Source organism: Peromyscus eremicus, chromosome 3 (assembly GCF_949786415.1).
Source record: "Peromyscus eremicus chromosome 3, PerEre_H2_v1, whole genome shotgun sequence".
NCBI classification, from domain to species: domain Eukaryota; kingdom Metazoa; phylum Chordata; class Mammalia; order Rodentia; family Cricetidae; genus Peromyscus; species Peromyscus eremicus.
Window position 1 is genome coordinate 124,819,789 of NC_081418.1, and position 140,053 is coordinate 124,959,841.

General features: G+C 47.0%; 6 protein-coding genes across 9 annotated transcripts in view; 4 read left to right on the forward strand and 2 right to left on the reverse strand.

Moving 5' to 3' along the window:
- The first annotated feature begins 3,593 nt into the window (after window positions 1–3,593).
- Window positions 3,594–14,759, forward strand: Brk1 (BRICK1 subunit of SCAR/WAVE actin nucleating complex). Its single transcript, XM_059258381.1, has 3 exons — window positions 3,594–3,762; window positions 13,839–13,921; window positions 14,139–14,759. Exons 1-3 carry the CDS (start codon window positions 3,645–3,647, stop codon window positions 14,163–14,165), a joined length of 228 nt encoding a protein of 75 aa, XP_059114364.1. The 5' UTR covers window positions 3,594–3,644; the 3' UTR covers window positions 14,166–14,759.
- A 6,690-nt stretch (window positions 14,760–21,449) lies between these two features.
- Vhl (von Hippel-Lindau tumor suppressor) lies at window positions 21,450–28,091 on the forward strand. Its single transcript, XM_059258382.1, has 3 exons — window positions 21,450–21,828; window positions 25,234–25,356; window positions 27,754–28,091. Exons 1-3 carry the CDS (start codon window positions 21,591–21,593, stop codon window positions 27,948–27,950), a joined length of 558 nt encoding a protein of 185 aa, XP_059114365.1. The 5' UTR covers window positions 21,450–21,590; the 3' UTR covers window positions 27,951–28,091.
- A 5,188-nt stretch (window positions 28,092–33,279) lies between these two features.
- On the forward strand, window positions 33,280–90,687 carry Irak2 (interleukin 1 receptor associated kinase 2). Its single transcript, XM_059258384.1, has 13 exons — window positions 33,280–33,409; window positions 43,116–43,298; window positions 65,069–65,212; window positions 70,407–70,513; window positions 73,577–73,777; window positions 73,861–73,925; window positions 74,462–74,576; window positions 75,278–75,387; window positions 77,713–77,908; window positions 81,363–81,425; window positions 85,517–85,717; window positions 87,321–87,609; window positions 89,078–90,687. The coding sequence occupies exons 1-13, from the start codon at window positions 33,316–33,318 to the stop codon at window positions 89,188–89,190; spliced, it is 1,881 nt and encodes a 626-aa protein (XP_059114367.1). The 5' UTR covers window positions 33,280–33,315; the 3' UTR covers window positions 89,191–90,687.
- A 1,724-nt stretch (window positions 90,688–92,411) lies between these two features.
- On the forward strand, window positions 92,412–109,554 carry Tatdn2 (TatD DNase domain containing 2). Of its 3 annotated transcripts, none has more exons than XR_009378360.1 (8): window positions 92,412–92,594; window positions 92,708–93,121; window positions 99,107–99,799; window positions 100,868–101,758; window positions 105,685–105,812; window positions 107,914–108,097; window positions 108,277–108,374; window positions 108,495–108,606. XR_009378360.1 is itself a non-coding variant. In XM_059258385.1 (8 exons), exons 2-7 carry the CDS (start codon window positions 92,714–92,716, stop codon window positions 108,633–108,635), a joined length of 2,445 nt encoding a protein of 814 aa, XP_059114368.1. In that variant the 5' UTR covers window positions 92,412–92,594; window positions 92,708–92,713; the 3' UTR covers window positions 108,636–108,668; window positions 109,223–109,554. The 3 variants fall into 3 exon arrangements, 2 of the variants coding, with proteins under 2 accessions (XP_059114368.1, XP_059114369.1); XM_059258385.1 differs by lacking the exon at window positions 108,277–108,374 and adding an exon at window positions 109,223–109,554 and having other exon boundaries at window positions 108,495–108,668; XM_059258386.1 differs by lacking the exons at window positions 92,412–92,594; window positions 108,277–108,374 and adding exons at window positions 95,029–95,092; window positions 109,223–109,554 and having other exon boundaries at window positions 93,031–93,121; window positions 108,495–108,668.
- A 5,389-nt stretch (window positions 109,555–114,943) lies between these two features.
- Ghrl (ghrelin and obestatin prepropeptide) lies at window positions 114,944–119,120 on the reverse strand. 2 transcript variants are annotated; one of them, XM_059258388.1, is made up of 4 exons: window positions 118,844–119,120; window positions 118,115–118,228; window positions 116,075–116,183; window positions 114,944–115,089 (listed from the first exon to the last, which is right to left on the reverse strand). In XM_059258388.1, exons 1-4 carry the CDS (start codon window positions 119,003–119,005, stop codon window positions 115,070–115,072), a joined length of 405 nt encoding a protein of 134 aa, XP_059114371.1. In that variant the 5' UTR covers window positions 119,006–119,120; the 3' UTR covers window positions 114,944–115,069. The 2 variants fall into 2 exon arrangements, with proteins under 2 accessions (XP_059114371.1, XP_059114370.1); XM_059258387.1 differs by having other exon boundaries at window positions 118,115–118,231.
- A 12,488-nt stretch (window positions 119,121–131,608) lies between these two features.
- The window catches only part of Sec13 (SEC13 homolog, nuclear pore and COPII coat complex component), a 16,510-nt gene continuing 8,065 nt past the window's right edge, over window positions 131,609–140,053 (reverse strand). Inside the window, exons 6-9 of the mRNA XM_059258389.1 lie at window positions 134,638–134,771; window positions 134,156–134,279; window positions 133,334–133,480; window positions 131,609–132,017 (exon numbers count right to left, since the gene is read on the reverse strand). Coding sequence (XP_059114372.1) covers window positions 131,904–132,017; window positions 133,334–133,480; window positions 134,156–134,279; window positions 134,638–134,771 — 519 coding nt within the window. The 3' untranslated portion in view covers window positions 131,609–131,903. The remainder of the gene's footprint in view (window positions 132,018–133,333; window positions 133,481–134,155; window positions 134,280–134,637; window positions 134,772–140,053) is intronic.

Consider the following 140,053-nt stretch of genomic DNA (forward strand, 5'->3'; position numbering starts at 1 on the left):
GCTCCAGTGCGAACAGAATTATGAATGTTTACCTGTTGAGAAAAAAGATATTTTCCCTTAACTTTCTGACTGAAAACTTGTCCTCTTGAACTTCAAAATATTATTTTTAAGTTTATGTTTGTCTGTATGGGCTTATGTGCAACATATCTGTGCAGGAGACCTTGGTGCTAGAAGAGGACTATCAGAAACTAGGTCCTCCTTTGCAAGAACATACTCTCAACTGCTAAGCCATCTCTCCAGCCCTATACTTCTTTATGTCCTCTGTTAAACCCTAGGATGCTTCTGCCTCATGTCCAAAGCTGAGAAACAGGTGTTTCACCATTCCAAAGATCAATGCTGTGAGCAGCACCTCCCTTAGTTTGAATGACAGTAGGAAGCAGGAGTCCCCACCCCCCACCCAATGATTTCAGTCTTTTATAGTATGCAAGTGCCTGGAGGAAGGGTTGAACAGATGAATTAACAACTTGTCTGCTCTTAAACACAGAATTAGCCCTGAGTTTCCTCTACTGTAGAACTCATTGTTTAATTAAAAAAAAATGATTGGGGCTAGAGAGATGGCTCAGAGGTTAAGAGCACTGCTTGCTCTTCCAAAGGTCCTGAGTTCAATTCCCAGCAACCACATGGTGGCTCACAACCATCTGTAATGAGATCTGGTGCCCTCTTCTGGCCGCAGACAGAACACTGTATACATAATAAATAAATAAATCTTTAAAAAAAATGGTTGGACAAGCTGGACATTTTGGTACACACTTGTAATCTCAGCACTCATGAGACTAAGACAGAAGGCCTGGCTTGAGTGTAAGACTAGCTGGAATGCACAGCAAGACACAATGGGAAAAACACTTTCACCATAAAGATGGATCTTAAGGTAATGCTTGCTGAGACTAAGGGACCCAAGGATTGGGGTCAGGCAGAGATCTGGGTTTGAAAGACCTACAGAATCTTGAGGCATTTGTCCAGTGCCCAGTGTATATACGTGCATTCCCCACTACAGAAGGAGGTGGGACAAAAAAGAATTTGGATGGGAATCAGAAACCAGAGAGCTGAAAATAATGACCCTTGGGAAAGAGGGAAGTGCTTTTGAATTACAACTTTTTTTAGTCTATTTTTATCTTCCTCCTGATTAAGAAACACCTGCTAGGGGCTGGAGAGATGGCTCTGCGGTTAAGAGCACTGACTACTCTTCCAGAGGACCTAGGTTCAATTCCCAGCACCCACATGGCAGCTCACAACTGTCTGTAACTCCAGTTCCAGGGCTTCTGACACCCTCACACAGACATATATGCAGGCAAAACATCACTGCACATAAAATAAACATAAACATAAAAGAGACACCTACTATTTAAAAGGCAAATAAAGCTGTCATTACTGCACAGAATTTTTTTAAAATATGAAAGTCCCCAAAGTCAAGATCAGATGCTTAGAATTGTTGGATGAAGAGGGATTCATACTGTTATGACAATCTATACACAGTCCACTGTGTAGTCTGCCCAGATCTAAGGGACATGTTCTGGGAGGTACTATTTGCTATTATCTCCAACTGGTATCCAGCAAAATCAGAGTCTCCTTATATTAATCAATTGCAGTGAAATGTCTGAGCCAGCCTTCTTAGGAAGAAGGAAACAAACACCACAAAACAAAATGCTGGCCCTGGCAAATGGCAATAACATGTGAGGAGAAATAAATCACATAGAGAATAAGAAGCAGAAAGAACTGGGCTGCTAAGTTCAGGCTTGTGTAACAACTGGCTCTGGAGAACCCACTCCAGGAACTGGCATTCTAGGAGCTAGCATTCCCACCTCAAGGTGCTGTCTCTAAGACATGCATAAGTTAAAATTTTTACAAACTTGTATTTTGGTGCCAGGTGGTGACAGCACATGCCCTTTATCCCAGCACTTGGGAAGCAGAGGCAGGTGAATCTATTGAATTCGAGGCCAGCCTGGTGTACACAGTGAGTTCCAGGACAGCCAGGACTACACAGAGAAACTGTGCCTCAAAAAAACAAAATAAATAAAAATTTATATTGTATTTTTCTCTCCTAGTGTAGCACGTCCTTTCATATTGCCATGTATCTAATTAGCATCTAAAGATTGCTTAATAAAATTGCGCCATGGGTTAGCTAAACCATTGTTTGGCCTTACTTCAATTATTATCACAAACATTATCTTAAAGTCCATCCTTATGGTTAAAGTGTTTTTCCCATTGTGTCTTGCTGTGTCTTTCAGCTGGCCCTATACTCAGGCCAGCCCTCCTGTCTTAATCTCTCGGGTGCTGAGATTATAAGTGTGCACCATAATGACCAGTTCAACGATTTTTTTAAAAAGATTTAATAATTTGTTTGTTTTTATTTATTATGTATACAATATTTTGCCTGCATGTATGCCTGCACACCAGAAGAGGACACTGGATCTCTTTATAGATGGTTGTGAGCCACCATGTGGTTGCTGGGAATTGAACTCAGGACCTCTGGAAGTGCAGGCAGTGCTCTTAAACCTCTGAGCCATCTCTCCAGCCCCTTAATGTTTTTTTTAATGAAACGATTAGATTAAAAGGTTTGAGATTGTTTTGCAGCTTTTTTTCTCCCCGAGACAGAGTTTTTCTGTGTAGCCTTGGCTGTCCTGGAACTCACTCTGTAGACCAGGCTGGCCTCAAACTCAGAGATCCCTCTTCCTTGGCCTCCAAAGTGCTAGGATTAAAGGTATGCATCACTACCGCCCGGCTTGTTTTGCAGCTCTTGATACAATTGTTTTAGTTTACACCGTGACTAACTATGGCCTTACCATTTTGCTTCTGCAAAATATATATATGTATATATACATATATATGTATATATGTATATATTTGCTCATTTGGTAAACGTGAGGTAGCCTATCATACCCAGTTGTTGAAAGACAGTTTAATTATGAAGGTCTCAGCGAATAAAGGCACTTGCCACCAAGCCTGATGACCTGAGTTTGACTCCACAAGGTGGAAGGTGAGGAACTCACTCCTGCAAGTTGTTCTCTGATTTCCACCCGAGTGCCGTGCCACGTTGGCGCCCACACACATACATGCACACACACAAATACGAATAAAATAACTTTAAAAAAGAAAACGAGAATGAACAGTTGTGACCCAAGCATGAAAAGCATTTTTAAAAAACAAGATTCGCCAGGCGTGGTGGGGCACGCCTGTAATCCCAGCACTCTGGAGGCCCAGGCAAGAGGGTTCGAGGCCAGCCTGGTCTACAAAGGGAGTTCCAGGACAACTGGGCCTGTTACACAGAGAAACCCCATCTCGAAAAACCAACAAAACGGGATTCGTGGACTGTGCTCATCTCTGCTGACACGGTGTCAAGAGAACTCGGCAACCCAAGGCCGAGGCAGGGGTGTGTGGTCGCCCCCTAAGGACACGAACCGCTAGTGATGGGCGTGGGCATGCAGCCCGGGGCTAAGTCTTGGTCTCTGCCTTGCTAGCAGAGGATTCTTGTTTTCCCCAGTGTGGGAACCGAGCGAGAGGGCGGGGGCGAATCTCTGCGCATGCGCGCCACTCTGCTGGGCTTTTCTTGGGCCCGGAACCCTGGGGTCCTGGATGTCGGCGCAGGCGCGCTGGCGGCCCGTGGAGGTCGCGGCGCCTGCGCAGTCATTCTTCCTCAGGTGGCAGCCATGGCTGGACAAGAGGATCCGGTGCAGCGGGAGATTCACCAGGACTGGGCGAATCGGGAGTACATTGAGATCATCACCAGCAGCATCAAGAAAATCTCGGACTTTCTCAACTCTTTCGGTCAGCGGGCGAGCAGGGGAGACTGGGAGGAGGGAGGCGTCGGAGGCGGCCGGCGGCGCCGAGGAGAGGCGCGCCGTCCCGGCTGCTCCCTTCCTCTTCCGCGCTCCGCCGGCCCCAGTCCCCTCACCCTGAGCCTCACTAGGCGGTCTCCGTGGGTCTACCCTGCCCATTGCCAGGCCCCGCTTGCGCGCGTCAGCACGCCCACTGCCCAGCCTCCTAGGCCCATCCATCACCTTCCTGATCTGCGCTGCGCTTCCACGCCAGTCTCCGCTTGGCACGCAGTGCGCAGCCGTGTCACGGTCACGTTTACAGTTAGAGACTCCTGATAGTTCTCCATCTCTTTCAGGATCGAGTCCGAAACCCCTTAGTGCCATGCCTTCTATTGCTCCCGCTCGACCATTTCCTCCCGGTGCCGTTCATTCCTCCCCGGCTCCCTTCGGTGCTAGTGCTGAAGGTGGTAATGAAGTCAGGGAGGGCTCGGGCCCCCTCGGGCCTTGGGAATGCCTTTTGTAGCCCTGTCTCTGCTTCATGATAGGTGTTCTGGATGCTTCTGTCTGGTTCCTGAGATCTAACGGGGTAGACACTTTCAGCAGAGTCTACTTTTCCAAAATCATTCCTAGGTGTGGCCGGCTGGTGACAGCCTTCATTTCTTTCTGCGTTTGTTCCTAGCCTTCTGGACTGAAAACCTGTCACAGACTCCTCATGTTCCCGGAGAGGCGTCCTTCAGAGGCTTTCTTACACAAGATGTGCAGATGGCACCGAGTGATCTTTTTCAACTGGGGCACTTTGCTTCTACTAATTAGCAATTTTCAGCAGTTTAGACTAAATGGGAGAGAGTGCTATGAATAGATTATTTTCTAGCTAGGGAACTGATGAGTCCTAAGTAGTATAAAGGAAGGAGGCAGAGCAACAGCTTCGATTATGGGGTGCAGCTCAGAGGTAGGGCACCTGGGTAGCATGCCCGGGACCCATCCCCCCATCCTGAAAAAGGGAAGAGTTTTGTTTTTGTTTTTTTTTTTTTTAAAAAAAGAGAACAAAAGCAAAAGTGGAAAAGCTTCATTAAGGGGCTGAGGATGCCCAGTGGGTAGCGTGTTGGCCTAGCATGCACCAGGCCTCTAATACAATACTCAGGAAGCAGAGCCAGGAGGACCAAAGCAAAAATCAGCAGTGTAACCTCTTCTTCCACAGGCCTGATGGCAGTGAGGAACGTGATAAGAAGTCTTTCCTGCTGTCTTTGGTGCTTGGGAAACGGAGGCAGGCGTGCCATGAGCTTGAGGCTAGCCAAATCAAAACAGCCACAAAAAAATATGAACCATTTTCTGCATTCAAAGGAGTTCTCTCAGGCCAGTGAGATGGCTTGGTAGATAAAGGTCACCAAGTCTGGCAACCTGAGTACAGTCCTCAGGACCCACAGCTGAAAGGAGAAAACCAGCTTCCACAAGTTGTCCTCTGACCCAATAGTGGTGCCGTGGCACGTGCTCACACCCACCCACACACTCAGTGGAAGTGAATAGATGATAGAGCGATCTTAATCTGTTCCCCCATTCCATGTCCCCTACCCCATTTCGTTTTGAGCCTTGGTAAATTGCTGGAACTGTTGATTGTCCTGCCTTAACACCACCCCTGCCCCCCCCCCCCATGGATAGTGTTTATCACTCTGTGCCTTCCTGGAACTCTATAGGTCAGATGGCCTCTAACTTGTGACAACTCTAGTGGGCCTTCCTCCTCAGTGCTGGGATTAGAGGTGTAGACCACCACACCTGGCCAGAAACTTTTTTTAAATTGTACTTACAGAGTATATAGGATTAGAATCTTAAATGGATTTCCTAACAGGGAATAGAGGTTAAAGATACCAGTTAATGAGAGACTAGCATAAATGGATATGTCAGTGGTATAGCTTCACACCCATAAGTTGCTGTGGAGGTTAGGAGGTTATAGTAGAGGACTGTAGTCAATAAAAGAGAGTTCATGTATCCTCCCACCCCAAAAGAGTTCATTAGAGGAATGTAAATGAAGGAAGTATGATTCTGTGGAGCCCTGAAGACATTAGACTGCTTTTTAGTAGACTTAAATGTTTTTGAAGTTCTGGTCATTTGCCCTGCCACCCATAGTGTTCCTTGGGAGGTTTTGGTTTTCGCAGTGCTAGGAGTTGAGCTCAGGACCTTGTGAATGCTAGAAGCATTCTACCACTGACTTGTACTCTTTTGAGTTGTTTGCCATCTGTGTAAACTATTTCAGTGTTGATTCACATAGTTTGTTTATCCTACTTTGCCAGAGAACTGGAATATTGGACTCTTTTTTTTTTTTTTTTAAAGCAGCATTCCTTACTGATTATCATTCCCTCAAATAAGTATCAAGTGAAAGAAATTAAAACAGCCTGGTGTGGTAGCTTATGGCTGAGGCAGGAGAATTGCCATAAGTTTAAGGCCAGTCTAGCTAAAGAATAAGACCCTGTCTCAGAAAAACACAACAAAAAACCCTCCCAAAACCCAACTTTTTGTGCTAGGGGACAGCATGCCCTGTGACAGGATCGTAAGTCTGAGTCCAGCTTAGTCTGGAGAGGCAGTGGAAAGTAGGAAAATCCCTTACCTGGAAAGTTTTAACAAGCACAGGAGTTAATATCAGAGGCGTCCAAACAGTGTCTAACCAAAGTATTGATGTCAGTTCAATCAGTAAAGCATCAGAATCCCATTAGGGCGGCTTTTCAAAATTTAAGAGTGATGTAACTTGTCACTATTCCAAATCTGGTTCTTGGTAATAGCAACTTCATTCTAACTGAATTACATTAGGAAGCTTTTCCCTTCCCTTGGATGGTTACATAACTGCCATGGAACTATCCAAATCGGAAGGTTTCTGTTACTGTTTTGTTTCTGGTTTTTTGAGACAAAGTCTTGCTACATAGCCTTGGCTGGCCTGGAACTCACACTGTGTAGACCAGGCTGGCCTCAGACTCATGGAGATCTCCCTCCCAAGTGTTGGTGTTACAGGTGTGTACCACCATACTCAACTGTTTTGAGGTGTTTTGGGGTGGATGGGGGTTGTTTGTTTGTTGATCTGTTGGTGCTGGGGATCCAGAAGCTCATAAATGCTTCTCAATCTATGTTGCCAGCCTGTAATAGTAAATATTATTTTGGTTTTGAGTTGGGATATGCTACAAGCTGGCCTCTAACCTCTGGCCAGGCTCAAGTCCTGCTTCATCTATGTAACTGAGACTATAGGCCTGTGCCTCCATGCCTGGCTGCATAGAGGCTGCGTTTAGTTCACATATATTTATCTTTGACAGGTATACCCCAAGAGAGTATGTCTTATTTCTGACAAAATATTTCAGACAGGGTCTCACTAAGTATCCAGGATGGTCTAGAACTTTGAATGTTCCTACCTTGTCCTCCTGAGGGCTGGAATTATAGGTGTACACTGCCATTGCTGGTCAAAGTTCTAGGGTGCAGTGGAAGTCCCAGATCAAATTTGTTCTCTGTAAAATGTGATTTATAGACATTTGATATAGACATCTCACCAGAGATTTCCTTAGTTATAAAGCAGGAAAAGGGAAATTTCTTCTTTGCAGATCTCAAACTCTTCCCTCCCAAGACTCATCCAAGAACTAAAAATTGATGTCAAAAAACAAGTCAAGAGGGCCAGGCGGTGGTGGTGTACGCCTTTGATCCCAGCACTTGAGAGGCAGAGGCAGAGGCAGGCGGATCTCAGTGAGTTCAAGGCCAGCTGAACCTTATACAGAGAAACCCTATCTCAAAAAAAAGTCAGGAGCTAGGTCTATTGGCACTCACCTATAATCCCAGAACTCAGAAGGCTGATATAGGATTTCCAGCCTGGACTACATAGTGAGTTCCAGTCTAGCCTGAACTATATAAAGAAATGCTTTCTGGAAATAGAACGGATCCCCTCGACACACACTCCCCAACATGCCCCCCCCCCCCAAAAAAAACCCAAAAACCCAAGAGACAATTTGAGATAAAGTACCAATTTTTGTTGTGCTAAAGGTGTATATGAAATAGTCCAGAGAGGAAAGCCAAGTGTAGTGGAGCATTCCAGCAATCCCAGTGCTTGGGAAGCAACAGGTAGAGGATTGTAAGTTCTAGTCCCAGGCCAGCTCAGGCTACATAGGGAAGATCCCACCTAAAAAATAAATTTAGAGAGGGAATTGTCTGTTAGTATTGTCCCCAGTGATGATATGGAAATACTAGCAAGCCCCCTGATAAGACCTGGCACTTTCAGTGAGTGGTGACAAAGTGCACTTAAATTCAGAGTCAGTCAGTTGCTGAATGCTTTCTTGTGATATTGTGTTCCCCAATATATCGTGCACTCTAATAAATTTATCTGGGGTCAGGGAACAGAACAGCCACTAGACAGACATAGAGGCCAGAAAATGGTGGCACTCACACCTTTAATCCTAGCCTTCTGGAGGCAGAGATCCATCTGGATCTCTGTGAGTTTAAAGCCACACTGGAAACAGCCAGGTATGTTGATTCACGCCTTTAATCCCACGAAGTGATGGCAGAAAGCAGAAAGATATATAAGACGTGAAAACCAGGAACTAGCTGGTTACACTTTCAGGCTTTCGAGAAGCAGTTCAGCTGAGATTCATTTTGGATGAGGACTCAGAAGCTTCCAGTCTGAGGAAACAGGATCAGCTGAGGCACTGGTGAGATTCATGCTACACTTTCCTACTATTTTTGTTTAAATTAGCAGATGCTGGGGTGAAACCTAGGGCTGTAAGTATGTGATGTGGCACTCTGCCCTTGGGCTACACCCCAGCCTATGAACTAAATTCATGTTTAATTTCAGACGTATTGGACATTTTGTCTTCCTCAACAGTGTTGATCCATATAGGCCAGTTCCAGAGTATCATTCTGTATTGATTTACCAGATTGACAGGTAAACCGGCACAGCTGTCTAGGAGTGACAGGTAGACCAGCACAGCTGTCTAGGAGTGACAGGTAGACCAGCACAGCTGTCTAGGAGTGACAGGTAGACCAGCACAGCTGTCTAGGGGTGACAGGTAGACCAGCACAGCTCTCCCTGCATCTCTCCTCCCATCATGTTTTTTGTGTGTGTCTTTTCTCATGGGAAATACAATTGTCAGAGATACTATTTATTTGCTTTTGAGCTTCCAAACACCATACTAACTGGAAATCGGCCTGTTGGATAGTCCTGACAGAAGTGGTAGTTAAGCTGGTGAAATGACTCCGTGGGTTAAGGTACTTGCTACTTGCTGTTAAGCCTTATGACCTGAGTTCAGGCTCCAGGATCTTCATAGTTGAAGGAGAGAACCACTCCCAAAAGTTGCCCTTTGATCTCTACATATGTGCACACATACACAAAAATGTAAAATAAATGTTTGTAAAGTGGCGGTGTTTCTAGGAAAAGTGAGGTTGCTAGGGTGGTCATGTGTAAGCTAGACCTGGGAACTAGAGGAGGTAGCAATAGCAGACAGTAAGATTTAAAAAGAAGAGACCAGCAGACATTGTGTTGTGCACCTGTAATGCTGGTACTTGGGAAGTGGAAGCCAGAGGATCAGAAGTTTAAGGCCACCTTCAGCTGCATAGTGAGGAGGAGGCCATCCCAGGCTACCTTAGACGAAAGGGAAAAAAAAAAATTAAAAAGGGCGGAGAGCCAAACACGGTGGCACACTCCCACCTCCAGCACTTGGGGGGCAGAAGCAAGAGGAGTGCTCTGAGTTCCAGGTAGTGAGCGTCGGGCCAGTGAAGAAACACCGTCTCAGCAGAAAAATAGGACAGATGTTTGGAGACAGAGCTAAGTGATAGTGCTTTCTGTGGGGGCCCAAGATACCTCACTACCAGAGGGAAGAGAGAGAGGAAAATGACCAGAACGCACCAGTCAGTTGGCCCAGTAGTGGTTTCCAGGGATGGGGAATAAAGTACTAAGTAGAGTTTCCCTTGGAGACAGTAAGATTTCTGTAAATAGATTATGGTAATGGGTGCCCAACTCTGCAGGTGAGCTGGTCCATGACACCTGTACTTTATATAGGTGAATGTGTGGTGTGTGAGTGAGACCGAGTTTGAAAAAGGATTATGAATAGTAATGAGAATGCGTGAATGTGAGAAAGAATGCATGAAACAAAAAGGGAAAATGCAAAGAATTCGAGAGATTGGGTGGTGAGCAAATGCTGATGTGTGAGAACGAACTATGACACCAGTAGTCAGTCCCCTGGACACCTGTGCTTTATCAAACCATCCCTCTCTCTGTGGGCCACTTGGTTATGGTATTTATACAGAAGGAACAGAAATAGACTTCCTTATTTTACACACACACCATTTTTCATGTGCATGCGTGGTTATGGGTATGTGTATGCTTTTTTTTTCTGCCTGTGAGCACGTGTGTGGGTGCTACATGTACAAGGGAATCATCATGGCTCTTCCACCTTACTCATTGAGGCAGGGTCTCAGTCAAATCCAGAGCTCACTGATAGGATGGCTACTCTTGCTAGCTAGCTTGCTCGGAGGAGGATCCTGTCAGCCTGAGGCTGGCCTTGCAGCAGGCTGTGGTGCCCACCCGGCACTGACATGAGCTGCTGGGTGTCTGCACTCCTGCCTCGTGCAGGTGCTTGACCCACCGAGGCGTCTCCTCAGCCTGTTTGCCCCTTGTTCACCCCTAGTTTGTTTATTTTTTTAACTATTCACCCAAAATGGGGAGCCAGAGACCCAAGTACACAAGTAACTTAAGAATGAGAAGTTCATCCCTAAGAATTTGAATACATTCAGAAAAAGGTTGTGTTTTGCTGGTAAGATCGCTCAGAGGCAAATTCTTAGCCAAGTCTCGGTGAAGAAGAATGGTTAGATAGGCAAGATGGTGATGATGAAAGTTGAGGCCGGACCAGAGCGTAGAAGGATTTGTCAAAGTGAACGCTGAACTGCTTTTGCAGAGCCAGCCAAAGAAGAGATCAAAAGGAACGTTGGTACTCGCTGTTGAATCATCGTGTGGGAGACTGTTCAGAGCACTCACAGCTATTTTAGACCTAAACATAAAGGTTATGGAGATAGAAACGTGGGTTGGAGGAGGCAGTCGGAAGTAGCCGCCATGTTGGTCTCCGTTCTCCTGTGTTAAGGACAGGTGAGAAGGGATCTCAGGGTTTCGGATAGAGGAGTCAGCAGGAAGAAGTATTTTAGGGGAGTCTAGGTTGTATTCTGGCTGAGGTGGTGGAAAGGGAAGAGGAAAGAGTCCAGGTTGCTTTTCACAGATGGAGTCTTGCTTCCAATATGTGCTTGATGGTGATTGAGTTTTCTCAGTTTAAAAACGCCTCTTTCTGGTATTTGGGTGTTGTTGAGGCAGTGTCTTCTAGTGGTAGTAACTGAAGCTTCCAGAGCTCAGGTGATGAGACAGTGTCTTAGTTACTTTTCAGTTGCTGTGATAAAACGCCATGACCAAAGCAACTTATAAAAGAAAGCATTTGATTTGGAGTTCACTTGGGGCTCAGAGTTCCGAAGGATTAGTCCATGACCATTATGGTGGGGAACCCGGTGGCAGGCAGGCATGGTGTGGGAGCAGTTGAGCCACAAGCATGAGGTGGGGGGGGGGGAGCTAACAAAGTTCACCCCAGTGACACACTTCCTAATTGTTCCCGAACAGTTCTACCAACTGGGGGCCATTCCCATTCAAATCATCACATTCCATTCCCTGACCCCCATAGGCTTGTGACCATATCATAATGCAGAAATGCATTTAGTCTAACTTTAAAAATCTCTATAGTCTGTGAGCTGTAGTAACACGTGCCTTTAATCTCAACACTCAAAAGGCAGAGGCAGGAGGATCTCTGTGAGTTTGAGGCCAGCCTGGTCTACAGAGTGAGTTCCAGGAAAGGCTCCAAAGCTACACAGAGAAACCCCATCTCAAAAAAACAACAACCCCCCCCAAAAAAAACAAAGTCCAGAGTTCCTTCTGAGATTGAAGGCAATCTCCTAATTGTAACCCCCATAAAAAAATCAAAAAGCGAATTACATGCTTCCAGCATATGATGGCACAGAATAGGCATTGCCATCCCAACCAGGAGGGAATGCTGGGCCAAGCAAGACAGAAACCCAGCAGGGCAGACTCCACATCCCGTGTCTGTGTCTGACATCAAGGGTCTTGTGTGGGTCTTCCCTTACAGCTTTGCTGACTGCAACACACCACCCCTCTCTCTCTCTCTCTCTCTCTCTCTCTCTCTCTCTCTCTCTCTCTCTCTCTCTCTCTCTCTCCTCCTTGTCTGCAGCTTTCTCTAGCAGATACCCCATGGCTCTAGCACATCCTAGGATCGGCAGTGCAATCCAGGCTTCACCTTCACAGCTGCACATAGCGGCAGCCCTGGGCTACCACAAGGACACTCTACCTCACATCTGGCCTCAGCAGCTCTCTTCAATTGTGGAGGAAGATTCCACAACTCATTTTCTCATGATTCTATAGCCAGAACCATATGACCAGAAACCAAGTTCTGCTGCCTGTTGGGCATGGAGCCTGGTCCCTACATTATTATAATTTTGATTTGTTGTTGCCTTTTAGGAGCAGAAAATTTCTTATACCCTTTTTCCCATAATTTTCAGGATTAATTTGGTAGGGTCTTGCTCCATGGTATCCGTTCCCTTTATTCCATTTCTCATCAGGCTTCTTATCTCTTTTAGCACAAGCCTTGGCTCCAACTTTAAATTTCCTAGTGATCTTTTTCTCCCCAAACTGTATATTTTGAGTTTCTTTTTGCCCTGCTTGTTCTTTTTCATTGTAGACCTGCAAAAGAGCAATTACTAATAACCACACCACCAAGTTGCTACTAGGCTGTCTTGAAATCTCCTCTGCCAAAGAAATTAGTCGAAAACTTTTCAATTTAACCTCAAGCAGATTTTTAGGACAAGGATAAAAAGCAGCCACATCCTTTACAAAAACATCTCAAGAATGGTCTCTACCCCAGGCACTATTGTTACCCTCTGAAACCTCCAAGGTTAGTGGTCATCCAGGCTCTTATTAGGATGCTTCAGTGCATTGAGCGTTACGATACCATTAAGACCTGCTTATAATGTTCAGCCACTTTTCTATCCCAAAGTCTTCCACATTTCTCCAAAGAGCAGCATGGTCAGGCCTGTCACATGATAACCCACTCCCTGAGGCCAATTTGTATCTTTTCAATTGCTGTGACAAAACCCCATGACCAAGGCAACTTATGAAAGAATTTATTTTGGGGCTCACAGTTCCAGAGCTTGAGTGTATGACCATCATGATGGGGAGCATGGCAACAGACTGGTAGGCAGGCAGGAATGGCACTAAAGCAGTAGCCGAGAGCATGAGCATGAGGCAGAGAGGGACAGACACCAGGAAGGGCATGGGCTCTGCCCCTCACCTCCTCCCTCCCTCCCTCCCTTCCGTCCCTCGTTTCCTGCTGTATCCTCGGGCCTCTCTCCCTTGCTGCTGCAGCACTGGGCATTGAACTTGGAGTAATCTAGGACAAGCCTCCTCAACTGATCTGCAACCCCAGCCTAAAACCACACTCAGGATTTGAGTTTTAGTGTCTTTCCAGGCTGGTGATGTGTGGTGCCTGTGATGCCAGGGAACAGAGGCACCCAGCTCCCACTCAGCCCTGTGGGCTCAAGAGACAGATGGTGCTCTTGCGTGTGGTGATTCAGTGCATAGCCCTAATTTAACTTCCCGTGGGTTTATTGCGATACACCCTGCCTTAGGTTAGAGAGCTTTGCGTTTAGTCCCTTCTCTGGAAACTCTTCAGTTTGCTTCTTGACAGACGGCCCTCTGTATCATCCTTTGCATGTTAGTTCTTATGCTGCTGCTTTAACAGTTTTCCATAAATTTAGGTTGAGACAGGAGGATCCCTGCAAGTTCAAGACCAGCCTTGGTTATGAGGCAAGACACAGGTCTCCCATGGTGATGGCTCTTCTCTGCCATTTGTGGAACTCAGATGTTCCACAGACTCTGAGCAATTGATTCTAAAATGCTTTTTGCCATATCCCCAGTCCCCACGTATACTTGGAACGATAAATTTCCTCTTCAGTCCAGATGGTTTGTGTGGGTGTGGGCGTTTGGAGTGACATTAATCCTGAACATCAGTCTCCTTTTACCAGATATGTCTTGTCGTTCAAGACTCGCAACACTAAATGAGAAATTGACAGCCCTTGAACGGAGAATAGAGTACATTGAAGCGAGGGTGAGTATGGTCACAGGCTACCCCAGAGGGAATACACATTTCTACTTAGAAACAGAACAGGCGTACAGAAGTTAATGCTCTGCCTGGATATAGGTGTCTGGGACTCCGGAGCTGCCTTTGCTACCATTCCTCACTGCATAGGACCCAAAATAGGACTTTTTAAAAAATGGTTTTAGTCCCTTTGCATTTTATCTAAATGTCAGTTTTTCATTCACAGGTGACAAAGGGTGAGACTCTCACCTAGAGCTGTGCCATGCTGCTGCTGGGAAGTCGCTGTACAGAACACTGGCCGTGTGGGAAAGGCCCAGCAGCCTTCTGCGCCTCCCCCTCTCCTTACAGAGCAACTGGGCTTTTTCTTGTTTGTTTTTTTTTTCCAAAGTGGCCTTTGGGCTCTGCCGTGTGCCCCTGGCATGTGATGTGGCATGGGGAAGAAGTCCAGGGCACCTCTTGGGAACAGCATTAGGCATTTCCCCTTTTCAATAACATTGTTTGGAACTACTTGTCAATGTATTTGAGGTGTTGAGGCAAAGGCCGGGACTCTGTGAAGGTCCTCCCCACCTCAGTCTCTTTCTCTCAGACTTTCCCTACAGCTCCCATGGCCTCTGCACTGATTGTATCAACAGTCCGTCTTCTCTCCGCCTGTGACAGGAGGTGGGGGCAGTCCTGGCTGAGACTCGTGCCCTGCAGTGTGGTTGCCAGAAAATGTTGTTGCTAACCCACCAGTTTCTTGTTCTGGGAGGTCCAAGTCAGGCCCCCAGCTGGCTTAAAGGGACATTTCAGTTTTCTTTCTGTCACTTGGGGTATCTCGTGCTTCCCTAATAAACTCGACTTTACCTGACTGCTGTGATTGTGGTGGCCCAGGAGCGAGAGGCGGTTTCCTTTTCCCAGCCGTGTGCTGCGTAGGAATGCTCTCTGCAGCCCTGCAGACATAGCTGTTTGATTCAAAGCTAGGCAGCTCTCCGTCAGTGCTTATGTCTGGACACGAACTAATTCGTCCTGGAATCATTGGGTCATCCAGCAGATACTACTGAGGATTTTTACTACATAGGTGTGTTAGACTCCAATAAAGATACAGTATTGAATCAGACCTGATGTTTATGATCTGTTGAAGTACTAGCATCTTCCCAGTTTAACTGCACCCAGGGTAGACTACTAGTTTTATAAGCTACAAGCTAAACACACTTCTTGTGAAAGCAAATACGGAGGTTTGTGAGATGGCTCAACAGGTAGGGTGCTCGCCTCTAAACCTGAGCCCTGAGTTCTGTCTCTAGGACCCACATGGTGGAAGGAGAGAACCTACTCTTGCCGGCTATCTATCCTCTGATCTCTCCATACATGCTGTGGTGGTCCTGTGCATGAGTGTGCACATGTACAAAATGTAAAAACCATTTTCTCAAGCAAGTACTGCTGTTTAAACAGAAGAATCGAAGACTTCCTATGCTTATTTCCAAAGCTTCCTATAAACTTAGGCCAACCTACTTTTTAGGTGAGGCTTTAGTCCCTTTGTGTTTTATCTAAATGCAGAAGCCTTTAGGGCCTTTCCCCCCAGAGGGCCTCCCTTGAGTAGGGGAGAATTTATCATGCTCTGTGAACACTGATTTTTCCCTCTTTCAGGCCCTATTTGACATTCAAAGTCTAGCTCAGGTCAGAATTCCCCACAGTTGTCCCAGATGAGCACATTCAGTACTGCCCTCTTTTCGAGCTTCCTGGCTTGCTGCCCTCACACCAGAGTTCATCCTGGATTAACTGGATCTTTTTCAGAGTATATGCAACCTAAAAAGCCTGAGCCCCCTTCCCTGGACTAACCCAACTGGATGCTTTGAGGAAGGCATGTTGCTATGGATACTGATAAAACAGACCAGAAGTGTTCAAGCTGTGTTGTATTCATGTGCTTTCAGAAAACCTGCCTACACCTGAAACGTTTTAAGTAGTACTGGCTGAGTATCCTTGATTAAAGTTCTTAAAATCCAAAGCTTTCTGTATGGTTACAGTACACCTGAGCTATTCCAGTCAGAGCCTGGGCCCTGGCAACCCTGATAAGCTAGGTTACCCTGTCCTAATAAGCTAGTTAAGTGATAGTGAAAAGTAGGAAAAGATTGACTCAAATGTTGCCACACTGGAAAGAGGAGCTAATGGTCCAGTGGTACACCCTGCCCAGTCCCATCTTTGGGATTCTGAAATGAGGTTCAGGTTTAAATAGTCAAGAGGTATACCTTGGCTGGGTGTGGTGGTACACACCTTTAATTCCAGCACTGGGGAGGCAAATGTTGGTGGATCTCTGAGTTCCAGGCTACCTGTTCTAAATAGAGTTCCAGGACAGCCAGGGCTACACAGAAAGACTGTCTCAAAGGGGAAAAACGCCAGGCAGTGGTGGCGCATACCTTTAATCCCAGCACTCGGGAGGCAGAGGCAGGTGGATCTCTGAGTTCAAGGCCAGCCTGAGCTACAGAGTGAGTTCTAGGACAGGTTCCAAAGCTACACAGAGAAACCCTGTCTCGAAAAACCAAAAAGAAGAAAAAAAGGGGTGGGGGAGGAATGGTATATGTAACAGTTCCAACAGGTTCCTGCTGGTTATTCTCTTGGGCTTTGATCTCTTGCAAGGTGGTCTGCTCTGCTACTCCCAGGAGGCAAGTTCCCCTGCTGGCTGACACACCAGGACCCCATTCTTTTCCCTTTTCCAGCATGAGACTTCTTGGAGAAATTTGAGTTCTTTGGAGTCCATTGCTCAAAGGGAAGGAACATGGTAAGTTGCAGTCAAAACAGGCAGCCTAAAAGTCTGTATAAAGGAGCTGGGAAGATGCTCTGTTGGTAAAGTACATGCTGTGCAACAGGGAGACCTGAGTTGGATCCCCAGCATCCACATAAAATCCAGGTAAGGAGCAGAGGAGGCACAGGCAGGAGGATCCCTGGGGCTTGCCTGCCTGTCAGTCTAGCTGAATCACAGCTCCAGTTCAGTGACAGACCATCACAAAGAACAAGGTAAAGAATGAGAGGAAGATAACCAAGGTCCACTCTGGCCTGCACACATGCACATACACAAATAACTGTAAATAACTTAAGGTTGTTGATAAGGTATATGAAATGTTTAAACCTGGGTCTCATCTAATCTCAAGCATTTTGCCTAAGGCATCCTGAAGCAGTGTTTTCCTTTAAAAATAGCATCTTATTATAATGGAACCACCTGATGCCCTCGTGGGTATTCTTTCTAGTATTCAATATGAGGTTATCATTGTTGAGTGCCTTTAACAGACTCTCAAGTCCATTATCTGCATTTCACTATTTGTTGTTTTTGCTCTTTTGGGGGGCCCACCACCCAGCTCCCAAATAAATTACATACGGAGGCTTATTCTTAATTGTGAATGCCTGGCCTTAGCTTGGCTTAGTTTCTTCCCAGCTTTCCTTGTCTTAAATTATCCTGTCTACCTTTCCTCTGGGCTTTTCCTGTTCTTTTACTTCTATAAATCTTACTCTCTTACTCTGTGGTTTGCTGTGTAGCTGGGAGGCTGGCCCCTGGAGTCCTCCTCCTCCCCTGGCTCCTAGATCTCTCCCATCTCTTTTCTTTTATATATACTCTGCCTGCCAGCCCCGCCTATCCTTTCTCCTGCCTTGCTATTGGCCAGTTCTTTATTAGACTATCAGGTGTTTTAGACAGGCACAGTAACATAGCCTCACAGAATTAAACAAATGCAGCATAAACAAAAGTAATGTTCTACATTTCCCCCTGGATGAAGGAACACTTGTAAAGCTGTGTTAGTTACCTGGTGTTCTGCAGTTGGCTTAATAGCCAGTGGTTCCTACTGTGTGCAGGGACTGTACCACAAGATATCAACAAGGCAAAATGATGGTCTATGGGGGCAAGAAAAAAGCTCTTGATGAGATCATATGTGAATACTCAATGTTTTATTTATCTTTTTAAACTTTGTTTTTGGAAACAGGATTTCTGCATAGTGTAGTCAGAGGATTTCTCCTGTCCCGCCTGGCACCGATAAAATAATCATTCAGAGGCTTAATATTATCAATTGTATGGCCTAATGGTTCAGGTTTCTTGCTAGCTAGCTCATATCTTAAATTAACCCATTTCTTTTAATCTATGTTTTGCCACGTGTTTTATGGCTTTACCAGTCTGCTGGCATCACGCTCCTTGGGCAGCTGGCTGGCTGGCATCTCTCCTCTGCCTTTCTTCTTCCTGTCTCTCTCTTCAATTTCCTGCCTAGCTATAACCTGACTTGCCATAAGCCAAATGGCTTTATTTATCAACCAATGAGAGCAACACATATTCACAGCGCACAGAAAGACATCCCACAGCAGCGTATGTAGCCCTTGCTGTCCTGTAAATTGCTCTGTAGACCAGGCCTCAAACACACAGAGATCCGCCTGTCTCTAACCCCCAAGTGCTGGAATTAAAGGTGTACACAACCGCCACCCTGCTAATTGTAGGCATATTTAAACAGTATAATTTGGGAGAAAAAAGCTTCCTGATGTAAAAATCCCCAATGCACAAGAAGGCATAATTATATGGAAACTCAACTAAGTACGTGTGACCTTTACCATGAAGATGGGTTCTCTAGCTTAAGGATCTGGGATCTGGTGTGGTCTCTGAACAAGACAGCATAGAAATCATCAGGCTATAAAATACAGTGACATCTCCCCTAAAGATGGGTTCTATTGAATGAGAATCTAAAGATAAAGGCCTAGGGAGGGAGAATCTGGGTTAAATGTTCTGGGGGATTTGGGTGAGGTCCAGCTCTACAGCAGTGGTTCTCAACTTTCCTAATGCTGCGACCCTTTAATACAGTTCCTCATGTTGTGGTGACCCCAACCATAACATTATTTTCGTTGCTACTTCATAACTGTGATTTGCTATTGTTAGGAATTGTAATGTAAATATCTGTATTTTCTGATGGGCTTAGGCAACCCCTGTGAAAGAGTCCTTTGACTTCTAGGTTGAGAACCACTGCTCTACAGATAGAGAAGGTCACTAGGTCATTAACAACATCCACTCCCAGCTTTCTGAATGGAAAACAAGTATTTATTTAGGAGACACCCATGCATGATTAACATTCCTGTTTCTCCAATGTTTATCTGTGAGCATGAGGACTGAGTGCCCTCTGCAAAGTGTGTGTGACAGAGAGAGAGGCAGAGAGAGAAGGTGCATGCCACAAGTGTGTATATAAGAGGTTAGAAGACAATCTTCAAGAATCAATTCTCTCATTCCACCAAGTGGTTTCAGGGACTGAACACTGGTGCTCAGGTGTTTGTGATGAGGCAAGTGCTTTTATTTACTAAGCCTCTGTGGCTCTAGCAAAATTTAAAAATAACAGCAGTTTTGGTCTTCAGGGGACTTCATTGCTTTATTAGGGTGTATATGTGGGGGTTGTGCATGTTATGAAGGTACATATATAAAAGAGCCAGATGTTGATATCAGATGTCTTCCTTAATTGCTCTCCACCTTTTATTTTGACATTTGTTTTTGTGTGTTTTGGTTGTGTGATGCCTTGTGAGTGCTGGGAATCAAACCAGAGTCTTCTGCAAGAGCAGCCATTGCCCTTAACTGAGGAGCCAACTCTCCAGCCCTATTTTTATTTTTAAATTATATATGTTTGTTTATGCCTGGGCAAGGGAGCCGTGCACAGGTCTGTGGAGGCCGGAAGAGGGCATTGGATCCTCTAGACCTGGAGCTGTGAGTAACTGTGAGCCACCTGATGTGGGTGCTGAGACCTGAACTAGTTCCTCAGAACAGTCTGACACACTCCTAACCACTAGCCATTTCTCCAGCCCATAATAATGCATTTTCAACACCCAAGCCCCCAGAAGTGTGAGCAATAAATTTCTACTGCTCATGGTGATTACCTAGTCAAAATTATTTTAACACAGCAGCCTAACTGGACTCCAGAGACCCTGCTTGATTTTTATGGCTCATCTTAGTCACCTTTCACATTCTTTGTTATGACCAACATCACACTGCTCCATGTTGTCCTATGTGCTTCCACAGTAGCCTTTCAGCATTCTGAAGGCAGAGACTGGGTTTATAATAACAATATGGTGTTTGTTCAGTAGGTGTGTGTTGGGCTATGAACACTGCATCCGCTCTTATGTTAATACTTAAACAAAATGCTAATGTTGGTCTAGGCATTGTAGCTCAGAGATAGGTTGCTTGCCTGTCATACATAAAGCTGTGGGTTATTTCTCAATACTGAAAAGAAAGAACCTACTTCACGTCTTTACTCCCAGCTCAAGGCCAGCTTGGTTTACAAAGCAAATTCCAGGACAATCAGAGCTGTTACACAGAAAAACTTGTCTCAAAAAACCGAGAGAGAGAGACAGACAGACAGACAGAATTTGGAGGCTAGAGATCTGACTTGGTTAAGAGCACTGGTTGCTCTTACAGAGGACCCAGGTTCTATACCCAACACCTACAACAGACTTCTTCTGTTGTTCACTGGCACCTGGACAACTCCATGTGTACACACATGTACATGCTTGCCTGCGTGCACGCACACACACTATATTTAAAAAAAAAAAAAAAAAGCTCATCAAAGAATCTGACGCTATACCTGAGAAGAGAGCCAGGTGGGATTCCAACTGTGACACTTGCCATCTGTCAACAGCACTCAGGTAATTCAGGAGAAACATTGAATTTTGGATGCCTTTGGATCAGTCAGCCTCTAATATAGACAGTGGATAAAATACAATCCCTGCTGTTGTTCTTGACATTTACTTCTACCATAAATGTCTACGAAAAATGGTAATGAACATTCATTGATGATAGTTTTATGCTAATTCTTAGAACCAGGCATGGTTGCACATACCTATAATGCCATCACTTGGGAGGCAGAGGTAGGAGGATTGCCACTAATTTGAGGCTAGCATAGGTTACATGTTGAGCTCCAAGCCAATGGGAGCTATGCAGTTAGTCTCTGTCTGAAAAGAAAAAGATAAAATATTTTAAAATTCTATTCACGTGCATAAGAACTTTTGAAAGGAAACAAAAACTGGTAATACCATATTCTGAGAATTCTAAATTGATGAGAAACAAGGGGAAGTTTTGCATTTTTTGTACTCTGCCTGACAATTTAAATTTTGTAGAATATTTTGTAGTAAATTTGTCAAAACAGACAAATTCTCCAGTGAGAATAAACTTCAAATAATAGTAGAGAGGGAAATATGGCAAACCTCTGGAGATCTGAAATTTAAGTAAACTCAAAAAACTATGGCAAGGTCAGGCGTGGTGGCTCAAGCCTGTAATCCCACCACTCTGGAGGCAGAGGCAGAGGCAGGAGGATCACTCTAACTTCGAGTCAGAGGCAGATAAGATTTTTGAGTTCGAGACCAGCCGGGTCTACATAGTGAGTTCCAGGGCTACAGAGTAAGACCCTACCTTTAAGAAAAAGAAGCAAACCGAAGGAACAAACCCCCAGAAAACCAACTCTGGGAAGCAGAATTTATTACGGCAACTCCGGCCTCCTCCGTGGCCCCGCCCCTCCTCCTGGCCCCGCCCCGCCCCTGCGGCCCCGCCCCCCCTCGGCTCCAGAACTCAAGGCCGCCATTTCCGCGTTTCAAGCCCGACGGAGCGCGTCTAGAGCCCACAGGCCTGCCCCGGAGCGCGCAAGCCCACACGCACGCGCCGCCCACGTCTAGCTTGCCAATCCGGAGGCGATCAGTTCCAATAATGCCCCGGAAGGCAGCCAGTGAAGAGGAGGCGGCCGGGGAGCCGGGCCCTGAGGAGATGGAGGCTGGGCGGCCGCGGCCGGTGCTGCGCTCGGTGAACTCGCGCGAGCCCTCTCAGGTCATCTTCTGCAACCGCAGCCCACGCGTCGTGCTGCCCTTGTGGCTCAACTTCGACGGCGAGCCTCAGCCCTACCCGACGCTGCCACCGGGCACCGGGCGCCGCATCCACAGCTACCGAGGTACGAACCGCGCGCTAGGCCGCAGGTGCTGTAACAGGCCCGGCGCGTTCTTTCCAACCCCGAGCACTTTGTTCCTACCCACGACATCTACCCCGAGAAATGCCCGGCGTCCCCAGGTCCCGGGCCGGTTCTGCATCCGAAGCCATGACTTCGTGGTGACAACCTGGAGGGGCACAGACAAATGCATGAACAGACAAGAGCCAGCCGCTGTCATAATTGCTGCGCTAGGAACCGGGTTCAGAGGGTTGTGAAAGCGTGGGCAGAGTGCGGGGTGCATCCAGGTAAGGAGCACGCCTCCTAGAAGAAAGGGAGTAGAATAAAAGTTAGCCCAGGGAGTTGACAGTTGTAGCTGGGAGATGCCTATGCGGACTGGAGTCTTGGCCCAAGACTAGCCAACATGGAATATTGGGTTGAATTCCTGAGCCTGCTGCCTGTGCCACTGAATGCTGGGATTTCAGGTTTGTACGAAGCCTGACAGTGTAAGCTGTATTGACCATACCACCATCAGTGGAGAAAAGTAATATGAAGGCCCTGCCTAGATGGTTATGAAGAGAAAGCAAAGCTGCTCTCATGTGTAAAATACCAAGACTCAGGCGGCTGAGGCAACTTCCCCATGCCCTTTTGTTTGCTTGCTGAATAGGGGGAGAAAAAGTTTAAAAGGTTATGTTAGCCCTAGAGAAATAGGGCTGTTTGACATTGCCATATTTATATAATGAAAAACATACCGAAATCTGGGTGTGGTAGCCCAAGATTCAGGAGGCCGAGACAGGAGGATTTCAGTGAGTTTGAGGCCTACGCAGCAAGATTGCATCTGAAACAACAACAACAAAAAAAAACATAGCCTATTATGGTGTGGAATTTGTAGACCAGGCTGGCCTCTCACTTAGAGAGATCTGACTTCCTCTGCCTTTTGAGTTCTGGGATTCAAGTAAAGACCTTTGTCACCAAGCCCAGCTCATACTGCTCTTGTAGAGCTTGGTTCCCAGCATCTCTGTCAGGCAACTCAGGAGTTCCTTGTAACTCCAGCTCCAGGGATCCAATGTTGTGGATGCCTGCACTCACACAAAAAAAGAAAACAGAATTCTGACCAAGGAGACTGTAGTAGTTTGAATAGAAATAGTCCCCATGGGCTCATATATTTGAATGGTAAGGGGGAAGTAAGTCACTGGGGGTGGGCTTTGAGGTTTCAGAAGCCAAAGCCAGGCCCAGAATCTGTCTCTCTGCCCGCTGCCTATGGATCTGGATGTAGAACTGTCAGCAGCTACTTCTCCAGCACCATGTCTGCCTGGATGCCAGCATGCTTCCCGACATGTTGATAATGGACTAAACCTCTGAAACTGTAAGCCAGTCCCAATTAAATGTTTTCTTTTACAAGAGTCACTGTGGTCTTGGTATTTCTTCACAGTGGTAGGACATTGACTGAGACACAAACAAAAAACTGGGGCATTCCTCTTGCCTCAGCCTCCTGAGTCCTGGGATTATACACGTGAACAGAACCATTTACTTTTCATAACTATCCAGGGAGGCTCTTGAGAGAACTTTTCTCCTGATGGTGGTACATTTAATGAGCTCACGCAGATAGGCATGGTGCTACAAACTTGTAACTTGGAGAACAAGATGGAGGCAGGATGATCAGGAATTCAAGCCAGTCTGGGCAACATGATACCCTGATTTAACAAAAACAATAAGATGAAATAAACTAATGCTTCACAAATTTTTTTTTTTTTTTTTTGATATATAGAGGAGAAAAGAAATTTCTTAGATGTTTGGAGATGTAGCACATTTTTTTTTTTCAGTGCTAATGATGGAACCCAGGGCTTTCACATGCTAGGCAAGCATTCTGTCAAGCTCTGTCTGGTCTGTCTTTTTTTTCCCCTATGTGTATGGGTGTTTCCCTTGAGGGCGTGTCTGTACCATGTGTATGATGTGCCTACAGAGGCCAGACAAACTGTAGGTACAAAGGGTAGACACTATGTGGGTGCTGGGAACCAAATCTGGGTCCTCTGCAAGAACAACAAGTGCTCTTCACCGCTGAGCGTCACCTCTCCAGCCCCTACTTTCATTTATTCATTGGCTTGAAACAGGCCTCTGCATGTAGCGGCCTGTCCTTTACACCAAACTTCTGATGTTCGATGAGGAAGAACACAACAGGAAATCAAAATGTCTATAGTCTCCTATTTTACATAAAAACTTGGGTTAATTCAGTATTCTCCAAGATTTATCTTTGCCTGATTTTTACTTTGTTTTTAAATTTTGGTTTGGTGACTGCTAGGAATTGAACCTAGGACCGCACTCATGTTAGGCAAGTACTCTACCATTGTGCAGTGTTTCTAATCCTGTGCCTCATTTTATATAAAAAGAATTAAGGCAGGCATGATGATGCATGCCTATAATGCCAGTGTTAGTGAGGCTGAGGCAGTAGGTTTGGGACCAGCCTGAGCTACATAGTGAGACCCTGTCTCAAGAAAGTTTTTATCGGTTTTGAGCTGGGTTTCTAGTTAGTACTAAGGCACTTCTTGTCAGGTGGGAGGCCTGGGGTTCAGTGCCCAGCAAAACAAAACACTAAGTCTTCAAGGAGGTTTGTGTCCCGTGAGAGATTGCTGTATTCTGAGGGAGTCCCTCTCGGAGGTTTGCCTCCTTTCCTTTGCTGACGCTGTTTTCTCTTTCTAAAAATGAAGGTGTAATCTACACTTGAGGGTGCAGAGCTCCTGGGTTTTGAGAGTTTTTGGCAGTTACAGCAACACCTAGGTGAACTGAGAACTTTTTCGTCACTGCATGAGGATCCTTCCTGCCCCTTCTCACTGAACCCCTTCCCTCCCAGAGTCAAGCTCTTGTCCACTTTTCACACTGTACATCAGTTTGCCTGTTCTTACCCATGAGTCCTTCTATGGCCTTTTGGTTTTTTGTTTTTTCGAGACAGGGTTTCCCTGTGCAGCTCTGGCTATCCTGAAACTCGATCTGTAGACCAGGCTGGCCTTGAACTCACAGAGATCTACCTGGCTGTGCCTCCTGAGTGCTGGGATTAAAGGTGTGCGCCACCCTATCCCCACCCCACCCCTTTTATGGCCTCCTAATATCAACATTCTGCTTTTACACCTCCTGGGCTGGAGACCCGGTGGCGCTTCCTTGACCTGAATGTCGTCCTTTCCTGTCGTGGTTGCAGAGCCCACGCGTGCTCTTTCTGCTTTCTGTCTTTCGCTTCCAGCATGCCATCTCCCTTCAGCCCTGCTTTCTCATGAGTAGGAATCATTGGTGAGCAGTGCTGTTGCAGGCTCCTCTTCTAGAAGGGCTTGGTTAGGACATTAAGCAGAGTGACAGGCAAGTGTTTGGTGTGGCTTGGGGTAATAAACAGGTGCCTTACTCAGACCGGTGTGGCTTCTTAACATCCTCTGCTTGTGTTGACAGGTCATCTTTGGCTCTTCAGGGATGCGGGGACCCATGATGGACTCCTGGTTAACCAAACGGAATTGTTTGTGCCGTCCCTCAATGTGGATGGACAGCCTATTTTTGCCAACATCACACTGCCAGGTTGATATTCAATCTTACATTTTTTTTTCTTTTGAAATAGAATCTAGCTTTCTAACCCAGGTTTCTCTGGAACTTCGTAGTTCATACTGACTTTGAATTTAGAGAAATCTTCTTGCCTCAGTTTCTTAAGTGCTAGGATTTGCAGGTCTGAGTCACCATATGGGCTCCGTCTTTAAAAAAGATATTGGTGAGCATTGTAATGAGTAGAAGATAGCGCTCTACCACTGAGCTAAATCCCCAACCTGGAACTTGCTTTGTAGACCAGGTTAGCTTCAAACTCACAGAGATTAGCCTGCCTTTGCCTCCCTACTGTTGGAATATGCTACCACGCCCAACTGGTATCTAGCCTTTTAGTCTTGTCCTCTACCATAAATGAAATGGAAGTATTTTATTTCTCAGTCTTGTGTTGAACAAAGACAGTTGGTCTCAGAAGCACCCCAGGCTCCTAAGAAGTTGGCGGAGCCAAGGTATCTCTTTGTACAGTTGTGATACCCATTGGTTCCTTGGTCTAGTAACAGGCTTGTGCCCTGGAACCCAGAACAAAGGGAGAGTCCTAGAGCCCTGTGATCCCAGCTACTCAGGAGGCGGGGGCAAGAGGATCACAGGTTCAAGACTAGCCTACAGAGCAAATTTAAGGCCAGTCTGAACAACTTTCTGAGACCCTTTCTCTAAGTGGAAAGTAAAAAGAATACTGGGGCTGGGCATAGTGGCCATGCCCTTAATCCCAGCACTTGAGAGGCAGAGGCAGGTAGATCTCAGTTCCAGGCCAACCTGGTCTACATTAGAGAGTTCCAGGACAGCCAGGGCTACATGGTGAGATCCTTGCTCAGGGCAAAAACCCAACAAAAGTAAACAACAGTGTAATCAGAAAAGAGATGTGAGGAGTTCAATTTTGCCTTATGTGGCAATGACTGGTGACTTTATTACTTTTCTTATTATTTTGGCCCTTTTTTTGGGGGGGGGGGAATCTCATGTTTCCCAGGCTGACCTCAAACTCAATATGTAGCTAAGGATGCCCTTGAACCCCTAATCTTCCTGCAGGAATTACAGGCATATGCCCCCATGCCTGGTTTTATGTCGTGCTGGGGATCAAACTTAGAGGTTTGTGCACTCTTCCGGCTGGGCTAGATCTCTTGGTCCATTGTGAATGTACTTGCTTGTGCAGGTCTATCATACATTATGGGTGTAGAGGGCAGAGGGCAGCCTCAGATGTTATTTACCTAACTGTCTACCTTAATTTTTGAGACAGGGACTTTGAGTGGCCTGGGACTCACTGACTAGGCTGGAGTGGCTGGCCGGTGAGTCCCTGGGACCCCCTTCCTGCTGCCCCAGCACTGGGATTGTAAGCATGTATTCCTGGCTTTGAACGTGGGTTTAAGGAATCCCACTCAGGCCCTCCAGCTTGCACAGTGAGCTCTTTACCGACGAGCTATTTCCCTCTGAGGCAGTGTCTCACTGCAGCCACAGCCATCCTGGCACCCACAGAGATCCCCTGTGTCTGCCTCCTGAGTGCTTGCATTGCAGGTGTCTGCTTGGTCTGCTTTGGTTTATTGAGAAAGGTTTTGCTCTGTAGCACCGGCAGAACTGGAACTCTATGTGTAGACTAAACTTCCACCATTTTTCCTGTCTCTGTTTCCTGAGTGCTGGGGTTATAGACTTGTACCATCACGCCTGATTTATTATGTTATTTTAATTTTTGTTTGTTTGTTTGTTTGTTTGTTTATTTATTTATTTATTTATTGAGACAAGGTCTTTATTGCCCTGGCTTGCCTGGAACTTACATTTAGAAGGTTAGCCTTGAATTTAGAGAGATTTCGCCCCACCCTCCTGAGTGCTGTGGTTACATGTATGAGGCACTCTGCCCAGTGAGTTCAGTGGTTTGCCCTGTATCCAGCCATACACTGTTGGTTATCTGTTGCCATGCGACACTCACTCCCAAACTAACAAGACCATTATATCTGTTAAATCCTCCAGTCTGGCTGGGCTTGGCTAGGGGGTGGTTTTGCTTACTGTTAGGACCTGATGCAGCTGTCTCCTGTTGGTAGTTGCCTAAAGCTGGGTCTCTTGAATGACATCTTAAGGCCTTGTCCCTCTCCCTCTAGGTGTGGTCTCTCCAGCAGGGTAGCCCAGAGCTCTTAAGAATGGACAAACAGACATTGCTGGACCTGCTGAAGGCTTAGGCCCTGAGTTACCAAGGTCACCTCACACTTGGTTAGTTGAAAAAAGGTCAGGCCCAGGCCCAGCGCTGTGAGAGCTGCTGCAGTGACACTGTCACACGTGCTCCTCCTAGTGTTTTTCCCTGAAGTGAGAGTCACAAGTCCATGTCCTTGTGGTTGTGGTGTCTGGCTCCCCACGTGTCTGAGTCTGCCTCAAAGGACTTGGTTTCCTACCTTGCAGTGTATACCCTGAAAGAGCGGTGCCTTCAGGTTGTGCGAAGCCTGGTCAAGCCCGAGAACTACAGGAGGCTGGACATCGTCAGGTCGCTCTATGAAGATTTGGAAGACCACCCAAATGTGCAGAAGGACATACAGCGGCTGACCCAAGAGCACTTTGAAAATCAGCCCCTGGGAGAGGAGCCTGAAGGAGTCCATTGAGATTAGTGGTCCTGAACTCCAGCTTTGATGGTTCTGAGTCTTAATCCACACATAGGACAGGTCACTTTCTTTCCATGTTAAAATGTTTCATTCTCGGAGTAAAATACACTCCATTGTGTAAAAGAAAGTTAACTAATGTCACTGGGCCTTGTGGTGCTTAAGGATAAGAGTCACAAAATGCCACTGAATCTGCCCTTTCTAGAAGCACTCATCAGAAGGCATTTTTTATTTTGCTTCCTGGTAAGTTGGGAAGTTCTGTGTAAGGATATTTGTGTAAGTTCTTCAGCTGGGGTTGCAGTGTGTCCTTTAATGTGGAAATGCAGCAGCATGTGAACAGAGGGCACCTGCCTCCTGCTTTTGGAAGGCTGAGAAGGCCCCAAGGCAGGGATGAATATTCTTCGAGGCCCAGTGCCTAATGTGACAGGAGTCTTCAGTCTGGAATGTTGGCCGAACAAACTGTCAGGTGCTTGGTGGGAGAGTTTGGAGGGTCTGTCTCTCTGAGAAAAGCCTTAAGTGTACAAGTAAAGGAACAGCTTAGCATCTTGTGTTTAGAAAGAACTTTTTTCTGATTTCCCAGGCCTCAGCACTTTGTTTCTACCTTTTTTTTGTTTTGTTTTGTTTTTGTTTTTTGAGACAGGGTTTCTCTGTGTAGTATTGGTGCCTGTCCTGGATCTCGCTCTGTAGACCAGGCTAGCCTCGAACTCACAGAGATGCGCCTGGCTCTGCCTCCTGAGTGCTGGGATTAAAGGCGTGCTCCACTGCCGCCGCCTGGCTGTTTCTACCTTTTTTGTTGCTGTTGTTTATTTTATTTTTTTGAGACAGTGTGTCGTGTAGCCCAGGCCAACCTCAGTCACTCAGTAGGTGATGCTAGCATTGAACTTTGGATCCTCCTGTGTCCCCTGCCCCAGTGTTGGGAGCACATGCGTGCACCATGGCCTGCTCTGTCCTTTTCTTGTTTTGAGACAGGGTCTCATACTGTAGCCCTGCCTCCTGATCCATCTGGCAGCACTCTTGGTTTTAACCAGGTGGGCTGTCCACAGTCACTGTCACGAGTGTTTCTGTAACTTGCCATCCACACAGACACAGAGAAGAGCAGCCTTGTGTTTAATTCTGGTTTTGAAGAGCTGTCTGGAGTAAGCCGCTGCCAGGAGTGGGAGTTTAGGTTGCTCTGTCGATCCCTGGCATTCGAGCAGGGCTCCGCATCTTCTATTGGCAGGACGTGGTCACACTGATTTGGGGTGGGAGGGGTGGGGAGGAGGGGGGCTGTTTTTGAAGCTCCACTCAGCCATACCCTCCAACAATGGCTCACAAAGCAACACAAAGTACACAGTAGCTTTATGGATGGTCACATCGTTTCTTACATATTCAAATATTCATATTACTTCTATCAGACATTTCTGTAAGACATAGTTTTTGTTCCTTTTTCATTCCTCTAGTAGAGAAAAATTAGAGAAAGCTGGGTATGGCTGCACACACCAGAAAAGACAGTCCAACTGAAGGGAAGAAGAAAGACCGTGTGTACTCAGCTTCGTGTAACCACTATAACGGGTGCTCTCTTTGGAGGGCATATTTTGATTGGTTGAAGCTGTTTGTCGTAGCTGAGGTCATAGGGTATGTACTGTTTTGTATCCTGATTTTTCATTTGACTTCATTTTTTTCTCTCCTTTTTGTTTGTTTGGTTTTTGTTTTTCTTTTTCTTTTGAGACAGGGTTTCTCTGTGTAGTCCTGGCTGTCCTGGAACTTGATTTACCAGGCTAGCCTCGAATTCAGAGACCGCCTGCCTCTACCACCCGAGTGCTGGGATTAAAGGCGTACACTAGCATGCCTGGCCTTCATTTAATGTCCTAGTTTAACTTTTCCCCATGTTCCTACAAGCACTGTGTAAACACCAGTGTGCTATGCTCTTCCTTTGAGGATGACTGGAGTGTTTGCCAGCATCCTGGTCTCCTTGATGCTCTAAGATCAGCAAATGACTCAAGGTTTCCCACCAGCCTTTCTGTATCACGCCTTAGCCTACAACATTCCGTGAGCGAAGTGGCCACATGCCCATGTAGAGGGTGCCTGTGTTTGGGAAGTCAGCAGGCGCCGAAGTATTGCAACATTGGTTTTATGTTTTTAAACCTCTTTGTCTCAAAAAGATCTTACGTTTGTCTTATTAAACTGGAAGTTTGAATACTGTTCTCTGTGTTGTCCAAAGAGTGGAGACCTGTGGCTTGAGTCACGTGCTCTTCCTTTGGCGTCCTGTAAATGTGTTCTTCAGACTTCATGTTTTCTACCTTGAGTAGAAAAGGCTGACCTTTAGTACAATAAACGGTGCTAAGTGAAGGAAGCAGGTGTGTTGTGTTACTTTTAACAGGGCTCTTCCCTGTGGGAACTGAAATATTTGCTGAATGGTGTGGGGGGTGGGGCAAGAAGCAAGGCCTCAGTTGTTGTTTTTTTTTAATGTACCGTTGTTTCTGATAGCTTCATTTTCCTTAAGAGAATGAAGTATCTCTGTAAAGCATTTAAACACTGAGGAAGATGGTGGTGAGATGTTCAGGTAGGTGTGGTGGCTCACTCTTGAGATTCTAGAACTCTGGAAGTGGAGCATTTGGATCAGGAGCTGGAGGTCTTCCTCTGTTCCACAGTGAGAGTTCCAGGCTAAGCTGAGCTTTTAAAGACCTTCTCTAGAAGGAACAGTTGGGTTGGAGAGATGGCTCAGCAGTTAAGAGCACTTGCTGTTCTTTCAGGAGACCAGAGTTTGATTCTCAGCACCTAAGTCAGGTGGCTCACAGCTGTCTGGAACTTGAGTTCTGGGGAGTCTAATGTCTCTTGCCTCCAGGGTCACCTGCAGTCTCATGCACATACCCACATGCACACACACACAGCTATTTAAAATAATTCATATTGAAAACATTTTCTTTCTTTTTTTTTTTTTTTTGAGACAGGTTTCTCTGTGTAGCTTTGGAGCCCTTCCTGGAATTCACTCTGTAGCCCAGGCTGGCCTGGAACTCATAGAGATCCACCTGCCTCAGCCTCCCAAGTGCTGAGGTTTAAGGCTTGCACCACCACCACCTGGCTGACGACAGATTTTTAACCTATGAAACAACCAAAAAGAGTAAGTAATCAACATTTTCACAGGTAGTCAACACTGATAACCTGGCAGAGGGCACGGAGACGTGCACTTGCCTATCTGTCAGAGGCCTGGGTGTGGTCCCCAGCACCACACACACACACACACACACACACACACACACACACACATGCTTTTTTTTAGCACTTCAGTCCAGTTTTGTGCTGGTCACTGCCCTACCTGAAACTCCAGTATTACCCCTGAGCTGCTGGCTTCGATACTTGCCTGTATCAGCCCTCACCACACACTTGGTAATTCATTGGCAGATATGCTGGCTAGTTTTATTTTTCCGTTTGTTTTTTCAACACAGGGTTTCTCTGTTTAACAGTCCTGGCTGTCCTGGAACTTGCCTTGTAACAGGCTGACCTTGAACAGATAGATACCTTGGGACTACAGGTGTGTTCACCATGCTAGGTCTAAGATGTATGTCTGTCAGTCCCAATTTTTTTTTTTTTTCCCTTGAGACAGGGTTTCTCTGTATAGTTTTGGTACCTGTCCTGGATCTCGCTCTGTAGACCTAGATGGCCTCAAACTCACAGAGATCCACCTGCCTCTGCCTCCCGAGTGCTGGGGTCAAAGGTGTGCGCCACCACTGCCCAGCCAGTCCCAATTCTTACTCTTCTTTTCAGCTTTAAACAGACATTTGCCCAGTGTTTTTTTTTTTTTTTTTTTTAAGTTTTGGGTTAACATTAAATATCAGTTTTGTGTTGTTTGTTTTTTAAATTTATATATATAAATTTATATACCTATATATATTTATTTACATGCATTGGTGTTTTGCCTGCATGTATGTATGTGTGAGGGTGGTAGATCCTCTGGAACTGGAGTTACAGACAGTTGTGAGCTGCCATGTGGGTTCTGGGAATTGACCTCTGAGCCATCTCTCCAGCCCCCTTGTTTTGTTTTTTTAAACACTAGTGAACTGTGAACCCTATGATCAAAAGCCACATGTATACTGGTCCATAAATTTTTACTTGAATTGGGAAGGTGGACAAATTTTGTGCCTGAGCAAGAAGTGAAGAGGACCCACGGGCATCATGCGTGGAGACTAGCGAGTATGCAGTGACAGTCTTCCTGGAGGGCAGTGGGTAGGATCTGTCACAGTGTGAGATGGGCTCTTTTTTACTACACAAAATCTAGTGTCAGGAACTTAGGAGGATAAGCTGAGCAATGGAACACTTGCCTAACATGCCAAGCGCCTGGCCTTGATCCCAGCATGGCAGAGAAATAAGGTTCAAAACAATGAACTAAAGATTGGCATGGTGGTATATGCCTTTCATCCCATCACTGGGAAGGCAGAGCCAGGCAGATCTCTGAATTCTAGGATAGCCTGGTCTACAGCGTGAGTACCAGGACAGCCAGGGCTACAAAGAGAAACTGTCTCAAAAAGCAAATAAATTTAAATGAACTTCAAGTTTTTATATTTTATTTCGTGTGTACAAGTGTTTTGACTACATGTATGTATGTGTACCATGTGCATGCCTAGTACCCAAGGACAACAGAAGAGGGCATCAGATGCCTTGGAACTGAAGATAGGAATGATTGTGAGCTGCCCGATAGGTACTAGGAACTGCTGCAGTAAAGGCTCTTAGCCTCTGAGCCACTTCTCCAGACCAGGCTGACCTCGAACTCACAGAGATTCACCTGTCTCTGTCTCCCAAGTGCTGGGATTAAAGGTGTACGCCACCACTGCCCAGCTTACTTTTCAATTAAAAAAAATAATTTTTGTGACATGGTCTCACTTTGTAGACCAGACTGACCTGCCCTGGAACTCAGTGTGTGTTACTAGACTGGCTTTGAACTTGTCCATCAGCCCCAGCCACCCGACAATGGCATGCGACACTGTGCCCTGTGCACTTTTAAATCGTTCAGCACATTGTGTAATTCATTCTTTCTCCCAACACTGAAGGCAAAAACCTCTGGATTTTCTTCGCTTAAGCCTCACCAACACCCATTAGGTGAATGCGTTCCAGGTGGCCATGGAGGTAAAATTGGCCAACCTCAGGGACTGACTGCCTTGGAACTTGGGACTCCCCGCCCTGGTCTAGGATTCGGGCAGCATGTGCTATCGAATGCAACCACTAGGGGGCGCTGGCCTGCCCGCTCTCGGCCATGGGCTGGATGGCGCGTGCTGCCGCACTTGGGCACTTGGGGGCGCCCGCTCGCCGGTCCAGAGCGGCCGCGGGCAGCGCCGCCCCTCACTAGGGAAGCCGCGGCCCTCTGCCGTGGGCTCAGTCGCTGCGCAGTCTCGCCATGGCTTGCTACATCTACCAGCTACCGTCCCGAGTGCTGGACGACCTGTGCCGCAACATCGACACGCTCAGCGAATGGGACTGGATGCAGTTCGGTGAGTGTGTCGCCTACTTTCCACTGGGACCGCGCCCATTCGTGTTACCCGAGGCCGGGGGGTGCCTGTTTAGGACGCTGCTACTTCGTTTTAGTTTCCAGACCGACTTGAAGCTGCCTGTGAAGCGTAGGTGGGACTCGGACCCAGGCTCCTGCTCGACTCCCACTGTAGCCGCCTCTTGCTGTGTTTTGTCTGTTTGTGTCTGGATCGTGGAGCTGTAGTAGGTTGTCTGCGCAGTTGCGCTCTTGCCCAGGCTGTGTGCGTTCCAGTCTCAACACTTTGCCGCTTGTGTCTGGGGGCCACTCTCTTTACTTTCCTGAAATTTGTCCTAATCTGTAAACAGCAGGCGACAATTATAGCCTCATTGTACAGGTGTGAGAATAAAAGTTATGGCAAGAAGGCTCCTTCCTACCTTAGTGGTGTTGTTGGGTGGTTGATTTTCCATTCTTTCTGTTTTGAGACGGTCACACTGTGTATGTAGCCCTGGCTGCCCTGGAGCTTACTGTGTAGAATAGGCTGGCCTGGAACTCACAGAGATCCACCTGCCTTCCAAATGCTGGGATTAAAGGTGTGCACTGCTATGCCTGGTTATTGATTGATTGATTGATTGATTGATGGCAGTGAGGGAGCTGATCCTAGGGACTTGTGCCTGCTAGGCAAGCATACTACACTGAATCATATGCAAGGCAATTTCTTTTTCGTCTTTTGAGACATGGATGGTTTCCTTATGTAGCCCAGGTTGTCTTAAAACTTCCCATCCTCTTATCTCAGCTCCTGAATGTGGGATTACAGATTTGAACCATTGGGCCTTGGTGTTTTTTCCTCTTCTTTTTTTTGGATAGGGACTCATGTAGAATATCCGGGAGCTTGCTATGTAGCCAAGGATGCCCTTGAACTTCTGATACTCCCACTTCCACTTTGGAATTGGGTTTACAGGCTTGGTGTATGTGGTGCTGGAGATGGATGCCAGTAGAGCACTATACCAACTGAGCGACAACCCCTCCCCTTATTCTTGTAGATCAAAAAGACATGGTTAACAGTTGTCATGCTTAGTTTTATGGTTTAAGTCAGTGTAACTTTCATCACTTAATTTCCTAAATGACGTAATATATATGTTCCATTGTTATTGTTTGCTTATTTTTTATTTTTTATTATTATTTTTTAGATGTGGTCTTGTGTAGCCCAGGCTAGCCTAGAACTTATTATATTACTAACGATAACTTTGAATTTCTGTTCTTTCTACTGACACCTCTCAAGTGCTGGGATTATGGGGATGTGCCACCTTGCCTGAATTCAGTAATAAATATATTATATATATATTTAATATATTTAAAATAATATATATTTAAAATAATATATACTTAAAATATATTAAATATATTATATATATATATATTTACATTATTGGAGGCTTGGCAAGATTGCTGAATGGGTAAAGGCTCTCAATCTCAAGCCTGTGGTCCTGAGTTCAATCCCTGGAGCCCACATAAAGGTGGAAGGAGAGAACTAACTCCACAGAGTTGTCCTGTGACTACTACACATGAACCATGGCATGAGCACCCACACAAATCATGCATAAATACACAGCAAATTGTTTTACACTTGCGAAAGGTGGTTTTCATGCCTGTAGATGACACCCAGGAGTGACTGTTAACATGTTTTCTTTGATGTTTATTGTTGAACCGAAAAGTCTGTGAATCCTAAAATTAAAAAAAAAATGTTTTACGTTTTGTCAGATAGATATAGTAAACATCTATAATGCCACACTGGGGACATAGAGGCAGGGGGATCAGGAGTCCAAGGTCAGGTGCAGGTACTTAGGGAATTTGAAGTAACTGGGCAAGTGAGACCTTATCTCAAAACAGAAGGGACAAAGCTATCACTCCCCAATTTTTTACATCATAAAGAATAGTGCTAATTAAAAAGAGTATATAAAATAGGTATGCTTGACACAATAGTAAAGTAAGTGTGTACGTGTCCCTCCAGTTTGAACATATAACATGCATGTTAGGGTTCAGGTGTACCTCAGTGGTGGAACACTCAGTTAACATGTGGGAGGCCCTGGGATCTGTCCCTAGCCCTGCAAACGAAACAGAAAATAAGAAGGAAGAAAAGAAAAGAAATCATAAGTAGTTTAAGGTAGTGGTCCTCAATTTAGGATTCCTTTTTTCCATAAGTAACAATTGCCAACATCTAGAGACATGTCTAGTTGACAGACCTTGGTGGATGCGGTAGGTGAACATCAGGGCTACTGTAAGACACCCAGTAGGACAGACCCTCAGCACAAAGCACAGCTACCCCGAGAGTCAGCATGAATGGGGTTCAGGGACCCTTTGATCGAGGGAGATAAGAAGAGAGAGAAAGAGGGAGGGAGGGAGGGAGGGAGAAAGGAAGGAAGAAAGGAAAGAAAGAAAAAAATACTGTAGGAGTTGAGAGCAGAAAGATGAGCCCAGTTCTCCACAGGGATGAGCATTCGTAGCCTCCGAGGCTATTGAAACACCTGTTGCTGTTCATGTTGCTAACTTCTTGACCTTGCAGCCCCATAGTGCTCAGGACTGTGCCTTCTGCTCTTCTTCTCAGATGCATTGAAGTGTAGATATGTATGCCAACCATCCTGTCATTTTTGTACACCAATCACACATGACAGATAGCCTGCCTTTTTTTTAAAAACAAAAAAAATTTCTTGTGCATTGGTGTTTTGCCTGCATGTCTGTGTGAGGATGTGGGATCCCCTGGAACTGGAGTTACAGACAGTTGTGAGCTGCCATGTGGGTGTTGGGAACTGAACCTGGGTCCTCTGGAAGAGAAGCCAGCGCTTTTAACTGCTGGGCCATCTCTCTAGCATCACCCCCCCCCCCCCAACCTGCCTTTTTTCTCTTAGAATACATCATAGGCATTTCACTTTGATAGACCTCCTCCGCCATGGTCTATTGTGTCCTTACACTGGCCTCAAACTGGCGGTCCTCCTGCTCCAGCTTCTCTGAATACACCACACCTGGCAATATATTCTTTGGATTTTCTCTTGAGTGTGCATTTTCATTTGGAGAAACTGGGAGGCTGGTGTTGGTAACATCTGGGATGAAGGGAAGTGGCTGTCTTCTCTTGTGCCCTCAGCCTTAGTCGTGGGGTGCCTGTGAGGATGTCTTGTAGCTGGAGAGTTTTCTTTCCGTTTGTGGCTGGAGTTTTTTCTCCGGGTCCTGCCAAGCCCCGGTAGTCCCTTAGCCCGCTTATAAAATAAACATACAGATGCTTATATTATTTAAACTGTTTGGCCATTAGCTCACGCCTATCATTGTCTAGCTCTTACTCTTATATTTAGCCCATTTGTATTAATCTATACTTTGCCACGTGGTTCGTAGCTTACTGGTACCTTACATCTTCCTTGTCCTGGCGGTGGCTCCAGGCAGTCTCTCCCTCTGCCTTTCTGTTCCCTCAATTTTTCTCTTTGTTAGTCCCGCCTATACTTCCTGTCTGGCTACTGGCCAATCAGTGTTTTATTTATATAGAGCGATATCCACAGCAATGTCTGTTACCACCTGATTGTCCAGGGGACTCTGTGTCCCAATACTTGGATGCCCTATGGTGATTTGGAATATTTCCTGGGCAGCTCTGTGTGTGTGTGTGTGTGTGTGTGTGTGTGTGTGTGTGTGTGTAGGTGTCTTTAATTTTTTTCCCATTTCAGCCCAGCCCTGAACTGTCGGGAGCAGGATACCTTCTGTTCTTAGAATATTAGTGTAAGAGACACACTTATGGCTTATGACTTTTTGGAAAAAAGCTTTATTAAGATATAATTTATGGGCTGGGTGGTGGTGGCATGCATCTTTAATCCTAGCACTTGGAAGGCAAAGGCAGGCAGATCTCTGTGAGTTTAAGGCCAGCCTGGTCTACAGAGTGGGTTCCAGGCTACACAGAGAAACCCTGTCTCAAAAAAACCCAAAAAATAAAAAATAAAATAAAAAGATACAATCCATGAGGTTGAGGTGTGGCTCAGTGGTCAAGTGTGTGCTTACCCTGCCTAAGGCCCTGGGTTCAACTGCTGGAATGAATTAACAGAGAAGGGGGGGGAAGGGAAGAGGGGATGGGAAGGAAGAAGAGGAGGAGGAGGGAGAAAGGGGTGGTATTGTGGTGCTACAGATGTGCAATCTGAGCACTGAGGTAGGAGGAGCAGGTGTTCAAGTTCAGTCTCCAGTATGTAGTGAATTCCAGACCAGCCTGAGTTACCTGAGGGCCTGTCTCAAAAAGCCCAAACACAAGCAGACAAGCAAGCAAATGATAAAACAAACAAAAATACAAACAAGCAGGGAAGCCGTAATCAACAATCATATAATCCACATATTTAAATCAATGATCACGTAGAGCACATATTTAAATCAATGATCATGTAGAGCACATATTTAAATCAATGATCATACAGTGCACATATTTAAATCAATGATCATGCAGTGCACATATTTAAATCAGCGATCATGCAGTGCACATATTTAAATCAGCGATCATGCAGTGCACATATTTAAATCACCGATCACGTAGAGCACATATTTAAATCAGCGATCATGCAGTGCACATATTTAAATCAGCGATCATGCAGTGCACATATTTAAAGAGCACCTCGGTGGCTCTTAGCACATTCATAGGGTTGTGATTTTATTTTTATTACTCCAGATGGAAGCCTGTCCCCCTTCAGTGCCACTCCTCACCCCTTCGCCAGCACTCCCTCGGCTCCAGGTGTTTCCTGTCTAGTGTTTCATGTGAGTGGGACCATCCAGTGTTCACAGCCCTTCACAGTAGGCTTCACTTAGCAGCTCTTAAAGGTCCATCCCTGTGGTAGCAGACGTGAGCCCCTGAATTGCTTTCCTTCTCTTCCTCTGTCCCCTTCTCAGGCCTCTCTCACACCCTGTTTCCCCATTACTCTCCTACCCACTCATTTCTCCTCCCTCCCTCCCTCCCTCCCTCCCTCCCTCCCTCTCTCTCTCTCTCTCTCTCTCTCTCTCTCTCTCTCTCTCTCTCCTTTCTTTTCCAGTGTTGGAAATGGAACCCAGGGCCTCTCACATGCTGGACAAACACACTATTAACGAGCCATACCCCTTGTCCCAGTTTCTTTTTATACTCAAATAACATTCCAGCATATGGACGTCTCACATTTTGCTTTTCTATTTTTCCATTGATGGCTATGTGGGCTCTTCTCATTCCTGGGCAGTCATGATAATGCCACGGTGGACATTTGTGTTCTAGCGTCAGTGTGTCAGTATGGATGGATGCTTTCATCCCCCTTGGGTGTACACACATAGGCATGGGGTAGAGAGTCGGGAGTGCACTCTGTACTGCTTGTTAGAGGGACACACTGCCAGTTGTTTCCCAGACAGACTGCCCTGGCTCACACTCGCACTATCCATATAGGAGGGCTACTGTTTGTCTTGCCAAAGCCTGGCCTGCCTGGTCTCTCTTTTCAACTCTTGCTTGTTGGCCATTTGCACACCCTTTTCCAAGAACTGCTCCGAATCTACAAGTCCTGGAGATGGCAGAATTACCCACAGTCCTCTGAGGCCTCACTGATGGAGGATATCAAGGGAATCACTTTGCAGGCCTGCCAGCTTCGGCCCTCTCGCCTCCAGCTCCTACACCTCACCTCACTCTCCCCGCCTCAGCCTCCCTGGCCTCCTTTGGGCTTTAGATCCTTGTATCTGCGGTTCCCTCTGCCTGAGTTACTCTTCCTCCTGCCTGGCTTTGTAGTCTGTACTAGTTTCTCTTGCTGCTGTAACAAATAATCACAAATTGAGTGGCGGTCTCAAGCAGCACAGACTTCTGACCTCACACACCTGGAGGCCGTTCCCTTGGCCGACGGCCCCTCCCTCCATCTTCAAGGCGGCAGCACAGACTCTTCCGACGACGCCTGACCTGTGTTTCTCTCACCTCCCCTTTTTAATTCTCTCCTACCCTCCCAACAGGGTCTCAAAGCCGCCATCCCCAGCTCTTTGCCCTCCTTTTAGAAGGACTCTGGAAATGATAGGGCTGATCCAGGCAGTCTGGGAAGCTCCCTTCCCTCTCCGTTCTTATCTCGTCCCATTTGCACAGTCTCTATGGCCTCCTAAGACAATGTATTCAAGGGTCTTGGGGCTTAGGGACCAGATGCTTTTGTGGGTAGATATTGGTCTGTCTGCCATAGTTCTGCCTCTTGAAGGCACCCATCTGTCCCTGCCCCAATTTCTCAGCCCATCAGAGGTTTCACCTCGGGTCCCCTGAACATGCTCACCCTTCCCTTGTTCCTGCTTTGGCTAGTCCGTCTCTCCCTATAGCACATAAGCCATGTGTGTGGGGACTGATCCTGCCTCTTTCCCAGCGTCTGTGGAGTCAAGGACAGTGCTGGGCAAGCGGGCAGGTGCTCGGCATCCACCCCAGAGAATGACTCATAGGTGGGTGCATCTTCTCACCCCGGAAGCTGCTCTGAGCCCCAGGCTGGGCCTCCCTTGAGGGTCAGGGTCACTGGGCCTGGAGCTGGCTAGGCAGCTGCCAGCTGGTCTCAGTCAGGACTCTGGTTTTCCATGCCCCAAAGGAGGAAGAACTTGGATGATTGTCCCTCTACTTTTTATTCTCGGCTGCTGAGTTATTCTAGAAAAGGGTGATCTTGAGCTGTGGTCCCGGGAGGGAGGGTGTGGGAAGATCTAAAGTGGTTTAGAAAACCCACAGCCACAAGTATGCATGCTCTTGGATCTAGCCCAGTGGGTAGCCTGTCCCTCGTCTGTTTCTCTGCGGTCACAGCTGCACTCTGTCTGGACCTGTGTAGATGGGGTTCTTACCGGTTCATCCACCTGGGAGTGTGCAGAGGGCCCCTGCAGGAGCCCCTTTGCTGGAGCACTCTTCTTCTTGCTCACCAGTGCAGAGCAGCAACCTTTGTGCACTGCCTGGCTGTGTGACTTCAGGCAAGTGACTGCGTGTCTCTGAGCCTTTCATCTGCAAGAGGCTGAGGGAACACAATGGAGTTTGTCTTGTCAGGAGAGGGGCATTTGACCTTGGGGCTGGTCATTTCAGGACGCTGTGCTGCCCCTGCTCCGGAGAACTCTAAGGATGGGTAGGCCTTCCCCAGGATTCAGCAATTAGCACGGAACAATGGCTATAACACATTTATGTCCCCATTACTGAGTGCCAAGTGGTATCCCAAGTGTCCCAGTGTATAGAGTTCTCTGGTCCTTGTAGCCACCTCTGAGGTCGATGAGAAAACGGAGGCTCTGGGAGAGGTGACAGACCTTCCCTAGTGTACAGCAAGGAAGTGCCCGGGAGGGTTTGAACCAGGGCTGCTGTGTCAGTCAGCTCTCACTGTGGCAAAACTCCTGAGGGAGTCGCCTTAGAAAGAGGGAAGGTTTGGCTCACAGTGTGAGAGATTGCAGTCCGTGATCTTTTGATTCTGCTTTGGCCTGTGGCAAGGTCTCATGGCATGGAGCTCATGGTCAGGCAAAAGCACCTCATGGAAGGCGCTGGACTCCTATAGCCCCCTTGGGAGCACATCTCTCAAGGCTCAGAAGACTCCCCCGAGACCTGTGCCTTCAAGCTCCTACCTCTCCAGGTACCAAGCTGGAGAACCAAGCCTTTAGCCAGGGGCCCTTGGTGGGACACCAGATCTGAAGGGTAGCGTTCACACATGTGGGGAAAGTCTGGGAGATGAGCTTCAGGGAGGCAGTCAGTGGTTTCCTTGGGTCTCCCAGCTAGAAAGATGAGGAGGACTTTTCTCTCTTCCATAACGATCAGATTACTAACAGCCATAGCCTTTCGGGGGGCCCTTGGCGGTGACTGAGCCCCCATCTGCCTCTCTGCCTGCCCTGCTCCTGGGTGCAGTATTAATGGATCAGTACCTTAAGAGATGGTCAGTTTCACAGGACTGAACTCTCCCTTAGAGAAGGCACCCTGGGGTTCACTTCCTGTTTCTCCTGGGAGGAAATGGAAATTCACAAGGGTCAAGGCTCTGGCAGGCCAAGCCCCACTCCACAAGCATCTTTACTAGGCTGGCTTTTCATGACATATCCTTCCTCTTTGCCCCCTGTGAACAGTGGGAAGGGGACTCTGGGCTGTTACATCACTTCCCGCTGGCTAGGAATCTGGTTTGGAGTTTCCAGTGACTAAAACTGCAACTCTGGAACTTTCCATTCCTACAGGGCACTTCTCCCGGAGGCTTTCTCTGTAGGAGAGTGTTGTGGTCCTTCCTCATTTATCTAGTGACAGGTCCTTTGTGTTTATCCTGGCTCTGATGTCTTCCATGTTCTTTTTTTTTTTTTTTTTTTGAAGCTGAGGATCAAACTCAGGGCCTTGTGCTTGCTAGGCAAGCGCTCTACCACTGAGCTAAATCCCCAACCCCATCTTCCATGTTCTGAGCTTTATCTCTGGCCTCCCTGTCCCCTGCTCGACACACCTCCAAGCTCATATTCCAAACAGAAAAGCTCATGGAGTTTTGGTTTCGCTTGCCCTCTTTAGAGCTCATCTAGGTTTCCAGTATGCTTAATGACATTTTTCTTTGGTGGTGCTAGGGCTGAACCAGAGCCTCATTCGTGACAGGCAAGCACTGTTCCAACCAAGTACACCACAGTCCCCAACACACTCGACTTTGTGTTCGCATAAATTCCCACTCGGTGATTTTTGAACTCTTGGCACCAAAGCTTGATTTTGTTGTTGCTGTTGTATGTTTTTTTGGGTGTTTGTTTGTTTGTTTGTTTTTCAAGACAGGGTTACTCTGTGTAACAGCCCTGGCTGTTCTGGAACTGGCTTTGTAGACCAGGCTGGCCTCAAATTCACAGAGATCCACCTGCCTCTGTCTCCCGAGTGCTGAGATTAAAGGCATGCGCTACCACCACTTGGCAGCTTGGTTTTTTAATTCTTCTTCTTTTTTTTTTTTTCTTCGAGACAGGGTTTCTCTGTGTAGCTTTGCGCCTTTCCTGGAACTCGCTTTGGAGACCAGGCTGGCCTTGAACTCACAGAGATCCGCCTGGCTCTGCCTCCTGAGTGCTGGGATTAAAGGCGTGCGCCACCACCGCCTGGCCTAATTCCTCATTTTTGTTTGGTTTTGTTTTGCAGTACTGGGGTGGAGCCTGGGGTCCCCTGCACGTGCTAGCAGGTGTTTTTCCATCGTGCTACACCTCCCCAGGCTGTCGCAGTCTCAATTTTTGTTTGTTTGTTTTAAATGCTTCTCTTATGTCAATAGATTCAGTGGCAGGGCTGGGAGTGATGGCTCATGCTGTTAATCCTAGCAGATCTGTGAGTTCAAAGCCAGCCGGTCCTGCATAGTGAGACCCTATCTTCAAAACAAAACAACAAAAACAAAACAAAACAAAACAAAAACCAGTGGGAATCTATGTCACAAATAAGGGCTGGAAGTGTGGCTCAATGGTTTAGCCGCCCTCCACTCATCTGCATCCTAGCCTGCTGCCCTGAGTTTTTCCATCTGGGGATGTGTCTGTGATGGAGACAGATGACACTCTCTGCCTGCAGGGGGCTTCTGTTTTAGATGAAGTAGGCACAGTTCTGCTCCCCACTGAGGCTTTTGCTTTCTCATCCCAAGCAAAGACACTGCTGATTCCCAAGGCTCCCAGGCTCCTGTCCCCTGGTCTTCCTCCTGCGGGGGAAGTAGCCATGGTGACACCTGGCAGGAGCAGGGGGACAGGAAGGGCCTCTCCCTGGGAGGCCGCACCTCCAGCTCTAAGCGGAATCCTCTCCTGCCTTCCAGCCTCCTATGTGATCACGGACCTGACACAGCTGAGGAAGATCAAATCCATGGAGCGGGTGCAGGGTGTGAGCATCACCCGGGAGCTGCTGTGGTGGTGGGCCATGCGACAGGCCACCGTCCAGCAGCTGGTGGACCTCCTGTGTCACCTGGAACTCTACCGAGCTGCCCAGATTGTCCTGAGCTGTGAGTAACCATCTGCCCTTAAGGGGGGGTCTCAGCAAGGGCTGTGTGTCTGTCTGAAGATGCTGTCCATCTTTTGTCAGTGCAGGGGGAGGAACCAACTCGGACGAGATGAGCTCTCTGCCACTGAGCTGCACCCTAGCCCTGGGACCCTTCTTCCTAGGCTAAAATTCACACCCCAACTCCGTTATGTCAGCTGTTATCTGCTGGCCTGCTGTGAACTCTACTGGGCTGACTAGCCAGAGACCTAAAGCCTTTTATTTTTGTAATTAAAACAACATTGGAGCCGGGGGTGGGGTGGGGTGGGGTGGGGGTGGCGGCGCACACTTTTTTTTTTTTTAAGATTTATTTATTTATTATGTACACAGAAGAGGGGCGCCAGATCTCATTGCAGATGGTTGTGAGCCACCATGTGGGTGCTGGGAATTGAACTCAGGACCTCTGGAGGAATAGTTGGTGCTCTTAACCTCTGAGCCATCTCTCCAGCCCCACGGTGCACATTTTTAATTCGGAAGGCATAGGCAAATGGAGCTCTGTGAGTTTGAGGCCAACCTGGTCTACAGAGCGAGTTCCAAGACAGCCAGGGCTACAAGGGAGACCCTGTCTCGAAAACAAAGCAAAACAAAACAAAACAAACAAGCAACAACAATAACAACAACAACATGGAGGCCAGGGAGATGAGTAAGGGCACTTGTTGCCCAGGCTCATGCCTGGGTTTGATCTCTGGGACCCACATGGTGGAAAGAGGGACTCCTAAAAGTTGTCCTCTGACCTCCCCAAACATGCCGTGGCAGCTGTGCCTCTCTCCACAAACACGCACAAGTAAGTACATTTAAAAATACAAATACTGGAGAGCCACGTACGAGGCAGTAGCAGGAAATCGTGGGCTTTGACGGGAATGGCTGCCTGCTGCGCCAGAGACCCAGACAGATGCGGCACTTGCCTGGATGATCGGAAGCCTTCTTTGAGAGAAGGGTGAAGGTTAAAGCACTCCAGCCTCAGAGCTGCAGCACACGTGGGTTTTCAGGGCCACCCTGGGACTGCGTCCACGCTTCAGCTGCTGGGTAACTCCCTGGGATGTAGTGTGTGTGGGAATCCGAGGTTTTTCACACGTGATGACTTTCCCTTTGGGGCTTAAATAGGAGGTGCCTGTTCCAGCAGGAGAGACTCCAGCCAGGCTTACTTCTGCATTCCCAGAAATTGTCCCATAAACCAAGCCCCTGCCTATTGGCTATGGTTTTTCCCAGGCTCTGTCTCTGTCCTCTTCCCTACCGGGTCTCCTTCCATGTCCACCTTCCCTCAGACTGGACAGGCTAGCCTGCGTGGCTCACAGCCCTTTAGAACCAGCTGGAACCCATCCTGTCCTGTTCTGAGCTGTGCCAGACCCCTATTCCTCATCTCCATTCCCCAAGGACCAGCCAGAGAGGCCTGGGCTGAGTGAATCCTGGGAGACGCTCCTCTTCTCAGGCTCTCAGACCGCCCTGCCCTCCCCGACCCTCATTGTCCTGTGAAGGCACCAGCCTGGAGGCCAAGCAGAGCCCTCTCTGGGATTCTTGGAGCCTTGGTCCTCATGGTCACTAGAACCAAAAGGCATTTCATTTGATCATGTGATCAGCCCCTGACGATTGTGATCTCAATTCTGGCTTCTGTATATTCTTAGAAAACTGAAATGTGACAGATGCTGAGAAGTGATAATGTTTAAACTGGTGTGGTGGCAAATACCTGTAATTCATCACTTGGGAGGCAGAGATAGGAGGACCAAGAACTCAAAGCCAGGGGGCTGGAGAGAAGACTCAGCGGTTAAGAGCACTGGCTGTTCTTCTAGGGGACCCGGGTTCAATTCCCAGCACCCACATGGCAGCTCACAACTGTCTGTAACTCCAGTTCCTAGGGATCTGACACCTTCACACCAATGCACATAAAATAAAGTTTATTAATAATATAAAAAAAGAATTCAAAGCCAGCTTTGGTCGTATGATGAGTTCAGGGCCGGCTTGGACTACACGAGACCTTGTTTCAAAAAATTTCTCCTTGTATTTGAAAGAATGAATTATAAGCTCCTAATGACTCCAAAGGAGGTGAGGGAGGGCCCCCAGGGGTAGGAAGAGCTGCCAGCTCATATGTGGTCACAGGGGGCTCGCTGCTGGTCCACTTGGGGAGGCAATTGGCCAGGTCAGGCAAAACCCTGAGACTGACAGTGGCATCCCATCAGGATGTGTGATAGCAGAGGAGGAGCCCCAGAGGTTAAGAAACTGCTTCCTGTCACATTCCCTGGCCATTGACGGTAGAGGCCATTGACTAATCTAGGAAAAATCTTTACCTTTCCAGGTCAACGGAGACTGTGGCACCAGATTTAAAGAAATACACTCATGCCAGGCACAGTAGTGCACACTTTAATTCCAGCACTTGGTAGGCAGAGACAGGCAGACCTCTCTGAGTTCTGGGTCAGCCGGGGCTACATAGAGAGACCCTGTCTCAAAAACAAACAAACAAACAACAAACAACCAAACAGCAAAAGAATGAGTAGTGGCCTGAGGTCCCAAGGTCCGAGGTCCACCGGGTCTCACCTGGATCCACCAACTGTGGGCTCTCTGGGCCTGCAGGAACCACCACCCCCTGGCCTTTGGCTCCTTAGAGCCCTTCTCCGACCATGCCCTCCTCTTCTGCCTCTTACTCCCCCAGCCCCCCAAACACAGCTTCCGTTTTCCTTGGTCCTGCTGGCTGAAGCCACCTAGGGTCAGTCCCCACTCCCCTGTCCCCTGGCTGTCCCTGTGAGGTTCTGGCTGCATCAAGTCCCCAGGCAGCACACTTCCCCTTTCTGCCTCTGGCTGTTTTTCATTCGAGAATAGAAAGTTGCCTGCCCCTTCTTCTGGAGGTGAAACCCCAGGATGTGTGTGCAGGCACTCAAGTTCCTGTATTAGGAATGCTCAGAGCCCCCTTTTCTAGCCGTGATATGTAATCTTAGTTTGCATTTACCTGCTTAATTATTAACTTGCCCAGCTGCAGTTCACTTGAAAAATTGACTTCTGCCCAAGTGAACTTAGGACCTCATAAATGCTAGACAATTGTTCTACCAGTAAACTACACCTTTAGCCCCCCAAGTGTGTGTGTGTGTGTGTGTGTGTGTGTGTGTGTGTGTGTGTGTGTGTGTTGTGACACAGGTTCCTTTTGTGTTGCCTGGCTGGCATGGAAGTCACTGTATAAACAAGGCTGGCCTTGAACTCACAGAGATCTGCCTGCCTCTGCCTCCTGAATGCTGGGATTAAAGACGTGTACTACCATGTTTGGCTCCTACACATGTCATTCTCTCATTCTTTTTTATGTGTATGAATGTTCTTCCTGAATTTATACATGTGCACTACATGTGTGCACTGTAGTTCAGTATTTCAGAAGAGGGCACCAGAACCCTGGAACTGGAGTTAGGGGTAGTTGAGAGCCACTACATGGGTGCTGAGAATCAAACCCTGATCCTCTTCAAGATCAGCCAGTGCTCTTAACTGCTGAGCCATCTCCAGACCCCTAAACACTTCTTTTTTTTCCCCCTGGGACAGGGTTTCTCTGTGAAGCAGCCCTGCCTATCCTGGAACTCACCCTGTAGACCAGGCTGGCCTCGAACTCACAGAGATCCACCTGCCTCTGCCTCTCGAGTGCTGGGATTAAAGGTGTGTGCCACCACTGCCCGGCCCTGCCTGACACTTAAAGATCTATTTGAAGGCAGCTGTATTCAACAGATATCCTGTGTGGGTATAGCACTTGTCTAGGCAAGGACCTGGGCTCTCAGCACCAAAATCCCAACCATCCAGAAGCTTCCATAGAGCTGAGGGGAGTCTCAGTAAATGCACACTGCGGTGGTGGCGCACGCCTTTAATCCCAGCACTCGGGAGGCAGAGGCAAGCGGATCTCTGTGAGTTCGAGGCCAGCCTGGTCTACAAAGTGAGTCCCAGGAAAGGTGCAAAGCCACACAGAGAAACCCTGTCTCGAAAAACCAAAAAAAAAAAAAAAAAAAAAAAAAGCACGCTGCGGTAAACAGTGGCCTTGTGACCATTATGTATGCGCCAAAGGCCAATTCAGGCACACAGGTGCTGGACTTGCATTGTCTTGAAACCAAAGTCTTTGAGGGGATGCGCCTGTGGGTTTCTGTTCCTTCACTTCTTCTCAGCTTTAATTGCCAAGGTCGTTATTTAAGTGATAGACATGAACTGTGACAAGAATTAGAATAAATGAGAACCGAGGGCACATGAGAGGAAGCAGCTCCCGCCGGCACACCTTTTCCCGTCCATTCTTGGTAGTCTCATGGCAGACTCCAGGCTCTGTTCACACAGTGTGGGCTGCACAGGCTTAAAGAGCCCAGCTGGGCCGGCACGGTGGAACATGTCTGTTAACCCTAGCACTGGACAAAGTGAGGCAGGAGGCTAGCCTGGGCTACATAATGAGACCGTGTCTCAAATAAACAATCAATCAAACTAAACTGGGAGGCGGCTCAGTGGGTGAGCTCTCTTACTGTGTAAACATGGAGACTGAAGTTCAGCTGTCTAGAACCCAAGTAAAATCTGGGTGTGGCCACAGGTGCCTATAAACTCAGAGCTGGCTGGGCAGAGATAAGCTGATCGCTGGGGCTTGTTGGCCTAGCCCCCAAAACAGTGAGCTTCAGGATCAGTGAGAGACAGTGGTTCTCAACCTGCAGGTCGTGACCCCTTTGGGTGTCGAACAGCCCATTCACAGGAGTTGCCCAAGACCAATATTGGAAAACATGGATATTTACATTACAATTTATAACAGTAGCAAAATTACAGTTATGAAGTGGCAACAAAAATAAATTTTATGGTTGGGGGGTCACCAGTGTTAGGGGGGTTGAGAACCACTGCTTTAAGAGAATAAGATAGAAAGTGGCACCTGATGTAAGGCTGTCCGGAGTGGGTAAAGCAGTTCCCTCATGTCCTGGTGTCAGGGGATGCCTGGGACACTTGGCTTTGGTTTTTATGTAAGGTGACAAGAAGGAAAGGTGGGTGTGCTCGTGTCCGAAGGGCATGACCAGGAAGTTGCACGTCCAACATCCCCTCAGAAACATTGGCCAGAACTGGGTCCCGTGATGGACTTGGTTGCAAGGGAGACTGGGAAATGCAGGAGGAGGGTGTACGTAGCTAAAGCATTTTGTTCCTCTGGAGGAGAAGTACCTCTTCCAGGGACAGTCAACTTTTCTGACACACACACACCTTCCCACTTGGCCACTTGAATGTCTTCCCACATGTGCCCTGTCCTAAAGGGAGATAGGTCTGATATCTACCAGTCGCTTTCTTTAGATCAATCCACCATCTGATGCAATCTGTGGCTCTCTCTTATCAGCTTCTAATGACCCAGTGGGCCTCAAACAGAAGGAGGTTATCTGCCCCCCTTCCTGCCAGTACACCCACAGTTCATTGCTGGGATGGAACAGGAAGCCACAGGCTATGTAGCTGTTTGCTTATAGCAGTTAGTGATTCCATCAGGACCTCTCCGTAGTCTGCTGGTGTGGCTGCCCTGGCCAGCCTATTTGGCAGTCCCTGGTTCCTAGTACATCTTTGATTGTCATGTACTGGAGCATCTGTTTCACTGGAACGTTGATTGAGTAGCTCAGATGGGGCTTAGCGGTAGAGGGTTTGATTGCATGCATAAGCTTGGGTCTCATGGTGCTTTTGTATAGTGGAGTGGATAGATAGTAATGATCTGAACACACGTACACACAGCCAGGAGCAGCACATGCACTCAGAGAAGCATGCTGTGGGTGGGGAGGATGACTGGGAGAGGGAGATGGGAGAAATCAGTCTCCTCCAGGGCGTGAGTTGAACTTGACTTTCCAACGGAGGGCTAGCAGGCAGCTGAAGGGAGGGCCTGCTCATTTCTAAGCAGAGGGTATAGCATGTTCACAGAAACTGTGGTGGCCAGGAGACATGTTTGAGGGCCGAGAGAGGCCTTTGAAGTCCTGATCCTCCTGCCTCAACCTCTCAAATTCTGGGATCACAGGTGTGCACCACCACACCCAGATGATGACACTCTGGGGATCAAACCCAGGCAGGGCCTAGTGCATGCTGGGCAAGCATGGTTCCTACTTCTGACTTGAAAAGAGAAACCTGCTCTTCGGTGTTGCTGGTGTTCCTGGCTTCTTCAAGACTGTCTCTGTTGATAGAACAAACCTACGCTGTTCAGGCCTTGGAACACAGCCTGCTGTTTGTTTTTAAAGAAGAGATCTCAAATGAGATTTTATTTTAATGATTGATTTTATTTTTAATCCTCTGTGTGTGTGTGTGTGTGTGTGTGTGTGTGTGTGTGTGTGTGTGTGTGTGTGTATGTGTGTGTGTGTGTGTGTAGTTGCCTAGGAAGGCCAGAGGCATCCAATCTCTTGGAGCTGGAGTTCACAGGGGCTTGTGAGCTGCCTAACATGGGTGCTGGGAACAGAGCCCAGGTAGATCCTCTGGAAGAGTAATACACACTCTTAACTGTTGAGACAGCCTTCCAGCCCCCAAAGTCTGTTTTATGCAGTGGAATATTGCTTGATTCTAATGGAAAATAAAGACAATTAAGGGCACTTGTTTGTTTGTTTGCCAGATGTGGTGGCACATGTCTGTAATCCCAGCTCCTGGGAGGCTGGAGACAGGTTGCTGAGAGGCCAGCCAGGGCCCCCTTTGGAAGACTGTCTCCCCCCCCAAGACTATCTTAAGAAACAAACAAACAAACAACAACAATAAAATGAGTTTGAGCCTAGCCTGGTCTACAGAGTGAATTCCAGGATAGCCAAGACTACACAGAGAAGCCCTGTCTCAAAAAACAAAACAAAAAAATGTTTGCTTTTTTTCCTTTTAAAAACAATTTGCTTTTTTTTGCCCTAGGAAAACAGTGGAGAACTTTTACTTTGGGGAACACTCTAGTATAATATGGAATGGGGGTGTTGAGGTTTTACTGTTATATGAAGTTTTTCTCAGTGCTGTAACAAGATCCCCAGAAAAGCAGCTGATGGAAGGAAGGAAGAAAGGAAGGGAGGGAGGAGGGAGTTAGGGAGGGACGGAAGGAGGGAGGGAGGAAGGAAGGAAGGACTTATTTGGCTCTGAGTTTGAGGGCACAGTCCATCATGGCGGGAAGGTGTGGCACCAGGACCTGGGACTGGCCACACTGCATCCACAGCCAGGAAGTATGAGACCTGGCGCTCAGCTCCTTTGTGTGCTATCCAGGACCCCAGCCCCACGGGACGGTGCTGCCCACATTCTGGATGGGTCTTTGCATCCCAGTCAGTCTAAACCAGACCCCCCACACACACACAGATGCACCCAGGGAAAGGTTTGCCTCCATGGTGACTCTAGATCCCGCCAAGTTGATAAGATCAACTGTCAAATGTATCTTATAAAATTGTATTGGTCCATGTAGCTGTGCAGTTCTGGGTGTCAACTGAGTAGGGGGAGACCCCTGGGGATCTGAAGGGATGTGGGAGGCGACTAAACCTTCCTATCCCATCAGCCACTGCCATCTTCTTGTGACTTGTGGGTGCTGGGATGGGACCCTCACACTCTAGGGAAGAGCTGTGTGGCTGACTTCTAACTCCAGCTAGAATTGTCTGGCTAAGTTTTGCAGTCTTTTGGAAGCTGTGCTTGAGCAACTCCAGCCACTCAGACTTTGGCTTTGGTATGTGGTCCAGAGTCACTTCATTTCTGGATCGGGACTCTGTGGACAGGTTACTGTGGGCAGCTGTTGAGCAGAGAAGTGTGTCCCCTCCCACTTTGTAGAGGCCAGGCTGCACACACACTGGCAACAGGGCTCCCATGTATACGCAGAGTTTCTGTGTGTATCCTCTCTAAGGTTTTCACAACCTCAGGGAGCAGCAGAACGTGGGTCAGCTTCATCCCCTGGACCACTGGGGATCTGTCCTTGGAGCTGGCACTGTCTGGCGGAGACATCAGTCCCAGAGTCCCAGCCTGTAGATCCAGAATCAACCAGACTTATCACCTACCATGTCCCATCAAGCACCTTTCCTCATGATTTTAGTCGCTCCCATTTTATAGATGTGGAAACTGAGGCTCAGAAACTTGCCCAAAGTCACTTAACTTGTAAGTAGCCAAGATGCAAATGGAGGCCAGCTTGGCCTTAATCTGAATTTGGGTAAGTTGTTAGGTCAAGTCTCAGTTTCCCCTTCAGAGAAATGGGCATCTTCAGGTATGGTGGCACTTGAGAGGTGGAGGAAGGAAAATGAGAAGTTCAAGGCTAGTCTTTGCTACATTGAGGTCATCCTGGACTGCATGAGACCTTATCACAAACCGTCAAACAAGTGTATAAGCCCTGTTTACTTTGCTTTCAAAGCTTCAAGAGAGGTCACATTTTTTTCTAAGGTGCTGAGGCCTAGTGTGGGGCAGGTGACCTGATTTCCTTCCCTGAACTGATTCTTCGGTCACTGTGGGTTTTGAGAGTGCTGGAAGAGTGAGTAGAGGGCCACGTGCCGCACAATTAAACTGGGGCGCAGCGAGGTGCGTCTGTCAAACCCTGGCTATGAACTCTGCTGTGGTCACCGGGCTCCTCTGAGTGTGAGGTTAAACCCTCCTCAGAGGATGCGTGAGTCAGTGTCAGCTGCGTCACGCTGCATAACGTAAACCCTGAGATGAGCTGTAACACGGGAAAGGAGAGCGCCTGTGTTACTGAAGCTGGGTTGGGGACACGTCGCTTCCAGGGTCACTGTGACACAGGAGGCAATGGAAGAGACTCACTAGCTTTTTGTTCCCGATCAGCCAGCCCAGCCACTAGGGCCTTCCATCATTTGATGAAACTTACCAAAATATTGTCTGCCTCAGGACCTTTGCATATGTTGTGCCCTGGAGCTCCGGTCTTTCACAAACTTCCCTGTATTCTTCCAGAGGCCAGTCCTCATCATCAGTCATCTATTGGGTCTCTGCTTCAAGGGACTCTCCCCACAGAAGCTCATGGGGTCCTTCCCTCAAGTTTCTTGTCTGCACAGGAGTCCTCCCACTTTGTAACTTGCTTGACACCCCCACCCCCACCCCCACCCCTGCCGGTGCTGGGAATTGACTCAGCCTTTGCACCGAGTTTTGTCTCAAGCAGAGACCCTGTCTCTGACATTGTAAGTGAATGAGTCACAGAGAGTCTTTGAAACCAGGGGTAGGCACAGGCTCTCTGGGAATCTAGGGATGGAAGCCGTTAGGAGGTGAGTCAGGTGTGGTGGCATATACCTTTAATCCCAGCAGTTGGGAGGCAGAGACATGTAGGGTCTGAGTTAGAGGCCAGCCTGGTCTACAGAGTTCATTCCAGGACAGCCAGGGCTACATAGGGAAACATTGTCTCAAAACATTACAACAGAAGTATTTATTTTTATTTATATGTATGAGCGTTTTGCCTGCATATGTCTGTGTGCCATGTGTGTGCAGTACCCACAGAAGTCAGAAGAGGGCACCAGATTCACTGGAGCTGGAGTTATAGACAGTTGTGAGCCTCCATGTGGGTGCTGGGAACTAAACTCAGGTCCTCTGGAAGAACAGCAAGTGCTCTTAACAGCTCACCCATCTCTCCAGCCCTATGCGTGCACACACACACACACACACACACACACACACACACACACACCATACTCCCACTGTTAAACCACAGATCACAGATGCAGAGACCAGGCCTAGGAGATTAGTAGGAAAGGTCGAAGCAAGGGCCTAGTGAGCCATTTGCTCTTGCGGTGGGTGCCTGCTCCAGAGTCCTTTAGTTTGTGGCTAATCACTTTAGATTGTTTATCAGGAATCCATTCCAGCTACAAGCCAACTTAGAATTAAAAAACAAATACTTAAGTATTGCATTATTTTTTTTTTTTTTTTTTTTTTTTTTTTTTTTTTTTTTTTTTTTTTTTGGTTTTTCGAGACAGGGTTTCTCTGTGTAGCTTTGCGCCGTTCCTGGAACTCACTTGGTAGTCCAGGCTGGCCTCGAACTCACAGAGATCCGCCTGGCTCTGCCTCCCGAGTGCTGGGATTAAAGGCGTGCGCCACCACCGCCCGGCAAGTATTGCATTATTGTTTGCCTTGAGAGGGTAAAGGGCGGGATTTCCAGAATGTGTTCATAGACTGAGGACCTTGCTGGCAGCTCATGAGTCCCCTCTGTCCCAATGAGCAGTGCTGAGGTTTGCCACTGTGTTATGTGGCAGGGGAGGAGGCCCAGGCCTCCCAGGGGTCAGCCAACGCTTCAGCACAGTAAACTGAAGGAAGTGGAGCAGAAACAAAGGACTCCAGAGAAAACAAGTGTTTCCGCTTTCATTTTCTTCAGGGTAACAGAGTTTGCAGTTGGACCTGCGTGTGAGTGTGTGCGGGCTGGTGTGCTAGTGTGGGTGTGTGCATGTGTGGGTGCCCATGGGTGCTCACATGTGTGAGGGCCTGAGGTCAGTGACTTCCTCAGTCTCTCTGCGCTTGGGTCTCTCACTAAGCCTGGAGCTCAACATTTCAGCTCTACTGGCTGGCCAGGGAGCTTTGGGGATCTGCCTGTCCAGTTGTTACAGGAATGTGCCCCCCTCCCGGCCTTTCACATGGGTTCTGGGGATCTGAACTCAGGTCCTAAGGCTTGCACAGCAGACACTTTACCTTCTCCTTAGCGCCTTTGTTTCTTTTGGAAGGGTCTCACCGTGTAGCTCAGGCTGGCCTAGAACTCATTGTGTATTCCAGGCTGATCTCAAACTCCAGGTGGCCTTCCTTTAGCATTCTGGGGTTACAAATGAGTCACCATACCAGGCTATAGTTGAACCTGTGTCCCAGACCCGAGTTAGATGTCCCCATAGTGGCAATCATTGTTCAGACGGAGCCATCTGGTAACAGTGGAAGTACCAGTCAATGGCTCACATATAAGAAAAAATATTTCAGTTTGTGTGTGTGTGCCCTTGGAAGCCAGAGGCGGGTTATAATTCCTTCGAGTTGCAGGCATTTGGGATCCACCTGAGGTTGGAGCTGGGATCCACCTGAGGTTGGAGCTGGGATCCACCTGAGGTTAGAGCTGGGATCCACCTGAGGTTGGAGCTGGGATCCACCTGAGGTTGGAGCTGGGATCCACCTGAGGTTGGAGCTGGGATCCAAACTCAGGTCCTCCAATAGAGCAGTAAGTGTATTAACCTCTGAGCCGGCTCTTCAGCCCCAGTGGCTTGCATCCCTTGATCCCCCTCCCCTTCCCTCCCCTCCCCGGGCTCATTTGTGAGCCAGCTTGTCAGTGAGCCTACTGTGAGCACTTAGCTGGTGGGAGGTTGGCCAGAGTGTCCGGTCGCTGGCAGGCTTGCTGTAAATGATTCTTGCTCATAGAGAGAGCTGTACACGGTGACAGTACTCAGCAAAGAGAGAAGAAAATCACACCCCCCTCATGAGACACAGGCCTGGCAACCATGAAGGGGCTTGGACAGTGCTGTGTCCCACCCTCTGCCATTTTGTTGTCCAAGGCTCCAACCTGGTCCACTCTGGGTTGGGCCCAGCTTGAGGAAACTCCCAGACTCCAAGAACCCACATGCTACCAGAGCTGTAGATACAGGACACCAACATCCCTTTTCTTCCTGGGGTGGGGGGATTGCCAGGAGAGTGAACTCCAAGCTGCTCATCCTCCCTATGATGAGGCTGTCAGTGAACCCTCAGGGAGAGGAGAATGAGTCCCTGTTTCTCCCACCGTCCACCTCCAGGGCTGTTTGGTCCTGCACCCACTGAGTCACTCCTTACCTGCTCTTACTTTCTGTGAGTGTTTAAAATATGCGTATAGATGCTGTCCAATGTAGCCCGATTGGTAATGTTTGCCTAACATGCACAAAGCCTTGGTTGGTCCTCAGCACCCCATAAACTAGGTATGGTGGGCCACACCTGGAATTCCAGCTCTCAGGAGGTAGAGGCAGGAGAATCAGGAAGGTTTTATTTGTTTGTTTGTTTGCCTGTCTATTTTTGTTTTGTTTTGAGACAGGGTCTTCTATGTAACTCTGCCTGTCCTGGAACTCACTTTGTAGACCAGGCTGGCCTCAAACTCACAGGCATATCTGCCTGTTTCTGCCTCCTGAGTGCTGGGATTTGAAGTGTGTGCCACTCTGCCTAGCCCAGGATCAGGCATAGTGAGTCTCAGGCCAGTCAGGGCTACATGAGACCCTGCATCAAAAACACAAAACCTGCCGGGTGGTGGTGACGCACGCCTTTAATTCCAGCACCTGGGAGGCAGAGCCAGGCAGATCTCTGAGTTCGAGGCCAGTCTGGTCTACAGAGTGAGATCCAGGACAAGCACCAAAACTACACAGAGAAACCCTGTCTCGAAAAACAAAACAAACAAACAAAAACCCAGTTGAGAATAGCTTTATATTTCAAATGCTTTCTCACAGATCCTCACTGGAACTCAGAGGTTCTTTTGTTTTATTTAGTCAAGTTATTTATTGTTTTGAAGTAGAGTCTTGGTTTGTTGCCCAAGCTGGACTAGAACTTCTGGGTCTAATGATGGTCCAGCCTCAGCCTCTGAAGTAGGTTTCGTTTGTTTGTTTGTTTGTTTGTTTTTTGAGACAGGGTTTCTCTGTGTAACCCTGACTGTCCTGGAATTTGCTCTGTAGACCAGGCTGGCTTTGAACTCACAGAGATCCGCCTGCCTCTGCCTCCCGAGTGCTGGGATTAAAGGCGTGAGCCACCACTGCCCGGCTTCTGAAGTAGTTTGATGGCAGGTGAGCTGTGCCTGGCCCAGAGGTAAAAAAAAATGTTTTATTTTGACATTCATACATGTGTATCAGTATACTTAGCATATATTTGCACATTACCCAGCCCCCCTCTGCTGGTTCCTTTACTGTCCCCAAATTGTCCCCCTTTTGCTTTCTCATGTATATGTATGTATATGTATGCATATGTATATGTATGCATATGTATATGTATATGTGTGAATATATATGTATTTAAATATGGATTCTGCGCATGAGAGAGAGCAGCTGCTTTGTCTCCCCGATTCCCTCTCTTCCTTCCCATCCCCACGGAGTCCTTCCTTCCCCTTCACAGTCCTCTGTCTATTTTTCTGTTTCTCTATATTTAACTCTAGAATCTGCTTAAGGCAGAAAGCATGTGATATTTGTCTTCCTGTGTGGCTCCTAGAGGTTTATTTTGTTTGAGACAGGGCCTGTTAGTTACTCTTCTGTTGCTGGGCTCAAACACTGTGACCAAAACAACTTAAAGAAGAAAGTTTATCCAGAGGGCTGAGAATCTGTCATGGTGGGGAAGCATGGCATCAGGTAGGCATGGTGGCGGGGGCAGGGAGCTGGGGGCTCCTGGGTTGAACCCCTGACAGAAGCAGAGAGAACAAACTAAAAAGGTGTGAATCTTTAAAGTCTCAAAGCCCACCTTTGGTGATGTTACTTCCTTTAACAAGGCGATAGTACCTCCTAAACCTCCCCCAAAAGTACCACCAACTGGGACCAAGTGTTCAAATGCCCCAGATTATGGGGGGTAATTCTCACTCAAACTGCCACACCAGGGCTCCTGTAGGCCAGGCTGACCTCTCAAACTCACTGTGTAGCAAAGGCTGGCTGAGAACATCGGAATCTCTTGTCTTTGCCTCCTGATTGCTGGGAGTGCGGGCGTGCATTGCATGGTGTGTGGGTGCCGGCCAGCTACTTACTGTGCGTTTCTCACCTCATCTCACGGAGCCCAGGCATGCTCTCAAAGCTCTGGAGACCCTGCCCTGGGTACCAGCTGACTGGGGAGGCTGAATCTGCTTCCCCCAGGTCTACCACCCTCTGCCTTGGATTTTGTGACTCTGACTCAGTGCGTGTGACTGATGCCTTTGAGAATTTAACCCCCAAGGGGAAGAAGAGTAATGTCCCAAGCACTGGGGAATTCTGTTACCAGCTTGCACTGGAGTCAGGTAGAGCACTCACCCCTTGCCCTTGACCTCTGGGCCTGTGGTGTTCTATTTTCAGCTCTCCAGCATCTGTCTTCCGGGTTGGGTGGTGGAGGCAGTTTGCAGGCTGAGCCAGGTTCCTGGCTGGGAACAGAAATGGAGGGGCCGCATTTTCTCCCACTTGGTTTACACAGTGGGGAAAAAGCAAGCAACTGAGAAGCACAAATTAGGATGGTTAAAGTCTGTCTGTCTTTTTTTTTTTTTTTTTTTTTTTAACATTTTATTCATTTACTTGTTTTGGTGTTGGGGTTGTGGGGGGACCTGGGGACTCATACTTACTTGGCAAGCACTGGACCTCTGAGATGTGTCCCTATCCAGACACTTGGACCTCACACGTGGTATTTATCATTTGCATGTGGAAAGCTTGATTTAACCCAAAGCTCACCCTGCCCGGGGATTTTTCAGGAAGCTGATGGGGCCTGACGTAGAGGGCCTGACCTGGGGCTGTCAGCTGACCTCTGTGGCTGGGCATGGCTCTCCATGTGTCACTAGGTGCCCGTGTGTGGTTGAGGGGGTGTTAACCCCTCCCAGCCTGTGTCCTCCTCCCACCCCCACCCTGAAAGCCTCCGTGACACACTGCTAGGCGCACGCTGTGGCCTGTCATTGCAGAAAGAACAGGAAAGAGAAAAGCTAGACTCTTCCGGGAGTGAAAACAGTAAATGAAGCTTTTTTTTTTTCTTTTTCTTTCTTTCTTTTTGTTTTGTTTTGTTTTTGTTTTTGTTTTTGGAGACAGGCTTTCTCTGTGAAACAGTCCTGGCTGTCCTGGAACTCATTCTGTAGACCAGGCTGGCCTAGAACTCACAAAGATCCGCATGGCTCTGCCTCTCAAGTACTGGGATTAAAGGTGTACGCCACCACCACTGGGCAGTAAATGAAGCTTTTATAAGCCTCCTGGGTGGAGCTTGCAAAGGTCAGCCATGAACCCCGGGACCCTTGATGTCCACACCAAATATGCCTGCACAGAGAGACACAGATTTGTGCTAAGCAAAAAAAAAAGTCATAGGGGCTGGGCTGTGACTCAATGGCTTAGTGCCAGGCCCTGGTTCCATTCCCAGCAACAGAGGAAAGAACAAAGTCACCAGGAATAAGACCCAGAGGTTAAGTCAGGATGAAATGACCCTTGACCTCCATGTTATTAATGAAGAAACTGAGGCTCAGCCAGGCTGCAGTCAAAAAAAATACCTCTAGCTGGGGAGATGGTTCAGTGTATAAAAGTACTTCTTTGCAAGCCTGAGGACCTGAGTTCAAATCCCCAGAACCTGTGTAAAAGCCAGACACTGGTACCAGTGTCTATATTTCCAGTTCTCCCAAGGGAGATGGGAGATGAAGAATTCTTAGAGGCCCTTGGGCTAGCTAGTCTGGTATACACAATAGAATAACAACAAAGAGACTCAGTCTCAAACTCTATACATGCTCATGTCCATATTCACACACACACACACACACACATGCACGCACATGCACGCATGCACGCGCACATACACAAATGCTGCTGTATGCACATTGTGTACATACACCTTGATAAATACAAAATGTAAAAGAAAAGATGCATTGTGTGCTGGGCCCAAGAGCAATGTGGGGACGGGTGGCCTTTGGGTATCATTTCCCACTGTTGTGGGCATGGCTTCCGCCCCAAGTCACAGTTAAGGGTTCTTTACCATGGAGACACCTCTGTCCTTCTGCTTCACATGCCGCTCTTCAGGTGCTGCTGATATACCCTCTGAGGACCGTGGGATCTCCACTCTAGGCTGTCTGGAGGGAGAAACAACACAAGACATACAGTAGCAGAGAGTGGAGGCTGGGTAAGGGCCTGTGGGGCAGCCTGCCTCCTGGGGGATGGTGGGCTCAGTATCTGATTGTGCCTGGTTAGGCAGCTTTGTGGTAGGCGTGCTCATGAATTGGCAGTTACCTCGGCAAATGGGTTTTGTTGACATTTTGTTACAAAAGACTGTCTGTTCCCCTCCTGGGCTTCAAAGCTAGACTGGTCTACAAGGCACAGACTAGGCTGCTGTGGGGAAGTGGCTGGCTTAGGGACTGCGTTCGTTCCAGGTGGCATGACCCACAAATGCTGCTCCTTAATCCTAGCACTTGGGGTGGAGGCATAAAGATTGGGAGTTCACTCTGAAGGTGTGCTTGGTTTGAGGCCAACCAACCTGAGTTACAAGAGACCCTTTCTCAACGAACAAACAAATAAAGGGAAAAACAAAAACTCTGGTCCAAATAACAACATGATAACCAGAACAAAACACATTTTCTAAATGACCAGGACAGGAAGGAACAGTGCCAGGTTCTGGACAGAATGAAAAAAGAAACCAGTCAGACTGGAATGTGGCGATTGGCAAAATGGGCAGGTTTTCAGTATAATGGCACTTTTCTCCCCTGAGCTGTGCTTGACCCAGGGTCCCAAGGTCCCACTCATCAAAGGTTGACCTGAGACAGTGGCTTGAGATGAGGATGAAAGGTTATGATGTGCTCCTTCCTAGGCTGTCCACTCAGCTTGAGGGGGTCGAAACTCCCTTCTGTCCACCTCTGACTCTGACTTGGTTAATTTTTTATTTTTTTATTTTATTATTTATTTATCTATTATCTATCTGTCTATCTATCTATCTATCTATCTATCTATTTACTTTTTTGTTTTTCGAAACAGGGTTTCTCTGTGTAGCTTTGCGCCTTTCCTGGATCTCGCTCTGTAGACCAGGCTGGCCTCGAACTCACAAAGATACGCCTGCCTCTGCCTCCCAAGTGCTGGGATTAAAGGCGTGCACCACCACTGCCCGGCCTAATTTTTTTATTTTTATTTTTATTTTTTTGAGACAGGTTCTCCCTATGTAACCTTGAACTGGAACTGGCTATGTAGACCAGGCTGGCCTTGAACTCACAGAGATTCACCTGCCTCTGCTCCCAGAGTGCTATCCTTAAAGGCATGTGCCACCATGTCTAGTTAATTCATGTGTCTTTTAAATAATTTTTTACACTTATTTATTGTGTATGTGTGTGTACATGTGTGTCTTCGTGCATGCATGTGTAGCACAAAACTTAACAGGTCTTATTAATAAAATCAAACCTGAAGCCAGTTATTGGGGTGAAGGCTGGAAGATCAGAGAAGCAGAACAAGCCACAGCTTCCTCACCTCGACAGCTCCTCAGCTGATCCTGTTTCCTCAGACTGGAAGCCTCTGAGTACTCATCCAAATGGATCTCAGCTGAACTGCTGCTCCAAAGCCTAAAAGCTTAACCAGCTCTAGTTCCTGGTTTTTACACCTTATATACCTTTTTGCTTTCTGCCATCACTTCCTGGGATTAAAGGCATGAGTCACCATGCCTTGCTGTTTCCAGTGTGGCTTTAACTCACAGAGATCCACATCAATCTCTGCCTCCCAAGTGATAGGATTAAAGGCATATATGCCACCATTTTCTGGCCTCTATGTCTATCTAGTGGCTGTTCTGTCCTCTGACCCCAGATAAGCTTATTAGTATGCACAATATATTGGGGGACATAATATGTCACCACATGCATGTTTCATTGTTTCATGGGATGTATAGAAAGACAGAGGACAACTTGCTGGAGTCTGTCTCACCTTTTGCCATGTGGGCCCAGGGACTGAACTCAGGTTTGGTTTGACTGCAGGTGTCTTTATCCCTTGAGCCATCTTGTCAGCCTCAAGTCATATATCTATTGGCCATAAAGATTGAAAAAAACGTTAAGCAGGGTGTGGTGGCGCAGGCCTTTAATCCCAGCACTCTGTGGGCAGAGGCAGGTAGATCTCTGTGAGTTCCAGGACAGCCAGGGCTGTTACACAGAGAAACCCTGTCTTGAAAAACCAAACAAAAGGAAAAATTGTTAAAAAGTTTTAAAGACGATTCAGAACAGAGTTCAGTGAAAGCTAAGGGCGTCTACCCTCCTTTCCCCAACTCAGTTTGGGAGCTGAACATTCTATAGGATTTTGTTGTTGTTTAAAACAGGGTCTCGCTATGTGGCCCTGGCTGTCTTGGAACTTGCTATGTAGACCAGGCTGGCAGAGATCCACCTGCCTTTGCCTCCTGAGTGCTGGCATTAAAGTGAGCCACTATGCCTGGAAGTTATTTGAGCGAAGGAATTTACACTGTCTCTGTCTCTTTCCTCCTCTTATTCCTGTCCTCCCAACCCCCCACCCGCTCAGTCTCACCATCACCCTATGCTTTTGCACTAGATCTCCAACCTCCCCACTGTTTTTTTTTTTTTTTTTTTTTTTTTTTTTTTTAGGCAGGATCTCACTGTATAGCTCAGGCTAGCTTAGAACTGCTGGTTGTCCTCCTGCCTTTTGATGCTAGGATCACAGGCCTGCTGCACCACAATACCCAGCTTCCTCCATCCTCTGGGAAGTGGTCCAGAGTGATCTCAACTGGGACAGGATGGAGCTGGTGCTTGCTTCTGCTTTCGAAAGACAAGCTTTTTATTTATTTATTTTATTTTTTGCTTTTTGAGACAGGGTCTCCTCTCTAAGTAGTCCTGGAATTTGCTATTTAGACCAGGCTGGCCTCACAGAGATCCTCCTGCTTCTGCCTCCCGAGTGCAGGAATTAAAGGTGTGTGCCATCATGCCAGGCCTAAGACAAGCTTATTTAAAAGAGGAATGTGGGCCAGTGAACTGTTCGTAATGTGGGTAAGGGTGCTTGTTGCCACTAATGACTTAAGTTTGGTCCCTGGAACCCATATAGTGTAAGGATTCCCAATTCCCAAAAGTTGTCCTCTGACCTCCACACATGTGCACACATGGCCAAATAAGTAAATATAATTAAAAAATATTAATAGAGGAATGTGTCATGTACGACACAGGAAACTCAGGGAAAAGTCACTGTGATTCCCATTCAGCCTTTGTTGTCCCAAATTCCTAGAACTTCCCAGTGACCTCATTGTTCTTTTGTTCCTAATTGTGCCGGGACCTCCCTTCTCTCATGGAACTCGGACTGGAGTGGGGTCACAGACGGTGGTGGTTTTGAGTATTAGAGATTGAGTCCAGGGCCCCACACCTTCTAGGCAAGCACTCGCCCAAAGAGTTATCTCCCTAGATTGCCCCCCCTCTCTTATTTTGAAACAAGCTCACTAAATTGCTCAGGCTGGATTTGAACTCTGAATCTCTGAATTCGCCCTCCTAAGTGCTGGGAGTACAGTGGGAGCCAACATGCTTGGCTTATAGAGATGATTAAAGTTTGTGGGCTAGGGCTGGAGAGATGGCTCAGAGGTTAAGAGCACTGACTGCTCTTCCAGAGGTCCTGAGTTCAATTCCCAGCAACCACATGGTGGCTCACAACCATCTGTAATAAGATCTGGTGCCCTCTTCTGGCCTGCAGTCATACATGCTGTATACATAATAAATTAAATCTTAAAAAAAAAAAAAAAAAAAGTTTGTGGGCTAGCACTGGGGTATAGCTCAGCGACAGAGGGCTTGCCCAGTGTATTTGAGGTCTTGGCTTCCCTCCTCAGCTCCACCGATAGATATTTTAAAAAGTAAATGCATGCATGCAGGTAATTCTGTTGACTGCCAGAGACTCTGTGGCAGTTAAGTATGTCTGCCACCATTCATGAAAGCGTAGTGTCAGATGAATTTAGATGTTACCTGTTGTGATACCAAAGCTTGGGTTTGCAAAACGACTTCCACAGCAATGCTTTGTTTGGAGAGACTCCATTTATCACTTGGAACAAATGACGCTGGGGTCCTTTCGCTTCAGCTTGGCCTGATGCTGCCGAGAGATCGAATAACTGGGCAGCTGTCGCTGGGCCATCGTGTGTGTGTGTGTGTGTGTGTGTGTGTGTGTGTGTGTGTGTGTGTGTTTGTGTGTGCAGGTGCCCTCAGAGGCCAGAGATGTTGGATCTCTGTAGCTCGAGTTACACACACAAAACACTAAAATAAGCCAGGCATGGTTGCATTCATCTTTAATGCCAGCGCTGGGAAAGCAGAGGATCTCTATGAGTTCTAGGCCAGCCAGGGCTACAGAATGATACCTTGTCCCAAAATAAACAAGAAGAAATCTTGGGAGCTGGAAAGACGGCTCAGTAGAAGAGAGTGTGAGGACCAGAATTAAGGTTACCAGCACTCATATTAGGTGGCTCACAAGTGTGTGTAACTCAAGCTACAGAGATCCGATATCTCTGGCCTCTGAGAGCACTGCACACTCTCTCTCTCTCTCTCTCTCTCTCTCTCTCTCTCTCTCTCTCTCTCTCACACACACACACACACACACACACACACACACACACGCCCAACGACAGCTGCTCATGCTCAGTTATTTGATCTCAGTAGCATCAGGCTGAGCTGAAGTGCTCTACCACCTCTGAGTTAAGTCCACAGCCCTTACGGTTTTATCTGAGGGAGTAATGTTGAAGAATCCAGACTAAGAAATTTAGACGTTACCCAGGCGCTGAGGAGCCATAGTGCTTCCCTTTAAGCAACGGGATGTGATGGGGCTGGAGTGACCTATATTTCAGTCTTGCTGCCTGGTGACAAAAGAAGGGCACCTGAGCTGGAGTGGTGCAGGCTGGAAGGGTAAGCCTGGGCACTAGTGGAGCAGAGGAAAGCTGTTGGACAGACTCACTTTGAGAATCTGAATGTGAGCTGGCACGTGCAAGACCTCCCAACGTCTTTGGAGTTTCCCAAACTCGTGCTAAGTAGAAGTGGGGACTCATAGGAGGACAGGTGACTTCTGCAGCCAGCCCTATAAGCCTGGGCTGTGTGAGCCTCAGCAAATCCCTGAAGCTGTTTAGAGATGAGCTGTTGAGTTATGTGTGTGCTGGGTGGGGCTGGCGCAGGGGCTCTCTCTAGATAGAGCTGCTGTATAGGATTCGCACATAGGAAGTGGGAAGTGAGACTGCAGGACAGTCAGGACTCTGTACCTGTGGCTCCTGGAACTCAGGGTCTTGTGAGTTAGCATATGCTAGGCACGTGCTCTCCCACTGAGTCACACCCAGCTCCTAGATGGATGCCTGCGACTTGTTGACACGTTCGGTAAACTGTGCAGCCCTTTCCAAAGCCTTTTCGCACCTGGGCTCTCATTCTCTGCTCACAGCAGCCCTGGGAAGGAGGCAAGCAGGCATTATCTTCATGGTCTCTATTTGTTTTTGATTTATTTATTTTTAAAGGTGTATTTATTTGTATTTTATATGTATGAGTGTTTTGCCTGCATATATGTATGTACACCACCTGCATGGATGGTGTCTGCAGAGGCCGGAAGAGGATGTTGGAAATACAGTTACAGACATTTTTGAACCATCATGTAGGTGCTGGGAATCAAACTTGAGTCTTCTGGAAGATTCCCGGTGCTCTTAACCACTGAGCCATCTCTCCAGTCCCTATTTATTTTATGTATATGAGTGTTTACCTGCATGTATGTGCACCATGTGCATGTCTGGTGCTCATGGGGGTCAGAAAAGGATGTTGGATCCCCTGGAACTGGAGTTACAGAGAGTTGTGAGCTGTTGTGGGGGCGAGGGGTGCTGAGAACAGAACCCAGGTCCTCTGTAAGAGTAGTAAGTGCTCTTACCTGCTGAACCATCTCTCTAGTCCCAATGGTCTTCACCTTATAGGAGGCTCACAGATGGAAAGAGACTTGTCTGAAGTCATAACTAGCCCAGTCAGAAGCTAGGTGTGTGTGTGTGTGTGTGTGTGTGTGTGTGTGTGTGTGTGTGTGTGTGATTCAGAATGTCAGAGACAAACCACATGGCATTATCACAGCCCATAGTCCCAGTGGACAGATGGGCAGGCCATGGCCCAGAGAGAAAACCTCATGAGGCACAGTGAGATTTTGTGCTGGCGGCAGGACTAGACCCCAAGTCCCCAACTTCCAGCCCTGTCTCTCCATAGCTCCCCTGGTCATGGAAAGTAACAATGTCTTCTGTGCATTGTTCCAGGGAAGCCTGTTCCTGAGAGCATGTCTCCTCTTCCAGCCTTCCCAGAGGTGGTGAAGCCAGGGCCTGTGGCTACTTCTGGAAGAAAACTCAAGGATGAACAGGAAAAGGGCCAGCTTGTGAAGCCGGGCTCCTTTCTGGACTCAGGTGCTCTCTCTTCTCTTCCCCCTCCTCTTCTGAGTTTTAGATTTATTTGTTTTTGTTTTATGTGTATGGGTGTTTCACCTGCGCATATGTATATGGATGACTTGTGTACAGTGCCAATGGAGGCCAGGGGAGGGGGTCAGATCCCCTGGAACTGGCGTTAGGGATGGTTGTGTGCCACTGTGTGGGTTCTGGAAATCAAATCCAGGTCCTCTGCAAGAGCAGCCCGTGTTCTTAATTGTTGAGTCATCTTTTCAGCCCCACAGGTATTCTTAAGTTATTTCTTTCTTTTGGTGTGTGTGTGTGTGTGTGTGTGTGTGTGTGTGTGTGTGTTTGTATGTGTATATGTGTATGTATATGTATGTGTGTGTGTGTGCATCAAAACACATTGTACAGTAAGTTAGAAAGGGGAAACATCCAGGTGTGGTGGTATATGCCTGTAATCCCAGCTATTTGAGAGTCTGGGGCAGGAGGATCGTGAGTTCAACCCTGTTCTGGGCTAGATAGCTGGGTGGGTAGCACATACCTGTAATCCAGCTTTACTCAGGGGCCTGAGGGTAGGGAGCCCTGTGGTCCATGGCAGAGCATCTTCTTGGCATGCACAGGGCCTGGCTTCAATCCTCAGCACCAAAAAATCCCCAATCCCTAAATATGTTAAGTAAATAAATAACATTTATTTTGGAGAGGGGAGAGGAGAGCTGAGGATGGAACCCTGGGCTTTAGGCATGCAAGCTTTACCACTGAGCTACACTCTAGCCCCTGACCCTTATCATTTTCATCAGAAGAAAAAGAAAGGATCTGTTCAAGGTGACGTGAGTCCTGGGATCTGAGCATTCCTGTCTCTCATACTGCATACACTGCTGTCCCAGAGCCTTGCAGAGCACATTATATGTGCGTCCAGCTTCTTGTGCCCAGGCTAGAGCCGAGGGACAGACTGCCAGATGACAGGAGGACAGCCAGCGATGACTTCTCCAGGGCTCGCTTCTCCTCTCCTGTAGCCTGTAGCCTGCAAGCTTAAAGTCCCAGACCTATGGAATGCAGTTCACTGAGGGCCCTGAAGCCAGCCAACCCTGCTTGGAGAAGCCACTCTTGGGTGCTTGGGCCTGAGGCCGACCCCCCTGTGCTTGAATTCCCGCTCAGCCTCCTCCTTCCTCAGTTCCTCCATCTGTAAAATGGGAAGAACAGAGCCCATTACCTCTTAGTACAGAGAATCAGGCACCTTAGCTGGGTGTGGCCATGTCTGCCTGTCGTCCCAGCCCTGGGGAGGCAAAGGCTGGAGGATGAATGCAAATTCCAGGCCAACCTGGTTTCTTGTGTGTGTGTATGTGCGGGGGGTGGGTCTCTGCAAACACCAGAGCTGGCCGAGTAACATCTGCACTAGGCAGGAGGGAAGTCCAGTTCAACACGACTCAGTAGCCAGTGTTGGTTCAAACTTCTAGAGTCTGACCCCGGACAGTTTATTTTAGACATATTTATCTATTTATCTTTACATTTTAATGATTTATTTTTTTATTTTATGTACATTGGTGTTTTGCCTGCATGTGTGCCTGTGTGAGGGTGTCAGACCCCCTGGAACTGGAGTTACAGACAGTTGTGTGCTGCCATGTGGGTGCTGGGAATTGAACCTGGGTCCTCTGGAAGAATAGCCAGTGCTCTTAACCACTGAGCCATCTCTCTACAGCCCCTAGACATATTTAAATACAGTACAACTTTGGGAAAAAGTTTCCTGGTGATAATTATCACGCTAAAGCTTGAAGTGTGACTCTACTGAAACTCTTGTACAAAGTACATGTGACCTCTTCCGTAAGAATGGATTTGTGCCGGGCGGTGGTGCGCACGCCTTTAATCCCAGCACTCGGGAGGCAGAGCCAGGCGGATCTCTATGAGTTCGAGGCCAGCCTGGGCTACCAAGTGAGTTCCAGGAAAGGCGCAAAGCTACACAGAGAAACCCTGTCTCGAAAAAAACAAAACAAAAAAAACCAAACCAAACCAAAACAAAACAAAACAAAAGAATGGATTTGTGTCAGCATTCGAATACACTGAGAGACACCAGAGACTTAGACTCAAGTCAGATTTAGATTAAGTGAATTTATTCTTACCGGTAGCAAAAGAACAACAGTCTTAGAGCCAATACAGCATGCTGTCCAGAAGGTGGGGTAAGGCAGACATCACAAAGATGTGTATTACAACTATCCATGGAATCCACAGCCGGGCAGGAAAATGGTTTTACTTCCCTTGGGTGTTTCTTCTCTTTCCTGCTATATAGTAATAAAAGACCATTTCATCCCTTTCCCATAGTGATAGTGAGTTTTACAGAACAAAGGTAGCTGTTAATACCTCACAGCCCATTATCTTATTCTTTTTTTAAAATAATTTATTTAATTTTATTTTATATGCATTGGTGTGAGGGTGTCAGATTCCCTGGAACTGAGTTACAGGCAGGTGTGAGCTGTCATGTGGGTGCTAGGAATCGAACCCAGGTCCATCTTAACCACTGAGCCAACTCTCCAGCCCCCCACTCCTCCCCATTATCCTTTCTTATCTCATCTGCAGGCCACTGGGACATTCCAGAGCAAAAGGTCAATGGCCCTTAAGGGATGCCTGGCTCCATATTATGTTTCTTTAGTTATCACAGGGACCTGTGTAAATTATTACTCAGGTCTGAGCACTCTACTGGCTGGGATAGAGCAGTTCATTTGTGTGCAGGCAAAAAAAAAAAAAAGGCTGGCTGTCACATCTCTACAGATTCTAGCTGGGTGGGGGTGGCATATGCCTTTAATCCCAACACTCTCGAGGCAGAGGCGGGCAGATCTCCTAGTTCAAGGTCAGCTTGGTCTATAGAGTGAGGACAGCCAGGACAGCCAGGGCTACACAGAGAAACCCTGTCTCAAAAACCGAAACAAAGAAACAAACAAATAGAATGAATTCTATAGCTTAAGGACCTAGAGGAAGACCTAGTGTGGTCTAGGTCACACAGGTCGGGGAGTGGGGGGCAGACTGAACACAGGGACCTAGTGCCCACTACAGTTCTCATGTCCGGTTCCAGGCCAGGGCTGCACAGTGAGACCCTGTCTCAAAAAGGGAGGGAGGGAGAGAGAGAGAGAGAGAGAGAGAGAGAGAGAGAGAGAGAGAGAGAGAGAGAATGAATATGAGAGGGGGGAAGGGGAACATGGACCACACTGACGGGACTGGACAGGACACAGTTAACTTTAGGCCAAGGAGTCTGGACTATGTCCCGTGACTGAAGATATTGAAGGAAGGGGAAAAACGTGCTGACCTGTGAACTCCAGTTAACGGATCCTTAGACCCATGCCATATTGTTCTTCCTTTGCCAAAGGGAGAAAGCCAGTCAGAGGGGAGGTGGGGGAGACAGGAGAGGTCACAGATGCCCCTCTGTATCTTCTCCATCAGCCTTTGTATGGCTCACTTTCCTGAGTGGCCCTGGGGAGCAGGTGTGCCTGGGTCACTGGGCCTGTCCCTGCGGTCCCTCCCACAGAGAAGGAAGTTACTCTTCTGTTTTTGTAGTTGGAAACAGGAGGAGTCATTCTTTCCATGTATCACTGATGCCTGCCAGCCCTGGGAAAGCCCCAGATTCCAGGCTCATGTACTGCCCAGGGAAGCTAGTGTTTGAGGAAGTTTTTATTTTAGAAGAAAAGTTTAGACACTCAGGGTTGTGTTTTGGAGGCTTTTATGTAGAGATGAATGGACCCTACAGTGTGTCCCTGTCCTTTCATGAACCTGTGAAGCATCCAGCTGACTGAAAGTGACTCACTAGACCCTCTGTGAGTCAGCTGTGGCGACAGTGTGTGTGGTGTTTGTGGTGCAGCGTGTGTATGTGTGTGGGGGAGGGGGTGTGGTGTGTGGGTGTCTATGTGTGTGGTGTATGTTGTGTGTGTGGTATAGTGTGGATTGTGTGTAGGATGTGTGGGGTGTGGTGTGGTTTGTGTGTGTGGTGTGCATGAGTATGGTGTATGTTGTGTGTGTATTGTGGTGTGGTATGTAGTGTAGTGTGTGTAATTTCTTGTCAAGGATTTGCGGTGTCAAGCTGGTGGCTCACACCTTTAATCCCAGCTCTCTGGAGCTGGAGACAGGTGGTTCTCTGTGAGTTCGAGGCCAGCTTGATCTACAGCTCGAGTTCCAGGACAGCCAGAGCTGTTATACAGAGAAACCCTGTCTCAAAAATCAGATCAAAACAAAACAAAACAACAACAACAACAACAACAACAACAACAACAAAGGACCTGCAGTGTCTATACAGACAGTGAAAGCAGTGCGCTGAAGGCCCAGGTGGCGTACATGGCCCGCAGCTACTTCATCTGCCATGTGGCTGTGCCTTGCTGTGTCTGGGGAAACCTTAGGCAATTCTTTTAAAACATTAAAAAGCAAGAGATCCGTGCCAGGCAGTGGTAACTCACACCTTTAATCCCAGCACTCAGTAGGGCAGAGCCAGCCTGGTCCACAGAGTGAGATCCCAAACAGCCAGGACTACACAGAGAAACCCTGTCTCGGGGGGGAAAAAAAAAGGGGGGGGGCGGGGAGAAATCCCCAATGTATAAAACTAGAGTGCTCATGCTGCCATTGGCCAGCTTTGGTGATGGTCAGACTTCTGATCACAAAGGGGCCCCTGAGCAGCTGGTTCAGGACCCCTGTGGGCACCACAGTCTATGGATACTCATTCCCTTCTGTAAAGTAGCGCATTTGCACGAGTCACCCTTGGTTACTGGTGCCCACAGGATGGAGGTATTTGCTAACTAACTGTGCCTAGTATTTACTGAGTGATGCTAGGCCTTCCTCTCTTCTCCCTCAGTACCCTAAGCTCCCCAGTCCTTCAGCCCGGGTGGAGTGTTCCTTGTCTCCCAGCCTGTGTTGCCCCTTCTGCTTGCTCCCGGCCTTACTTTCCCCAGGGCCTCCCTGCTGTGGCACCACAGTGGAGGTTTCTCTGTGTCCTCAGCTGTTCATGGCCAGGCCCTGGGACAGCACAGGAGCATCCCCAGCTGCTGGCTTCCCTGTCTCCTCCCGTCATTAGAGATGATAAATTGCACCTGTTGTAAGATGTCACCCGGCTTAAAAGAACTGACACCCAAGGAGCCTGGCGACTGGCACATGGTGTCAGGAGGAGACAGCACTGATTGAGAGAGAAGGTTGCTTTGGGATGAGTCCCAGGCAGAGTACTGACCCTGTCTATCATCCTTTCCAGGGACCACTGTGGCTGGGGCCCAGCAGCAAGCCTCCCACCAGCTTCCATGCAAGGAGGATGCCCCTTGTTCCTTGAAAACTGACCAACCTGACATTTCCCAGTCTAAGGTAAACCCACCCTTGGCTTCTATCCCAGCTGTGTCCTGGCTTCTGGTTTTCTCTCAGAAACAGTTTCTTCATTCCCTGAGATTAGTGTGGGGGTAGGGAGGACAAGGGAGATGTATTGTCTCTGCAAGCTTCTGAGACTAAGTATAGTCTTCAGTGAGATGAGGGGTCTCTGCTGCACTGAGCAGGGGGACGTGGTGGGTTTGTTTCTTTGGGGTGTAATTCAGGGCCTAATGAAGCTCCCTAGCACCAAGTCCCAGTGTAGGCCAGGATTCATGTTTGCCACATTGGGGTTTGAACCCAGGGCCCTCTGCATTCAATCACAGCCGTTTTTGTTTTGTTTTATTTTGAGATAGGCTCTTACTAAGGTTCACAGACAGGCCTTGAACTTGTGATCTCCCTGTCTCAGCCTCTGGAGGAGCAGCCTGGAGGACAGGCCTGCACTGCCAAGCACCATAGGACCTTTGTTTACAATGGGCCTTTGTAAGCAGGAGCTGGGCTGGTACCGCCTACAAGTGCAGTTACCTGAACTGGTTTACAAGCAGCCTTTCCCACTTTCTTGTCAGAGCTGAGCAACAGTCAGAGTGGTCCTGCACTTTGACTTTGTTCCTGTGGGCCGTTTCACGCTTATTTGGTAGTGCTCCTAGATAGCCTTGTGACCATATTGCTAGTAAGATGCCTGTAATTCACACTGGGTTAGAAATGAAAACTTTGGGCCGGGGTGCAGCTCAGTGTTATAGCCCTGGGTTCCACCCCAGCCAAGGGAAAAAATACAAAGGAAACAGTTTTTTACTCTTCTGAGACAGGGTTCCATGGAGCTCAGGCTGGCTTCAAACTCACTGTGTAGCTGAGAATAACCTTGACCTACTGCCTCCACCTCCCAAGTTATTGGATAACAGGCATGTGCCACCACACCTAGCTTATGTGTGCTAAGGATGGAGCTCAGGGCCTGTGCATGTGGCAAACACTCTGCCAACTGAGCTGCATGGTATATGTCTGTGAGACAAGGTCTCACTGTGTAGCTCAGTCTGGATTTGACTTTGTGATCCTCCTACTTCAGTGTTCGAAATGCTGTGATCATAGGCATGTATTACCATGCCCAGATTTTTCTTCTGATCGGAAAAGATCATTAAAGCCAGGCATGGTGACCCTTACCTTTAATCCCAGTACTTGGGAGGCAGAGGCAACTGGATCTCTGTGAGTTTGAGGCTAGCCTGGTCTACATAGTCAGTTCCAGGCCAACCAGAGCTACATAGTGAAACCTGTTTTTTTAAAAAAATGCCAGGTGGTGGTGGTGGTGTACTAATCCCAGCACTTGGGAAGCAGAGACAGGTGGATCTCTGTGAGTTCGAGGCTGGACTGGTCTACAGAGCAAGTGCCAGGACTGTTATACAGAGAAACTTTGCCTCAAAAAAAAAAATAAATAAAAGTTTTCGTGCTCTTGAGAAGTTATGGGTTTGGGCTTGGTCCCTGGGGGAGAGAGTGGCTGTTCCCGGGGCTGGTTAATGATCGTCTTCTGTGATTTAGCTAATCATTTTCAGAGATGGTTGAATCATTGAGGACTTTCAATCCCAGCACTTGGAGGAAAGGCAGGCATGTCTCTGAACGTTTGAGGCCAGCCTGGTCTACATAGTGTGTTCCAGGCCAGCCAGGGCTACATGGTAAAACTTTGTCTTAGAAAAAAGAAAAAATTTCTATTAACATTTGGTTTTCTTTTCTTTTTATTTTTGCACATCATCTTTAACATTTATTATTTATCCTACATTTATTTATTTTGTATGTAGGTATGTATATGTATGTGTGAGGGCATATACATGCCATGGCACACATGTGGAGTTAGAGGACAACTTTTAGGAGTTAATCACTTATGTCCTGGGGATTGAACTCAGATCACCAGGCTTCTCAAGAGCTTTTCCCTAATGAGACATCTTGCTGGCCCCGTTCTCATTTTGTGATAGATAAATCCTAGTGTATCTAACCAGCAGGAGACACATTCATCTTTAATAGCTTCCAATTCCCGAGAACTATTGATAAGGATATATGTAACTTCAAAAATATAAATTTCTGTGCACTTGTGTTTGAAAAGGGGAGTCACAGAAGCCAGACTTCTGTTTCTGGTCTTCCATATGCACCAGGCTTAGATTCTCTAGCTCTGCTTAGAGAATTGTGTGGTTATTTGAACATTCACATTGCTGTTGGAGGAGGTAGCTGGTGTAAGGGCAGGTCTATGGTGTCTTTGTTACCACTTGTAACGAGATGAAAGCCCCTTGGTATTCCAGGGTTCCCTCTGGGGAGCAGGGAAGGCCAGCTCCCATGGTCATCACTGTAGTTTTTTTTTTTTAACCTTTGGGGGCTCACTATCCAGCTCCCAAATAAATACACGAATACTTATTGTTACTTACGAATGCCCGGCATTAGCTTGGCTTGTTTCTAGCCAACTTTTCTTACCTAACTTAAATTATCCTGTTTCTCTTCTTCTGTTTTTTCCTTCTGGGCTTTTTACCTCTCTTTATTCTATATATCTTTCTTTCCTTCTTACTCTGTGGCTGGCTGGGTGGCTGGGGGGCTGGCTCCTGGCATCCTCCTCTTCATCTCCTTTCCTCACTCCTCCCTCTTCTCTTTCTGAGCCTAGATTTCTCCTCCTATTTATTCTCTCTACCTGTCAGCCCTGCCTATTCTTTATCCTGCCATGCTATTGGCTGTTCAGCTCTTTATTAGACCAATCAGGTGTTTTAGGCAAACAAAGTAATGCAGCTTTACAGAGTTAAACAAATGCAACATAAAAGAATGCAACGCGGGCTGGAGAGATGGCTCAGTGGTTAAGAGCACTGGCTGCTCTTCCAGAGGTCCTGAGTTCAATTCCCAGCAACTACATGGTGGCTCACAACCACCTGTAATGAGATCTGGTGCCCTCTTCTGGCCTACAAGGACACATGCAGACAGAACACTGTATGTATAATAAATAAATAAATCTTTAAAAAAAAAAAAAAAGAATGCAACGCATCTTTGCACCATTAAACTAATATTCCACAGCGTGTCAACCCACTCTTCTCGTTCAATCCCCAGGACTGCAGCACTTCCACATCTGTCCCCAAGCAGGAAAAGCTTCTGAGTTTGCCCGGAGACAGGCTTTTCTGGAGTGAGGCAGATGTCGTCCAAGCAACTGAGGACTTTGACCAAAGCCACCGAATCAGTGAGGGGACCTTTGCCGATATCTACCGGGGGCAAAGGCATGGTGTGGCCTTTGCTTTCAAGAAGCTCAGGGAGGTGAGCTCAGGGTGTTTGTAGGGAGGGTGGGGGCCTGGGGCTAGAGCTGGATGGATCTTCAGGGAATGTGTCTTTTCCCACAGATGTCTGGCTCCAGTCCAGGGTCCATGGACAGATTCCTGCAGGCAGAGATGCAGCTTTGCCTTAGGTAAGTTTCCCGTGCACAGCCCTGGCCTGATGATGACAGCAGGCAGTAGAGTGCCTCTAGTGTGCCAGGCAGGTGGTTAGCACTGCCATTATAGTGCTGGGCTGTGACTGGGAGAAGGACGTGGAAAGCGGTGTGTAACTGTGCGTGGCGATTCATGAGGCAAGAAGTTTCTGGGAGGCAGAAGAGAAGTGTCCTTGGCTCAGATAGACATGTGGATAGTTCACATGTGGAGCGTGAGATGTGGCTGGGGTCACGAGGAAAGCCAAGAGGAGAAAGGTGACTCAGACAGCGGGAGTCCTCAAGAGAAACCAACCTGAGGCAAGTGTGGTGGCCTCTAGCACGTTCTTCATCCTTAAGCCTGTTCCCAGAAGTGGGGTGGGGATGGTGCCAGACTGCATAGTACGGAGGTTAGGTGAGGCTATCAGGGATCAGAGCCGTGGCACCTGGGAGGTTGCTGGTGGCCTGGGGTGGGAAGGGAGCGTCTGCCTTTGGTTCTTGCTGTCTGATGCCTGACCGTCCCCTGGTGCTGGGTTCAGATGCTGCCACCCCAATGTCCTACCTCTGCTGGGCTTCTGCACTGGAAGACGGTTCCACAGCCTCATCTACCCCTACATGGCAAATGGCTCTCTGCAGGACAGACTCCAGGTTAAGGTAAACAACTGGGTCATGGGTTGTAATAAAAAATGGAGCAGATGGCTCCTGCCTAGGGGTCGTAAGGACTTAGAAGAATGTGAACTTTCTTGAAAGCTTATAAAATTCTCAATACAGACACCAATGTATCCTTTATTTCATTTTTATGATTTTTTTTTTTTTTTTGAGATAGGGTTACCAGTAGCCAGGCTAGCCTCAAACTTGCTATATGGCAACGCATGACCTTGAACTCATGCCTTTACATTCTGAGTGCTAGGATTACATATGCTTCCATGCCTGGTTTATGCAGTTCTGGGGAAATCAAACCCAGGGCCTTGTGGATGGTAGCAGACGGTCTATAACTGAACTCCATCCCCAGCCGTGTTCCTCCTCCTCTTCCTCCTCCTTTTGGTGCCAAGATCAAATCTCAGACATTGTACATACAAGGCAAGTGTTCCATCACTGAGCCTCTCCAACCCTGCATTTCCATTCCATACCTGAGGAAACTGAGGCTCGGAGGCCTTGTGTGTCTTTCCCAAAGTCATACAGCTCACCAGTGTGTGCATATGGATTTGCAAGTAGATCTGTCTGACACAAATACCATCATTTCAAGCCAGTGCATCACACTGTCCGAGCCCTGTGACCAAGGACAGATTCGAAGGCTATAAAGACTTTAAGAACGCTGCAGGAGTAACCCTTTCTATTCCTTCTCTTTCTCTTAGGGTGACTCAGACCTGCTGCCCTGGCCCCAGCGTGCCAGCATCTGCTCAGGGCTGCTTCTTGCTGTTGAATACCTGCATAGCCTGGACATCATCCATAGCAATGTCAAGAGGTGAGAGGGCCAGATGAGCTGGGCCCGCCCAAAGTCCTGGCTTTAAGAATGAGGCCAGTCTCTGTTCTTGCTTCCTATATCTCCCCCCCCCCCCACCTCTTCTCCTCTGCCTCCCCTCCCTTGGGGGACCTTAGCTCTCTCCATAGGCCTAGCTCACTATCCAGTATTTCTGAGGTGTGCTCTCTGTTCACACCCGGCATGCAAAGATGTCACTATGTCCTCTGTCTTTCTGAGCCAGTTTCCCTGCAGGCCACAGCACTCTAAACGTCTGACCGTCTGTCCGTTCAGGAGTCGGTCTACACTCCAACTGGGATCTTTGCCCAGCCTCAGGATTTGAGCTCCCTGTTTAAGCTTTTCTCAGTCCCTGCCTTGCGTGTGTCTGTTGGCAATGGATCTTGTCAGGGAGGCTTCTTGTCCCCAGCATCTTAGTGTTGGATGTCCAGGAGCAAGCGGTGTGGGAGAGATTCCAGGTGAGGCCAAAACATGTAGCAGAAGCAGCCGCATGGCCATAGGCCTTGCGGTTCCCCCCAGGTGCCTCCCACGTAGCCGCATGCCAGCTCAGAGGCGCTTTCCTCTTTCCTGAGTTTCATTTGATGGCACTAGTACCTGTGCTGAGAAGGGAAGGAGAGCTGGCCACTGACCCACTGCCCAGCCTAGCGGGTCTGCTGACTGCTGGCTTTTGTTTCCTGTGTGTGTATGTGGATTGGAGGATTGCACTCAGTATTGAACGTGCCGGGCGTGCTCTGCCACCAAGCTGCATCCTGACTCAGTTTCAATTTCTTACTTTCCTCCCACACAACTCCTCACCCCTAGGAGGTTCCCTGGCTCCCATTTCCTCATCTACTTTCCACCCTTCTTTGATCATGGGAGCCATCTCCCCATGTTGCAAGGCATCATGGTTTGTCATGATTTCTTAGTCTTGCAGTGAAGCGGCTTGCCCGTGTTTATTTAGGTGCTCCCAATAGTAGATATTGAAGTTGCGGGCTACTATGAAAAGATTTTTTTTTTTTTTTTTTTTAGTTTTTCGAGACAGGATTTCTCTGTAGCTTTGGAGCCTGTCCTAGAACTCACTCTGTAGATCAGGCTGACCTTGAACTCACAGACATCCCCTGCCTCTGCCTCCTGAGTGCTGGGATTAAAGGCATGTGCCACCACTGCCCAGCTAAAAGGAATTTTTAAACATCTTTTTGGTTTATTGAGACAACATCTTGCTGCAGAACAGAACTGGCCTGTAACTCATTGTATAGCCCAGGCTGGCCTGACACTCACTATGTAGCTTAGGCTGGCCTTGAACTTGTAGCAGTCTTCCTATCTCAGTTTCCTGAGCACTGGGTTCAGAGGTAAACTACCACTGTGCTTGGTCTCGTATCGTCTTTTTCAAATACTGTTTGGTGGGCCAGTGAGATGGCTCAGTGGTAAAGATGCTTGTTGCCAAGCCCGATGGCCCGAATTTGGTCCCTTGACCCTATATGATGGAAGGAGAGAACCAACTCCTGCAAGTTGTCCCTCTGAGTTCCCCTCAAAAAACAGAGTGCATGCTTCCTCCCGCTAAGTAAATGTAGTAAAGTCCTGCTAAGGTTAGTTCTGTACAGGAAGCTTAACTTTTTGTTCCCACTCCCTGAGGAACCCTTTCTCTGAGTTAACTCCCTCCAATTAGGACTGGGTCAAAGGACATTTTCACTTCTCTTTTTGAAATTTCAAAAATGCGCCCTTTTCCCTACAACCTGGGCAAACTGAGCTGTAAAGAATGCCAGTGTTCGGATTTGCACTGGTGAGGCCCGAACTTTGTAGTGGGAACAGCTTTGGAAGAGTCTAGGCCAGCACAAGCAGTGGGCTTGGCCTGCTCTGGTGGCCAGAGCTGATGTCTGTGGGGGGTGGGAGTCTGCATCTCTCTGGCCACATTCTTGGGGCAATTTTCAACTCCATTTAGTGGAGTGAGGGGGAGGCCCTGCCCATTTATTGCTGGCTATTTTTGGTGGTGTTTTTTTTTTTTTTTTTTTTTTTTTTTTTTTTTTTTTTTTTTCAAGACAGGGTTTCTCTGTGTAGCTTTGCGCCTTTCCTGGAACTCACTCTGTAGCCCAGGCTGACCTTGAACTCACAGAGATCCGCCTGCCTCTGCCTCCTGAGTGCTGGGATTAAAGGCGTGCGCCACCACTGCCCGGCTTATTGCTGGCTATTTTATATTGAGGATCTTCTGTGATTTCCCCCACTACCGCACACATTTTCAGGGCTGACACTGCCCACTGATAAACTGTTTGGCCAAAGTGTCTCCATGGCAACCTCTTCCCAGAATTCAGAGGTTTTCTTCACTTGCTTTTCCCGCAGTGCCAATGTTTTGCTGGACCAGCATCTTAGCCCTAAGCTGGCTCATCCAGTGGCTCATCCCTGTCCTGCCGATAAAAAGACCAAATACACCGTAATGAAGACCCACCTGTTCCAGGCCTCAGCTGCATATCTGCCTGAAAACTTCATCAGGGTCGGGCAGCTGACTAAGCAAGTGGACATCTTCAGCTGCGGAATTGTAAGAGTCTCCTTCTCTGCATGGGGCTTGCTTGGAGGTATAGCCAAGGCAGCCAGACTGTGGCCTATAGGCCAGATCGGAGACAAAGCCTCTTGTGGCATCTTTTTTAATCTTTCATTTTATTTGTTCTTAGTTTATGGGTGTGCAGATGTGTATGGAGTGGGGTGAGGTGTAGGGGTGTGGGGCTATAGGTCAGGTGTCATTCCTAGGTACTGTCTCCCTCCCTTGGGACTGGATCTTTCATTGGCCTGTAGCTCACCAGGTAGGCTAGACAGTGGCCAGTGAATCCCAGGGATTCTCCTGTCTTGTCTTCTCCAGTGTGGGGATTACAAGTGCATGCCCCACACCTGACGTTTTGATATGGTTTCTCAGGATCCGAACTCAGGTTATGTGTGCAAAGTGACCATTTCACTGACTGAGCTATGTCCCCAGTTTGTCCCCCCCCCTTTTTTTTTGGTGCTGGAGATAATACTCAGGTCCTCAGTTATGCTAGAAACATGCTCTAACACTGAGCCATATTTCTTGAAAGTTATTTTTGGTTTTTTATTGCAGTGAGGTCTCACTCTGTAGCCCAGGCTAGCTACCAGCTTATAATCCTCCTGCCTTAGCCTTTCGAGTAGCTGGAACTGTAGGTGTGTGCCACCGTGGTCCATTTTGTACGGCTTCTGACTTAGGAGTGATTTTCATGGTTGTAAAGGTTTACATAGCTGAGTGAGGGGGTGCATGCCTGTAGTCCCAGCACTTAGGAGGTTGAGGCAGGAAGATTGCTTCTAGTTTCAGGCCAGTCTGGGCTACATGATCAACTTGACCTTGTCTGAAAAACTTAAAAAAAAAAAAAAAAAAAGGTAAAAAGGTATAGACAGAACCTGTATATGGTTGGTGATTGTAGTGGGCTGCAGATATTATCTCTCAACTTCCTGATTCCCATCCACACGGTCAGCCTACCCAGCCATTTCTCTGTCATGTCAGAGATCCACCTGGCTCTGCCTCCCCAGTGCTGGGATTAAAGGCGTGCATGTGCCACCACGCCTGGCTCCACCCACCTTTTCAACACCCTTTTATCATTCCCATCATAGCCACTTCCCCAATCCGTGGCCATCCACCTCTCCTGTGTACTTCCTGCTTCATGACCCGCTCCCAGGTGCTCAGGGCTTCCTGAGCCTGATGTCAGATCTGCTCAGTCCATCTTTAGGACACACTGCCTCCTCTCCGTGTCTGCAGGATGGGACTGTTAAAAGGCCTTAGTGGACAGATAGCTTTGGAAGATACCGTTCAGCAAAGCCAAGCAGGGTTTTCATTATAGTTAATAGGAGCTTTTAACAGGACGATGACCCTATGACCCGGGCACTGTGAACTCACCAGAGAAGCCATGCAGGCTTGCCCAGCCTCACTTGGCGGTAGAACCCTGTTTTCTTGGTCTGTCTGCCTTGGTGTTCCACAGAACCTGCTTGGGAAACGCTGTCCGCGAAGCCCAGTCTTTTTGCCTTTGGCCAAACTCAGGCCTCGGCATGCAGGCCTTTGCCTCTGTCTTCCTCCTAGTCTTGAACTTTGTACTTCCTCTTTGTGACCGCAGTCTCCCATCTGTCCACATCTGCCTCTGAAGTTTACTGAGCCACCTTCGGCCCTCAGCTGGACCTCTGTGGATCAGATTTAGCTTCCTTCTGGGCCTGGCTGGTCATGCTGATGATCCCCACCCTCCCCACAACCCCCCACAATTCCCTGTGAGTGCTTCAGTGAGGCCAAGCAGCACTACTTGGAGAACCAGTGGCTCTCTGGTGGGGGAGACAGAGGAAGTTCCGAGAGAACCTAGGCAATTTAGGAAGACTCTATCTCAAAACAGACAAAACAGAATTTAAAAAAGGGAAGGAAAAAAAAAAGTCAAAATAAACCAGTAGAGCAGACTTTCTAACCACCAGGCAGTATGGCCTAGTCCAGTAAAGTTACTCCAGCCATGTAACACCTGGCTACCCCATGTATGGGCCTCAGTTTTGCCTTCTGTAAAATGGGGTTAGCGGTGCTTATAGAGAGTAATGGGGCTGGGTATGGTGGCACACACCTTTAATCTCAGCAATTAGGAGGCAGAGGCTGTTGATCTCTGTGAGTTAAAGGCCAACCTGGTTTACAAAGTGAGTTCCAGGGCAGCCAGGGCTGTGTAGAGAGACTGTCTCAAATAAATAAATGAATGAAATTTAAAAAAGAATAATGGGGAATGGGATGCTGTGTATAAATGGGTACTGTAGTACTGGTGTGTGTGTGTGAGAGAGCGAGCGCACATGCCACAGTGTGTGATGGGTCAGAGAACAACTATCTGGAGCTCTTGCTTCTCCTCTGCCACCTTGTGAGACCAAACTCAAGTGATCTGGCCTGCATGCAATTGCCTCATCTTGCCCACTCTGTTTCAGTGGTTTTTTTGGGGGGTGGGGTGGGAGTGGGGGTTGTGACAGGGTTTCTTTGGGTAGCCTTGGCTGTCCTGGAACTCTCTCTGTAGACCAGGCTGGCCTCGATGTCTTAGTGTTTTTATGCCCACTAAGTGACCCTTGTCAGGGACTTGTCTGTTCCAGAACCACATGGCTGAGACAGAGGAGACATCTATTGAATTGTTTACCCCGTTTCTCCCTTCCTGCAAGGACCCATTGGTTGGTTGTGGCGTTGGTTGTGGCGCCCTGTGCTGCCCCCTCCTGGCCACCACCAGTGTGCTCCTCCTTGGGTCACCTCAGTGGCCAGTGTCTGCACTGACCTGCTGCAGGAGGGCGTGGGAGAAACTTGACATAAGGATAGCTGTTCATTCCGCAGCACAGCTGCTCTGCCACACGTGACAGATGCAGAGTCGGGGACCCAGGTTTCAGTTCCCAGCCCTGAGCTCACTTCTTGTGCAGGGTGGGACTGGGAACCCAGGCCTCTGTTTCTGGATCCCCCTCAAATACTGAGAATCCTGTGAAAGGCAGGCTTGCTCTTCACACAGACATGGATCACAGTCTCCCACGTGGGTGTTGGCATATACCTGCTCAGGGCTGTGCTCCTTTGTGAGTGAATTAAGTAGGGAATGAATCGCGTTGTTGCGGCCGGAGGATTAGAAACTCAGGATCATCCTCAGCTACAGAGTGAGTTCTGGCCAGCTTGGGCTACAAAAGACCCTGTCTCTTAAACAAAAACTGGGTCAGGATGACTGAGTGGATAAAGGCACTTGTCGCCAAGCCTGACAACCTGAGTTCTAGTCCTGGGACCCACACAGTGGGAGGAGAGAACCAACTCCCACAAGCTGCTCTCTAACCTCTACACAATTGCCATGGCACATGAAAACCAGCACACACAAACACACACACACACACACACACACACACACAGTTAATAAATTAATGTAATAATAATAATAATTATAAAACAAAAAAGGTGAAGCCTCTGCCGACTGTGGACATATCAGAATCACACTAACTCTGTGTTCTGGCCTACCCAGGTATTAGCTGAGGTCCTCACCGGCATCCCTGCGATGGACAAGGACCGCAGCCCGGTTTACCTGGTAAGAGATCCAATCATTTCTGGTCGGTTGGCGGGCAGCCTTGGGCACATGTCCGTGTGTGCAGGGAGGGCCTTGCCCATTGCCTGCAGAGTTCTCAGACCTCAGCCCAGAGCGCTCTGTGTTTACCACACCCACCCACACTGCCCCTTCGGAAGTACAGCAGCTGACCCTGCCTACGTGTGTGCAGCTGCTGAGCCACATTCTATTCCTAGCTTTTTTCTTTTTTCTTTCTTTCTCTCTCCTCCTCCTCCTCCTCCTCCTCCTCCTCCTCCTCCTCCTCCTCTTCTTCTTCTTCTTCTTCTTCTTCTTCTTCTTCTTCTTTCTCTTTCCAGGGTTGGAGGAGATCTTACACTGTAGCCTAGGTTGTCTTTGAATTCTTGGTGATCCTCCTGCCTCAGCCTTCTCTCAGTTCTGGGATTACAGGCATGTGTCACACGCTCCACTGCAGCTCTCCTAGTGAGCTCCTCTCCCTGTCACATCTTGCCATCCTTTTCTTTGGTGAGTCCTTGCATGCACTAGTGAAGTAGGACAGTCATCCCATGCTGACTGTGTGATGTTTTGGTTTGGCTGATTTCACTCACTGGTTCTTCTAGTTTTCCTTCGAATTTCCTGGGAGTTGGCACTTGAGTCTTGCTTGGGTTCATGGTTTATTCTGTCAAGAACGCTCTGTCAGGGCTTCCCGTGCTGTGCAGTCACTGCTGTTCTCCGCTTCTCTCACTGATGGCTCCAGATAAGATCTCTCTTCCCTGCAGGGTCGCGAGGCTGGGCTCCATGAACAGCTTCTGGGTCCCTTCTCTTTGGTGGTAACTTGTCTCTCTCTGTAAGCCGCTCACGTGCTTCCACTGTGACGTGCCGATTTCCCCTTCCTTGAATGTCGTTACCTTTCCCCAAAGATAAACAGTTAAAAGGTCATGCTTACACAAGGAACTGTGTGAGTGTCAGAAGTGCCGTGCTGGCCCTAGTGGGCTCTACTTCCAGGTTGGCATCTCTGATGGTGTCGGCCATGTTGTGTACAGATCCTGGAACCACCTACTTGCTGGCTGAGGAAACGAGGCACAGTGGGGCCGACTCTTTTCTCTCTGTGAGATAAAATCTTGTTCTGTTGCCCAGACTGGCTTTCAGCTGCTGGGCTCAAGCAGTCCTCCTGCCTTAGCCTCCTGTATGGCTGGAACCACGGGCCTGTGACACCATCCCTGCTTAGTTTTTTAAATCTGTGGTTCTGGGAATCAAACTCTAGGCAAGGGCTTGACCACTGAGCCACACTCCCAGCCCTAGCTTTGCCTTTGAAGCAAACATCACATCCCATGGCTGATAATCATTCAGGATTGTTTTCTCCAAATTTGTATAAAGTGGCAAGTTAAATTTACATAGAATATATACGTCACTTGTATTAAAAAGTCTACAAACAGCTACCTTCAATCCCAGCACTTGGGAGGCAGGCAGGTCTCTGTGAGTTCGAGGACAGCCTAGTTTACATAGCAAGTTCCAGAACCTTGAGAGCTACATACATAAAGAAACCCTGTCTTAAAAAACAAAATAAGGGGTTGGAGAGATGGCTCAGAGGTTAAGAACACTGGCTGCTCTTCCAGAGGACCCAGGTTCAATTCCCAACACTCACATGGCAGCTCACAACTATTGGTAACTCCAGTTCCAGGGTATCTGGCACCCTCACACAGACATGCATGCAGGCAAAACACCAATGCGCATTAAATAAATAAATCTTAAAAATAATAAATAGATTTCAAAACAAAACAAAACAGAAGTGTACAAATAAGGGAAGGTATACAGATAGTTAAAAAGTCAGTATGTTCAATTGTGAAAACCCTTGAGATGCTTACAGTCCCAGGCGCTGGTGGAGGTGCAGAGGATGGAACTGGGAGAAGGGGAGTCTCCCCTGGGAGGGCTGCCTGTCAAGTGGGGAGAGAGACACTGACTCCAGGCAGAAGACTGCAGAGTAGAGAAATAAGAAGGAGAGCTAAGAGACAGAGGGAAGGGGTAGGGACTGCCTGGCTGCCTCGGGGGAGGCCTCGTGGAGGAGGGGATGGTTGTGTGAGTGACTAGAATGGACCAAGGGACAGAGACTAGGTAAGGAGTGTGTTTTAGGCAGTGAAAACAAAGCCTCGCTATGAAGCTCAGGCTGACCCTGAATTTACAGACCTCTTCCTCAGGCTGTATGAGTGCTGGGATTATAGGTGTGTGTCATCACACCCAGCTTTAGAATGCCGTGTGTCTTATAATATGTAATTATACATGTGTACATATGGAACAGTGCTATGTACACTGACAATAAATAAGCATACACTAATGTAGAGGTTGGCTTTGAACTCCTGATTCTTCTGCCTCTGCTTCCTATGTGTTAGAATTAAAGGCACACACCACCATTCCCGCTTTGTCTGGCTTTGTACATGCTGTGTAAGCAGTGTACCAGCTGAGCTACAGCCCTGGCCCCGTAAATGAGCTTGCATTCTCAATGCTGACTCTTCCTCCTGCTTCATTTGGAGGTGATGTAATTCCTGGCTCTCTTTACTGTTAGTCCTGAACAATGGTCTCACGTAGTTTCTTTTTTTGTTTTGTTTTTTGTTTTTTCCTTGTCACATTCTTGGTGAGATGTCTCAAATGCCTCTTGAAAAAGGTACCTCTGAGCCTCTTATGATCCTGCTCTGCTCCTGGGGATGATTACAGCTCCTTCACCTGGGCCTCCAGTTCTCCCCTTCATTTTGGTTCTCTTGGAGAAGCTGCTTCCAATTGGTGGTGCTCCAATTGACTGTGACTCCAGTGTCCACAGTCAAGGGTGACCTTCAGGGCCTGCAGTTTTCTGTCTCCTTTCACTGTAAGATTGATCACAGGCACCGTGGTACTAGCAGAAGCAGAAAGGGCCTCTGTACATGTTAATGAGATTAATTTATGAGGCTATAGAGATAATTGCAGTTAAGAGCACTGGCTGCTCTTCCAGAGGACCCCAGTTCAGATCCCAGCACCCATGTCAGGTGGCTCCCAGCCATCTGTAACTCCAGCTGCAGGGGATCTGATGCCCTCTGTTGGCCTCTGTAGGCACACACACACACACACACACACACACACACACACACACACACCACATAAATAAAAATAAAAACAAATCTTAAAAAAATAAGATTAAATTGGGGCTGGAGAGATGGCTCAGTGCTTAATACTTGCAGAGAACCTGATTTGGTTCCTAGAACCCACATCCAGTGGCTTACAACCTTTACCCTGTAACTGGAGCTCCAGAGGATCTGACACCCTTATCTGGCCTCTGAGGGCATATGTACTCACACGTACACACCCCCATACAAACACAGACACACATACCTACAAGTAAATAAAAAATAAAATATTTTTTTTGGAGGGGGTTTTGAGACAAGGTTTCTCTGTGTAGCTTTGGAGGCTGCCCTGGAACTCATTTTGTAGACCAGGCTGGTCTCCCAAGTGCTGGGATTAAAGGCCTGTGCCACCATTGCCTGCCCCCCCCCCCAAAATTTTTTTTGTTTTTGATTTCTGAGATAAGATTTCTCTGTGTAGCCCTGGCTGTCCTGGAATTCACTCTGTAGACCAGGCTGGCCTCAAACTCACAGATCCTCCTGCCTCTGCCTCCTGAGTGCTAGGATTAAAGGAATGTGCTACTACTGGCCAGCAAAAAATAAAATCTTTTTAAAAATATTAAATTATAAGTGCTGGGCATGTGGTAAGTGCTATGCAAATACTGGCTATTAGTATTCACCGTGCATTTATTATGCAAATGATGACATTTATTGGAAATGGGCTATTGAATTTTTTTTCTGCCAGGTGTCACACTTTGTGCTTTAGGTCCATTATTGGATTTGTGTTGTGTTACATGCAGGAATAGGCATTTCATGTTTTTTTTTTCTGATGGAGCCACTGAATCTGGACAGGTTAGGCTACTTCAGATGAGCTGTAAATGTCATAGGGAATGAATGCCCTGTGCACAGAGCAAGTCCCATGATTCTCAAGTGCTTGGGTGCTGGACTTGTTTGGGGACATCGCATTTGTTTTTTAAGACATCTTGCCACACCCAGCATCTCACCTGGATTTTCTCATTCTCCTCCCAACAGAAGGACTTGCTTCTTAGTGAGATTCCCAGCAGTACTGCCTCGCTCCACTCCAGGAAGACAGGCCTGGGGAAGGTGGTGGCGAAAGAGATCTGTCAGAAGCACGTGGAGAGGAGGGCAGGGCTGCTGCCCGAGGCCTGTGCTGAGGCCTGGGCCACCGCTGTGTGTCTCTGCCTGCGGAAGCGCAATGCCGGCTTGGAGGAGGTGAGCTCTCTGCTGCCCGCCACCTTCCTTACCTAGGGAGACTCACACACTGGGGATGTAATTAGCCGCGCTTAGCCTTGGTTGTCTGCAGCAGAACCTGCTGGGGCCGCGTCAGCGATCAGGGTGGCTGTGTGGGTCATGGGAGACCCTGAGAGTGGGTGTCTGACGGGGCTGGCAGGGGTGCAGGACAGGGCCTCTCATGGGGGCCAGTCTCTTCTTGTCTTCTCTCAGCCTGCTTTCTCTCCTGGTCTGTCACTGGTCCTGTGGCTTTTCCTCCACTTTCTTGGAGAGGCCCACGTGTTCCTAAGCTGGGCTGTAATAAGTGCCCAAAGGCCTCTCACTAACTATAGAGGACCCGTCCATCGGAGCAAGCCATCGCTGTCCTGCTGTCCTGGTGTTCCTGGTCTTTGCGTGGGAGTTGGCTGTGTGGTGAGCACCAGGATGGTGTGTGACAGGACTCACTGTGTTGAGCCTGGCCAGGAACTGATGCTTAAGCTCATAATGAACAGTCTGAGAAAAAGGCCCGAGCTGAGGGAGAGGCTGTCACATGCTAAGGTCTGGGAAGGAAGTCCAAGTGGTTGAGGCATAAATTCTCTGGGGCAGAGTGGCTTGTCATGGGGTTGGTGAGGAGAAGAGCGCAGAGTTAGAGGGCTCTGGAGGCACAGTTGGAGCTTTCGGGGCACTGAGGAGGTCAGTAGGAGCAGTGTATCATCAGATGTATTGTAAGCAGGTCTCCCCTTCACCGCTCACTTTCAAACCTTCAGTTATTCATCCCATCAGTGGGTCAGTGTTCCGGCCAAGGCTCGGGTGAAGTGGCTGGAATGAGATGGCAAATAGGTTGGTTTAAGCAAGGTGGACGTTTGCCGCCTGTGGGTTGACGGTTTGGGTGCAGGTAGCCAGCACTGCAGTGACAGTACCATAGTACTAGCGCTGTGCTAGACACATAGCTTCCACCTCAGGGTTCAAGATGGTAACCGTCGCTCAGTCTGTTGCTCAATCCATTTTTACCATATGGATCCTGGGGGCTCTAACTCAGACTGTCAGCCTTGGCAGCCAGCCACCTCACCGCCCTGATTTTTTTGCAAGGCACTGAGGAAATGAAATTTCCTTATGAAGGGTGTACATAGTGAGCTGTAGTGTGGGTCTGTAATCCCAACTACTTGGGATGCTGAAGCAGAAGAACCACAAGTTTAAGACCACCTTGGGCTACAGAGCGAGTTCAAGGTGTGGAGGCAATTTACTGAGCTAGATCAAAACGTAAGAAGACAAACTCGAAGGCCCAGGATGTAGCTCCATGTAGTATATTTGCCTAGCATGCACCCTGAGGTTCTGCACTCAACTCAAGGTCTTAGAGACACACACAAACAGACACCTGCCCACGCCTGACCCAGTCATCATGATTAGAAGAATGGGATGCAGTAATTGGACCACCTGGGCTCCCATGCTCATCTGTGGCTCTGGATTCTGGGGTCAAGTTCAGATCTCTTTAAAGCAGGATGCTATTCTTCCCATCGCAGCAGGCATTTGATTATAACTCCCAGGGGACCAGGTGCTGCCTTTGGCTTTAATTCCAGTTTCTGTCTTGTCTGTCTCCTTCCCCAAGGTACGAGTCTCCATGGCTGGGGTAGAGGAGCAACTCCGAGGTCAGCCATCCCTCCCTTGGAGCAGGGTTTCTGAGGGCACAGGCCTGTCTTCCAATACCCCAGAGGAAACAGATGATGTTGACAATTCCAGCCTCAGTGTCTCCTCTTCTGTGATGGTGGCATCGTGTACAAGGGTTGCTTCCTCTCCACTCTCTAGGGAGAATGAAATAGCACAGCCATCAACCAGTGGAGGACTGGAGGATGACTCCTCCTTAGAGGCCTGCACAGGCCCACAGCCACCCCACGATGGTAAGCTTGGAAGGGTGAGGTGCCGTGCATGATCATTCTTGTGACCCTAACTTAGGTCATCCATCTCGTCTTCTAATTTGTGGCTTTCCTTAGTTATTCAGGCATTCACAGCTCAGTGGTTACACAAAGAGGAAGCCAAGTTCACCAGTGACCGTTTATTTCTGTCTACTCACTTGCCTCTTGAATCTTTCACACCTCTGTCCCTATACTGCGCCCTGGTCACAGCTACTGCATTTCTGCTAGGACAGCTGTGTGGCATCCTCATCCTTGATCCACTCTTGCCTCTGGCTCACTAGTCCTTCCTCCAGGATCCAGAGAGAGTGATATTTATTTTTTAAATTTAAGATATTATGTGTATGGGTGTTCTGTCTCTGTGTATGTCTGTGTAGTACACACACACACACACACACACACACACAGAAATGCCTGATGGGTGCTTGAAAATACAGACGAGAACATAAACCAATTTCTCTGTTGAGGATGTACATAGAAGAAACAAGAAGACAGGGCACCCTCTGATGGCCTTCCATTTAGTTCCAGGCCTTCTATTCCCAGGTATGCACCTTCCAAGTGCTGGGACCACAGGGCTGGTGAGATGGCCAGCAGGTAAAAGCACTAGCTTCAAAGCCTGACCACCTGAATATGATCCCAGTTCATCACATGGTAGAAGGAGAAAATTGAGGCCTGCAAAGTTGCCTTCTGACCTCCACAAACATACCTTGTCATGCATGCACATGGCTATATAGGCATGCTACACACACACACACACACACACACACACACACACACACACACACCCCAAAATAAAAAATATTAAATAGATACAGAGTTTCACCTGGGCTATCTAGTGAAACCTTGTCTCAATTTATTTATCTTGGGATTGCAGGTATGTGCCACCATGCCCTGCTAGAGTGGTTTACAAGAACACAGTGTATGGCTCGTACCCATTGCACTTAAAAACACTTCCTTGGGACCAGCAGGGCCTGGTTGGTCCCTCCTGCCTGCCTCTTCTTCCTTGTCAATCACTTCTAAATATACCTTCCATGACTTGGACTTGGGTCCAAATATGCCAGGCTTCCTGGTGAAATAAAAGTTGAAGCCTTTTCGATGAAGAGTCACCATGCCTTATATACACATGACTCAGTGGTAGTCTAGGTACTTTTTTTGGGGAAGATGGAGAATTTAGAAACAGCTGTCAGTGTTGTTGACTCTACGCTTCTCCCCTATCTGTGGAGGGATGTGGGAGAGTCTTGTGGCAAGGGTGTGTGTGTGTGTGGTGGGGGTGGGGGTGTTGGGGTATGTATGGTGTGTGTTCAGACCTCCCTGCAAAGGCAGAAGCCATGGCATGCTGCTTGCATTTGGGGCCTGATTCACAAACTTGACATGAACATGATCAAGGCTGACTCAAAGAATTTGAATAGTAGCACTTGTTGAAGCTGTGCCTTTTCTGCTTTCTGTTGACCATCAGCTCCAGAGACTTCATGGAAGATTGAGATCAATGAGGCCAAAAGGAAACTGATGGAGAACATCCTACTCTACAAAGAGGAGAAACTGGACAGCATTGAGCTTTTTGGACCCTGATGACCAGAGCCCAGCTGAGGACCCTTATCCTCAACTGGATAGACAATTGTCCAGTCAAGGAAGACGTCTTTGGCAGCCCAAGTTCTGTCAAGATGCATACAACCTAAATACCAGCCTGGAACAGAAGGAAACCTGTTCATCAGAGTTGAGTTGTAGGGGAGGGGGCAGGGGACCTCAACTTTCACAGACACCAAACTCCAGGAATCGCTCTTCCTTTCTGAGACTCCTTAGAGGACCATGAAGTGGAAACGCCTGGTATGCGACCCACGGATTTGGGTGGTTTTGTGGTTCCAGGGAGCTCATCCACAATAGGTGCTGTTGCTCCAGCAGCTCTCACTCTCCACAACTGACAAGAGCAATCCTGCAGCACCCATGGTGTTTTCCAGAGTTCTCGTCTGTCAGTCATATTTGCCGACAGCTTTCTGCAAACTTCCATTTCCTAAGACTGTCAGCTGGTGTCTCAGTGCAATTCTTGACTCATCTCTCAAGTTCAAGATTACAAAAGCAAGGCACTTGGCGAAGGACTTCGTAGGCATTCTGCTTCTTCTGTTGGCAATCTTGTAAGCCACTGGTGAACGGCTTGCTCTGCACCTTCATCCTCCCTTCACACCAATGTCCATTTTTTTTTTTTTAATGGAGACTCCAAGATTGTGTGTTATTTATAGCTGGGTGAAGAATCATGAGAACTAGTCTCATGTTTGATTCTGCTGCTATTTAAGTCAATCACTCGGTGTGTGGGAACTCCGTATCCTTGTAAGGTCCCCCTGCTCTGTTCTCCCTGCCTCAGCTCTTGGGAGGGAAGGGGCAGTGGCTATAGAAGCACTTTGAAAAATGTATCTGTCCTGTTTTATAAAACAAATGAAAGGTATTAAGTTCACGTTTCTGCCATGTAGAAAATGTTTATGCAGTGAATGTATTTTTGAAAAGTCATGTTGCCAACCTTTTTGTAAAACAAAGCTATTTCTAATTCACTATTTAAAACAGTTCCCACTATCATGACCCTCTTGTAAAAAAAAAATGTTTGTAATCTATCATATGTCTTATAATTGCTTTTGTGTCTGGGCAATTTGTTTACAGAAAGTGTTTGACTCAAGGACTCTTGCTTTTGCTTTTACTTATGTATTTTTGCTTGTATAATGTGTGTGTGCATTTATGTGTATGAATGTGGTGTACATACTACCATGTGCTTGTGGAGCTCAAGAGGATGACTTAGCTGTCAATCCTTCTTCCACAAGGTTTGTTATTTTTCTGCTTCTTACACAAGGCTAGCTGGCCCATCTCTGTGCAGGAGTGCTTCAATTATCTAGACCCTTGCTACACGCCTAGCTTTTATGTGGGTCCTGGTATTTGAACTCAAAACCTCATGGTGTGGCAAGTGCTTTAACCCACACAGTAGACTTAGGATATTGTCACTTCAGGATGGATTCCATCATCAGTGCCTCCACTGTAGTGGGGATGAGGCATTTGTACACTCTTCGTGGATATTAAAGTTGTTTTCATTTTTATTGTTACAAATAGAGATGGCTTTCTGGGATGGTTAACCTTCACTGTCAACTTGGGTTTACAATCACCTAGGAGATAGATGTGCTTCTGGTTGTGACTATGAAGGTGTTTATAGAGACGATTAACTGAGGACAGAAGACTCGTTCTGAGTACGGGAGGCACTATTCCATGGGCCGGGGTCCTGCACTGAATAATTAAAAAAAAAAAAAAAAGTAAAAGAAAAATGTGAAAGCAGCCGAGTTCCTGCCACCAAAGCTGTGAGCTGTCCTGGAATGTTGGACTGTACCTTAAATAGTAAGACAAACTCTTTCTCCCTTAGCTTTTCTTTACTTTTTTTGGTTGGGAGTGGAGTGTCTTATGTATTCCAGGCTGGTCTGGAATTCCTGATCCTCCCCTCACACCTCCAGCACTCTGGGATTACAGGCTTGCATGACACCTGGTTTGTTCGGTGATAGGGATCAAAATCTTTCTTCTCCTGTAAGTGATCTGCTATTGAGCCACAACCATTGCCTTTTCTGGAGGTGGTGTGGGGAGGTTTGAGACAGGGCCCCACATATTTGGAGGTGACCTTGAACTGGATCCTCTGGACTCTGCCTCCCTAGATATGTGATTATAGGTTGTCACTACATTTTTTTTTTTCTTTTTCCGAGATGATTTCTCAGTGTAGCCTTGCCTGTCCTGGAACTCGCTCTGTAGACCAGGCTGGCCTCAAACTCACAGAGACCCGCCTGGCTCTGCCTCCCGAGTGCTGGGATTAAAAGCGTACATCGCCACTGCCCGGTGCTGGCACTATTTATTTCTAGAGGTGGTCTCACTCCCTAGCCTAGGTTGACCCGGAACTCATATCTATATCCCAAACTGGCTTCCAACTCCCAGTAGTTCCCCAGCCTCAGCCACCCAAATGGAATTACAGATGTGAGCCAGTGTCAATGCTTCATGCTCCTCCCTGCTCCGTTTAAGTTTTTTTTTTTTTTATTTGTAGGCAGTGTTTAGGTTGTCTAAGCTGGCCTTGAATTTGGCAATCCTCTTGGCGCGCGCGCGTATGTGTGTGTCTTGTGCCTTCTAACCCCAATTCAGTCACTTTCTGGGTGTGTCGCTTGGTTTCACCGAACCACAGTTTCCTGCTTTGTAAAAAGGATGACAACGCCTAGCCCGCAGGAATCCGGTACCCAGGCGCCGGCGCAGTTTTCAGCTGCGAGACTTCCCCAACGTGAGAGGCCCCACCCCCACGTCGCTCCCAACCAACCAGAAAGCTTCGTGAGGCGTAGGGACACGCCCTAGAACTCCCGTCCAATAGGCGCTCTCCGTCTTGCGCGGAGTAACGCCCCTCTTCCGTTGGGGCAATGAGCGCTGTCCCTGGAGCAGGCTCCGCCCCCGCCGCACGCCGCACGCCGCACGCCAGCCGCCGGGCAGGTTCAGCGGGGCCGACGCCGAGGCTGCGGAGTCGGCGGCGGGGCGGAGGCCTTGGGTGAGGGCGCGGCGAGGCGCTGGGCCGGGTCTGCTGGGCGGGCTGAGGTGACTTCCGGCGCGCGGCTCCGGAGGCCGGTGGCTCCCCTCAGGCCCGGGGCGGGGCGGGGCGGCGGGAGCCGAGCGGCCACCCCGCCCGCGGCCCGCCCTTGGCGTCCGGGGCCTGCGGGCGCGAGCAGCCCGAAGGGCGGCTGCTCTCGCGCGCGCTCGGACCCCCGCGAGGGGCTTCGGAAGGTGGACCGTTGCGCCGCGCCGCGCCGGAAGCTCCTCGGCGGCTCGGGAGTGGCGCGGTGTTGTTGATAGTGGCGCTCGGCCCACGGCACCACGGCAGCGCGTCGTGGGGCTCGGCGCTCGGCCCGTGGGCGCGTCTCGGAGCGCTGTGGCGTCCCTGAATCCCGCAGCACTGGGATGGGCAGACGACAGGAACGGGAAAGGTCAGTGGGGCCGGACCCCGCCGCCGCTCTGGCGGCTTCCCGGTGGTGTGAGGCGAGCAGCCGCCAAGGCTGCTGCTGCTGCTGCAATCCTCGCCCCTCTGTCCCTCTGGCAGGTGCCCATGGCGTCGGAGCGGCGCAAGGTCAAGTACCACTGGGGCAGCACGTCGGAAGGGTGTCCCAGCAAGCGCAGCCGCCCCCGGGAGCCCCGCAATGTGGCCCCCTCCAGCCGGCCAGCTCGCAGCTGTGCGTCGCGTCCCCGAGGGGCCAGCAGCCCCCAGCGTCTGAAAGGCCGGCGGGGGAACGATGTGGCCCGCACGTCCCGGAGCTCAGCCCGCCGCCGCGCCTCCTCTTCCTCCTCGTCGTCCTCCCTCTCCTCGGGCTCGGGTGCGGGCGGGGCTGCCTCCCCTGGCTTCCTGATTGCGAGCCCTCGCGGGTTCCTTACGACCAAGGGGTCCCGACCTCTGCACCCCGCCCACTCCTCCCTAGAAGAAATGGCTTCTCTTCGGAAGGAAGCTTGTAGCGTTAAGGTAGGTGGCGGCGACGTCTAGCAAATGGTGAGGTCTCTTGCACGTGGCTGGAGAGGTGGGGAGGAGAAATTTGGTGGGAGGAGACTACGAATTAGATCTTTTTTGTGTAGGGGCCTGGGTGTGTGTGGGGGCGCGGGGGGGTGGAGCTCGATGTAGAGGGAGTTTTCAAACTTGGTGGCATTTGGAACTACTGGAAAGCTTTATAGTGCTTGTGGCCTGTCATCCCACAGAGAGCGATTAAAGAGGGCTTAGGGAAACTGCAGTTTCTGGTGATTGGAAGTGAACAGTGGGACTGGAGAATCACCACAGTAGAGGGTGGAAGAGGGTTGTAGATTTTGGTCAGTTTAAAGAATTTGCTTTTGGGGCTGGAGAGATGACACATCCTGGTCTTGCAGAGGACCCGAGTTCTGAGCCCAGGTCGGATGGCTCACAACCACTAATTCCAGCGTCCAGGGATCCCATTCCTCTGACCTATATGGGCATCTACATGTGCGCATACCACACACATACACTTCGTTAAAAGTAAAATTTAAAAAATGTCTTTGTACTTAGAACAACTATGAATCTCAGCTAAGGAATTGGACCCTTAGTCCAGTTTTTGGCCTTTCACCAAAGTTGTGGATTCCTGCACATTGACATTCTCTTTGGTGGTTACAAGGTGTTTTTTTTTTTTTTTTTTTGAGACTGGGTCTCTTTATGTAGACCGAGCTGTCCTGAAACCCACAGATACCTGCCTGCCTCTTCCAGGTTTAAAGGCACATGCCACTGCACCAGGCTTGGGTGGTTTTTTAGTTTGTTGGTAGTTACCTTGGAAGTTTACTCGTCTGTTTCCCCAGTGGAAGTACACAAATGGGGTTTCTCAGTTCTTGGAGCAGACTGAGGAGTGCTTTGAAGAGTAGATCCAGTTCAGGTTTTGAGTAGATTTACTGAGGGCCTGTTTTGTGTCAGGCAGTGTTTTAGGAGTGTGGGAATTTTTTTTTTTTTTTTTTTTTTTTGGTGGAGACAGGGTTTCTCTGTGTAACAGGCTGACCTTGAACACACAGAGATCCACTTGCCTCTGCCTGGGATTAAAGCCCCCCCCCCCCCCCAGGGTTTTTCTGTAGCTTTGGTGCCTTTCCTGGAACTTACTCTGTAGCCCAGGCTGGCCTCGAACTCACAGAGATCCACCTGCCTCTGCCTCCCGAGTGCTGGGATCAAAGGTGGCGCACATCACCCAGCTGCTTGGGATTCTTAAGTAACTGTAAAACAAAGATCTCTGTTCTTCTACTCTTCTACTGATATTACATTGTAGGTTTGGGAGCTCTGGTAGTCTTAAAAAGTGGGCTGGCATTGTGTATGTAGAAGAGTGTGTAGGGAAAGTCTCATTTGTGGGGAGATGGTCTGCCTCTAGAGAAAGCAGTGAAGACAGTCTGTAAGGAAAGAGAGTTTAAAGCCTGAATCCTGATTTTTTTTTTTTTTTTTAAAGATAGGCTCATTTAGAGATTGAACTCTATATGTAGCCAAGGATGACCTTGAACTCCCAATCCTCCCGTCTCCAGAGTGTTGGAGGAACAGGTTGTGTCACTACATTTGACTTTCTTGGTGGTTTCATAAGTGCAGCTTGGGTGTTCAACTCGGGGAGCTCTTTTTTCTTTTATTAAAATTTATTTGTTGTTATTCATATGCATTGGTAAACACATGCCTGCATGTATGTCTGTGTGAAAGGGTGTCAGATCCCCTAGAACTGGAGTACAGACGGTTGTGAGCTGCCATGTGAGTGCTGGGAATTGATTGAACCTGAGTCCTCTGGAAGACCAATCAGTACTCATAACTGCTGAGCCATCTCTCCAACCCCAAGTGTTTTCTTACTTTTTTTTTTTTTTTTTAAATTTATTTTTATTTTATGTGCATTGGTGTTTTGTTTGCAGGTATATCTGTGTGATGGTGTTGGAGCAACTGGAACTGGAGTTACAGATGGTTGTGAACTACCACGTAGGTGCTGGGAATTGAACCCAGGTCCTCTGGAAGAGCAGCCAATGTATAATTGTTGAGCCATCTCTCCAGCCCAAGTGTTTGTTTTCTAATCACATGCTTTAACTGCTGAGTTTCATCTCCAGCCCATGCCTTATGTTTTCTCAATATAGACCTTATAGCCTGACCTCTGGAGGGCAAGTGGCATTTTTCTTTAAGTTCACAAATAATGGTGAATTGAAAAGTTGTCTTTGGCAGAACCATACTGAATATGGTTCAGATGCAAGTCAGGTAAATATGAGCCTTTGCTCATACAATTTAATTGCGTTACTAGTCCATCCACGTGGGCTTTGGACAGTATCAGTGTTAGATGATTGCATTCAGTGTCACTGACAGAGTGAACCCCCGAGTCAGGGACAGGAATTTTCAGTCTCAGGCTATGTTGCTGATTGCTGATTAATTGAGGGTATGGCCTCTAATCTGCTTGAGTCTAATCCTAGCCTGGTTCTGTCTTTCATGAAGGCCACTGGGTTTTCCTTTGATAGTTACAATCAGTACTTCGTATGCCAAGCATTCTTTCAGGTCATGGGGCTAGTTTCTAAGGCACTGTGTGGTGAGAGTGCTGGGGAGATGGTTCCAAGACTTCAGGAAGTGTAGGCCTCTCTTTGGTTTAGCAGATATGTGACCTTGTTTGAGTCTCAGGTGTGAGCTGGCACAGTTGAGGAGCATTGATGAAAACATTTTCCCAGGGCCATCTCACCAGCTCTGCCTACTTTCACTTCCACAGGTGCACACTTGGCTTCGTGTGTCCCACACTTTCAGCTCAGAGCTCAGTGTCAGGAAACAGCATTGTTCAAGAGGGAAGATGTTTGACCATTTTATTTTGTCTATTCCCTGCTGAGATTGCCTTAGGACCTCAAAATGCTCTGCCACTGAGATGTTTCCCCAGCTCCTGGCTAATAGACAGTCCTCATGTCCACCTCACTTTATTCTTTTGTTCTCAAGTCTGAAGTTGACGTTTAGTTGTTGTTTTTTTTTTTTTGTTTTGGTTTTTCGAGATAGGTTTCTGTGTGTAGCTTTGCGCCTTTCCTGGAACTCACTCTGTAGTCCAGGCTGGCCTCGAACTCACAGAGATCCTCCTGCCTTTGCCTCCCGAGTGCTGGGATTAAAGGCGTGCACCCCCATTGCCTGGTTTTGTTTTGGTTTTTTTGGGGAGGGTTTTTCTGGCTGAGTTTGGCTTTGAACTCCTGATCCTCCTGTCTATATTTCCTGAGTGCTGGAATTAGAGGCGTGTGCCCACCATCATGCCTGACATCTCCCCCCCCCCCCTTCTTCCAGAGTTGTTCCTTTTTAAAAATAACAAAACAATGTTTATTGGGCTTGAAGAGATGGCTGAGTGGTTAAGAGCACTGACTGTTCTTCCAGAGGATACAGGTTCAATTCCCATCACCCACATGGCAGCTAACATCTTTTTGTAACTCCTCAAGATAGGGCTTCTTTTGTAACAGCCTAGCTGTCTTGATCTGTAGACCAGGTTGGCCTTGAACTCACAGAGATCTGCCTACTTCTGCCTCTGGTGGGATTAAAGGCATGTGCCACCGCCACTACCACCACTACCCAGCTGAAAAGTCCTTTTGTTACTGCCCAGCTTGCTGCCCTCTGCAGTGTGCTTGTTAAGTCCTGTTTAGTTTTAGTTTTATTTGTATGTGTATGTCCATGCCACAGTGTTTGAATGGGGGTCAGAAGACAACTTTTGGGAGTGGTTCTTCCACCATATGGATTGTGGGTATTGAACTAAGGTTGTAAGCCTTGGCAGCAAGTGTTTTTTGCCTGTTGATCTATCTTTCTGGCTCAATAAGCTTCTTTTCTTTTTTAATAGTAGTGCCTCTGTTACACTAGTGGGCATATCTTGTTTGACAGATCAAGAATGTGCAGCATTCAGGGTCCACAGAATATTAAGACCGTTGATGACAATCTCTCCCAACAGTATGAGCATCCCCTTCTGGCATTATGAAAACTAGCCAGCAGGGAGAGGACTTCTAGCTTCATTTCTCTGTCTTGCAACCAGAGCATATGGTGGTTATGCAATGTGGACTTCCTTTTTCTGAGCTTATTTAAATTGCAGTTGTTTTTTGTGTGTATGCATGTGTATGGCATATGGGGAAGTCAAAGGGCAATTAATAGGAATTGAGTTTTTTCCTTACACCATGTGGGTACTGGGAATTGAACTAAGATCATTAGGCTTAGTGGGAAGTAACTTTATGTTGGTAAACCATCTCACTTGTTCTGTTTTTTATTTCTATTTTAGGATACCAATTTTTTTTTGGGTAGGGGGACATTGAGGCAGGGTTTCTCTTTGTAGCTTTGGAGTCTGTCCTGGAACTCACTTTGTAGACCAGGCTGGCCTCGAACTCACAGAGATCTATCTGGCTCTGCTTCCTGAGTGCTGGGATTAAAGGTGTGCGCCACTGCTGCCCAGACACCAATTTTTTTTTTGGTGTTTTTGAGACAGGGTTTCCCTGTGTAGCTTTGCGCCTTTCCTGGAACTTGCTTGGTAGCCCAGGCTGGCCTCGAACTCACAGAGATCCACCTGGCTCTGCCTCCCGAGTGCTGGGATTAAAGGCGTGTACCACCACCGCCCGGCCGGACACCAATTTTTAATATATAACTCAGACTTACCTGGAACTCAATATGTAGCCCAGGCTGACTCAGATTCACAGTGATCCTTCTAGCTTAGCCAAGTGCTGTGATTATAGGTGTGTGCCACTATAATTCTGGCCTGAGTGAGTATATTTACTTTGAGAGGAACTGAATATAAATATGCGTGCTACAGTGGCTGTAGAATGCTCTAGGGTCACGTGTGTTGTGTTTTACAGGTGGGGAGGTTTGATATTCCTTTGCATTTGGGAGGGCTCCAGTTTTTTTTTTTTTTTAAAGATTTATTTATTATATATACAGTGTAATGTCTGCATATATCCTTGCAGGCCAGAAGAGGGCGCCAGATTTCATTACAGATGGTTGTGAGCCACCATGTGGTTGCTGGGAATTGAACTCAGGACCTCTGGAAGAACAGCCAGTGTTCTTAACCACTCAGCCATCTCTCTAGCCCCAGTTTTTCTTTTTTGAGATAGAGTCTCACTATGTAGCCCTGGCTGTTCTGGAACTCACTGTTTTTTTTTTTTTCTTTTTTCTTTTTCCGAGACAGGATTTCTCTGTGTAGCTTTGCGCCTTTCCTGGAACTCACTCTGTAGCCCATTGTTGGCCTTGAACTCACAGAGATCCACCTGGCTCTGCCTCCTGAGTGCTGGGATTAAAGGCGTGCTCCACCACCGCCTGGCGGCTCCAGTTTTTCTATCATGCTGGGCTAAGGGTGGACCTGAGTGTTAACATAAACTAATAGTCTAGCTTATCCCCTGTGGACTCTTGCAGTGAGTGGATACAGAAGAAGGGAATGGGACTGAGGTATTACCTGTGTTTCAGGAGATGGAGAAGGACTCGGTACATTCTTAATGTCATTTTTGGGAAAGTATCCTCCTAACAGCAGCAGGGTTACAGTTTGGGAAAAGAGTTATTGTAAGATTTGAAGGAAGATTAGGCCATCGGGGCAGAACTTACTTAGGACTGGGGGACTTGGGTACCTTGAACCAGCCCTCCCCCTTGCTGGGGTCTTAGGTTTCCTGATTCTTGTAGTGGACTGGGCTAGTTCCAGTGGGAAAACATTGAATTGTTATTTTAGCTCTTATGAATTGTATCATTGCTTCTCATCTCTCAGTGTAGTGCAACTATACTGTTATGTTCCCTGTCCACTGGTAAGAAGATGCCATGATGCACTTTGGAAGTGAATTTTAAATAAATGACTAAAGCATTACTATGTTAGCTTTCCACAGTGGAATAGGGAGAAGCTACTGTCTGGGTGAATCTTACTTTTGTCACATTTGCTTTCCCTTGGGCTGATGGGGTCGCTAGTGACTTGTCATTAGCTGATAGGAAATTGCTCTTAAAACAAACCTTTGAAAGTTTCTTTTCAAATTCCAGGTTAATTCTAAAGATAGTTCTCGTCACTCTGTGAACTCTGAATTTGCAACTGAAGCTGAGGGTCAGAGTGATGCTATGGAGGAACCCAGCAAGTTCCAGAAAAGGAAGGACAGGCTTCGAGACCAGGGCTCAACAGTGATCTACTTGAAGGCCATCCAGGGCATCCTGGGGAAGTCAATGCCCAAGAGGAAGGGAGAGGCTGCCACCACTCGGGGGAAGGCAAGCTTGGGAGAGTATCCAAGCCGGGAAGGACCAACCAGGAATGTGGAAGGACCAGCCAGGAGCATGGAAGGACCGGCTAGGAGCAGGGAAGGACCGTCCAGGAACAGGGAAGGACCGTCCAGGAGCAGGGAAGGACCGTCCAGGAGCATTGAAGGACCAGCCAGGAGTACTGAAGGACCAGCCAGGAGTGTGGAAGGACCAGCCAAGAGCCGGGAAGAACTGGTTAAGAGTGTTGAAAGACCAGCCGGAAAGGTTACAGTCACTGTACCTCAGAAGGAAGAGTCACCTACAAAGGTCAGAGTGGAGAAGGAAGAGTCTGTGCTAGACAGGAGTAGCGTCTGTAACAGAAGAGTGGTCACTGTGAAGAAAACTAGTGAGGAGCTGCTTGGTGACCAAAGGACAGTCATTGACGAACCTCCTCCAGCCCTAGAATTTTTTGATAACTCTGACTCTCATGCAGATATTCAAAAGGTAAATGAGCACACACCAAACATCTGGGTTTTGAATTCTCTTGATTATGTATATTTGGCATTTAGTCTTTCTAGTTTGATCGAAGTTTTAGATACTATTCTTGGTGTCATCCCCCCTCCTGACTTGTGTCCACCACCATGCTGAGGCTCAAACTCAGGACCCTAGGCATACTAGGCAAGAGTTTTATCCCTGACCCTAACACTTAGCTCCCAGAGGATAGTAACTAAAAGCAATATTTGATTTAACATGGACTCCAGGAAATTAGTGCCTCTCTTCCATCATTCCTTTCAGTTATTAATAAACTTTGATTGGCTTTTTAAGAACTACTTCAAAAATTGTATTACATGTGGTAGGGTATAGCTTTGTTTTCATTGAAAAAGACCAGTATGGGGGATGGAGAGATGGCTCAGAGGTTAAGAGCACTGGCTGCTCTTCCAGAGGTCCTGAGTTCAATTCCCAGCAACCACATGGTGGCTCACAACCATCTGTAATGAGATCTGGTGCCCTCTTCTGACATGCAGGCAAAACACTGTATACATAATAAATAAATGTTTAAAAAAAAAAAAAAAAGGAAAAAACCAGTATCATAGTGGTTTAAACAAAACAGAGTTTTGGCTTAGTAAGGATGAGATTTTGGTGCCTTGCTAAATATAGTATCCACCTTATAGCCTGAGGTGGGGATGCTGATTTTGTTACATTGGCCAATAGAAAGCAGATGAGAAAAAAAGAAATACACTTTTTTTCTCTTAAGAACTTGGTTCAGAAATTGTACATGTTGAATATTCTCATACCTATTTAGATGCACCTGGAAACCCAGTTACTGTCTAGCTTCAAGAGAGTCTGAGAAAAAGTCTGAGAAATTCACCTTGAGCCCCCAGTGTTCAAATATCAGATTCCACATTGATGTCTTTATCTGAATCTAATTGCATTTCAAAGGCCTTGCTTCTAAACATAGTTAAGTTTATACCCTCTGGTGTAACCTCAGAGTGGGATTAAGGTCAGTGTGAATTCTGGAGGGGAGAGGCATTTCCCATAGGAGGGCTAACTTGTTGCTTTTCTTCTCTGCAGCACACAAACAGAGAGGTGGTGATTGAGCATCCCTCTTCAGGGAGTGACTGGTCAGATGTGGATGAGCTGGCCACTGTGAGGTTCTCCCAAGAGGAGCCTGTCTTGCTGAAATACTCAGCAGTTCCAGAATCATCTTCCTTCCCCACTGACTATGTTATGTACCCTCCTCATCTGTATAGTAGCCCATGGTGTGACTATGCCAGCTACTGGACTAGCAGCCAGAAGACTCCTGGTTATCCATTGGGGGGATCCAGCAGCCATGACTTAGCACAGGCTGGGAAGAGCAGCCAGGACCTTTCGAGTGTTCATTCCTCCAAGTCCACAGTGAGCACCCAGAGCATCTCCAAAGACCTGGACATTGCCCAGGAAGGCAGGTCCCAGAATTCCCATTCACTTCAATCCTCCAAAAGCACAGAGGAGGAGAAGGAGGAGGTAAAGGGGAAAAGGACATTCCGAGAGGAGACACCACCTCGCCACACCAGAGAACATACATCCAGCTCCTTGCCAAGGAGCCACCGGGAGATGAACCTAGAGGAGGGTTTCATCGATACCCACTGTCACCTGGACATGCTTTACTCCAAGCTATCTTTCAAGGGGACATTTTCAAAGTTCAGAAAGATTTATAGCAGCTCCTTCCCTAAGGAGTTTCAGGGCTGCATCTCTGACTTCTGTGATCCAAGGACATTGACTGATGGTCTATGGGAGGAACTCCTGAAAGAAGATCTGGTTTGGGGGGCCTTTGGCTGTCACCCTCATTTTGCACGCTACTATAATGAGAATCAAGAAAGAAAGCTTTTGCATGCCTTACGGCACCCCAAGGCTGTGGCATTTGGAGAGATGGGCCTGGACTACTCTCACAAGTGCACCACACCAGTTCCTGAGCAGCACCAGGTACTGCCTCTCTAGTCTGCTTTCCCTCATACATTTCCTTGAGTGGTTGAACCTACCAGTAAGGGCTATTCTGCACCTAGAACTCCTTGAATGCCATTCTTCAACTGTTTTTCAAAACTTTTTTTTCTTTTGAGACAAGGTTTCTTTGCATAGCCCTGACTGTCTTCGTTCTGTAGACCAGGGTGGCCTGGAACTCAAGAGATCCGCTTGCCTCTGCCTCCCAAGTGCTGAGATTAAAAGTGTGTGTCACCACTGCCTGGCCTTTTTTTTTTTTTTTTTTTAAATGTGGGATTTGCCGCTATGTCAAACTGGCCTTGAAATTACGATCCTTTTGCCTCAGCCTCCCCAGTGCTGGGAGTATAAACCCTTGTCACCATGCCTAGTTGACAAATCTTTTAGTGTAGGGTTTTGTTTTTGTTAGTTTAGTTTGGTTTGGGAATTTGCATTGTTGAGGATTAAATCCAAGACCTTTGCAAATGTTGGGAATGTGCTCTGCCAGAGACACACCCCCTAGCATTTTGTCTCCTTTTGTAATCCTAGCTAGCCTGGAACTCAGATGTCTTTTGCCTCAACTTCCTGAGTGATAATGATTAAAGGCATGTGTCACCACATCTGACTTCTTTTTCTTCTTCTTCCTCCTCCTCCTCCTCTTCCTCCTCTTCTTCTGTTTCATTTCGTTTTGTTTTTGGAGACAGGGTTCTTTCTCTGTGTAGCTGTGGCTGTCCTAGACTCATTCTTATAGACCAGGCTGGCTTAGAACTAGCTGTCTAGCTGGGGATGACCTTTAACTCTTGATCTTGTGTCTACCTCTCCAGTGTTGAAATTATAACACTACCACACTGGCTTGTTTTGGTTTTATAAGATGAAATATGCCTGTTACAGAATATTTTAAAAAGTACAAAAATATACAAAAAAGTTATATGTCATTCAGTCTGAGATAATGACTGTTATCCGTCATAACATTTTTTTCCCTCAGTATATTTGAACTTGGCATTTAGGCAGGGGAAGAATCCTTGTAGCCTTTCAGTGGACATCTCTGATGGAGAATAGGAGGCAGTGGCCCTCCCACTCATCCTTTCCTGGTTCCCAGGTGGTGTTTGTGGTGGAGCATGTATGCTGAGCTCCTAGAACAGCTAGGAGGCCCGTGAGGCCTTATGCTGTGTGTCCTATCGGCTACAGGCCTTGGGGCTAGTGTGTTGGGGTCCTGATTGCAGAATTTGGTTTGCTGGCTTTCCTCTGGCTTGAGGTGGTAATGTATTTAGCCATGTGACGCATGTATAAAGTAACTACATCTGAACACATGGAGGAAAATAGAGTCTTAGGATAGTGAGACACAGTGCTCTGCTTTTCCAATTGGTCTCTGTTTTACTAAGGGTTTCTATTGCTGTGATAAATATGATGACCAAAAAGAAGCCAAGAGTAGAAGCCTGGAGGCAGGAACTGAAGCAGAGGCCATGGATGAATGCTGCAGACTGGCTTGCTCATCCTCCTTTCTTCCACACCCTAGATTGCCAGCCTAGGGGTAGTGGTACCTACAGTGGTCTGAGCCTCCTCAAATCAACTATCAATCACGGAAATAACCCACAGGCCAATATGGTGGGGGGCATTTTCTCAAGGTTTACTCTTTCCAAATGACTCTAGCTTGTGTCAGATTGACAAAACTAAGCAGGATAGTCCCTGTGGCACAAGTTAGGTATGCCAGGGAAAGAGGAGCAGTTCAGGGAGCTCCTCCTTGCATTGTCATACAGTATAGCTGATCCGTTCACTGGATGCTTGTGCCAGGAACTCTGCTGAAAGGACTTGACAGTACCTAAGTCCTTGTTAGATTATGAGGGGCTCAGATCACATGTACAGTCCCAGAGTCACTCTGTTCAAGCTGAACTTGGGTAGTGTTCTAGCAGTCACTTGCTTTGGTGAGATGAGACTCAGGAAGGGGATTGCTGACTGGAGAAGGGCAGAACACATACCTGAATGTGAAGCATTTACCATCTTAGATGTTTCTGTCAACATGGAGGACTCTAAGATGGAGAGGGGAAGTGGCTACTGTGTTTTTTTTTTTTTTTTTCTTTTTACATAAATCTTAAATTAGATGCCTGGTAAAGTGAATAGTGACCAGCAAGCAACTTGTTTGCACCGGCTGAAAGACTTACTGTAGGAGAACAACAACCTAGGGAAGAATTATGTCTGTCTGGCAGTATTGGGAGTGGTCATACCTGACAGTGCAAATGCTTGAGCACTTAGCATGGGTCATGCTTGAGTTCTGGGTTTGATGCACAGTACATACAAGAGGTGGGTAGCCAGAGGGAGGGGGAATGAAGCTTATTTTTGTTACTTGATACTTCCGTACTTCTAAAAGATTGAGAAAATAGAGGGGGAAAATGAGGAAAAATGGGTTGAGTAGTCAGTCCTCCTTAAGTCTTGTTTTTATCTATGTGGTCACAGATTTAACTACTTCCAAGGATTAGACCCTAGATATTTCCTGAATACATTGCACAGATCAATGATTAAGAGGATCATAATCCTTTGAATGAAAAGCCAAGAAGACTGGAGTCTGTCCCCACCCACCTCATTGAACCCTGGGTATCTGTGCCTCTATTTGTTTTTGCCTGGAATTAATTATTGAGTTAATACGGATGCAGGACAGGCTTGGTTCCCCTGGGAGAGCCGGGTTAAGTCCGCAGTCCCTGGAAATGGTGTGTCAGCCGAGGACCAGAGCATAGATAGATGGGGGAGAATGCTAGGGTGAATAGCATAGGTGTACATTCTTTATTGTTGTTCTGTTGAGCCCTGCTTGCTAGGGAGTTTTTTTCTCTTACTGTTTTTTTGTTTTTTTAATTTGGATGTGTGTGTCAAGCTATTGTATATTTATTGTTAGGCCTCTTGGTAAGTTGCAAGGGATAGTGGCTTGTCTTAAAATTACCTGTCAAAGATTCAAGAAAATATGTGTTGTGTGTAGGTAGGTACACCTGTCCCACCCTCCTCATGCAGGAGATAGAATCTAGGGCCTTGAGCAGATATGCTGCAACAATTTAAAAACTGCCTTGCAACAGTTTTAACAAAAGAAAATAGAAGGGTCAGGAGATAGCTGAGTGGGTAAGAAGATTTGCTGTGCAAGCATGAGGACCCGAGTTTGGATTCCAACACCCATGTAAAAATCATTTGATTTGTGTCTGGTCATTATCCTGCGCTTAACACTTAAGGGTGCCTGTGAGGTGGTTCAGTGGGTAAGGCAATGTCATAAAGCCTGATGACCTGAGTTTTACCTTCTGGACTCCTAATAGTCGATTCTCACTTCCCTCACCCCAAATAAATATAAAGATGTAATACTTTTTTAAAAAGTTAAAAGCTATATCAGAATTGATACTGTGCCCCCCTTTTGAGATGATTTGGCACACGCTTTAGACTTGTAAATGTCACTCCTAAGTGGATATTACCAAAAATGTATTGTTACTGGTGCTGAAGATGCAAACATGAGCTGTGTTGCACAGCTAAAATAATTGCTTATGGAAGTGCCATATGTCAGGTAAGGCAACTTGCTGAATAATTCTAGTGCTGTTTATTCTAAACCTGGCCATGGTGGAGGAAAGAGAGATGTAACTCTGCTTGTTTGCTTATGTTATTAACTATGGATTTTACCAATTCTATAGAATGAAGTGGATCCACAGGCACTTAACTTAGAAGGACATTCAGGAATTGTGAATCCCCTAAAGACCTAGGCAGTTTGCTGGAGGTGTGTGTGAATGTACAACTCTTGCATAGAGACAGGCCTAGAAGTTGGTTGACAACTCGGCAGTGTAGGAAGTACCAGTAGATGGTAGCTTTGTTTACGATTCTGTTGTATAGTTTAGAAGCAAAAAATGAGAGACAGCTGCAGAGGTAACAGACTGAAGGGCCACTAATCCTGCTGTCACTTTGCTTTCTCTCAGGTGTTTGAGAGGCAGCTGCAGCTGGCTGTGTCTCTGAAGAAGCCCTTGGTCATCCACTGCCGTGAAGCTGATGAAGATCTGTTGGACATCATGAAAAGATTTGTGCCCTTTGACTACAAGATCCATAGGTTAGGAGCTGCAGCTTCAGTGGGCACCTGGGCACTCCTGTACTAACTGCAGATGAAACTCAAGGAAGCAATCATGCTGTTAGGGTGGTTTTTGAGGTCTTTTGTGATCTGGACCCTTGTTGCTTTTTTTTTTTTTTTTAAAAGATTTATTTATTTATTATACATACAGTGTTCTGTCTGCATGTGTCCTTGCAGGCCAGAGGAGGGCACTAGATCTCATTACAGATGGTTGTGAGCCACCATGTGGTTGCTGGGAATTGAACTCGGGACTTGGAAGAGCAGTCAGTGCTCTTAACCACTGAGCCATCTCTCCAGCCCCCCTTGTTGCATTTTTAAAGTAACTTAAATTTTTTTTTTTTAGATTTTCATACATCAGTACTTTATTTACATCATTTGTACCTTTTCTTCCATATTACATTTAAGAAAAATTTGGGAGTTTTGAGACAGGGTCTTGAAAGTCTAGGTTAGCCTGAAATGCGTGGATATCCCCTTGCTTCAACCTCTAGAGTTCTGGGATTACAAGGTGCTACCACACCTGGCTTCCTAATGTGTTTTTAAGTATCTTTTCAAAAGAATTAAACATTAAGTAGAATCACATGAAACTTCTGGTACTTGACCAGTCTTTCCTTATACAGCCATGACTTTTTAACAGTTTAAATCAATACTCTTTAATCACAAATGAGCTAGATGGGGCTTCCTGGTCTCAAATGTGGGAGAGGCTGCTTTAGGGTACAGTAGCTCAGTGTACAGAGAGAGACCCTTCCAAGGTTTCTGAAAAGGTACTTCCTATACTTCTTTTCCTTACTTGAACTTGAAAGCTTTTTTTGTTTGTTTTGTGATAGGGTTTCACTTTAGCCCAGGCCAGACTTCAGATATATAGCAGATTACCTTGAATTCCTGATCCTCTTGCCTCTTGTCTCCCCTCTGCTGGGATTATAGGTATGCACCACCATACCTGACTGAAAACTCCATTTATCCCAGTTAGCATTAAAGGTTCTAGTTGTGTTTTACCACAGTCTTAGTCTAGGAAACTCCTTTGCATTCCTACATTGCATTTCTGCATCCCCTCTGGAGATGCTATGGAGGAGCTGTTGAAGCTAGACAAAGACCACTGCTGGCATCAGTATGCCTAGTGTGGGACTGAGGTGGACATGGATATAGAGAGAGCTCAGGTAGGGCCCTTTACTCTGACTAGAGGTCAGGAGTTGATGCCTGAGTGAGCAGTTTTGCTGGGCAGAGGGATGAATAGAATTTAGGGGGGTTGGAAGCAAATCTAGGTCTTTTCAGATGGCAAGAGGGAGTGGGCTTTCAGCCACTGTGCTGTCACCCCGTCTACTACAGCAGTGGCGGAGGTGCAGTAAGGAATGGTTGGTTGGGTTTGCAGGGCTTTGACAATGGCTGTCTTTAAAGGGACAGCTGGACCAAAGCTAAGACAGTTTGATGGGAAGTTGTGGCTGCAGGAAGCCCAGAGTTCCAGATGAGTTGACAGTATTCGTTACCCAAGAACATGAACTGCCATCACATTTAAGAAGAAAATTCTTAATTTCAGTACTTGAAAAGCAGAGGCAGATGGATCTCTGTGAGTTCCAGGCCAGCCTGGTCTATATAGTGAGTTCCAGGACAGCCAGGGCTATGTAGAGAGACCCTGTCTCAAGAAATCAGGGGGAAAAAATTCTTCCTTTTCACCTGTGACCCATTCCCCATGATTTTCATTTGGCCATTTTTTTTTTTTTTTTTTTTTTTAGTGCATCTAACAGCACAGGCATGATTTTTCCATGTGTAGTTGTAACCTTGGGAGGGCTGGTCTTTATTTCTTCTGTCTCCTCTCCCACACTACTCCAGCCTGTGCCATGGCTGTGGTTGTGTCAGATGGCTGCCCAGGTTGTGGGGTAGAGGTGGGACTGGTGTTGCTCAGTATCTGAACCTCATGCCAGCTTGGTTCTGCTGTACTTGTCCTGGCTCCCTTCTCGGCTTGCTCTGGAGTCTGCTTGGGTGCAAGCTTTTCTTTTCTAGGGTCCACTAATGGGTTCTGCAGGCCTGGAGGCAGCTAGGGGCTGCTGCTGCAGCCTGGGAGCAAGCCCTGAACCATACTCTCCCACAGGCACTGCTTCACTGGCAGCTACTCAGTCATTGAGCCTTTGTTGAAGTACTTCCCTAACATGTCGGTGGGCTTCACAGCAGTACTGACCTACTCCTCCGCCTGGGAGGCCCGGGATGCCCTTAGACAGATCCCGTTGGACAGGATCATTGTGGAAACAGATGCACCCTACTTCCTCCCTCGCCAGGTAGGACTGTCTTCAGACCGACTTGAGGCACTGAGGCGAGTGGGTGGGAGGCTGGCTGGGCCCAAGTCCCAGTGACCTCCTGGTGGCACCCTGTGCGGTATAGGTGTCTCCCTGTTGTTACTCTGTAGAACCAAAAGTCCTGGGGGCTGAGAAGCTGAAGGGTAACCACTCTCTTCCAGGCAGTGCAAAGCCCTACCCTGTAGAGGGTAGTCCATGGAAGCGTGGGACCCCGCTCACCCAGAGCCCCCCATGACTAGGACTCTTCCTGCACCTGCAGGTAAAGGGGTCTCTACAGGGCAGCCCCAAAGAGGTCCTTGCTGGGGATGGGATGGGGGACACTCTATGTGACATATGTTCAGAAGGCACAGCGATGATGTGAATGCTTGCTGTCTTCCAGGTGCCGAGAAGTCTTTGCCAGTATGCCCATCCAGGCCTGGCCTTGCACACAGTTCGAGAGATTGCCAGAGTCAAAGAGGAGTCACTTTCCCGTACTCTGGCGGTCCTCCGAGAGAACACCAGTCGCCTCTACAGTCTTTGAGCAGGCAGCATGAGCAGACATCTTCTGGCAAAGGTCATAAGAGCCACATCTTTCTTAGCAGTCAGCCCTGAGAGTCTTTGGCTGTTTTTTGGGGGCTGTTCTGGTGTAAACTACTAACTGGCATGTCCAGCCTGTAGCCTGCAGCCAAGGAAAGTTAGGAATACAGTTGAATGGAAGTCTATAAGCTTACTTAAACTTTGAGATTTATATATTTTGTAACTAGCTTGCCTGCTTCTTACATGTGATCCTTCTAGATAACCATGTTACATTATGGTGTTAAAGGTTGGACACACCTGGCAGAGAAAGTAAATCACAGGCCAGTAAGATGGCTCAGTGGGTAAAGGCATTTACTGTACAAGCCTGGTAAACTGAGTCTGATCCCTAGAACCTGAATAAAGGTAGAAAGAGAGCCAACTCCATAGAGTTGTCTTCTAACTTCACTCCTGCTGTGGCAGCATGCCACCCTGGTTATGTATATTCACAATAATAATAATTTTTTAAAAAAAGAATGTAAGTTTAGGGTTGGTATTAAGCCTGGTTTGTTGAGCTTGAACTTGGAACCTCCTTTTCTTTTTTAAACCCTCTAGGATGACCAGTGGCCTGATAGTATAGGATGGCCTCCATCTGCTTGTGTCCAAGGTGAAGGATGTGTTGGAGATCCTGTCAAAACTCAGCAAACCAGGATGGGATGTTACTCTTGGAACCTCATCACAAAGCTTCACCTGCTGGTTGGTGGGTGGGTACTATGGAGTGGATTTGGGGAGAGGGGTAGTTTTGCCTCCTGGCCACATGGCTCCAGGGTAATCATTGAGCAAAAACATTTATGGCACAAGAGTACAATGAGTTGGCCAGTCTGGATCCCTGCTCAGTGGCCTGGGTTTCCCAGCAGTCTGAATAAAGTCACTTCTTTGTCTTAGCACATGTGGATTTGTAATCTGGTCCCTGCTTCATCATGAAAGGAGCTTCCTTGGGGAGGTCTCTGTGGTTCCTTGTAAAGTTGGGGTCACTACAGACCCTGGAGGTGGTGGTGACCCAGGCTTTACTGGAGGAGAACCCTGTTCTTGGTCCCGAAGGATTAGGTTGTACAGTCCAGCACTTAACAGGGTTCTTCTAGGTGGCTTTGTCTTTGAAAAATGGTCTTGAACTTTGTGAGGTAAAATAGGTGCGCTGATTATTGCCCGTCTGGACTTTCCACCTAACCCTGGGACTCAGTATCAGGTCTGGGAAATAGCTTTCATCTCTGTCTACCCCCTTGGGTCAGCTGTGTTTTGTCTATGCTTCACATTTGTCACTGTGGGAAGAACAGGGGACCTGGCCTCCTGCTTGGAAGACTTGGGGTCTGCTCAGTCTGCCACATTACTTTGTTACTCAGACAAGCTGTTCTGTAGCCATTTCCTCTGTAGCAGGCCCTTGGTATCTCTGAAGGCACTACTGGCCTCACCAAAGGGCATTACTGTTGACCACTACACCAAATTGGAGGCAACTGCCTTGCCCAGATGCCTTTTTGTCCCTCCCTGGCTTTGGCCTTCTCTCTAAAAGTAAAGGGAGGGGTCCTTAATCCACCTCCCCGTCCTATGCTGACCTTGTGTATCTAGATTGGCTGAGTGGTGCAAGAGGCTAGTCCAGTCAGCTTGGTAACATGGTGTCGTGCCCCCCCCCCCCCCCCCCCCCCGGTTTCTCTGTGTAGTTTTGGTGCCTGCCCTGGATCTCACTCTGTAGACCAGACTGGCCTCAAACTCACAGAGATTCACCTGGCTCTGCCTCCCGAGTGCTGGGATTAAAGGTGTGCGCCACCACTGCCTGGCGGTAACATGGTGTTCTATGTGTTGCTTTCTATTGGTGTGATGAAACCCTGACCAAAAACAACTTAGGGAGGAAAGAGTTTCTTTCACCTGGCAGATTACAATCCATCATCAAGGGAGTCAGGGCAGGAACTCAGGAACTGAGGCAGAGGCCATGGAAGAACACTGCTTAGTGGCTTCCCATGACTTTCTTAGTTTGTCTCCTTATACAACTTGGGACCACTTGCTCAGGTGTGGCACCACCCTCCATGTGCTGGACACTCCCATATCGATCATGATTCAAGAAAGTAACCCATAGGCTTGCCTACATGCCAATCTCATGGGAGCATTTTCTCCATTGAGGTTCTCTCTTCCCAGGTAACTTGGCTTGTATCAAGTTCACAAACTAACCAATGTACGTGGGAATGTCTGGAGGTATTGTCAACTTACTGTAAGATTCAAGTGGCTGTCAGAACACAGTCCTGTCTGAAAAGTCAGCTGCCTTGGAATGAGACATCCATTTCACTGCAGACTTGGGTGTGCTATAGCTGTTTAGCCTTTGGGGAGTACATAGTTCAGCAGAAGAAAGCAGTGTTACACATGGAGGTGTTGATGAGTCAGTTGTAGTGTGGGTTTTGGGCTCTGAACTCTGTCTCCAGGTAAACTGGGGGGAACTGTCTATTTGCAGTCAATCATCTTATTTTATGGTATTTAAGATTTTTTATTTTATCTGTATGGGTGTTTTGCCTGCATGTATCCTTGTGTACCACGTGTGTGCCTGGTGTCCATGAAGGCCAGAAGAGGGTGTTGGATCTCCTGGGACTCAGCTGCCATGTTGGTGCTGGAAATTGAACCAGGTCCTGTGGAAGTGCAGCCAGTGCACTTAACCACTAAATTATATCTTCAGCCCCTATTAAGTAAGGTATTTTTTTTGTGGGGCTTTTCTGGGTTTGTGGTTCTGGGGATTGACCCAGATCCTTCCTTGCTTAGGCTAATAAGCAAGTTCTCTACCATGGAACTGCGCCCTACCCTCTTGTTTAAGCTGGAAATGAAGGTGATATGTGAGAGAGGCAGACTCCCTTCCCCCTGTGTCTGCACACATGGTCAGGTGATTGTCATGGATTATTGATCACAAACTTGTAGCAGGTTCCCTGACTTCATCTTCTTTCCTGTCTGATTCTGGTAGTTGTCCCTTTCTTCTGCGGCTCTTCTGGTGTTTCCATCATTTTGCAGTGATTTGGGGGCTTGATACTTGACCATTTAATCTCAGCACTTTCATTTTGTTTTATAAGGGCAACTGGCCACTGGCATATTTCAAGACAAACTGTCAGGGATGATAATTGGTATTGGCTGGCTCCACTTGGTCCCTTTGGCTGTTTGTCTCTGCTGTTTGAGTGTTCAGATTTAGGGAGGGGGATGCTATTGTGTATGTTTGGCTTCTCCTTTGGTGCTTGTTAAGACTTTTTGAGCATGTAGGTTTAAGTATATAGTAAGTGAGATAGATACATGTGCTGTTATGCTAATTGTAAAACAGTTTTCTCTTACAGGAGATTTTTTTCCTCTTGAAAATGCCTCGTTCCCTACTCCAGGGACCCGTAAGTTAGTGGAATCATTAAGTAATGCATGAAGGAGTGGGCTTAAGAAAACTGACACAGCACTCAAGAGGCAGAGGCAGGTGGATCTCTGAGTTCGAGGCCAGCCTGGTCTACAGAGTGAGTTCGAGGACAGCCAGAGCTACACAAAGAAACCCTGTCTTAAAACTCACCTCCCCAAAAAGAGAAAACTGACATAGGGCCCTAGGCACCATGGTCCCAGCATTTGGGAGGCAGAGGCTGGAGGGTTGACAGTTCAAAGCCACCAGCCATAGGTGACTTAGCAAGGAAACAAAACAACCATGAACAAAGCAAAAAAAAAAAAAAAAGAAAACTGCTGCAGGAACATGTTTAGAAAGATGTATTTTCTTGGTACTGTGTACCCTAATCATGTGCTTGGATACATTGTATTTCTGCCAGTTGTTAACTTGAAATTGTCCTTTCCACATTAGGTTCACTTGATGAATTGTCAAGGACAATGAAAAACAAAAGGAGGGGCATAGTTCCCTGGTAGAGTGCTTGTTTAGCATACACAGGCCCTGCCTGGGTTTACCCTGGCACTGAAAACACTTAGGAAGTCCTGGATCCTTGGCAGTTGGGCCAATGGAGCAGAGTTAAGATGGAAAAACCACATGCCTCATGTGTGAGGCTCTGGTTATGAGTCTTCAGGTGTTTGTTGTGTGACTTTGGGAGATAAACTCATCTGTTTGAATGTACACAGTAGGATCATGGAGTAGTAGCTATTAGGATAACTGTGTGCCTGTTCTCCCGGCACCCTTGTGCCAGATGCTGGGTTAAGTTTTGCAGTGACCTCGGCAAGGAGGAGCCAGTGAAGTGCAGGGTCTTGATGTGGATTGTACAGCTAGTATTCATAGTCACCCCGCGCCCACACTGAACCACCTGGTAAGTAGAGTGGCCAGAGTGTGCTCAGCATCTGCTCCTTGAAGGAATGACAGCAGGGCACTGGCAGGAGAAAGAGAAGTATTCATTTTTGCTGAGGGAAGCATCTTGTGAGCAACTGTTCCACTCAAGTTCTTTCCCTCCATTTGCTAAGTCTTTTCCTTCATTTCTGCTCTCCAGTATGTCACAGTGGTTACTTGTGACAAAAATCTTACTGCTTGTGCTGTTCTGAGGTCTAGAGACAGGTGCTGTTGGTAGAAAGGTCAGCAAGACGTTGGTGCTGTTGCATGTCTTAGGGCTCCACCTAATTGATACCAGTGAGCACTGCAAAGATGGGAGGGAAAATGAGAGAAGCTGAATGCATTAGTTTTTCTATTGCTAGGATAAAACACCTTGACCAAAAGCAACTTGAGGGGAGAGGGGAGGTTTCTTTTCTTTTAGCTCACAGGTTACAGTCAATCGCTGAGAGAAGCCAGGACAGGAACTCAGAGACATGGAGGAATACTGCTTACTGGCTTGTTTCTTCCTGCTTGTTCAGCCTGCTTTCTTATAACCCAGGACCACCTGCCTAGAGGTGGCACTGCTCGAGGTAGGCTAAGCCTTCCCACATTAATCATTAACCAAGAAAATGTCCCACAGACTTGCTTAACAAGAAATCTGATGGAGGCATTTTCTCAGTTGAGGTCCTTCTTCCCAGATGATTAATAGCTTTGTCAGGTTGAAAAAAAACTAAGCAGCACAGTGGACATCTGTGTATCTTCTTGTTTCCAGTCTTGCGAAGGACCCCATAGCTACCTGGCTCTGTGTGCTGTGTTGTTTGAACAGGATCCTGGGACTTCTAAGCAAGTCATAGCTTTTTGTTGTTGTTGTTGTTGTTGTTGTTGTTGTTGTTGTTGTTGTTTGGTTTTTCGAGACAGGGTTTTCCTGTGTAACATCCCTGGCTGTCCTGGAACCAGTCTGGCCTCAAACTCAAGAGATCTGCCTGCCTCTGCCTCCTGAGTGCTGGGGTTAAAGGTGTGCACCACCATGCCTGACTCCTTGGAGGCTTTGTTAAAGGATTCTCTGGAGAAGGGCTGGAGTGAGGCTAAGCATTCATTTGTAAGGAGTTCCCATATGGTAATGTCGAGGAGCATCACAGCTCCTTGGCAGGGATGTGTTTAGATTTCACAGTGCCTGTCAAGTATGCCAATCCCTGGTCATCTCGTGCCTTGGGTTCTGGGTGGCCAAGGCTTCCCTTGAGGAGGTACATGGTTCCTGCTGTAGCAATGTTGCCTTGGCTGGGCAACACTGGGTGTCCTCCCTATTTATCCTAAGTGCTCACTGGGCTGCACAAGGGATTTGGAGAGCTTATCTCTGAGCTCTTGCTTTAGTTATAGGTCTCTCTAATATCATTGGGCTTTGGGACATGGTCTAAAGATTTTCACTAAGGTGTCTCAACTGGAATACAGCGGTAGGACTTGGGGATCAAGGCTCATGAGCTGTGAGCTGGAATTTGGGAAATATTTTGGGACATCTACCTGGTATCAGGTGGTGGCCAGCCTTGAGCACATGGGACATTTACTTTGCCAGATTTGTCCAGGAGTTGAAGAGTGGAGAATGTGGTTATCACGCAGGGCTCTGTGTGGTATGGTTCGAGAGCCATTGCCAAGCACCCATTCTGATCACCCCAGATAGGTCTTGAGTGTGTTGCTTCTGATACTGTCAACTGGTATCTTTATGAATGCTGCCATTGGTGGCTCTTTGGAAACTCCTAGTGTAGCTCTTAATTACTCAGGAGGCTCTGCTATGAAGTAAACTGTGTTTGTGGCCTCTAACCCCCACCTTTAGAACCTTCTGTCTTACATGCCTCCTGCTGTTTTACTGCTGGAATGAGCAAGGTTTCCTTTGGGTTTCAAGCATGCTCCTGACTTGCTGTAGCTTTGTTTTTCTTTTCTCATGGGTCATAAACTTAAAGCATTTTTTCATTTCATTGTTTCAATAATTTTTAAGTAAAATGTGAACTTTACTATGTCGATGAAAAAAATTATTTTGAACATTTGGCACACAGCTTGAGCATTTATTCTTAAGGCAGTAGGAGAGTGCGGGGAGTTGCAGAGGAGGCTAAGGCTGGATGTGAGTTCTTGCTCAGGAGGAAATCACAGTGAACCAGTCCTGTCAGTAGTCACTTGTCAGCTGGTGCTTCTGAAAAACCAAGAGGTCAAGTCAGTCTTCAGGTTCGCCATCTTGCTTGTGTCATCAAATTTGCTTTCCTTAATCCTGTATGCTGGGAGCAAGTGTGTAGGGATGGGGGTGGGGACACTGGCCTTGGACTTGGAAGATGGCATTTGAGTGTGGACTATGTACTCTTGGGTAAGTGTCCTTATATCCCCAAATCTTGCTTTCCTCATCTGTATGGTGAGGTACGTATGACTGCCATATTTGTGAGGAAGTGCTTAGAGAAAGAATGTAGCTTGTTCTTGAAATTTCTGTTTTCCTCAGGCGTGGAAAAGCTGGGTATTTATTTCACAAAGTAAGGGGATACTGAAAACCAGAGATGCAGCTCAGTGATAGTGTGCTTATATCTCATCCCATCACTACACAAAAAACATAAGGTATAGCCGGGCGTGTTAGCGCACACCTTTAATCCCAGCACTTGGGAGACTAAGGCAGGAGGATCTCTGTATTTTCCAGGCCAGTCTGGTCTACAAAGTGAGTTCCAGGACAGCCAGGGTTGTTACACAGAGAAACCCTGTCTAAAAAAAACAAAAAATAAACCAAAAACAAAACTTAAGATATGTGTCTGCTAGCATTTTCAGTACCATTGTGGCAGATTCCCTTCATGACGTTGCACTGTAAAGATATTTCAAAGCCAGATAATCTGAAATGCAGGCAATAGGTATATCAGCCCTACCTCACAGTTAAAAGATCTGAGCCTCAGATGGGGCCTAGCAGCTAGCTAACACACTAGTATCTAGAACACAGAGCTGTTGAAGATGGACCTGGTGCTCCAGCCCTCCTGGGCTACCCACACATACCAGCTCAGCACCCTTTTCCACAGGTAGTGAGGAAGATTAGAAACTCAAAAAAAAAAAAAAAAAAAAAAAAGATTTGAAGCTCGAGAGTGGGTTGGGGAAGAAAATTTATGTCACTCATAAAATAGAGTAAGCTCCATTTCAGATTGACTCACCTTTGACCTCTTCCCAGAGGATGTCCTGAAGAAACTTCCCCAGGGCCCGGCCATGCTGCTGGTACTGAGCTCCTGACAGCTTGATACCAACGTCGAAGGGAGCGTTGAACTAGGAAGTAGGATTGGGAGGTTCTGAGACCTCATTCTGCCTGCCTTGCCCAAAACACCACCTCTCCCCAGGGAGGCCTGGCTATATTGGCCATCTGAGTGGTCTGTGAATGTAATTTTAGAGCTGGAGGGGAGTGCTAACTGGTCTGGTACTCTCCCTATCTTCAGGGCAGAAGTGAGCCTGGATGACCTCCCTATGTCACAGATAGAGGTGATAGCCAAGGATTTAGAAAGCAGGACTCAGAAATCTGCTTAGTCCCAAGTCCTTGCTTGGCGTGGGCACAGGCTCTATCAGGCTGCTAGGCACCAGGTGGATGGTAGCCCATTCCTCACTTTGTTTCAGCCTCAGGAAATATGAATAGGGAGCAGCATAGATGGGGAGTGCTATGACTTTTAGGGACCTGGGGCCCTTCTAGCTTTATCTTCAGCAAATGCTAAATTTTCTTCTCACATTCCGTTGTCTGTGCAAGCTGGTCAGATCACCTAACCATCAAGGAAGAAAACCACACGTCCATTAGGGGTCCTGCCGGAGCTGACACCCTAGGACTGAATGGTCAGGGGCATGTGAGAGGTGGCAGCACTTGGTTCTCACACAACTTGGAAAAGCCTCTTTTTTCTTGATTCATGATCCATCTGTTTAGTGTGGTAGAGGTAGTTGGTGTTCTGTCTACAGATCTGATTTTGGGGAGAAAATCTTTTCGGAGAGATGGAGCCCCAAATGGGAGGGTAGGCAGTTGTCATACTCTGTGCCTAGCATGCTACAGGCCTCTCCATCTGTTTGTGCCTAGTACTTGCTATGTAGCCAGATATCTGGCTCCTGGTGAGGATCATAGGAACTAGGAAATGTTAATCCTGGCCCTGTGCTAAGATTTCTTCCCTATAAGAACTAAGTGCAGGGCTCTTGTGGCTGGGGTAGCCACCTGCCCAGTGTGGACCTGGTTGTCTCAAGACTGTGTCCATGCCATATTAGTGAAGGAACCTTGAGGAGGCTTAAGGGTCACACTTCCTGTGAAGCAAGGGTTTGAGAAGACACTCAGACTCCAGAGAGGGTCAGAGACCAGGAGTTTGGTGATTTTGGCATTGGCATTTGCCCTTGATCAGAGAGGAAGATGGAGGAAGGAAACCCTGACCTGATAGCCTTGGGTAAGTGAGTTCACCTTTCAACTTGTGTTTCTTATCTACAAAGTTTAGCAAATGATGCCAGCCTCACTTATCTTATAGGGTTTTGTAGAGAGTAAATGGTCCATGATAACAGTAGAACAGGCTGCGGATGTGACCCTTGGCAGAACACAGGCCTAGCATTTGTGAAGTCCTAGGTTGTGCCCCTGCTGCCCAGTTAATCATGCCGTGTTTGAAGATGAAGTTGCATGTAGACACACAGTATAGGGACTGACATTGCCAAATGCTGTTTACAGTTCTCAGGGGAATCCTAAGGTGAGCTGCTGAGAGGCATCTCTGAGTTCCTTTATTCTCCCAATCCTTGAGCTGTTTGTGGTTTTTCCTCACCCTATGCAAAATTTTTCAGAGCAAAACTGACTCATTAGGCCACAGGTGTGAGCAGGCCACTCACCTCTCCATAACCAAGGCAGGCCTGAGAGCCCCTGGGATAGACAAAGGCTTTCTTCTGTCTCTGTCTCTCTGTTTGTGCTTCCTGGCTCTTTGTGACACCCCACCTCCCGGAGTCTGCTGACATCTCTGCTGCTCGTGGCTCTTCCTTGCTACCCTTGCAGCATAGTTAACCTGCGGACATTTTGCTCTTGGGCCAGAGACCCTGAACCCTTGGTAGAGCTGTCGTTGCTGGACTCCAGTTCTTGAGTAGCTTGAAAAGCCCTGCGTTTAGCTTACATTCCACGCCCCTCCCCCTCAAAAAGACCCAACCAAAAAAACCCTCCTTTTACTGCTATAAGAACATACTGGTGCCTGGGTACCAACCCTGATCTCCAGTTCCTCCTCTGTCCCTTCTGCCTGTCCTCTGCCCTCTGGGTGGAGCCAGCCTTCCAGAGATCGTGGCTGCAGTTTGGCTGGTGGCTTCTTGGATTCCTTTCTCTGCTAGAAAGGAGAAGAGGGTCACTTTTTCTTTCTTCCCCCCCCCCCCCCCCCCCGAGACAGGGTTTCTCTGTGTAGCTTTGCGCCTTTCCTGGATCTTGCTCTGCAGACCAGGCTGGCCTCGAACTGACAAAGATCCGCCTGCCTCTGCCTCCAGAGTGCTGGGATTAAAAGCGTGCACCACCACCGCCCGGCTAAATATGTAGCCCAGGCTGGCCTCGAACTCGTGATCCTCCTGCCTCCGCCTCCTTCAGCAAATCCTACCGGCATGCGCCACCACAACTGGCTTATTTTTCTTAAAATTTAAAATTAGTTTTAATTTTTTTGAGATAGAGTCTTACTATGTGGCCCAGGCTGGGCTTGAATTTAAGGCTCATCTGCCTTCATCTACCAGTGTTGGGATTACAGTGTGCACTACCATGCTTGGATGAGGTTTTCTCTTTAGGGTCTTAAATCTGCGTATCATTCCAAAAGCAGAATTGGGTCACACCCAGAGGCTTCCTTTATGCTGTGAGAAGGCTTGAAGCCCAGAAAGATGGAGCCACTGCTGCTGGTCATGGGGCTAGAACAGACCCCAGGTCAGGATGGATGTGGGGCTTGTGGAGATGGACTTACCTGGGCTTTCTGATGCTCTGGGCTTAGGAAGCTGGAGCCTGTCATGGCCACATCCATCCAGAGCACGCTCAGGAGTAGCAGACTGCAGATGGTCCCTGAAGACAGCATGGCCTTGATGGTGGTGACAGATGGCCCTGGGGAGAGAAGGTCTTCTGGTAGCATACCTCATCTCCATGTCTTAGATTTTGCTCAGGTTGAAACCTAGCAAACTTGAAGGAAGGGTAGGACTGCTGAGTGAAGCAAGGCTCTCTTGTAAGAAAGTAAGTGAATGGCTAGTAGTGAGTAATTTAGACCCCTGTGAGCACACACAGTTACGCATACGCATACACACATATACAAACACACAGCAGAGAGAGCCTACCTGGAATGCCTGGGGATGTGGTGCCTGCTGCTTGGATGCTCCTTATATAGGAAGCCTTGTGTTTGTTCGGATCTGACAGCCTCACCTCTGAGGCTGTCTACTTTGCGTGGGCAGTATTGCATTCCTTGGGAACTAAGTACTCTTCTCCTCCCTGCTGTTGAAGAACAACAGTGGCAGTCAGGTGCCCTGAGAGGTATCCAGTTGGCTTCTGGTGGGGCATCAGCTCCTGATGTCTCTGTAATACCCGTGTAGGCTTGGCCCTGGTAGAGGGTTGGCAGGTGAGGAGCTCTGGCATCTGGCTTAGTTGTGGTATGACCTTGGCTTGCCCCCTTCCATGTGAGATGGTGTTGCCACCAGGAGAGCTTTAAGATTTTGTTCAGCTGTGTCTCTGACTTCCACACACTGATCACATAGACACCTGCTTCTAGGGTGTTCCCAAAGATGGGCTGAACTGTCCTCCCTAGGGAGCAAGTGTGGGGGCACGCTCATGTTTTATTGGTCTTCTGTGTGGTAAAAGGTGATTGTTTGGTCTTACTGATTATTTTTGTTTTTGTTTTGGACTGTTGGGCATAATTCCCAGGGCCTTGTACTTGGTAGGCATTTTCCACTGAGCCATACACCAGGCCAGGCTGGTGTTTGCTAACCTGACAGCTTGCCTCTCTGTCCTCTGGCAGGTATCACGGCCCCAGGACAAGGGGTGCCCATTGTGGAAGAGCAGATGAGATGGACTTGGTGTTGGGAGCCCTGCAGTGTAACTTTGACAGGGGCAGTGCTTGGAAACCTTGCCACAAAGACCCACTCCCCTTGCCTGCTAGTTCTTTGAGGACTGAGGGACAGGGTAGGAGTGGGAGCAGCTATGTTGAAGCCTGCCCATGGTTGTGACACGAGTATGCCAAATTCCATTGGCCCTAGGACTTGCCACTTCTAGAGGGCTTCGTGTAGTTGGAGACTCTTCTATAATGTTCTTAAGAAAAAATAGGGCTGGGTGGTGGTTGGTGCATGCCTTTCATTCCAGCATTTGGCAGGCAGATTTCTGAATTTGAGGCCAGCTTGATTTATAGAGTGAGTGTGACAGCCAGGGCTACACAGAGAAACTTAGTCTTGGCGGGGGGGGGGGGGGGGGGGGGAAATAGGATGGCCTGAGGGCTGGGGCCTAGAGATGTTTACCTGGGGCAGTGCAGGCTTCTGACTCCTGAAGCACTGCTTTCTGACCTGTCCCTGCTGCCACAGTGATAGTGACATTGCATCAACAGGGCCACTCTGGGTGGATGTCCAGTTGCGGGGCGGTGATAGCAGAACAAGTGATTCAGGGTCCCCTGACATCCTGACCTACTAGGTAGTTTTGGAAGAGATTGGGCCCTTGTCAGAACTCTAGGGACAGGTGAGGCATGGGCTGGGTTGCCCCTCCTCTGAGAAAAAGACCATCTGGCAGGGGTAGCTGAAATGTTTAGTCCTAGCCCAACATAACTATATTACCAGGCACCTTCATAGCCCTATCACCCACCTGAACTTAGAAACCATTTGGCCTTGGGGCCCAGAGGGGCTGAAGATAGAGGTGGTGAGGAAACACCTGAATGCATGGTGATCAGGCATTAGCTGAGATATGAGGCTTGTCCACTGGGCCCCTGGAAGCTTCTGGAGGCAGGAGGTGCTGGTGTTGATCTTAGATAAGACCACAAGTAAGCAAACACACAAGTTGCTGGCTATCTAGGGGCAGAGCTGGCACCCTCTAGAAACATACCTTGGCATCCAGAGTGTGGGTTAGCCAGGAAGAAGGTCTGGTGATGTGGAAGATGTGTGGAGGGAGAAGGCACTAGAAAATGCCTAACTATCCACCCACAGTTGTGGAAGAGGGCAGGGGCTGGGAAATGCACCTTCCCAGCTTGGGGAAGACTGTGTAACTCCAGGAAGGACAGGTGGTTTCTGCACACACCCCTCCCCCTTTTAAAGATTTATTTATGTATATGGGTATTTTGTCTGTTTGTATGTCTGCACACCAGAAAAGGTCATCAGATGTCATAGGACTACAGTTATTAACAGTTGTGAACCAACATGTGGGTGCTGGGAATTGAACTCAAGACCTCTGCAAGAACAGCCAGTGCTCTTAACTGCTGAGCCATCATTATTCCAGCCCTTTCTCTACTTTTGATTGTTGTGACCAGAATCAGTGTGGCAGCTCCGAGAATGGGAGCCAGGCTGTTCTCTCCTGGGAGCAGGTGTCCCAGTATTCCCTGCACACCCACTGTAGTGATGCCTCCATATGAGGACCACAGGCTGTGGGAAGGGAAGCTGGGGAACAAACACCTATTCGCTTGTCACTGTGACGTCCTCCATACTGGTGTGTTTTGTATTTTCAATCAGCATGGCTAAATCTTAGTCTCAGGCTGAATGGGGATAGGGGAAGAAAGGTCAGACATGATGGCTCACATCATACCTGTAGTCTAGGGGCTGAGACAGGAGGACTGACACAAGTTTGAGGCCTGCCTGGCCTACACTGTGAGAGCCTGTCTCAATAAACAAAGGCAAAACCAAAATAGGTGGACTCAATTTTAATGCGTGTTGTATTAGTCAGCGTTCTCCAGAGAAGCAGAACTGATAGAATGAACTTATGTATATTAATACATCCCAGGGGCTCAGGAGAGAAACTACGAACGGTGAAGACTATTTTTGGGAAATAGAGTCTCAGCACACTGAGCTCTATAGTCCACCGAGCTCTTTAATTCCTCTGGCATAACATCCTATTTGCACAGCTTCAGTTCTGTTCTCATGTCTAGCTCCTTTCTTGCCTGATTTCTCTCTATATTTATCTACTGCTCCCTCTAAGTTCTATCTTAATTCTCTTGTCTTAATTCTGCCTCATCTAGGTCCTTTTCATCTTGTTCTTACCCAGCTGGTACTTCCCCATCTGATTCTTCCTCATCTTCCATCTTGTCCACACATACTCTCTGGTCAAAATCCTTCTTATCCCTCTCTGTTCTCCGTCTCTAAGTTCTCTACATTCCCTCTAAGTCTCCCAGGAATCCAATTATAAACCCAAGCAATAGCAAGCCCCTGGTTGAGCAAGGTCACCAGGCTTGAATTCTACAGGGTCATAAAGGCAGGTAAGAATTTTTTTGTTTTGTTTTTGTTTTTCGAGACAGGGTTTCTCTGTATAGCTTTGCGCCTTTCCTGGAACTCACTTGGTAGCCCAGGCTGGCCTCAAACTCACAGAGATCTGCCTGCCTCTGCCTCCCGAGTGCTGGGATAGGTAGGTAAGAATTTTCCACCAGGCTTTCTTTTACGACCTGAAAATGGGAGTGGTAAAAGATGAGGTCAACTGAGTGCTAATGACCGGTTAGAAAAGGAGGTCTATGTGCTCAGTCTACATTCCTAGAAGTGGTTAGGTAAGAAGTTAAGGGTTTATTAGTAAGGTTTTATAAAAAAGGAGGGTCTCACCCTAAATTGCACAAGAAATAAAGCTATCCACCTGACCTAGGAGACAGGTGTTATTTTTGTTTGGCCTTGGATGCTTGATAAGCATTTTAGATAAATACACTGTTAGGAGTTCTTGGAAGCACACAAGAAAATCATTTTAGGAACCAGCTAATATATATACAAAAGCTAAAATATCACCAAGACTTCTTAAGCCATGGCTTGACCTTTGGAGAAGTCCTTGACTTTTCCAAGTAGTAGCTTTTGTGATAGCTGAATTTCTATTCCGTTTTCCTGCGGCTTGCAGCATATTAAAGGGGATTTATTGGAGTGATTACAGACTATGGTCGGGCTAGTTCAACAATGACTGTCTTCTAACAGAAAAGCCAAGAATTCATTAGTTGTTCAGTCACAATGTGGGATGTCTCTGCTGATTTTCAGTCTGCATTCCAATCCAGAAGTAGGCTCTAATACCAGTGAGGGAGGAATGCTTTACTGCGGGATGCATCACGTTGCCGTGAGATTGAGGGCAAGCAGGCAAAAAGCAAGCTTCCTTTTTTCTCTGTCCTTTTATATGGGCTGCCACAGGTGTGGCCTAGATTTAGGGTGGGTCTTCCACCTCCAGGATCCAGTCTAGAAAAATCCCTCACAGGTATGCCATCTTCACAGATCTGGTCCTTTCCCTTTCCGGGATCCTAGTCCTTTCTGGGCACTGGTACTTGGTACGGCCACTTGCCCCTCTGCCATTATTCTTAAACATTCTGAGTTGCTGGTACTCTAGCCCCAGGGTCTCAGTGCTAGGTGAGAACTGCAGGGCCCTGGTCTCAATTGCTAGTGCCAATTTGGGCTATAGCATACGGAGTTTTGGAGAGTGCTCATGAGCATAAGATTTTCAGGTCTCATCCTTGGACCTGACACCAAAAGGTCTTGAGTGCAGCTCTGGAAACTAGTTCAACAAGTGTCCTCAGTAATTCTTTTCTGGTTATAAAATAACAGTTTTTTCCTTTTTAGATTTTATTTTTAATTATGTGAGTGTGGGTGTGGGTCTGTGTACATGTGGAAGCTAGAGGTATTAGATCCCCTTAGAGCTAGAGTTACAGGCAGTTGTGAACCACCTGATATGTGTGCTGGGAACTTGAACTCTTGTCCTTTGCAAGAGCTATATGATCTTAACCTTAACCAGTAAGCTGCCTCTCCAACCCTCTTTTTGTGATGTTTTAAGAACAAGATTCACCTATAGACTCCAATGGTGTCACTGAACATTGTTCAGGTTCCCTAAGACTTTGTACTGAATAGATGTAACTACTACAGATAACCGCCTAGTGCAGACTTAAAGTAGTTACGGCCTTCTGAGTGCACTTGCAAGTATTTATTGCCGGCATATGCAGTTTGCACAGGGAAGGCAAGTTCATTACTTGGGTTTCTATTTCTTTACTCATTTTCAGAGTTTGGGTTTAACTCATGTTTTCTAACATGAACTCACAAATTATTTTACATGGTGGCTTTTCAGCTTATTTGTTGATTTCTACCCAATGGTTTTTCAACTGACTTGCTATGGTTAAGGTTAGGCTTTCGAAATGGCCCCAGTTGAAAATAGCTTTCTGTTCCACTGAGATCCCTCAAATACATTGTGTGCATTTCCTCCTCAGACCTGGAATCAAACATGTGCCTAAAAAGCATTGGTTTTCATTAGTGGGAATTGTGTGTGCATGCAAGCGTGCACATACCTTTACTTGCAATGTGTACTCATGCTGGTGGAGGTCAGAGGTTAACATTAGGTGTCTTCCTCAGTTGCTCTCTTAAGAGTTCATTTTCTGAGGCAGTTTCTCTCACTGAATTGAGAACTTGAAATTCAGTTTGTCTAGCTGGCCAGCTTGTCAGGGGTCCTCTAGCCCCACATACTGGGCTTTAGGATTTCAGGTGGGCTGCCACTCTGGCTCAGCTTTTATGGAACCACTGGGATCCACACTGAGGTCCTCAGGCCTTTCTCCATCCCTCCCCACCCCCACTCCCCCCACTAACAGTCTGCTACTTGGGAACCAGTTTTGAGACTGTATCTGGTATATTGTTCTGGGTCTTCCCTCAGTACTGAGATTAGCTATTCAAGATTTTAAAATACATTTTTGTGTGTATGTGTATCTGTTTGGGCATACACATGCTGCAGCATGTAAGAGGTCAGAGGACAGTCGCATATGAGAGTCAGTTCTCTCCTTTCACTGATGGTGAGACCCAGGGATCAAACTCATGTTGTAAGATTTGGCAGCAAGTGCCATAACCTGCTGATCCATCTTGCAAGCCCAGAAAAATGCCTACTTTTACAAGGAAAAATATTAGGCTGGAGAGATGGTTCATGGTTAAGAATGTGTAATGCTCTTGCTGAGGACCTGAATTCAGTTCCCAGAATCCATATTGAGTGGCTCACAACCGTCTGTAACTCGAGCTCCAGGGAATCCAGTGCCCTTTCTGGCCTCTGCCAGCACTTGCACTCATGGGCACATACCCAAACACAGACACATATATATATACATGTAATTTTTTTTTTTTTTTTTTTTTTTTTGAGACAGGGTTTCTCTGTGTAGCTTTTGGAGCCTGTCCTGGAACTCACTCTGTAGACCAGGCTGGCCTCGAACTCACAGAGATCCACCTGCCTCTGCCTCCTGAGTGCTGGGATTAAAGGTGTGTGCCACCACTGCCTGGCCATATACATGTAATTTAAAAATAAAACACAAATCTTAGAAAAGGAAAAAAAAAAGGTAAACTTATGTCATATATTTATATTGTTATGGAGTCTCCTTTTGCAGTTTCACTTTGCATAGGTTGAATTAGGGTTGACTATGATCTGGAAATAGTATATGGAAAAGTCTAGAAATAAGCAATTCATATGTATGGTTATTTTACATTTTTTCCCCCCTCGTTTTGAGATAAGGCTTGGCTGTGCTGTATGTAGGCTAGCTTCAAATTCTTGGGTTAAAGTGATGTTCCTGCCTCATACTCTAGGGAATGTGCGGCTAGATACATGGCAGAGACCTGGCTCACATATTTCAAGTAAGTTTTATTACAGTTTATTGTTAAAATTGTTCTTTTGTGTATGGTGCACTTGAGTTTGTAGGTCTGAGCTCTATGTGCATGTGTGGGGGCCATAGCAGAATGTTGGGTGTCTTCTATCACTTCCTGCCTTACTGCCTTGAGACAGGGTCTCATTGAACTGAGAGCTTGCCATGAGCTAAGCTAGCTGGAGAGGAAGAGCTATGAAAAGCTGTTTTCTGAGCTGGGTGGTGGTGGTGCAGTTGAGAGGCAGAGGCAGGGGGGATCTCTGAGTTCAAGGCTAACATGGTCTACAGAGCAATTCCAGGACAGCCAGGGCTACACAAAGGAACCCTCTTTGGGAAGGATGTTTCCTTTTGTCAATGTCAGCATACCACAGCTGTGGTTCCCTGTCTAAGACCACAGAGAGGTGGGCTAGTAAGCTGGGGGGTGAGGGATCCAGAATACGGAAGAGCCCTGTAACTTGCTCTTGGGTGAATGTGTGGGGTTCACAGGTGTTCATTGTTTTAATTTAACTTGATTAAAAACTTATTTTTATGTGTATGGGTGTTTTGTATGTGTGTCTGTTTGTCATATTGTGTGCAGTGCCTACAGAGGCCAGAAAAGTTGTGAGCCACCATGTGGGTATGGGAATCAAACCTAGGTCCTTTCGAAGAGCAATCAGTGAGTGCTCTTAGACCCTAAGTCACTGTCAGTCCCAACAAATGAGTAAAGGCCATTATCCAGATTCTTTGGTCAAATTAAGCTAGCTTTATTTTCTGTCAGACAGGGCTATCTCCTTGAAGTGGGGGTTTATGAAAATGGCATCGAACACAGGAGAAGGAAGGCTTTATATTAGACCCAAAACTGCAAGGCTAGAGGTGTTTTCAAGGGTTTTTGGTTATGTGGGAAAGTGGTAGAACATTTCAAAATTATTTGGCAGAACATCAGGGTAGAGATTAGGGTATAGGGTGTGGAACATGTCAAATTTCAGAAAATAGATTAAGACATGGTCAAACCCAAGTTTTACAAACAACAGGAATGAATTTATTTTGACCCTGTAATAAGATGGCTTCTAATCTAAGATGGAGTCAGGCTGGTCCATCACCATCTCTTCAGGCCCCCCCCCCCATTATTTTAATTTAAATAAAGTAGTGCTTGTTTAAAAATATTTTTCCTAGAGATACACTGAGGACACATTTCAGATTAAACATCCTTTAACTTAGCTGGCCACATGTGGGAAAAGCTGGGATGGAAGATCCAACACCAACAATCTGAGTTTAATTTTTATATGTGTTGAGGTTTCAGGTCCATACGTTGTTTTGTTTGATGAGTATTGTAGGAGCAAATGAATGCACTGAAGCATTGCTGGGTAGAATGTTCTGTATGTCAGGTCAAGTACAAGACTGGTTCATGTGTTCTGTACTAAGTTCTGAGAGCTTTGTTCTGCTACTGAATGAGGATTGAAATGTCAGACTGAAATTGGAGCTGGTTTCTTTGTAGTTGTTCCTGCTCCAAGTGTCTGGAAGTTTCTATTAAGTGCAGACAATTTTGGATTGTTAGGCCTTCTCAAATTGACCCTTTTATCATGTTCTGGTGTCTCTGATGGCATTCTCCTTCTAGTGCCTGTTTTATTTGACAGAAACAGATACTTGATTCTTCCCTTTTGATTGGTATCTAATATCTGTTTTCAGCATTTTTATTATTTCCTCCCTTTGTGTTTAAAGTGGAACTAATAAAGTCTGGTCTTACTGATTTAGAGATTGGTCTCATTATATAGCCTTGTAGTCTTCCTGCCTTTGCTGGGATTCTAGCATATGCCACTATTGGGTTGTTTTCTCCTCCTCCTCCTCCCTCCTCCTCCTCCTTCTCCTCCTCCTCCTCCTCTTCTCTCCACTTCCCTTCTCCTTCTTGCTTCCGTTCTCCTCTTCTTGTTTTGGGTGGGGAGACAAGGACAATTTCTTGCTCTTTTCTTCAGACTGTATTAAACTCCTGGACTCATTAGATCCTGAGGCCTCAGTCTCCTGAGTAGCTGTGATTATTAGATGTGTGTCACTATACCCAGCTATGTGTGTATGTGGGTAGTGCAGGTATGTATACAGACCAGAGACTGGCTTTCCACATTTGTACTTCATCCGCCATCCTCACATGTGATAAAAGTGTATGTATATCTCTGTGTGGGCTTGTGCACATGTGTGCAGGTACCTGTAGAGGCCAGAAGAGGGTGTTAATCCCCTGATGCTAGAATTACAGGAATTATAAGCTGCCTGATGTTTGATGTTGGTGCTGATAAGAGAACTCTGGTCCTCTGCAAGAGCAATGTTTGCTGTTAACCACTGAGCTGTCTATCACTCCACCTTTTTTTTTTTTTTTTTTTTTTTGAGACAGGGTTTCTCTGTGTAGCTTTGCGCCTTTCCTGGAACTCACTCTGTAGACCAGGCTGGCCTTGAACTCACAGAGATCCGCCTGGCTCTGCCTCCTGAATGCTGGGATTAAAGGCGTGCATGCGCCACCACCGCCTGGCCCACCTTATTTTTTGACATGAGGTCTCACTGCACCTGCAGCTTGCCCATTTGGCTATAGATTGGCTGCCTAGTATGCTCTTAGGATACTCTTGTCTCCACCTCTCCAGCTTTTTTATGTGAGTTCTCTCTAGCCCCTGCCTATTACTAAGAGAGTATCTCACTGCAGTTGAACTTGCTGTGCAGCTGAGACTGGCTTTGGACTCTTGGATCTCCCTGCCTCTATCTCCTGAGTGCTGAAATTACAAGTATGTGCCACCATACCAAGCTAGAAAGAACATTATCATGTTCAGATCTTAAATGTTTGCTAAAGGCTGCTTTTGCCAACCAGTAGTACTGGTGAGAGGTGTGGTATAATGGAAGAAAATTAAGGCAGTGAGGGGATATGTCCTTGAAGAGGATATTGGGGTCCCGGTCCCTTTCTCTTCTTGCTTCTCCCTGCCATGATGAGGTGAATAGGCTTCTTCCTTTGCAATAAGTGTCCACCATGATGTAGTAAATAAACCACAAGCCAAAGGAATACACCCAACAAACCATGGACCAAAGATCCTGAAACTGTGAGCTAAGGTAAATCTTTTTATTTAAGGCATTTTGTTAGAGTAACAGAAAGCTAACATCTTTATTTTAAAGATATTTTTATTTTAGCAGGTATGGAATTCTATGAGTTTTCTTTTGTCAGAGATTTTGTTTTGTGTAATTTCTGATGAAAAGTTGGCTCCTATTTTATGTGTTCTTGTGACTATAGTATATATGTCTCTAAAGTGCTGCTGTCCCTGAATGTGCCCAATTGGAGGATTAGTGTTTTAATTTTTTTTTTTTTTTTTAATTGAGACATGGTTTCTCTGTGTAACAGCCCTGGCTGTCTGGAACTTACTTCGTAGACCAGACTGTCCTGGAACTCAGAGATCCACCTGCCTCTGCCTTCCAAGTACTGGGATTAAACGCAATTTGCCACCATGCCCAGCTAGGGTTTTAATTTTAATTGTGGAAAAATATTTGGTGGTCTCTTCAAATTTCTTCCCCCACTTTTCACTTTCTTGCCCTCTTCCCTCAGGAATCCAACTATACACAGGTTGGACCACATGGTATTGCCCCACAGGTCACATCATTGGTTTATTTTCTCAATCTCCTTTTCCTGTACTTACTTGGTTCCTTCTAATAAGTGTTAAAATTCATATGTTTCTGTGTTGTCTAATCTGTGTACTTCCAGAGTATATTCTAGAAATTCCACTTACTGAGTTTTTAGGAATTTCTCTCATTATGTTCATTTTCCTTCACATTCTTAAAAATGTAATAGCTGTTTTTAAAGTTCTTAGCCGCTAATTCCATGGTCTAGTGTTGTTGTTTTTCTTTTCTTTTCTTTTCTGTTTTTTTTTTTTCGAGACAGGGTTTCTCTGTGTAGCTTTGCGCCTTTCCTGGATCTCGCTCTGTAGACCAGGCTGGCCTTGAACTCACAGAGATCCGCCTGCCTCTGCCTCCCGAGTGCTGGGATTAAAGGCGTGCGCCACCACCGCCCAGCTTTTATTTTTTTCCCCCCCAAGACAGTGTTTCTTTGTGTAGTTTTGGTACCTGTCCTGGATCTCACTCTGTAGACCAGGCTGGCCTCGAACCTGGAACTCAAAGAGATCTGCCTGGCTCTGCCTCCCGAATGCTGGATTTAAAGGCATGCCGCCATCGCCTGGCTGTTTTTTTTAAATTTTTTTATTTTTTAAATGGTATTGCTATGTAGTATAGGCTAGCCTGGAACTCAAGTCTCCTGCCTTACATACACTCCCCAACCCTACCTCTTTTCGCCCTGTATCTAAGTATGGAACCCAAGTCTTCACAAATTCTGGGCAAGCATTTTAGCACTGAACCAAGACTCCGGCCATGTATCTTTTCCACTCTTGGTTGAGCCATATTTTTGTACACCTGTTAGTTTTGATCTGGAAGCAGGATATTCTGGTATTTGAGTTGTCAAGTTCTGCACTTTGTTATTATATTCCTTTAAAGCAGTGGTTCTCAACTTGTGGGTTATGACCCCTTGGGGTTGCATATCAGATATTTACATTATGATAACAGTAGCAAAATTATACTTATGAAGTAGCAATTAAATAGTTTGATTTGCTACTTACTAGTTGTGGGGAACTACAATATGAGGAACTGTATCAAAGGGTTGCAGCATTAGGACGGTTGAGAACCACTGCTTTACAGAGTGTTAGGCTTTCTCACACAGTGAAACCACTACAGATTACTTTGGCCTCTGTCAAGGCTGCTTGGCTTCAAGAACGAACCTTAATCTGGGCATGGTGGTACAAGCCAATAATCCCAGTACTCACCAGAAAGAGGCAGGAGGCTGAGTTCAAGGCCATCCTCAGCTATGTATCTATCCAGGTCCAGGAGAGCCAGGACTACATAGAGAGACCCTATCTCAAAACAAAGAAAGCAGACCTTAAAGTTAATTGAAGGGATACTGGTAAGGTGTAATAGCTGGGTGTTTGAGACAAGATTGCAATATGTAGCTCTGCCTGCCCTGGAATTCACTATTGCAGACAAGGCTGGCCTTGAATTTGTGGCAATTCTCCTGCCTCTGCCTCCCAAGTGCTGTCATTATAAGTGTGCCTACCATGTCTGACTGTCTTTCTTGGAACTTTCCCCAGTGTAGTACTATGAATGTGTTCCATTGACTACCCTCTTGTGTGGACACCAGAGATTGTTTGAACTATTGTTCTTGGCCACATAGAGCTATTCTTCCAATCCTAAGCTCTTAGGATCATAATTTTATTTACTGCAGCCCCATACCATTTCAACTGATCCTCAAAGGCATAAGCTACAAAGAGCCCCTGGCTGCTGTGTGATGCGTCATAGTATCACTCTCACTCTCTCCGTTGAGAGCAGCAAGCAGCATAGGAAGCCAGGCTTGTCCTTAGGCTGACAGACTCCCATGCATTCTCTATAAGTTGAGCAGCACAAGAAAGGTCCTTTCCAGTCTTGTTCTCATGCATATCATGGAAGAAAGGAAGCTGGTTTTTATGCAATTTTCAGAGGGTTCGGGTTCTATGGAGTGACTTAGGAGGCCGTGTGCCTACTCTTGAACTCTAATCCTGGCTTTCTTCTTAGCAAGTGGGTAAGCCTATCTCCTCTGCCATATTGCTTACCTGAAATACAGTGTGAAGGCTACTCAAGCAGTAGGTGGTACCTGGCTCAAGGTTGTTTAGGACCAGAACCGTGGTTTCCCACCATAGCCTTATATTTGAATGCTCTGGGTTAACATTCCTTGCCTGACATACGGATGTGTTGGCATCTCATACCTATTCTTTAGGGCAGAAGTCATCAATCCCATCCCATGGAGTAAGTGTACCCAGAGGGGGCTACTGCCCTTGCAGGCCCAGCCTGGAATATAGCTTATACAGGTGCTCACAGCAGCCCAATTTGGGCAGATAGACTGTGTGGGATGACACAGCAAAGTTTCTATGCAATATGATTTTATTAGCTTGGAAACAGCCTGAACCAAAAGATAGTTAAAAATGGCCAAAAATATTTAAAAATAATAGTCATTTGTTCCTAACATGAATACTCTCAGCTGGACATTAAATTACTAAACATATGGAATCCCAGTAAGGCAGGTGAGCACCCAGTTTCCATCTGTGGGCACTCCTTGGGTATGGAATCTTGGTAGCGTTGGGACCCTTCTTCCCAGTTATTTGGACGTTGTTCCAGAATAGGCAGTCCTGGAATCAAGAAGACCAGGCCGCCTGTGTTGTCACTGCTCATTCTGTTGGCCTTCTGTGATGGAGGTTGACACAGAACCCTGGCCTTTGTTGACATCACTGATGCACACCCACTGTCCATCCACCGACTCTTTCCACAGGGTCACCTGCAAGTTAGCATACAAAGTCACAGGTCTGCACCTGTTTCTGCTGTTTTCCAGCCTCATCCTCAATGTGACACAGGCTGTGGAAAAAGCATGTACCTCCCACTACACTTGCTCAAAATGCAGGGGAAGGACTAACTCATGTTACAGAGCACAGTAGGAACAGCCCACATGGGATGCTGCTCTAAATAGAGTGACAATGAGAGAGGACGTGTGTGGCTAAGAGCAGGCCAGGGCTGGGCTGCTTGTCTTTAACAGCACAATTAGACAAGACGTAACTATTACATGAGGTACCCTTGCAGAGAAACAGCTGAAAAGGTCTGTCCCTGGAGAAAAGTTGAGTCACTGTTCTGACAACACTGTTCTATGGCTCCTCAGAAGTACATCACCTTGTGCAGCTCACCTACACCTGACACAGAAATAGGATCTTTATTTCACACACAGGGTGAGGAACGGCCTTAGGAGACAGGCAGATAAGCCAGCCGTAAAATGCCTCAGGAATGCCAATTTAAACAGCAGGTCCTGACTCTGGTAGGTAGAAGTAAAGCTATCCTTTGAGATGGGGCCTGCAAGTCTGTTCTGGAACTACTACAGAGCAGAAAAGGCTACCTGTAGAGGTGTGGAAAAAAAATGTTTCTTCACTCATACTCTTAACAATAAAGAATGTTGTTTATGTATTAGCTTTATAAAGGGAAGCCATTATGCTAAATGAAAAGCCAGTCATGAAAGGACAGAAAGTGGAGTAGGTAGTGAATGGAGCTAGTTAATAGGTACTGAGCTTGTTTTACAAGCTTAAGAGTTCTGGAGATCAGTTGCATAGTGTCAACACACAGCACTTAAAAGTCATTACAATAGTTAAAAAAAATACATATTTTACCACAGTTACAGAAAGTATGGAAGTGCTCCTAACCTCTACAGAGAAGCTATGCTTTAAGGCAGAAGGTGTTCCCTACTTTCCTTATCTCTGCCCAGTGTTGGTCTTTCCAGTGGCCACTTGGCTCAAAGCAAAAGCAAGAGGTAGAGACATAGGAGGTAGTAAAAGCCTCTGCGGTCTATCCTGATTCTTAGGAAAGAGGCCCATCAACATCCTAGACAGCTCAATGCTCTCCTTGCAGAGCTCAGGCTACACTGTAGCTATGCAATCCTTACACATCACCTCCTTTTCCGTGTACACAGTACCCCAAAAGGTTGAGAGACTGAGATGTAATTTAGATCCACCTCTGACTAGGTGGGACCACTTACTATACATGCCAGCAAATGAAAAAATCATATAAATAAATTATAGCCTGTATGCTCACTGCCCAGGAAATAGGCTATACCTTATTGTCTCCACCTGACACGGCCAGGATGTTTGCTGTGATGGACCAGCTCACATGCCACACAACGTCATTGAATTTGTGCAGGAGTTTGGGTGACCACATATTGCCTGAAGCATCATCACAGGTCCAAATAAACACTCGACCATCCTAGGGAAAGACAAATCAGGAGATGGAGGATTAAGCATTCTCCCCAAGGACAGCCATCTGGGCCTGCAGACAGGCAGCTAAACAGTCTGTTCCACTGTCTTGCTTCTTATCTGTTTACTTATCTGTTTACACATCTCAAAATAGACCAGGGGTACTGGATTCTGTGGTTTTATGGATGAACAAGTCATTGCTACGGATATTTTTCTCCCTGCCTGGCTAGTCTTTCTCATCTGAACAGGGACAGCCATCTTTTAAACCAAGCTCAGAAACAGGGGATGTGTGAAACAAACAAGAACAACTTCCAATAAAAACACTCTAATGGGCCTAAAAGGTCTTGCCTCTTATCTTTCATCCCAGTGGTTGACAAGAAATAAGAGCTGGCAGTATCTGGGAAGGGTGACTAGATATATGAACCCAAGGTACTAAGTTTGGGCACCTCCATCCCTCCTACATGAGGGTCAGGAGGGACCTGAACTTGGCTCCAAGTTTGGGATTAGTTCTCAAGCTACTTCTGACCCATCTCACTGTACACTGGTCCTAAACGCTCCTGGTCTCTGCCCAGGTCTAAAGATACCTGCTGCCCTCCCTCCTCCCTCTGAAGGACTTTCCCCTCTTTTGACATTGGAAGGAATCAAGGCTGAGGACATGGGCTGCTCTCATGAGGTCGGGGCTGACCTGAGAGCAGCTGGCAATGGTGCTGGTGGGCAAGCCAATGGAGGGGGCCCAGGCAACGTCTCGAACCCAGTCGCTGTGTGCTTCTAGCTTCTGCTCCTCCTTCCACTGGCCATCTTCTTCCTCCCTACGGAGGAAACCAGAGCAGGGAATGCAGTGGCAAGCAAGCATCTCCACCCTGGGTGGATAGTCCACCTTTCATGTTCTCTTCCATGAGAATAATGAGTGGAATTCTACTTAGCTCACTAAGTTGTCCATCAAGTCCCCAGAAAATGCCCTTTCCACCATAGCTCCAAAGGTTGGGGAATATTAAAAGTGCTTAGAAAAAGAGAAAGGTGTTTGTTTTAAAAAGGATGTCCTAACAGACCGAAAACAGTATACTGTTACTGACAGGGAGAAAGGTGACCTTGCTGCTTATAGAGTGTGGCTGAGCAATGGCAGGCAGAGCAGAAGTGCTCCAGGAGATGTCCACACAACTCACTGACCTCCACAGCTTGATGAGGTTGTCACAGCCACCTGATGCAAACTTCTTGATGTAATTGGGCTTCTGTCCTGATGGTTGGTCTATGAGGCTTCCAGGCACAACAGCAGGAGCCCAGCTGACAGCGTTACAGCCAATCTGCGGAGGGAACCTGTGGTGAGGCTGCACTCTTGCACAGCAATGGGAGTATCCCATGGACTCCTGGTGATTTCCCTCTTCTAGTTGTCAGGACTTGGATTACAGCACACAAATAATGTGATGAACAAGAATTAGGCACGGACATGTTCTTGTAATACCAGCATGGGAGGCAGGATAAGGGGACACGAGTCAGGCAGATTCCTTAAGGTCACTAGCCAACTAGCCCAGCCAAATCCATGCATTTCAGATTCATTAAGAGATCCTGTCTCAAATAAAATGTGAAGAGCAATATGGAAAGACACCTGATGCCAACCCTGGGCCTATATATAAACCTGCACAAGATATTACTAACAAGACATACACTCAAAGTAGGGATTAGCCCTAAAGGCAAACTATGAGACCAACAGATTTCTCAGCAAAAATCCTAAGGGCCAAGAGGGCATAGGATGGTGTTTCAAGTCCTCAAAGAAAATAACATTACAGTGCAGACTCAAAGGAGAAACGAAGAGCTTCTGCTAAGAGCATAATCCAAGGGAATTGGCCATAACACTAGCCTTATGAACGGTGTGGGGAGAGTCCTGTACCACACAGGGAAGAAAGATTACTCTCAGAGCATATGGAAAAATAAATCCTATTAGAAAAGTACACATGCAAATAAGAAACAGCAAAAAAACCAAAACCAAAACAAAACATTAATACAAAGATGAGCTAGAGACAGCACCATCAAAGAGGAGTCAAAACAACTAGATGACCAAATAATGACTTCTCGTGCTAACTCTGATCCTGGCTTACATATGTAATTTCTTTTTTGTTGTTTGTTTGGTGGCAGGGTCCTAGCTATGGAGCCTAGGCTGGCCTTGAGCTTCCTTCCTCTCTACCTCAGTTTCCCAATGTAAATTATCTCAATTCACCAGTAAAAAGACACAGACTAGGTCTGGGAAGATGGTTCAGTAAGTAATGTACTTGCCACAAAGAATGAAAACCTGATTTGGACCCCTAGAACACACATTTAAAAACAGGCATGGGCTGGCATGGTGGCGCATGTCTTTAATCCCAGCACTCCGGAGGCAGCGGCAGGGGGATCTCTGAGGTCTACAGAGTGAGTTCCAGGACAGCCAGGGCTATATAGAGAAATCCTGTCTTAAAAAAACTAAAACAAGCCGGGTGGTGGTGGCGCACGCCTTTAATCTCAGCACTCGGGAGGCAGAGGCAGGCGGATCTCTGTTGAGTTCGAGGCCAGTCTGGGCTACAGAGTGAGTTCCAGGAAAGGCACAAAGCTACACAGAGAAACCCTGTCTTGAAAAAACAAAAACCAACCCCCCCCACAAAAAAAACAAAAAACCAGATATGATGATGTGCACTTGCACACTTGTAGCACTGGGGGGGGGGGGGCAGAGACAGGAAGATCCCTGACACTGGCTAGATAGTCTAGCCAAACTAGTGAGCTTTGGGTCCAGTGAGAGACTGTCTCAACAAATAAGGTGGACAGTGATGGAGGAAGACATCAGACATTGACCTCCTGTCTTCACATGTATATAACCATGTACACATGCATATATTACATTACACAAACACAAAGAAACAGACTGACTTAGAACAAGAACCAACAATATGCTGGATGTAACTCACCTCAGCAGCAGAGACAAACACATTAAAAACGAAAGGCTGAGAAACCAAGCAAACAGAATCGAAACCAGGCGGTAACAGTGTACCTGACAAAACAGACTTGACAAAGACTTACTGTTTTGCAGACAAAACAATAAGATACAATGAAAGTCACATGATCAGTTGATATGAAGATAACGGTTGTCAATATATACGCACTGAGTTTAAGAGTATACAGTTGTAAGACAAATATTAAAAAGAGCCCCAGATACATAGTGTTAGTAAATTCAAAGTCTGAAATAATAAGTTGCATATTTCTGATCAAAATAGAACAAAAATGGAAGTCAACAGCAAGAGAAACTGCAGAGATTATACAAACACATGAAGACTAGAATGGTTAACCTTCACTATCAACTTGATTGGATTTAGAATCGCCTAGGAAGCAAACAACTGCGAATGTCTGTGAGGACACATCCAGAACATTCAACTGAATGTAGGCAGCACCATCCCAAGGGCTTAGGATACTGGACTGAACACCAGCATTCATCTGTCTCTGCTTTCTGACTGTGGATGTACTTTGACAAACTGCTTCACCAGCTGCCTCTTGCTGCCCTGCCTTCCCCTATCATGACAGGCTACCACCAGACTGTAAGCCAAAAATAAACCTTTCCTTTCTTGAGTTGCTTTGGTCAGGGTTTTGCCACAGAAAGGAGAAATATTCCTGATATAGAGATTATACATAGTTTTGAACAATAAATCATTGAAGGAATTAAGTGGGAAATAGAAAATTTCTGTTTTGGGGGGGAGGGATTTCCTGTGTGTAGCCCTAGCTGTCACTCTGTAGACCAGACTGACCTCACACTTGGAGATCTACCTGCCACTTTCCAAATGCTGGAATTAAATACATGCACCACCACCACCTGGCTTGAGAAAATTTCTTAAATAAATGTCAATGGAAACATACCAAAAGCATACAAAGCTTAACTAGTACACAGATGGAAGAAATAGTAAAAGCAGTACAAAGAGGGAACTTTACAGTACTGAGTGAGACCCCGCATCCAAACAAAACACAACTCTAGATCCGGGGAACCAGCGACTCCGTCCTCCAAAGGCATCGTACTCACTTATGTGTGTATACACACACTAAAATCAATCTTTAAAAAAAAAAAGAGCTCAACCTAATGATGTCTCCCAAGGTGTTAGAAAAGTAAAACAAAACAAAAACAAATAGTATGGTAAATATAAGGAAAAGACCAGAGCAAACCAGGTGGTGGTGGCACACGCCTTTAATCCCAGTGCTGGAAAGGCAGAGGCAGGTTCTCTGTGAGTTCGAGGCCAGCCTGGTCTACAGAGGGAGTTCCAGGACAGCCAGGGCTACACCGAGAAACCCTGTCTCAAGAAAAAAAAAAAAAAAAAAAAGAAAAATAAACACAACTGACAAACTTTTAGCCAGACCAACCAAAAAGAAGAATTTAAATGAATACTTGACCAGTCCAGGTTCAGCACCAGTAGAGACTCCATCTGACCCCTTCCTCCATCTGGCAGACTCAAGTCTTAGGGGCCCCAGAAGTTGCTGCAATACTTAATATTTTACTCTTTGTCTATACTGTTGACTTTGACTATTGTTTTTTATTCCTCTTTCTACATTTATCTAATTTTATTTAAACATTTGTTGTAAATTTTTAAAAAAATCTGTTGCTCTTCTTTCTTGCTCTTCCTATTGTTCCTCTCCATTTTTCATTGCATGCATGTGCCATGGCACATATGTGGAGGTCAAAGGACAACTTTGTGAAGTCAGTTCTCTCTGTCCACCTTCACATGGATTTCAGAATTGAACTCGGGTTCCAGGCTTGCTTAGTGCCCATATCTGCTGAGCCCCCCTCAGTCTTCTTTTTCTGTAACCTTGCTTTTCCCTCCCTCCATCTAGTACCCCCTTTCTTTATTGCACCCACTTAATATTTTCATTTTTGTCCTAAATGATTTTTGACTTCACACGTCACATTATTTTGCCATTTTCTGTCATACAGTCATACAGCCATGTATTAGCGGACATTAATTGATTTTAAGTATTTGTAAATCTTGTTTGATTTGGCAGTTTCACCGTTTAATCTTATGTTTTCTCTGAGTAGTACTGGAGCTTGAACTCTCAAGAACCCTTGCTTAGCGATAAGATGAACAAAACTGGAAGAGATGTCCAAACAGAAACAAAAGAAACATAATAAAAAAGCAAGCAATACAATGCCTCAGAAAGACCCCAACTACTCAAATACCAAACCAAAAGACGCTGAAATGCCAAAGAATTCAAGTCTACTTGTAAAAGTTAAAAGTGATCAATGACTTCAAAGAGAAAAAAATGAACAGATAACTGAAATAAGAAAATCACTTTAAGACATGGATAAGAAATTCAGCAACACCAAAAAGAAACTCTGCAATATAGGTAGAGATTCTGCAAGGAAACACATTAAAAAAAAAAAAAACAAAAAAAAAAAAACAAGTGGTGAATATGAAGAACCAATAAATAAAAATATAAAAATATAAGAAAGTGGAAAGCAGACCAGCTCAAACAGACATCAATAAAGAAAAATTAAGTGTAACCACAACTTTCATGAATTCTTGGACATGATCAAGAGATTAAATCTAAGAATTCATGGGGTAGGAGTTAAGATCAAAACTAAAGGCAGTAAAACATATCCAATGTAATCACAGCAAAAAAAAAATTGACTAATTCCAAAAAAAGCAATGGATAAATGTGTGCAATGGCTGGGCGGTGGTGTTGTACGCCTTTAATCCCAGCACTCGGGAGGCAGAGCCAGGTGGATCTCTGAGTTCGAGCCCAGCCTGGTCTACAGAGCGAGATCCAGGACAGGCACCAAAACTACACAGAGAAACCCTGTCTTGAGAACAAAACAACAACAACAAAAAAGTGTAAGATGGATCTAAACTGCAAATAGGAATGACAGCAGAAGAAACTTTGCATGACTAGGGAAAATGCCAAGGTGACAAAACAGTAATAATATTTAAAGCTGTGCAAGGGGTGGGGGATGGCTTAGTGGATAAGAGCACTTGCTGTGAAAGATTCAAATAATTCAATCAACAAACGGCAGATTAAACTGAACAGTTCTCAAAATAATCAGTATAAATGCCAATAATACATGGAATAATGTTTGTCTAGTTACTCAACAAATATAAATAAAAACACACTGACTCCACATCTCCTTAGGCAAAGCAGCCATCAAGAAAACAGCAAACTCCAGGGTGCATGAGGTGGGAGAAAGAATGCTTACACAGTGCTAGCAGCAATGGTGAGGGCAGTGGGCGTGTATGGAAATTAGTGCAGCCACTACAGAAAACTAACAGGCTCCTGCTCTACTACTTCTGGGTGTGTACCTGAAGGACTCTGAGTCAGCACAGTACAGGAATAACTCAGCTATCCATGTTTATTGCTGCACTATTCATAGCAGTTAAGACCTGGAGCCAGCCCTGTGTATAACACCAGAGAAACTAAACTGATCAAAGAAAATGGGGCCTAGATATACAATGGAGCTTCATTCTGCCATGGAAGAATGAAATTATTTCATTTGCAGGAAAATGAGTGGAACTAGAGATCAGGTTAAGTGGAATAAGCTTAACTCAGAAAGACAACTACCACATATTTTCTCTCATATGTGGAATATAGA

What these genes read in the sequence shown, in the direction of transcription:
- Brk1 (XM_059258381.1), top strand. Translation starts at nt 3,645, where the DNA reads ATGGCTGGACAAGAGGATCCGGTGCAGCGGGAGATTCACCAGGACTGG. An exon ending in GGACTTTCTCAACTCTTTCG is followed by an intron (nt 3,763 to 13,838) that starts GTCAGCGGGCGA and finishes TCCTTTTACCAG; the next exon opens with ATATGTCTTGTCGTTCAAGA. An exon ending in TAGAGTACATTGAAGCGAGG is followed by an intron (nt 13,922 to 14,138) that starts GTGAGTATGGTC and finishes TTTCATTCACAG; the next exon opens with GTGACAAAGGGTGAGACTCT.
- Vhl (XM_059258382.1), top strand. Translation starts at nt 21,591, where the DNA reads ATGCCCCGGAAGGCAGCCAGTGAAGAGGAGGCGGCCGGGGAGCCGGGC. An exon ending in CCGCATCCACAGCTACCGAG is followed by an intron (nt 21,829 to 25,233) that starts GTACGAACCGCG and finishes TTGTGTTGACAG; the next exon opens with GTCATCTTTGGCTCTTCAGG. An exon ending in TGCCAACATCACACTGCCAG is followed by an intron (nt 25,357 to 27,753) that starts GTTGATATTCAA and finishes CCTACCTTGCAG; the next exon opens with TGTATACCCTGAAAGAGCGG.
- Irak2 (XM_059258384.1), top strand. Translation starts at nt 33,316, where the DNA reads ATGGCTTGCTACATCTACCAGCTACCGTCCCGAGTGCTGGACGACCTG. An exon ending in AGGACAGACTCCAGGTTAAG is followed by an intron (nt 74,577 to 75,277) that starts GTAAACAACTGG and finishes TCTTTCTCTTAG; the next exon opens with GGTGACTCAGACCTGCTGCC. An exon ending in ACCGCAGCCCGGTTTACCTG is followed by an intron (nt 81,426 to 85,516) that starts GTAAGAGATCCA and finishes TCCTCCCAACAG; the next exon opens with AAGGACTTGCTTCTTAGTGA.
- Tatdn2 (XM_059258385.1), top strand. Translation starts at nt 92,714, where the DNA reads ATGGCGTCGGAGCGGCGCAAGGTCAAGTACCACTGGGGCAGCACGTCG. An exon ending in CAGTTCCTGAGCAGCACCAG is followed by an intron (nt 101,759 to 105,684) that starts GTACTGCCTCTC and finishes GCTTTCTCTCAG; the next exon opens with GTGTTTGAGAGGCAGCTGCA. An exon ending in TTTGACTACAAGATCCATAG is followed by an intron (nt 105,813 to 107,913) that starts GTTAGGAGCTGC and finishes ACTCTCCCACAG; the next exon opens with GCACTGCTTCACTGGCAGCT.
- Ghrl (XM_059258387.1), bottom strand. Translation starts at nt 119,005, where the DNA reads ATGCTACCAGAAGACCTTCTCTCCCCAGGGCCATCTGTCACCACCATC. An exon ending in AGGAGGAACTGGAGATCAGG is followed by an intron (nt 116,184 to 118,114) that starts GTTGGTACCCAG and finishes CCTACTTCCTAG; the next exon opens with TTCAACGCTCCCTTCGACGT. An exon ending in CCTCTGGGAAGAGGTCAAAG is followed by an intron (nt 115,090 to 116,074) that starts GTGAGTCAATCT and finishes TTGGTTTTTCAG; the next exon opens with AAGCACCAGCTGACAAGTGA.